The sequence below is a fragment of the Coloeus monedula genome (assembly GCF_965178545.1).
Source record: "Coloeus monedula genome assembly, chromosome: 1".
NCBI classification, from domain to species: Eukaryota; Metazoa; Chordata; class Aves; order Passeriformes; family Corvidae; genus Coloeus; species Coloeus monedula.
Window position 1 is genome coordinate 15,710,063 of NC_138781.1, and position 121,896 is coordinate 15,831,958.

General features: G+C 41.9%; 3 protein-coding genes across 6 annotated transcripts; 1 reads left to right on the forward strand and 2 right to left on the reverse strand.

Moving 5' to 3' along the window:
* Nucleotides 1-19,642: 19,642 nt before the first annotated feature.
* On the reverse strand, nucleotides 19,643-23,725 carry BAMBI (BMP and activin membrane bound inhibitor; the record flags this gene model as incomplete). The annotated part of the gene is made up of 3 exons (XM_082288439.1): nucleotides 19,643-20,061; nucleotides 20,508-20,798; nucleotides 23,650-23,725. The coding sequence occupies 3 exons, from the start codon at nucleotides 23,723-23,725 to the stop codon at nucleotides 19,643-19,645; spliced, it is 786 nt and encodes a 261-aa protein (XP_082144565.1).
* A 29,039-nt stretch (nucleotides 23,726-52,764) lies between these two features.
* Nucleotides 52,765-111,279, reverse strand: WAC (WW domain containing adaptor with coiled-coil). 2 transcript variants are annotated; one of them, XM_082294832.1, is made up of 14 exons: nucleotides 111,144-111,279; nucleotides 110,940-110,976; nucleotides 109,363-109,558; nucleotides 90,621-90,727; nucleotides 89,757-89,872; nucleotides 89,140-89,252; nucleotides 87,403-87,711; nucleotides 71,440-71,685; nucleotides 69,329-69,451; nucleotides 68,202-68,350; nucleotides 64,656-64,774; nucleotides 59,812-59,998; nucleotides 56,591-56,718; nucleotides 52,765-54,259 (listed from the first exon to the last, which is right to left on the reverse strand). In XM_082294832.1, the coding sequence occupies exons 3-14, from the start codon at nucleotides 109,499-109,501 to the stop codon at nucleotides 54,190-54,192; spliced, it is 1,806 nt and encodes a 601-aa protein (XP_082150958.1). In that variant the 5' UTR covers nucleotides 109,502-109,558; nucleotides 110,940-110,976; nucleotides 111,144-111,279; the 3' UTR covers nucleotides 52,765-54,189. The 2 variants fall into 2 exon arrangements, with proteins under 2 accessions (XP_082150958.1, XP_082150957.1); XM_082294831.1 differs by having other exon boundaries at nucleotides 111,106-111,241.
* Nucleotides 110,850-119,944, forward strand: LOC309580685 (microtubule nucleation factor SSNA1-like). Of its 3 annotated transcripts, none has more exons than XM_082294855.1 (2): nucleotides 110,850-110,942; nucleotides 112,927-119,944. In XM_082294855.1, exon 2 carries the CDS (start codon nucleotides 112,968-112,970, stop codon nucleotides 113,310-113,312), a length of 345 nt encoding a protein of 114 aa, XP_082150981.1. In that variant the 5' UTR covers nucleotides 110,850-110,942; nucleotides 112,927-112,967; the 3' UTR covers nucleotides 113,313-119,944. The 3 variants fall into 3 exon arrangements, with proteins under 3 accessions (XP_082150981.1, XP_082150979.1, XP_082150980.1); XM_082294853.1 differs by lacking the exon at nucleotides 110,850-110,942 and adding an exon at nucleotides 111,790-111,926; XM_082294854.1 differs by lacking the exon at nucleotides 110,850-110,942 and adding an exon at nucleotides 111,822-111,922.
* The last annotated feature ends 1,952 nt before the right edge of the window (nucleotides 119,945-121,896 follow it).

Genomic DNA, 121,896 nt, shown 5'->3' on the forward strand with positions numbered 1-121,896 from the left:
CTTGGTCCTGAATTCCTTACCTCAGGCTTTCACTTGAAGTGGCTTTTTCAGGCACCCTCCCAGAAAAAGGAAAGCTCAGATAAAATGCATGACACAATCACACCAGCCTATACCATTTCATACCATAACCCCCTTAGTGTGAGACATTAAGGCAGGGACAGGCAATCCAGTCCAAGATTTATTCCACTCTAATCAGCTCAGGCTTTGAGAATCTCCTTGTGGATTTGAGCCTGTGTTCAGTAGCTCTTGACTGCTGTTTTAATACTGAAGCCTTTCCAACCCAGCTGCAGTAATTACCCCCACGGAGAATGAGGAATCTCAGTTATAAACTAGCTGGCAATCTTGCAAGAATATGTCTCCTAGAGGACTTCAGGATATTTCTCTCTGAAGTTAACCCTGTTAAATCATTCCTAAGCTGTCTCCAAATAAAGAATGAACCTTCAGAATAACCCTTGCTTTGATTTTAAATACTCTCTTTTCCCTTTGTAAGTCTTCGGAGCCTTCAAATCTATCAAAGCTATTTCAGTTAAATAATCCCCATTTCTCCTGAAATGGTGCAAACATTCAACAGGAAAGCTTAGGAGAGACATTAAGAGCTGTTAGACTCCAAGTCAAAGCTTAACACAGCTTGTCCACAGAATATGTCCAGTTATACTCAGCAAGACAGGATACTTTCACTCAGTTTATATCAGAGGAGCTTTTTTGCAGAGCAAACATTACATCAAAGCTTTGGCCAGCAGATCCAAATTCAGGTCTTGGCAATCATGTTCAGCTAAGCTTGGTGCAGGTCTGACCAGAAATGACACTGAGCTGTGGAGTTTCTCTGCTTCACCTGCATAAGTCCAGTCTGGCTCAGAAGTGACTGTGACCCGTTTGGTGACAGCCTCAAAGTTGCTACGGAAAAGTGTGATGCCTAAAGAGCAAGCAGCCAAGTGACTAAAGCCATGATAATGCTGAAGCTAATACCCTTCTTGTCCCTCAGAGGGGAAGAGAGATGGATAAGGAACACAAGCCTGTGATAATCCAAGTCCTGCAGTCCTAGAGGCAACTCTGTTCAGGTAAGCACTGAAACCTTCCTGGCTAGCAGGAGGTGATGCCACCCGAGCCCGTGTTGTGCTTTCTCTGCAGAAGCAGAGCTCTTGGAGGCAAACACTACCCAGAAATGTTCACCTGGCCAACTTGCTGAGGAGATGCAGGTTGTAAAAGGCAGCTAGTGCAGGACTTCCTTCTGCTGTGATATGTAGTAATGACTTTTTAAAGCCCTTTTTGCTTTGAACAAGTAACTGAAAGTTAGTGTGTCACATAATCCCATTGCTGGGTCCTTTAGTGTATGAACTTGACTAGGTTGGGAAAGACCCCTAAGCACTCTGGCCAGCCTTCACCTGGAGACAGTGGGGGCTTCAGAGATACCTAAGGAGAGGGAGGCTGCACAGCAGAGGGTTTCACTTCCACAGACCCCCACTAAGAAAGAGCAGGAGATAAAATGTCTTCTTACTACTCAGGCTGCTTTTAAATCCAGTCATGGTGAGTTTGGTCATTGATGTTTTCAGATTGCCACACGAAGAAATAGAAGCAATTTAAAATTGGTCTTTTCATATTTCTCCAAGTGAAAAAAAAATCTGTATATTTCTAAACATACCATTTAGTACTACTAGGGCATATTCACTTTATTAAGGCCAGGTAATTTTACTGTGTAATGAGGAGGTAATGTTACTGTCTTTCCCAATACACTTTCCCAAGCTCAGTCCCACAGCATCCTCCACAGCTGCCCTCTCTGCATTCAGGATGACTCTTGTATAAAGCTGTTTGTTTTTCCCACTTGTGGACTCCACAGGGAGCCAAGGATGGGATGAGCAAGCAACTGGGGCATTAGCAACATTTGTGGGGCAGCTGAGGAGTGAGGGGCCTCAGGGCCACCCATGCTTCTTATAGACCTGTCAGGAAGTCTGAAGACTTTTCCAAAGCAACAGAACTTATCAAACTGCAGAGAAGTGGTTGATAGAAAAACTTCCTGAAAGACAATTGAACTCTAGCCTTGTGGGGTGTCCAGCAGCAGGTTATCAAAGCTCTGTAGCAGGCAGCGCTGCTGAGACTGAACTAGGGAGATAAGTCACCAAATCAGCCCCTGTTAATTATCTTGGCCCTGCAGTCACTCCTTGCCAAAGTCAGGAAGATTTAATTCAACATGCCAAAAAAACATTTTGATGTCAAACAACATCTATCCTGACCCGAAGGGATGGTGGGAAGGGAAAGATATTTTTCAATTAAAAAATAATAATAATAAAGATTCATATACACAAAGCAAAATACTTTCTGTATTAATTGAGCAGTTCCTAAGAGACATCTTGGAGCAGCAAAGGAGCTGGGCAAACTTTAATAAGGGAATTCTTCAGAGACTAGAGCTTTGCTTTGGTTGCTGCCTGCCTCCTGGGGAGAGAAAACACTACGGAAATGAAATATGACCTTGCACTGTTGTGGCAGAGCATTTCCAGTTCTTTCCCTTGCCCATGTGAGTAACCCTTCCCTGTGTAAGGAGTTCAATTTAATGGTTACCTGCATTGCTTCACCACAGGTGACATTGCTGCACTCCTTTACCTGGCACACACCACCTGGAAGCTCTAACCAAGCTACTTATTTTTCCCTACAATTTGAAGGATGTAACTAACTTTCAGCATTTGCTCATAGCATTAGAAATTTCATGTAAGTCTGAGTTTTGAGACAAGGCTCTGCACCCTCTCCCTGCTCACACGTGTACTTTGCAGCCTCTCCTGCATGGCATGTCCTCCCAGAGCCAGCATGCACCAGAAGGGTGTCATCCCAGCCAGCCCACGCCCATGCAGAGTTCACCCCATCACTGCAGCCTGTTCCTGCCCATCCCTTGCCAGGGCAGCACTGGGACCAAAGTACGTGGCCCCAAGGAACAGCTTGGTGTGGATAGAAAACCCCACCAACCCACCTTCCTTCCTCCTGGTACAGCAATTTGGGTTTCCTATTCTCCAGCAATTTGCTTTTCTTTTTTAATCATCTTGTCTAAAATAATTAAAGCGGAAAAGCATTCCCCAAATAAAAATATAAACATCCAAGTTTCCCTGCTTTAATCTGTACCCCTCCGACAGCTCAGACCCTCCTATTAGCACAGTGCCGGTGTGTGATTTCATTACATGAGTAGCTGATTATAGAGTAATTACAACCTTCCCTGGGCTGATAATTTTTTCTGTTTGTTTCTATTTCAACTTCCACAAATAGTGGGAAGTCCCTTCTTTGTTCCTGCCTTACTCTACTGCGATCTGTATGTTCCCAGTCCCGGATTTTTCCCCCCCAGTGAAGGGAGGGCTGGATAACACTTAGGTGTAATTCCTGCCTCCATCACGTGTAATTCCATACTGAATGAGTAAATGTTCCTGTAATTTCACTGAGCAGCTGCCTCCCGTCTGGATGGCGGCACTGTGATACCGTTACCTGTTTATCTCCTGGAGGTAGAAGCACTGCTGGCAAGCCCCTGCCCATCGCTGTTTATGTGCAAGGAGTTAATACCCCAGCATTACAGTGCCCCTTGGTGAAACTAAAATTAGGCAACGGTTTTATTTTACTGCCTGTGAACACTCCCTGACAGTACAGCCACTGGGTGCTTTCCAAACTGCTACAGTTTCAGGTCCCAACCTGAAATTCTCATTTAGAGGAGGACTTTTACCGCTGCTAATCCCTCAAGTACCTCTCAGAGGCCCTAAATTGCATGAGGGTGCTGGGGCATGAGGCTGGACAGGGCAGGGTTGGCAAACAGCACAGTGAGCCTCTCTGCTCTGCCCTGTGTGATGGCAGGACAAAGCACTGGAGGGACATGGTGATGCTGGTGGGTTGAACAGGCAGGGCAGGTGCTGCAGTGCCCCAGCAGCAGAGGGCTGAGCAGGCTGCTGGTCCTGGGAGCCAGGCTGCTCAGGAGTGTTGGTATGGGCACAGCAGCTGGCGTCCAGCAGCACCAGTGCCCACAGCAGGAAAGGAGGAGTGGCTGAACAGCAGTGCTCTTTTTGTCAGGGGAGCTATTTTAAACCATCTGCTTTGTGGGTAGCCCTTTTGGCTCCCAAGTCTGTCTGAGGCAGAGGTGTAGAACATGTTGGAGGGCAGAACATCAGAGCAGCACTACAGGAGGACAAAGACAGTCTGTCTGTTGAAGCACAGGCTCGCACAGGACCGAGAGGCACACACACACTTGCTCATCTGGGACTAAGGGAACAAACATACCCAAGGCTTCCACAGTTACCTAAGAGCTACTGTTATTAAGGCATTTTATTTGGGGTTTTTCTTCTCTTTCCAACACCAAACACCCCTCTTCTTGTACAATCTCCATGCAAACCATGGAAACATGCATTCCCCAGGAGGACACCAGCTCACAAAGACCTAATAAAACAACAACTTCTTCAAACCACTGCTTTTAGGACTACTCAGACAATAGGCAAAGGACCAGAGTATAAGCAACTAGGGAGAAGATTTATTGGCAAGAGGAGTCACAAAATCTTTTGTCTACAGTGATAGAGAAGAGGAAAGGCAAGAACAAGGCAGGGACAGACCCTGGAACTGCAGGCAGCCCAGTAGTCGCAAGGGTTGCCTAGCATTGTTGAAGCACCTCTGCCTCCTTAGTGGGACACATGTCACCAGCTGGGCACCTACCAGCCCCTGGCCAGGGGAGTCTCTTGTGGCAGGGAACAAGGGCTGGGAAGCTTGAGGCAAAGGACAGAACTGAGCCCTTGAGTGCTGGATGGCTGCCATGCCACTGCACTGCCTGAGAAGCCCAGTACCCCTCTCCCAGGGGATGCCCACGCTGTGGGACATCTCTGCTTTCTCATGGCACACTGGGCACCGTAAGCCCTGGCACATATGGCAGGGGGTTTGGAACCAGATGATCCTTAAAGTCCCTTCCCAAACCATTGCACAAATCTGTGTTACAGTCCAGCTTCAGAAACATTAAGGAATTCGAGAGTGTCCAAAGGAGGGTGACAAGGACGGTGCAGGGCCTTGAGAGGAAGCCGTGTGAGGAGTGCCTGAGGTCACTTGGTTTGTTCAGTCTGGAGGAGACTGAGGGGAGATGTCACTGCAGTTACAACTTCCTTGTAAGGGGAAGTGGAGGGGCAGGCACTGATATCTGCTCTGTGGTGACCAGAGACAGGACCCAAGGGAATGGCCTGAAGTTTTGTCCAGGGAGGTTTAGGTTGGATATTAGAAAAAGGTCCTTTACTAATTAGAGGATGATCGGGCACTGGAACAGGATCTCCAGGGAAATGGTCACAGCACCAAGCCTGACAGAGTTCAAGAAGATTTTGGACAATGCTTTCAGGCACAGGTTGTGACTCGTGGGCCTGTCCTGTGCAGGGCCAGGAGTTGGGCTCGATGATCATTGTGAGTCCCTTCCAACTCAGTTTATTCTGTGACTCTGTGATTCTGTGACCTCACAGCAAGCCAATTCCCAGCTTTCAAAAGCCTGTCAGATTGGATTTCCTTCACACATTCACTCATAGCAGTGACTTACATTTCTGACATATGGGCAACATGCTTGGCTGTCCCAATAAAATATGTCTATGCCTTCCCATCTTCAGCAGGGACTGCAGGCATTTCCAGTGCAAGGCAGAGCTGCAGCAACTTCTGCCTAAACTAACATTTCATTTCCTTGCTACAGCTCACTTCTATTGTCATCACTTTCATGCCTCTAATTAACTTGCATCTGTTTCGTGTTTGAAGTTTGTAACACTTGCCCACTTTGGCTACAGTAGTTTCTAACCCAACACTAAACATATGTTTATGTTTATGGCACACTAACTCTGAATCCTTTGACTTAGCATTGTATCAGTTCGTTATACCACTAATGGAGAACCTCTGAGACAGGGCTGAAGCTTAAGTGGCAATAAATTGGGGAATCATTTGGAGATGGTTGAAGAGAGGTGGCTAGTGAGGACATGCCTGGCCTGACATCCAGAAATGTTGAGCACTTGCCACCCACCCTGTAACCACTGGGATTTTTAGCACCTCCGAACACGAAACCACAACAGCTTTCAGCAAAACTGTCATCTGGATCTTAAAGAAAAGACTAAAATCCTTTGTCATCTTTGCTCCAGAGGCCTTCAGCACATCCCACCTATCTACAAACTAAGTACCCACTGACTTTGCAATAGGGCTAATGAGATCTTCAAAAAGATTTTAGAAGGCCAGGAGGGAGAGGGGGCTGCATAATGTACCATATTACACATATAATATATAGCATATTGTTAGGTGATACTTAACACCTGCCCTAGCTGTCAGGTGACAGGCTGGTGTTCTGGCACCAGCTGAGGTGAATATTAAGGTCCAGTTGGCCATTCAGACCAGTTTTACATCCATTAGCATCAGGGAAGCTTCTTCTGTTTTCCACCAGACATGGTAATGATGCCAGCATCTGGGTGAAGTAAGCACACCACCTCTTCCTAGCCAGAGCCATTAAGGTGATGCCTAGATAAATGTGTTTATTTTTCATTCAGATAACAGGATGCTCCTTAGAGCTAATAAGTATTTACTTTCCCTTGCATTGCTATTATCTCTCTCACTGAGAACTGTAATTAACATCATTGATCATTTGTGTAGTTTGCCTTCTAATCTTTCTTTTGTGCTATGGTGGATTGAAACTGCAATGTGCATTATGTCAGTACAGGAAAAGTTACATTTGATCTCTGCCTTTTCACTGGTCTGATCTACATGGGAGCTGTGCATAAGCCATTCCTGTTACACTCCACAATATTTTACACCGTCCCTTCAATTTAAAAGGGACAACCATATATTTTCCATGCAGCAAAAGTGCCCTTGCTCATAACACTATCACCAAACACTTGAATTAGCTGCTTCCACTTCGCTCATTGTTTCTTGACAGGGATAGAGAGCCAAACCCTGAGGTTCTTGTTGGAGCAAGTTTCTATCACCAAACCATAGGGCAAGTGGCATGCAAATATTGCTGGGGACCCAGAGGTGAAAGGACCTTCCCCTCGCTCTCTCTCTCTGCACAGGCACCGCTCTCAAGAGATCTTTCAGTCAGGACATTTTCTGCAAGAATGTGATCCCCATCTGACAACTGAAAATGTCAAGAGTCTTCCTGTTATTGACTGCATACAGTGGGGATTAAATAAAGCCACAGCTATGACATATAAGGACATGCTCTCTCATGGAGCCTGAGATGCAGAAATCAGTGCTGTCTTGCTGGTCAATGCCACAAAGCTGGTTTGCAGCAACAGACATCTGACCAAGCATCTCCAGGGCTGGTGTTCTTCCTGTTCAGGAGAAAGCATCAGTTTACAGCCATCTACAGTCATTTGGTTTTTTCAGACAGCAAGAGCTACACAAATAATAGATTTACAATGATAAAATTTGTCCAGTAAATTGGCCTGGAAAGTAAAAATAAAACCCTCTGCACAGCTTTTATTTTTTTCCATCTTCCATATACCCACATAAGTGTGAGCACACACTGAGAGGCACCCTGTAATGAGCCTCTGCTTTCCAAAGAGTCTCTGAGGAGAAAAGTCATCCCTGGCACGAGAGCCCTTGCAGGACCTCAGCACCCTGGAAGTGAGGCTGGAAGGGCCATCAGCTCCTTCAACACACCCCTGCAGAAAGGGCCTTCATTAGAGTTCAGCCAAGCCTGTCAGAGCATCACCTTGTCAAGGACAATCCATCCCAAAGCAACCAAGATTTGCTTCCCCTCTGTACCTGGCTGTATGTGCCTTACACCTGGGCTGCTTTCCAGTAAGAAGCAAGCTGGGAGAGAGTCACCCCAGTTTCTGTTACATCCACCTGCATTGCTTCCTAGCCTATTAGAAATCTGGAATGGGAACAACTTCTTACTGCTTTTGTTTTGATTTTCTCTCATCTTGTTGGATAGGAAATGCCCAGACTCCTCCCTAATTTGGCATAAATTCAATGAACCAATACTCAAACCTTCAGAGCAGAGAAGAATCCATTAAGCTCATTTCCATTTGTTCTAGCAACAAATCAGTATATGGAGACATGAAGAAAATAATTTTGAATTACTTTTTCCATTATCTGGTTCTCACTTCCTTCCATTTCCCGTTTGCCTAGCCTGGCTTCTTTATTCTCCTCACATCTAGCCCGTAGCAATTATCTCAATATCTAGGAAAAAGCATTAGGTTTTAAGATCTCAAGCTCCCTTTTGACAAAGGCTTTGCAATCCAGAGACACTAAGTGGAGAGGATTAAACTTCCATCTGTTTGCCTTGAGGGGGTAAAGCAGAGAAATCAGAGAGAGGTTTCACGAGATGCTTGTGTGATAACACTGCACACTCACTAGACAGGAAAGTCTCAGATAAGATGCATTTGCTTGGGAGTCATCCCAGTTGCCAACTGGAACAGGTTCTTAAAAACTTGCTTTATGCACAGCAGACTGGAAAGATTTGTTCAGGTCTCTTTCTCCAGAGTGTCTGCCTCTACACCTGTGCCATCTGCAGCTGCAATTTTTCGGACAGCAATGAGGAAGTGGCTCGATCCTGCACTCTGCTGAAGCTGGAACAGAAACACCAGTGTGGCTACAACCAGAGGGAGCAGAGAGATCCCACAGAGCACCAATCCTGTCCCTTTGTAGGGATGATCATCCCATGGCACAGACAGGCAGTAGGTGGTAGGAACAACAGCTGGCGCCTGCAGCACCCCAATCCTGGCATCACTGTCCCTAAGTAGAGGGGGTGAAGGAGCTGTTGCAGCCTGGCTCCTGCACCCTAAGCTGGCACTGACCTTTCTGGGGACAGAGCTGAATGTGGCTGTGACTCAGCAGCCTCCTCTCCCTCACCAGTGGCTGGTGACTAATTGTATTTAGTCCCATTCTTCATGTTTTGGGGAGAACAAACATAAACAGACTTAGCAGTAATTGTTGCTATGTCTCTACTGTTTCCTCCTCTGGTCAAGTAGGGGTTTTCCCACACACTCATAATTTTAGAGCAGCATTTTAAGTACTTTTTCTTATTTTTAAGAAACAGTGTGAACATTTCTTGACTGGTGAGAAAAGAAGGAAGGAAACTTCAAAGAATTTCTGATTTGGTGCAGACTCTGAGGAAAAAGTGATCCCATATTTGGGATCCCATTCTCACATCCCATATTTGGTGGGAATCTGTAGCTCATATCTGGAATGGACCTGAAAAGTTCTTGAGAGCTGAAGTCTTCCTCCTAGCTAGAGAACACATAGATTGGGCAGATGAAGCAAGGAGAAGAGCAAAGAATGAGTGTGTGGTCAGCTGGACAGGGCACTCAACTCAGGTTCTATTGGATATGTTGTTAATTATACAAAAACATTTAAAAATTACAAAATTATTTATTTACTACTGATATAAAAATCAGTTACATAATCCTCATCCTCATCCAGAAGACTAAGATGAATTTATCTATAAATTTTATAAACATGTATTTTAATGTATTTTAGAATATGTTTAACCCAAAGCTCACCAACTCAGATGCATATCTTGAGAGATAGGAGACCTTTGGTCTAGCTTTCACTTGTGCAATACCTAGAGGACTGTTTAGTGACAGCAATGGCAGTGACAGTGACAGTGCCCCTGCAAGGCAGCCTGACTCAGGCTGGCCCCAAGCAGTCTGCCAGCCTTTACAGCCTGCAGTTAGGTGTTAAATTCAAGGTATGAGCTTATCTCTGTGCTTTCTCTGCAAACTGGCCTGAAAGCCAGAAGCCAAAATCTTGCTGCTGGACACCTGTCTGTGCCGTGCACCCAGAGGCTCCCACTGCTGTGCAGCCAGCTCTGGTGAAAGATTTGCCCCTCTGTGGGAGTTGTGAGCTTCGGGGGTGATGCCTGGTGCAGTGCCCATGAAACACAGTGCCACAGGGCCCAAACTCACCTGATCCACATGCTGTGTAATACAGCATCAGCAAAGGGCTGTATGCAATTGAGTTCAACCCCATAAGCTTCTTCATGCTGGCTGCAGCCATCCCATCAGATCCCTACCCAGTGCAGTCATTCACAGGCTGCAACAGAAGTCTTCACATGCCATGGGAACACTGAAGGCAAAAAGCCAACTTGTCCATGTTGTATTACAGTGCTAGGATAAGTTCATCTGTTGCTACTTCTGTTAATTTTGTACAGCATACACGGATATTTTCAGGGAAGAAAATGTGGTTTTGCATGCTCTGATCTTCCCTTTGTGCCAAATTCTTCCACCTTGGTCTGGGCAAAAACTCCCAGTGACGTTCTTTGGCTGTACTCCACTGTCCTGTCCTGAAACCCCATGTTTCACTGCTGCCACTGCTGTTCAACTGTACCAGACTTTTAGAAAGCTGCTGGTGAAACAATAGTAAAAATCAAGGAAAAACAGATTTAGTATCTGTAAGTCCACGTGAGCAACTGAGGGAAATGTCTGGCTGTGGAAGAAACCAGTGAGATAAGATACTCAAGTGAAGACTGGAAACTCTCCCTGTACATTGTATTTCTGTTTCATTTTCACTCAATAATATACATAGCAGATCCCTGTAATCTTGCTGTTGGATGTTTCTATCCACTGCGACAAAAAACCACTGACAGCACCCCCAGCTGCGATTAAATAGACACCAGGCCATCTGTCCTGCAGCAGCACTTTCCTCAAGAGCAGACAGCTCAGGAACCCCAATACTGGCAACTACTTACTTACAAATTTGTCATACGTAATTAAATACTCTGGAAACTATTTGTGAGCAAAGAGTTCCCAGGATATATCATTACTCATTATAAAGTTGCAAATTGCTCATGAATGATCAAATATTAATATGTAGATAGGGTGCAGTCCCAGAAGGGTTCCATGGCTTTGATAAGAGATTAGCCGTGTTCAGCCGCTGGGCACTCCTGCAGGCTCATCGATTGCCATTGTAAAACAGGGCATGCCACTGAATGTTGGGCCATGTATTGAAGATCACTGGGGCACTATAACCTGCTTGCTCAGACACTCATAGGAGAAGTCGGGAGCTTCCCACGTGTGGAGACGCTCTGTACAAAGGGCTGCTGGAGCCCTCGGGGCGGCGGGTGCGCTGGCTGCAGCACGTGTGCAGCCCCGAGGTGGAGCAGACTGTTTTCCTGATACCATGTACATAACACTCCACCCAAGCCTCCCTGTGTAAATAAAAAATAAAGTCAAATTATGCCAGTAAAGAGTGGATTACACTGGTCACTGGGAGTGCTTGTGTATGTTCAGCCATAACCTATGATAAGGTGCTTGCCATAAAATTCCTCCTGGAGCCTGCAGCTCTCCTGAAAGCTGCAAGATGCCAGCAGAACCACCAGCGTTTTGCTTCACCCAGTGGGGGCAGCGAGGGGGGCACTGAGGAATGGGTCAGAGACCCAGAAGGCTGTACAAGTCCCTGGGGCCACGGGGATCCCTCTCCCTTTCAGGAGAAAGACAGGAGTGCAGATTGCCACCAGATATAAGGAGACAAAGTTCAGTTCAAAGAGGTAAAGGGTGACAACCTTTCTACAGACAAAATTATCCCGCAGTCAGTAAAGCACAGCAGCAATCAGGACAGATAACAGAGCGAGTAATGAAGGCAGAGATTACAAAACTCCACAACCAATCCATCCCATAGCAAAAAGCTGCTGTAAAGCAATTTTAACCCAGCCTATAAACACAATTAGAATTGTTATGCTTTGGTACAGGAAGTTTTTTAAAACAAAAACACATGGCAAGTTTCATTTGCATTATGATAAATAAATGTCTGAGCAGGTCCCACATTTGGTGCATTTTTTACAAACAACAACAAAAAAATTATTTCTGTCATCTGTTGATGCAGGAAAAAAAAGTGTTTCCAGCTTCCGATACTAAAGCTTCACAAAAAAATCACTTTCAAGAGAGTGTGTTTTATACTTTTCATTTATGAAGAGGAAGGCCCCCACATTTGGGCCTGTCCCATCCTGAGAGGAGACTGCTAGTCAGTGAAGGCTGGCAGAGGCTGGCTCTGCTCACCCACCTGCAAGTCCATCATGAGGGAACCACTATCCTATCTGTTCTGCCACTACCAAACAGTCAGGTGGAATTGGGTAGGAAGAAACATAATTGTGGCTCTCCTCTACAGTCTCATGGGGAGAAAAAAATCAAATAAGGGAAAGGTTATTGTGGATTGATAACAGCTGGGGAGGCTGGGAACAGTACCTGTTACCAGGGAGAGTTTGCTCCAGTGCAGGCAGGGCACCCTGCACGTCCGGCCCTGGGAGAAGAGGTTGAAGAAAGGCATCCAGGGGAGGGAGAGCCAGAGCAAGGACGTGAGATGAAGAGCTGCAGAGAGATTGCAGCCAGCCAGACTGGGACACAGATGGCTGGAGGGGAGATTCAGTAAGGAGGTGTTGTAAAAAAAGCTTTGCATGTGTTCACATAATTAAAACCCTGACCATCATGCACTGTGTGTGACAAAGGGGGATCATGGCTGAGAGCACAGCTTTGGGCACTGGGTAGACTTAGACAGCTGATCTTCTGCAGGCTTAGCAGTCATGTGATTTCTTGTGTGCAAAAGCATGAAAGGTTTTAGGTGATGGAAGTCTTTTGCAGAGAGATGTGGAAAAGAACAATCCTGTCAGCAGCCAAACTGCTGCACAAGCATTTTTGTTTCTGCACTTGCTGCTTTGTGCTGCCCTTGCATGCACCATGAAGACACTCCAGAGTGAGCCCAGGAGCAAGCCCAGGGTTTCCTGCATGGAGGGATGGGAGGATGGAAATGCACCATCTCTTGGCTCTGGAAAACAGTCACGTAAAGCTGTGGCTTTGCCTGGGGCTCATGTGCCAGTGAGGTGCCTGTAAGCACAGGGCTGGTGTGGATTTGCCTGGGGGCATTGCTTTGGAAAGTTAAACTAGGCATAACTTCAAAACCTATAAACCATGCCCCCTTGATGCCTTTTCCTGGTCTTAAAATCAAGAGTCAAACACGGTTAGAAGGGAAAAAGGGGTTTTACCTTTGCATTTATTTTAAGGATCCCTAGGTGCACCACGTCCAGGTCGAATGCACCTCAATGCACACTGCAAGGCACACCCCCAAAAGATCTGGTATTACACTATAGGTCTTACTAATTAGCATATCTATCAAGGATTCCCCAATGAGAGGCTCGAGTGAGCCCCCCTCCCCAAGGAACCTTCCCCTGGATGGTTCTATCTTAGTTTACAGAATGTGTTCTGGAGAGGACCTTGGGGTCTGGGGCACACTGATCCCTACCTATGAAGCTTCTAAAATGTTTAGTCTCCTAGCCTGACAAACAAGTCCAAGAATGTAGGGAAAAAGCACTAAGAATACAGAAATTGCAAAAAGGTATAAAAGGGGTATAAAAGAAAAGGCAAAAAATCACCATGGCATCACCCTCCTGAGCACAGTCTCACCATGCAGCAGAGCCAGCACCCTGTGCAGGTGGAGCAGTCCTTCCCTTTGCACTGTCAGGGTGCTCCTCCCTATGCCGCCTGAAGAAAGGGCCAGCTGCGGCCTAGGATAGGGCTCTTGAGCCAGGCGAGATGCTGCCGACAAACACATATCCACACTAATTTGGCCCCTGAGTTGTGTCCTGCATGGACTTTTGCTCCCCCATCACCAGCCACAGCCAGGGCAGCCGGGTCACTGCTCAAGGGAAAACACTGCCTCGGTGGCCACCAGTGCTGTGACTGTGACTGAAGGCTGGTGTTAACTCTCAGTTCCCCTCCACGATTTAGCAAAGCTCCCCCAGAGCCTGCTGCAGCTCCTCAACAATGGGCCCACTGCCGAGAGCAGGTATCCAGCACAGAGCTCAGCAAAGCCCTGCCAGCAGCAGGAACAAAACAGCCCCTGGGACCGGAATGAATTATGCACAACCTTAAGTATTTGCAGGATAGAGGCCTTAGTTCACTGGGTTAAAATACCAGAACAATATAAAACACCTCTACCTCTGGAACCCACTGCACTTCATAAAAATGCTTGGGACCCTGCTGGAGCTAAGCCATTGTCGATAGCCATAAAAAATTGGTTAATAAATCTTCTTCCACTGATGAAATAGCTACTTCACAGCCAGAACTCAACAAATTGAGCATTTCAAAGCAACCTGCTTGAGACAAGCCCTTATTTGCACAACAATACAAGCATCCCCAGCCTGGGCAGGGCCCTGAGCCTGCACTGTTCCTCCCTCCCCATTGTCACAGCCAAGTGCCAGGAGGAGATTTAGTGCACCGATATTTTCCTCCCAAGTGACAAGAAGGGGGTTTACATTTGCAGCCCGCAGGCCTTTGGAGTGAAATGATCCCAAAAGCAGAGATTAGCCTGGCACTCAGCCGCCACGCTGGCTAGACCACTGGCAATGCCAGGGTGACAGCCCCCTGCCCCCCAGAGCCTCTCCCAGCAGACGCTAGAAGTTCATTATAGTGCCACTTCTAACTTTTTTTTTATTGGAACACATGTAAAAATTAATGTTAAGAGAAAGGCAAGTGCTCATCGCCTTGCTGCTCCACAGACACTATCCTGAAAGTTTAATAGGTAAAAAAGCAATTACGGGAGAGACTCCATTCTTAACAAGCTGTCACTAGTCAGTCTTTTTTAAATGCAGCCGATAGCCAAGGGGAGTGAAACAATACATTTCACTCACTCTTCCCAACTGCACGGCCGTTGATATATTTAAGTAGTGTGATAACTAGAAAGAGAAAAATACTCTTACATTTCAGTTTTAATAAAAAACTTCTTAAAAAATTGAGTCACCCTATTTTCATACCAGTGTGGATTTTTATGAAGTCAGGGCTAACTTGTTCTCTTCCCTTCTGCCTACGGGGAAAAGAGCAGGGCTCAGCTGGGAGGCAGGACCTGCTTCCAGGCAGAAATATTTATTCAGTGAAAAGCTGCATTTAAATATTGATGTTTCAACAGAACTTACTATTTGCTTAACCAAATGTTATAGATTTGCCTAAAGAATCACAATGGGGAATAAAAAGGACATTTTTAGACCCTTTTAGCAACACTGAATGACTTAGAAACAGTGATGAGCAAATCCTGAATTTTTCAAATCCATGTGATTTGTGGCTCAGATTTCCTGATAAGTTGTTAGGATTTGGGTTTGGAAGACAGGTGTTTGGCACTTCTAACTCCCTGCTCCCTGTAGGAGACATCAAACCGAGCATTAAACTCCTGCGGTCTTGAAAGTTCAAGTCAAGGTGGTTTTTGTTTTGCTTTTCCCCCTGAAGGTCAATTCAGGATTGAATCCTTTTGTCAAGGTTGGCTGGAGAGCAGAAGGCTGTTAATCTGCAGGCGCTGCGGCTCCCTCCTGGCTTCCTTCCCTTGCAGTTTGTTTTACTTCAGGATTCACCCCCTGGGATTGTAAAGACTGCAGATGAGGGTTAGAGGTGAAACAAAGAAAATGAGGTTGGGTGTTTGTTCAGAGGGAGCCAGAATTCATAATGTTGGAGACACTGGGCCCCTCCCAAGAGATAACCATAATTTACCAGCACCTCTCCACCACTTGTTTTTCCCCAGAAATAAAACACAGTGACAGATCCAAAATACTACTTCCCCAAGTAACACCTAGAACCAAAACAAGGAGAGTTTCTTTCTGCAAAGTGACCAGACACTGGAACAATACAAATATGCTTCCAGTGATCTCCATGTGGGAAAGCATCTGAAAAAAGAAATAAAGCCAGCTTTGCCTTCTTCAGAGACTTTCTTTTTTTATTCACTCAACCTGTGCCTTATGGTGTGGGGTTTTTTGACCATAGATGTTTTTTCCTTGGTAGATAGTCTTCTTATCCCATCCCTTTTCAATGAGAAGGCCAAATTTTGCTTTCAGTTATTCACTGTGGAACACCACTGACTGGTAGCTAACAGGCACACCCATCTCACACAGGCACCCTGGTGATATATTTTCCCTTCTTCATACCTTGTTTTAATAATCGCAATAGCAGCAAGAGAAGGAGCAGATGCATCCATTACACCTAAGAAAAAACCTTGCTCTTTTCCCAGGCTTTTTTGGGTGTTTGGCCTCTAGGGCATCATCCATTTGCAATGAGATCCCTGGATTTACAACAGAGCAAGTGGTTATACTACAAAAACTGGATTCCGGGGTCCTGATAAGAGAAGACAAGCGTCCTGCGACCAGAGCCTGACCAGTTACCCCACGGCTAATCTGGTTGAATCAGCTGACGTCAGTGGTTTTATGTTAAACACACACCGGGGTGAAAAATGAGAGTCGCGCTCAGCTCCGGCAGCCCAGCTCCAGCGCTCTGCTACCAGAAGTGGCTGCTTACTTTCAAGCTCTCCGCACAGCCTGTAATCACTCAATATTGAAACCAGATTTACAAGCTCTTTAGAGGAGAAGTTTGTGATTTCCAAAGCAGACGCATTTGGTATTTCAGAAAAAGGTCAAGCCCCCTGTGGAGTAAGGGGTTTTTAATAGAATCAGTTCAGCAGGAGTTAAGAGGAGGCATACCAACCCAGCGGCTCGCAAAGCCAGGAGAGGCAGAGACATAAGAAAAGCCACAACCATTATTGTTTTGAGGCAAGAATCAGAGAAAGAGAGGAACGTGGGGTATGCTAAATTAAATCTTGGACATTTGATTTCATTTATTCCAATCCGAGAGACTTTCTCAGCTGGAAATAGAGAGGGCTGCCCTTCTTACGCTCCCAGGCTTGCAGGGGTTTCAAAGAAAGGAGTGTTTGTTATTGTCTGCAGGGGAAACCTGAGAGTGCTTAGCACAATGGCAAATTCAGGCTCTTAACTCAAATGCATTTAAAAGGATAGCCTTCGATTACTGTCTCACCTCTTCAGCCTCCAGCCAGGCTCTTCAGCTATTAATATTTGTTGCCTGCCTCACTCGGCTGGGTGAGGTGGTTGTCTAGGACTGCCTTATTTCATGGTAGTACAGCACCCAGCAGCCGGGAAGCCCAGGGAACATCATTAACGACTCTCCTTGTCACAGGAATACAAATTTTCTAAATAGTGCTGAGGCCTGCAGGCTATATAAGCAGCCACTACAGAAATACTAGCAATGAAGCTGGCTACTGCTTACTCCAACGCCCTTTGGACTCTGCAGCCAGTAATTTCCGTGAAAAGAATTGGAGCTCATTCCGTAACTCACATAGCTGCTGCCAGACAGACACCAGAGCTCGTAACACAATTTCCTGAATATAAAGGCTTTAAAATAATTGGAAATCCAGATTTCATACTGTCTCGGTTTTGGCTGGGATAGAGTTAATTTTCTTCTTAGAAGAAAGCTTAGAAGACTCATAGCCCAGAAACTCCTAGGCCGTATCAGCTACCACACCTAAACTCTAAGTACCACACCAGGTAACAGAACAACCCCAGGAGATGGCAGCTGCTAACCCAAGTCCCAGCAGGCTGTGGCCCTGCTGCCATGACTGCAGGGGATGGCAAACAAGCTCTTTTCTTCTTTAAAACATCTGCACAGCAAGGGGCTCATTAGAGCATCCTGGTCTTACTAGCCTTTTAATGGCAAGCGTAAATAGGCCCTTACGTATTCAAATCAGCGGCAAATGAGTGGTGAAGGTCACAGGATGCTTAAATGACTATACAACATGCTCCCTCTGACTGCTGGAGAATCAGATCTTTTAACTTGTCTAGTCATAGTAACTACTGGTGCAGCTACAGACGGTACTTCAGGTTTGTCTCTTCCAGCATCAAGTTCCCAGTCAGCCATTCCCAAAAATAATACGCTTGGCAGAGCAGACAACTGCCCTAGATTTTCAGATCAGTGCAAAGGAAGGGCAGAGCTCTTATAGAAAAGCAGCACTTTGAAAGGTCAGCCAGAAGACCACAGGCCAGATTCCAAGAGAAGTTGTGGCCACGTAATTTCTTAAACTTCAGCAGCAGAAAGAGGTAGAACTCAGAGGATATAATTTTCTGCATTAAAAGCAATTCTCCAGACACTTTGAAGAAGTAAGAAGGGCCAGCAGCTTGAGGTACACAGATGAAACTAATCCTTCTAAACTGCACTTTAATATTGCAAACGTGGGCACAGTGGGACCTTGGCATTCCCAAGGCTCTCACTGCACTTGGCCCATATGAGTATTTAACTGTAGGGGTAAGTTTCCAGTGTCAGTACCTCTGTTTGCACAGCCAAGTGACCAACTTATCTCCAACAACAACCCTACCACATCGTTTAAGTGCACTTTTAGGAACACAAGCCTGTGACTTAGAGGGGCAGGTTTTCCTCTACATTTCAGGCTTAACAACCCAAAGCAAACTACCACAGCAAACAGCACACAGGACCAGAGCATTGCTGCAAGGTTGTTGTAACCCTGTGTGTGCCATCCCCTTCTCACTGCTGGCACCAGTAGGACCTCAGCCTCACAGCCAGAACAGGAAGCAGACGCATTTGTAAAGCTTCTTAAAACATAGATGAATAGTAGACTCGTGCCAAGTTTTATCTTCTGAAGCAGCATTTTGGATGCTTCTTTCACCATGATGTGGCATCAGCCTTTTAAGCAAGTATACTTTAATTACTGCACAGTCTAATAAAGCCAGAAAAATAAATACTATAAATTCCTCGAATAACCTAGAGGCTGGTTGTTTTTAGCAACTAAGCATTGCATAAATGAAATGATCAAGTGAAGCCAACTAGCAGAAGGAGTAAGAAACAACAAAGTGCACAAATATTGGCCAGGAAGAAAAGCCACCTATGCAAGAGTAGTGTAAAGGAGGAGCCAGAGATTAAAGTATACTGCTGCTTCTTCAGTCCCACACAAAACTAGGAGCATATGATACTTAGTTACATGATAGAGCAAGGCAGATGCTTTCCACTGTGCCCAGAGGGGCTATAAACAGGAAAAAAAAAAAAAAAACCAACCAAACCACAGCTGAATAGGCAGTGTGGTTTTGGGGTTTCCCTCTCCTCCCCAAAAAAATTTTCGGTGTAAAAGGTACAAAAGGAAAACAGATCATAGAAACAAGAATTGTGAGACAAGGGAGGAAAACCAACTCTAAAGAATTAGGAGTCACTTTCTGACACATTTTGCACAGAGGAAGTCTTTCTTCATTAAGAGAGGAAGAAATAGTTATCTCAAAGAGCTTTGGAAGAATTCACTGAGGTTATGAACAAAATGCAACAGCCAAGAATTGAGGATGTGGGTTCACTGCTACTTGAAGTATAAAACAAAGCTGCCACCTTCATTCTCAAATAACCACCTGAATTCCTTTACAGAGTAGGAAAAGACTGCTTTCAGAATCTAATTGTTATGCATGGCATTACCATGCACACCTTGATTTGTTTTCCACTATCACCCACTAGAAAACACATTTTCCAAAACAAAAGTCACAAGCAAGTTTCAGACAAAATATATATATATTTTAAAAAATCTTTACAATAAGTCAGGAAACATAGGAGCTTGCATACAGTTTATTATAATAACTCAATTCTCAGCTCCCTACAGTTCAGATAACCCTGGTGACAGTGTTTACAACTTCTAATTTTTGCTTTCACAACTCTGAAGCAAACAATACATTTGAGTGTATTTTACTCTGTGCAAATAAGACAACTTTTGGAATCCTTCAGAAGAAATATCCAAGATTCTGTTTGCAGAGGTCCTTTGTTTCTCAAAGATGATTTATGAGAGTTTTTGTTTTAAGATAAAGTGCTCCTGTCCAGCAGAACCCAAAGGCCTTCTAGAGTTCAGAGAGTAAGTTTAGCTCAGATTAAAAAATAATTGGTCATACAAATTCCAGCTTCCCATGTCCGCTGTACATTCCCCAGTGGACTAGTGAAAGAATTTTATCATTGCTGAGGTCTGAATGTCTCATTTTATCACAGGTCATGCAGCAGTTCTCGTGACCAGTCACAGGCACCATGCATTCCAAGTCCAATTTTGCCACCTGCCCTTTTTTCGAATGATGTCCATGAAAACTATAGTGCAAACGAGAGAGCATTTGCTGTCGCTGATCTTGCAGTCTTTTGTTTTCACTCCTGAGCATCCTCAAGGCCAGCATGATAAGGAGCACCAAGATTAGCCCACCAGCTATAGGAACAGCAATTACAGCTGCCCTGAACCATAACTCTTTCGAAGAAGTCAATTCCTGCACCTTGGTGATGAGATTCCTGCTGCTGTCATGTTGATATCTGCTCCCTTGTCCTGCAAAGGGGAAAGATGTGGAGCTTATTTCAGGATTTACATATACACTGTTTCACATGTAAGCAACTCCCTTAAATCCCACACTGACAAGTTTATGGAGCAACTGCTACACTCTGCAGTATATATAGAAAATACCCCCGTAAAGAAAAAGCGTTTCAAGTCTGCTTGTAACACAGAATTTCTTACCCCAATAGCCAGTTTAACTAGGAACACCACTGCCACTGATTCTTAGAAGCCATGTCAAGATGGCAAGAGAGACTTCCAATACTAATGCACATAAAAAAGCTAATTGGCTGAGATGTTCCCCTGCCTCCAGCCACCCTCTTCCCCCTCTGGTGTCTCTACTTACATTAACAACTAAATCAGTAACAGCAGATGCACAAGGTTTTGACTGTTGCTGGCCTGATGGCCAGAAGAGGGGTTTCACTGAAGCTTTATTGCCCTACCTGAAGTATCACCTCTGGAAGGAGACAAAACATCATGTAGTCCTCTGTAATTGCACATATCTTCATGACAGCATTCCAGCGTGGACATGGTGGTGGTGCCAGAGTGGTTTTGTGCTTGTTTGGCTTGGCACATCTCAGCTGTGCTTGCAATAGAGTCCAAGCAGCCATGAGTAAGTGGGGAATGTGTATTCTGAGGATCAAGCAGTCTGGAGAAGCAGGCGCTAAGCTCAGATTTGCACATATAGCCGGTTGCAACACAGTGTGCAGCATCACAGTAGCATCTGATTTCACCTAAAAAACAAAAATTGCACAAGAAAGGTAAGAATTTGGTCTTCTAAGGACACATCATCATATATCCTTATTAGCCACAAGCATCACACAACCAAACTCGGTGCCAGTTTTGCGGTACTTCTCTAGACTGTAGACCCACAAGAGCTGGGGTTGTTTCCTCCCCATCACTGTACAGTGCCTACCTCACTGTAGCCTTAATCCCTGTAAATGCCTTGGGGCACTTGCTTTAATGACTAGTACTGTAGTCCTTTGAATTAAAGCAAGAACATTTCACTAAAACAGGGACTGAGGGAGGGAAGGTCACAGTGGCTTTTTTTTCCCCAAGATAAATAACTGGCTTTTTTTTCCCCCCCAAGGTAAATAACTAACAAGACCATTTTATAGCTACTTCCACTCGATGTCAGCAGTTGCATTTAGCCACATTTAAAGTGAAATACCAGTTCTAAAAGCAACACACACTTTCAGTCCTAGAAGAAAGTCACATCTATGTTTTAACCATTACTCCAGGAACAGCATTCTACTTTTATAAAAGTAACATTTCTTTTAACTGGGCATAAACACACAACAAAAATATGTTTAAGCATTTATGTGACAAATGAAAAAAAAAATTGGAACTGCTGAATTGTTTATTACCTCTCAATACTGCACCAAAATTTAAAAGGTTTAACTAACACCTTATAAAGCTATTAGCTAGAACCATTACCATCTAAGTCTCTCAGTCAAGAAAAGTTTTACTGTGTGAAACTGAGCAACTATTTGTAATTTCTCCAGAAAATCTTTAACTAGTTATTCGTGAAAAAAGGCTTTCAAATCAGAATTATAAAACAAAAAAAGTTCCAGTTTATAATTTTTCTGTTCACCAGAGACAATGAGTCTCAAATATAAAGTTTTTTAATGGAGTGAAACTGCAAGGCTAAAGGCTCCCCCTTGCCTTTCCCCAGTTTCACATGCAATCCAACATGCAGCAGAAAAGAGGAAACACTTAGATTGAAAATCCTCTACCAGCTCTATGAAAAATCTCAGGAAACCTCAAAAATTTCTGAAGGAAGCGATAAAATAAGTTCCCTTCATAAAATTCCTCATTTTGCGCTCTCCAAACTGCCCTGGTATGAATTAAACATGTCCTGTGCTGTAGCGAAAACTTACTCTTTCTAGGCAAGTTGCAACTCAAACATAACTCAATGTGCCATGGAGCCAAGGTTTAAAAGGAAGCCAGATTTTGGAGAAAACCTCGGAAGAATGGACTTAAAACTACTTCTGGTGTGCCTACCATACTTGCCACCATGGTAGCACCAATTCGACCGAATCATCAGATGTCTTTTTTCTACAGTCTGCACTTCAAAAAAAAAAAAAAAGAAAATCAATCTACAGGCTTCCCTGCTGCCACCCCTTCTTATGATGTTAGCTACTACCTATACCTAAAAAAACCTGTTCTGTAAGATGTTAAAAATAATCCCAACCAAGTCAGCTTCCCCTTGTCGGGCTACCTTAATACTTTCCCCAAAATGCTACTGCAGGCTCCAGGCCTTGAAGTTCCCGCTGCTCTTTAATAACTCTGCTTAATAGAAGCCAAATGATGGAGTGTCTCACTGTCTCCAGTCCAATTCCCTTGGGCTTTCAAACCAAGTAACCTAATTTTTCATGAATCCACACTCACTATCATCCAGCACGTTACAGAAAAAAAGCCTCAATCGTTTTCTAAGCATTCTATATAAGGTCTCCCCCCACCCCCCTGAAAAAAATAGTTTTCATAATTATTGCACTGTATGAGGGTTAAAAGTAAGATGCAAACATGGCACAGTACCAGAACTGACAGTTTCAGCACAGTGCAGGAATAAAGTGAAACAACACACATACTTTCATTTTAACTGCTTATATAATCACGTTCAAAAATCTACATTTTATTGCCCTAAGACAATCTTATAAACAAAATCTGACAGGCTCGTCATCAGGTTAATTCAACTGCTTTTTAATTAAAGCCACGTTTCCAGTGAAACAGAATGGACTTTGTATTACTGTATTAAAACTGTATTTCTGTCAATTCATAGTTTCTTCCTGTGCTATGCAAAAGGCCAGAGAGGGTATTTAGTATTTTGAAACATTGAACAATGCCCTTCTGTTCCGTCCTCTTTCTTGTTACTGTATGTAGCTATTAAAGAAAAATGTCTGCTTTTAGTCAAGATGGCTACAGGAGAGACTGCAGGCTTCTCTTAAAGCTTTTGAAGTCAACAGCAGCCAGAAGTCTGTGATCCCCTAATTATATCATTATCAGGCACATAGTTTCAGTATCTGCGACTTCACATCACTCAGTCACTCCCTGTTCTGCCCGCTTTGATGGGGCCAGCAGGCTCTCCCTTGCACGCTGTAAGGCTGTTATTTAGGGTTAATTACAGCCTTCCTTCCAAAATAAATAAATACCGTCGCACATCACCACCACGCTAACTTATCCTTTACCCTCCTCCACGGAGCACGACGATTACCGGCAGCCAGCGGGCCGCCTCTGCCCCGGGAGGGCGCTCCCCGGGCGGCCAGACCACAGACCACAGCCCCCAGAGCCCCCAGCCCACTGCCCCCCGCGGGCGGGACAGGGCCGGGCGCGGCCGCCCCGCTGGGACACCCGCGGGGCCGTGACTGCCCGGCACCGGCGGCCAGGTGGGAGGGGAGGGACGGGGGGGCGGGAGGCGCAGACCCGGCGGCACCGCCGCCAACACCGCTCGGCGCGGGGTCCCGAGACAGCGCCGGGCCCGGCTGCCCTCGGGCGGCAGCCCCCGGGCACCCCGCTCCCTCCGGCGCGGCCCCCGCAGAACACGAGCCCCGCAGGCGCCGCCGGTGTCCCGCCGCGGCCCCTCACCTCTGGTGAGCAGGACGGCCATGGCGCACAGCTCCAGTTGCAGCCAGATGAAGATGTAGCTGGAATGGCGATCCATTTACCCGGCGCCGCTCGCCACAGCCCGCAGCGCAGGCACGGCCGAACCGCCGTCGCCCGCCCGCTCCTGCCCCTCCGGAGCGCCGATGAGCCGCTCGCCTGCGGGCAGAGCCGTGGTGCGGCCACCGCTGCGGCGGCGGGCCGGAAAGACGGCCGCGGTTCTCCGCCTTTCCCTCGCTGCTCCGCCGCAGCCGCAGGAGCAGGAGCAGGAGCAGCACCAGGAGCGGCGACACGGTCACGGTGCCCAGCGGACGCTGCCTCACTGACACGGCGGCGGCGCCGCCCGCCCCGTAAATACGGCCGGCGCCGGGCGCGGGCTGAGCCGCACCAGCCCGCCCCTGCCCCGCCCCCGCCTCCCCATTGGCTGCGCCTGCGGCGGTGGGCGGAGGCTCGGCCCCCGGCCCGGCAGCGCGGCGCGGCCTCAGCTCCACCCGCGGCGCCCCCGGGCGGCGGCGGCGGCGGCGGGCGGGCCGGGAACGCGCTGGGTGCAGCGGTGCGCTCCGAGCGCCGGGCCCCGGCCCAGGGAGCCCCGGAGTGCTGCTGGGAGAGAGGCCGGCATCGAGCGCCCTCGCTCGCCTCCTCAGGCCCGGGGCTCTGTGGAGGCGGGGGAACGGGCTCTGCCGGGTCCCCGAGATAATTCCCTGCGGAGGCAGCAGCGCAGGGTACCACTAAAAAACATCGTGCTCTGACTGCGAGTTCGGCGGAGCGGGGATGGATGGACGGATGGATGGATGGATGGATGGATGGATGGATGGATGGGCAGCCCTCAGCCCCGGGTCGCGGTGACGGGCAGCGCCGGAGCGGAACGAGGCGGCGGCCGAGCCCTCCCGCCCGCGCCCGCTGTCCCGGCGCTGCCGCCAGCGCGGCCCCCGCCTGTACGCTCCCGACCCGCAGGGCTGCACGAGGCTGCATAAATGTTGCCCGAGTGAGAACAGCGGCGGTTTCAGTGCAGCCGGGGCTTTTTTTCCCCAAGGTTTTAGAAATTCTGCGTTTGGGCTTGGCGCAGCGAAGAGCCGACAGCCATCGGCTGGAACCGTGGTGCAGCTGGCGTGTCCATCCCCGGCCCCACGCCACTGTCCCGGCCTAGGGTCCACCCTGCGGCTCGGGGGCTCCTGCACCTCGCACTCAGCCCCTCAGGGTCTCATCCACTGCTGTCACATCCACACAGCAAGGGCAGGCCCGTGGAATAGAGCTATTCGCGAATATACCCTGCAGTAGTTATCCTCCTTCCAGTATTTCCTTTCTAAGAACAGCTGTTGGGGATGGAAGCACGAGGTGGTGTTCTACCACTGAGCTCCGACACAGCTCCTGTGGGTCGTGTTTAGCTTGGACAGTTTTCCTTCACATGTTGGTCCTGAAAAAAATGTGCCCCTTATTTAAAATTTCTTTGCTAACTTAGTTTTCTTCTTTCTTTGCTCATAACATTTTGTAAGACTTGATTTCTACAGCACAGACTGCTTCCCATTTATGGGCAAAATGCTTTACATATTTGGGTCCACTACTACTATTAAAGCTGTTGGATGATGTGTAGATAATAATAAAAAAATTACTTGAGAATTTTAATTAGAATTTTTTTGGTGAGTCTTTAAAGATATTTTCAATAGGGGACATAATACCTCGTGTCGGAGACATTCCTCCCTGAAAGAGAAAAGAGGAAATATGAAATCTGAGATTGAGATAACTCCAGTTTACTTTGGCAGAGAGGAACAGACTGGATCTCCGGCTAATTAGTGCTGATGCCATCACATGTTATAATGGTTTTACTGTGAGTCTTGCGATTTGCATATGTATAAGATAGATACACACGTGCTGCGTCACAGTCTTTACACTTATGTTAGACATATTTGCACTCCACCACAAAGTAATTTTCTAATTCTTGTTTCTGTTTAGAAATTACAGAAACAGCAAGAACAGCCAAGCCATATGTCCCAGTCTGGCACCGGCTATCAGACACTCATTTGCAAACATACGAAAATATCTTTCATTATAACTTAGAATCATTACAGCAACATGTGCAATTCTGCTTCTCCTGTTCCTATCACCAGTGACAAGCGCATTTAACAGATCTCATTTGTTACATGCAGTACCAACAGACTGGAAATGGCTTTTATTCATGGAGCCACATTACTGCACTAAGTAACATGAGAGACTCCCTGAGTATTATAAACATCCTGACCAAGGGAGCACAGACAGACTAACCAGAGGGCAATATGCTTGAGATCAGTTTTGAGCAGCAAATTTCAATGACAGCTGTCAAGTTTGAATTGTGAGGTACAATTTACTGTAAAAAAGGTGCTAATTCTGTATGCTACAAGTGTGCATGAAGTACCAAAAGTGAGGGAGGAACAGCAGGGATCACTGCCCAGCCTTAGTGCCCCCCAAAGCAACTAAACACCCTTTAGGAAACCTGTGGATCGAGTCAGAGTGTCAGGAGGGTTTGACCGACTTACTGTGTCTCTTCACTCTGGTACACTGCTCAGAGAGACATGCAAGGATTGTGTGGGGTCCTCTGACAGACTATAACATAAACAAGATAATTCAGCTTCTGCAGTGCTAATTTGCTTTTGTTTTAGAGACAAGAGCTAACAGGGCCAGATTGGCCTGTAAAAAGGGACAGGAGACAGACCCAGCACAAAGCAATAATAACAACATGTTCTGCAACCAGAAGGAATGTGGGATAATGACTACGAGGAGCCATCAAGGAAAGCGTCAGGAGCCTGAGGCCGCATTACATGTCTCCAGCAGCCATGGGAGAGCAGCCTAAAGCCTCCATTTGAACGGACTGCACAGCCTGTAGTCAGAGCCTGCAGAGCACAGGGCTGCTCCCTCCCACCAGATACGGTGAAGGCCCTTGAAGCAAACATGAACAGAAGGACCTGGTTGCAAAATCAGCCTCTGGACAACTCACAGAAAGGGACTGCTTTGGGCAGCATCTCACAGGAGCACATTCCCCTCTGCATCAGCTCAAAGCTCTGTCACAGATGCAAAATTTTGTCTTTAAGAAGAAGAAATTGCCAACTAAAACAAGAGATCCGTCCAACAAGTCTTTGCAGGCCACACAAATGCTGGTTTGATTCTTTTACTTCGTTTCACAAGCCAATAGTTGCAGCACCAAGTTTCTGGCAGGAGGACTTTAGAACTGATGAGTCCTTCTAAAAGACCAATTCAGATGAGCACCCAGTGTCCTGAACTATTACAGAGCAGGATTTCTCCTATCAGTCAAGTAACTGCTCAGGACAGTAGCTGCTCTCCTCTACAATCACATTCCAGAAAGGGCTCACTATTTTCCACAAGGAGCATGTGAGCAGTGCAGCCATGCAAGAGTCTCCTTCCAAATGTCAGGGTGAAATCCCTCCAGTGAAGTGCCAAATCACATCCATCACATTCTCCAGAATCTCCATGTGCCTGAGAGTCCCAGCACAGGCATGAGAGGATGGCTGCCATGAGGGGTTTGGGCCTTCCATACGTCAAGGAGGAAAATAAAACAAGCCAAGACAGAGGTCAACCTGGCAGCATTTTCTGAGTACAGAACTTTGAACAAGAGAAAAGCTCTTCTCTGGCTCTGTGAACCCAGCTTTAGAAAATTCAACTTCCTCCCATTGTTCTGCTTCTTTCATATATTCCCTTTCTCTTTTTCACATGCATTGGCATTAATGCCTGTCCCAGCTGCTACTGCCTACTGTTTATGTGCCACCACAGCAGCCTGTGTGCAAAACTAAGCTACAACTTCAGCCTGCAGGTGCCCCTGATTTAGGTAACTCACCCCAGAAAAACAGTTTTGAATCACAAGTAATTCTTTCTTCTGGCAGCTTTGAACGCTACCATGAATTCCTCATCCCTCTATAGGCTTGCATGGCATGCTGGCAGCTCACCACCATTTCCCCCAAATGATTGGATGTAAGTCTTCTGTGGATCTCATGCAAACAAAACAGTGTTTTCACAGTATTATTCACTTGTTTGAACTTTCAACAATGACCCCCCCCCCCAAAAAAAAAAAAAATTTGCAAAAATAAAAATGGATTAGAGCTGCAATTTGGAAATCCTTTCTACAATCACCTCTGTAGTCAAGGCATCACTGCAGCCCTGTCCTGGGGAGACCCACATTCCTCAGGGAGATGAGGATTTGCATACTGCTGGATCTGCATGTCCACACTGGCATTTGTCAGGACTGCCGCTTCGGATGCTCATTTCACTAGCAAGGAAAGGTTAGTACTGCTGCATTGGAGTCATTTCAAATTGCTGTCAAAGGCAACATTCGCACACCATATCCATTCCTTTTTGCACCTTTCAATTATGATTCAGATAGGAATTTCTCATTTGGAAATGTTGTGAATTTAAAAGCATGGGGACTGTTTAAAGCATCTTTGGAGAAACATTAATCAGAGTAGTTTGAGGTTTTTTTGTTAACTGCTTAACACTAGCCAACAAACAACCAGCTTTTTTTGAGTTACTTTGCTAGCATTTGGGATATGATACACACAAGCTAACTCTATTGAATTGCTTTTATTTATGCTGATTACTGCCTTTAAGAAAAATTAAGGCTTAAGCTAGCATAGCTTGGCATAAAGCCCAGGGGGCAGGGAGCATAATGTGACTCTGCAATTCTTCTGGCTTCCCACTTCTGGGTCTGGCCATGGACTTACTGAAGCAAGTAGCCATCTCAGGATCTAAGCCTATGCAGAGCCCAAAGGCTGGCTTCTCCAGCCGCTCCCCTGTGACAGACAGGCTACTGAGCAGGTTCCCTCAAGGTTAATCACTCCCAAGGAGCTTTCCCCCTGTAACTGGGGCAGTTCAAGGAGGTGGATAGAGGCCAGCACATTATTCCCCGTTCATTTTCAGCAGCAATTAGCGTGTCTCCAGTGAAACTCGGTTACCTGCAAACTGGAGGAGGGGAGCTGCGTTCCAGAAATGATCGGTGATACATGTTCACCTAAAGTAAGTAGGAAACCAGACTAGTGTCTGTGTCGCAGGATCCACCTCTCCATGCACATGATATATTATCCAGATGGCACCAATCTGCATCCCCTTCAGACACAGGACATGATAAAGAGACAATACTTCAGAGGCCCTGAAAGTGAAGCATTTCCTGCCATGCTCATCACTTTACTTTTTTTTTTTTTTTTTTTTTTTTTTCATTTAAAACTAATCCTCCCTCCCTCAAACGAGCTACAGTCTTACTCCTCCCAATCAATAGGACGATTTGCATTTATCCTCCTGGAGGCATCGCTCCTAGAATCCGGGCCAGAGCGATCCAATCGATAGGAGAAAGCTGGAGCAAGGCTGGAAAAGAAGCAGCAGAGAGATTTCCCCCAGGGAGAAATGCAAAACACTGGAGAGAGGCAACAATTATTGTAATTGAAGGTAATGAGGCCGAGGCGCCAGCTCCAGCTCTGCTTAACATCATTCAATACAAAGTGAGACACACATGAAGGAGACGGCCCGAGCCCGGCCGGCCCCGCGGCGACCCAGCCCGGCTCCCGCAGCCCCGCGCCCAGCCCCGCAGCCGCCGCCCGGCCGGCAGCGCCGCGGATGCTCCCGGGACAGGCCTGTCTCCTGTGCTGCTGCATCTGCGAGTGTCACTCTGGATCTGACTGCTCCCAGGGTCTGAGTCCTCCTTTCCCTTTCCCTAGGAGACTCCCGTGTCTGTAAAATTCTCGGTGTGTTTATCGTCACTGTGCGCTGAAAGTCACGCGCTGAGCACCAAATCCCTCGGCCAGGGCCAAACGTCGTCCTGTCCCGTGGCAGGACAAGCTCAGCCCCAACCCCTTAACCTTCAGCCCTTCCCTGCAGACACCCTCTCTGCCACCGCAGCCTCTTCCTCGCAACTCCCCGGTGTCGGGGTGCGACTCCCCGGGAGGACAGAGCGGATGCTGGCGAGGAGCTCCACCTGCCCTGCGGCTCTGCCAGGGCACGGCTCAGGTAGTTCGGTATCTTTAACCCTGTGCCCGGCCGGCACGTTCCCCGGTCCCGCAGCAGAGCTTGCACGGGCTGGAGGCGAGGGATCTGCACTGGACACACTCAGCTGCGCCTTCGCCTTGGATTCCTTAGGCACAGAGCCCCCTCGCAGCCCCGGCCGCCGGGGGATCAGGGAGCCACCAACACCGGGGCGGAGTTACTGAACTCTCCTTGAGATTAAGGCAGCTGGGGCCGGCACGGGGCGAGAGCCGCAGGGCCGGCCGGAGCCCCGGCGGGGCGCGGCAGCGGGCGGGCGGCGCTCCCGGCCGCGCTCCCCGGGCCGGCGGCGGCTCAGCGCGGGCACCTCTTGCCCTCTGCCGGCAGAGCCGGCCCTAGCAGGGACAGCCGAGGCCCCTCCCGCAGCGAGGAACCTGTCCCCTGCTAGGTCAGGGCGAAAGAGCGCTGGGTGGAGGTAGAGGAGGACGCGTCTGCTGCAGGCGTAGCGATGAGTAATCCCATCGCCAGAAGAGTAAGAACAGTGTGCGTACACCGGGGCTCACATCAGCATCTACCCCCAGCCACATCCCGCGCACAGGAGTTAACATTCAGTATTCAGCCATCACCTTCTGAAACATCCATGTAAAGGTGTTACATGTCAGAATTTATAAACGGTACCTAAAAAGTCAAGCACCACCCATCAGATCTGAGTTATCAGGTGTCTAGAGATAAGGTATGGCAAATATTAGGAATTTGCTTTGGATCCCAAGCATGAGAAACCATTAGTTACGTCCTGTCAGAGCACAATGTGCACATGGGGGAGGAGAGCAGACACTGGACATGGCCAAAAACCCCTGAAAACTGAGCATCATTTTAGCAGGATGGAACATACAGTTCAAGTAAAATCTCTAAAGAAAGCTGTAGTTTGGATATAGGACATGTAGCAAAACAATCACGTTTGCTAGTGAAACAAGAGCCTCTTTTGAATGAGCCTATTGCCTAAGCAAGAATCTTGGGCTCATATGTGCACATGCAAGACAGAATGTCCACGAGTGTGAACACAAACACCAGTTCCTTGGAGGACTTATCCTAACCCTTGGAGGACTTACACCCAGCAGTCAAACCCTGGGTGCTCTGCAGGGCCTGAGTGCTATGTGGGGCTGTTCTCCACTCTTGCAAATCTATTGTCAGCAGCCCCTTCACAACAGCAGCTCTAAAAGCTTTTGATGCAGATAAAGAAACTCTCCAGAGATACATTACTTCGTATTAGTCAATATTTATTGCTCAAACTCTATTTTCTGAGTCGCATATTTCAGAGCCAAATGCCAGAGACAAGGCAGACAATGCAAGTCAGGAAAGCCCATACGCATTGTAACAGACTGGAGTCTCAGCTACTTAAATAGGCAGCACTCTGCCAGATTACACCAAGCTCCAGTTCTGACAGACATTTGCAAATACAGTAGAAAAAACTGAAGGCGGAGCTAGATCTCAGAGCAAGGACCAGCAGTTTCAAGAAGATGGATATGTATCTTAATAAGATTTTAATAGTTCAGCCCAGAAAGTTGCCATTTGAAATAGAATGCAGCAGGACACCTAAGCACAGATGCGCAATAAGAATAAAACCTTATTTCTCACTTTACCATGAAAAGGAGAAGGGACAAAAGTATTTGTGAGAGGGGACATGAAGAGCTAAGCCAGTAAAGGCTGTAGACTTGCTTAAATTCTAGCAGCATGGGATGGTGTGCTTCAAAGGGAGAGTGTGGGGACTTCCCTGCCCTGGCTTTAGGGCAGGATCAGTAAGTACGTCAGAGACAGCTTGTAACTGTGATAACTGTGAGTCAGAATAATTGTAAAAAGGACAAATAACAGGAGGCAAGGGGAGCTGCAGTGAGCTTTGGCAAATATGTAAGAAGCTGGAGGCATTCAATATGTGGGATGCCAGGGAGAGCAGCATCTGAAGACAAAAAGTCCACCACTGGTGGGTTTAACCCGGGAGGGTGAAGGTAGTGATACTCTCAGCTTTCTACCAGCCCTCCTTGAGGGACTCCCACCCTTGTGACAGGGACTGCAGATGGGATCACACATCCGTATCGTCTTCAGCCTGGCACTGAAGCACCAAAGGAACAGGTTTGAGCACCCTCTGACTGAGGGGATAATCTCAGGCAGAGGAGGAGGATACACAGCTTGTTGCCAGTAACACCTCAAGAAGCCACAAGGGTTCATCTGTAGGAGCACTGTGAGATCAAAGGTAGATCAGGCAGAGGAAGGATGGGTGGAGAGAACAGTGTTGGCAGAAAGTGAGAGCGAGTGCAACATAAATTCAGATTCCTCCCTGTCTAGCCCTCAGAGGCAGCAAGGGGGTGGGGGGGCTGAGTTCAGAGAGCTGGGAGTCCTGGAACAGGGAAGAAGTGCAGCCCCTATGTTTTCATAACCACGAGTGCAAGACATTAGAGTTACACAGGACTAAATCAAAATTGGGAAGCCTCAGAGTGAGAAAGCAGTCCTGATTATTCCCAAAGCACCTTTTGTAACAAAGAGTATTATATAGCAGAGTGTGATATTAAACCGAGGTCCTCTCCACAGGTTGCAAGGCAGTAGTGAAACATGAGAGGAAAACACGCTGGAGGTGGGGAGCAGGAGGGTGCTGCCCAGAGCCCCAGAGCCAGAGTGGCTGGGCAGCCACCCCCAAGCCTTGCCCCCAGCCCCCAGATTCACATCTCTGCACTGCAGAACAAAACTGGTGCTGCCTCTGCCAGGCTGCCATCCTCTTCTTCTGCCATACCTCCAACATGCTACTCTTCTACATTTTTGTGTTCAATGCTGTTACATGTTTAGGGAGGAATATTTTTGGCAGAAAGAAGTTAAAAAAGGAGGTAGTGAGTGTTGCCATCTGAGACCCAAAGGGAGCTTCAGAGATGAAGTTCCAATGTACCAACAGCAATGAAGAGACTAAATCATGGCGTTCAGCAAATATATCAGTCTGCCATAGACTGTGAACAGTCTGGCCAACTGCTTTGTCTTATCTTTGTTGCCTTTGATGCTCATGGCAGTGCAGTGCTGCCTGTGGCTGCTGCAGCCCTGTCTGGCACACGCCCCTCTCCCTGCAGCACATCTATGACCACCTCCTTTTTTAATCAATTTAATCATAACCTAGTTTTCACTTTTATCTTCACTATCAAGTCCTAATGAAGCAAAACTCTATCAATCTCTCTAAAGACACTTTCAGACTGATATTAAGTGTGTCTCTTTAGGTCTGCATGGAGAGCCTCGCAGGAAGATTGATAAAGTATAGAATGTCCCTTTCCCTCCTAAGGGCAGATTTTAAACACATCTCGTTCTAACCATGGGGGTAAACACAAGGGCTGATATTAGGAGCCCAGTAAAGGGAAACTGCTGCTGAACACTTATCAACTGAATGACTATTAGCATGATAGAAATCAGACACAACAATCCACATTAATTAGTATCCCTGTTGTTAACCCTAGATACATGCATTTCTAAATAAATACAGGTAATATTCGTCTGAATTGCACTCCCATGAATAAAACTGGACTCGAGCTCTGTGCCAAAGGTAGGTACCTGCCCTTCGAGATGCTGTTTTCAGAGCAGGGCTGGCAGAGGGGGACATTGGCAGCACCTCTGCCCCTGTGCTACGTCCAGCCAGGACCATTTCATTTAACCCAATCTCTTTGCCTTTCCCAAAACCCTCAAGTTAAAACAACATTGGCTAATTCATGACACAAATGCCAACTGAAACACTTTCATTTCCAGTAGCAGGAGGTAACACTTAATTCAGGTCTGAGGAGCCTGGTGCAGGATTTCTCTGCCTGTCCACTGGCAGCTCTGCCTGTCCAAATGTCTAGGAGCTGAGAGTAACTACCCACCAGTTTCATTGAGCTGCTGGGCACCTGTGTACATCTCTGCTCTTCATATATGGTCAGAACCAAAGCTGGTCAAGATCATCCCTATTAACATGCTCTTTAAGCCTCTCCCCAGAAGCTGAACTTCCCTTTACCCCTGTCACTCACACGTTTTTTTGCTGTATTTATGCATGAAGCTAGAAATCAGCAACAGCAAGAAGAACTGAGCTGTTGAACAAAGTGAAGTGGAGTGAAAGCTGGCCAAAATGGAGAGGAGTCCAAAAGGCTAGCAGGGAAGAAGGATGAGAAATGAGCCACCTGAGTGAAGAGCAGTGAACGGATCTGAGCACAAACCCCACAGTGAGAAAAGCTGGTCCTGGCACTCTGCTGAGTGAACAAGGGGTAATGTGCCAGGAAAAAGAGACGTGGTAATGGAGGCCAAGAACATGCTGACTGACAGGCACTGGCACTGCCAAACACCCACGTGTGAAAAACTGTCCTCACTGTCCCCTCTACTGGTTTGCAACTTGACAAACCTAGAAGCCCAGCTGGCATTGAGAAGGTGCTTGGAAAAACTGGGGACAAGGAGTAGGTACAGGGAGAGCACAAAGATGAGGGGCACCTGAAATTTGAAGAGCAGATATTTGGCAGGAGGACAGAAGCCTTCAGGGACACTGTGTAGGCCAGTACTGTCAGGATCCCTCTCTCAGCTGAGAGGGCCCCTCTACATCCATCTTGGCAAATCCACAACAGCACTCATACTTTCATTCCTAAAATCTAGTACCTTGCTCCAGAAACAGATCATTATTTCCAGCATGCCAAGCTCAGATTTTTTCACTGTGCCCAGAAAACAGTTCTCCCCATGGCCTACTCCATCCCTGACTGTCCTTCAGGAACACTTGGGCGAGGAATATTTCACCGTGGCTGACTCAGTTTTTCCTTTCTGATTTCAATGGCGTAATTAGGAAAGCACAAATGACGTGGTTTTTTGAGAAGGCATGCTCCTTCCCTCTTTGCTGGCACATCTGGAGCAGTCTTTCTCACTACATTTGTGTCAGAGATTTACTTCATTTGTGTTGAAAGAAGGGGTTGTCAGAAATCTGAAAATGGAAACTGATCCAGAGTCCTACCTTAATCCTTAAAACTACACAGCTGCCTCAGACTCCCTCACACAGATTGCTTAAAAATGTGGTGGTATGCAATGACTTATCACCATCAACCAGCAGGGACTGGCAGATAGTGTGTCAGGAGATACCTTCAGCTAATAAAACATGTTTCTTCCAGAAGATCCCTAAAGCCCAGTATTAAAAACACTCAGCAAAAATGATTAATTCTCATGATGTTTGATTAAAAGACCTGCATTTTCTCAGTTGTGGTACAGGTGACCATCCTGAATAGAAATGCACATGCCAGTTCTGAAGCAAGAGAAATAAATGTTAATTGATTCTCTATAAACTGGGAAACACATAATTCTGTCATCAGCCCCCATGGCTCTTATCACAACATTAAACTTCACTGGACCATTACCAAAAACAATCCTACAGCTGATTCAGAAAGCAGAATAACTCATTCATGGGCTTCTTATTTCCCCCAAACTCAATAATTAAGACTGGGATCCTTTAGGGGAATTTAATGGTACTAAGGTCCCATTTGCCAGAGAAACACTCATATATTACCATAGAGTCATGGTTACAAACCAGGACTGAAAGTGGTGGACACCGGAAGCAGAGCAAGTTTTCAGTAAAAGCTGTGCAGCATCTACAGCCAGAATGAGTCGGTGAATTTGCACACCCAGCAGTCAACACTCATTCAAGCATCCCCACTGGAAAAAATCACACTTACTTCGACACATGGCTTTCCCTCAGCAGAAGGCAGTGTCCTGTGGACAGTGCTCCACTGCAGGGGTCCAGTTGACCTCCACACAAAAGACCTTCTCTTCTCCTGGCTTTCCCTTGAACAGTGCCCTACAGAAAAGTCTTTAGGAAATACTAGGCCTATCCCTGTAGAAATAATCAGAGACCATTCTGTTTGACCCTTTAAGAATAGATGAAAGGAATAGAACTTAACCGTATTTCTCAGTCAATCTTCAGAAGTATTCAATTATGCAAAGTGCTGCCCTACCCCATGGTAGACTCTTGCTCCAGTACATAAAATAACGTGTGAGGCTTGTTCAGCATCCAAAATTGAAGTCATCAACTTCTACAGATGTTGAAAGTTCATGTATAATCATCCAGAAATGACAAGGAAAGAGCTGCAGGCAACTATAAATTATCATGGCATACATACTCACTTCAGAACCAAAGAAAAATAAAAGTAACAGTTGACTAAAAAAACCCAACATCGTGCAGTCAGAGTTGCTTGTTCCTTGTTCTACCTGCCAAGGACACAGAAAAACTTATGCTTCTAGCAACAGCCCTCTATGTATTTGAAGATATTGCATATCCCCTCTTTCACCCTTAGGCTGCCCCAGGCTAAGCCACCCCTGTTTTTTTAGCCCTTTCTGTCACATCATGTTTTGGAGATCATTGTCCTTGTTCTCCTCCAGATTCTTTCCAAAGTGCAGTCTACAAATACAGACTCCACACTACACCTCAGACCCTCCTTGCCTGATTTTGCAGACTGGAACATAGCATATACCTCTGAATTTGCTGCTTTTCTGCAACAGCAACACACTGAGACATATCCTGAACTGATCTCCAAAAGGAAGACATTAATCTCCCTGTTGCAAATTTTGAGGCTACTCCAGAGGACTAGCTAAGGCAGTCCAAATTTCAATGCAGGAGGTAACTGCTGGCTGGGAAGGAACTTTGGGAAGGCTGGAGCTGGACAAGGTGTGTCTGACAGATAGACTGCCAGTACCACTTTCAGCTTGTGAGACCCAGATGGACTCTCAGACACCTTCCAAAGGGCTGCTCCCCAGCAGCTGCTCCCCAGCCGTGTTCCTGCAGTGGGCTCTCCTCTGTGCACAGTTGTTCTCTTCCCATGTTTTTTCAGAAAAAATGCTTTTCACTTTCTGTACACTCCTACCTTGTGAAAGAAGCTACCACATTGTAGCCAGTGTCACCTTTTACTGCCTTGTCTTTCTTGGTCCATGGCTGCTGGAACAACTTTTTTTTGCATTCTTGGGACTTGTATTTAAATTATTAAAGGATTTACCAGTTCTGCTTAACTCCCTTTTCCTTCAGGCTTCCTCCTTGAAATTACCTTCTAATTCTGATTTTACTCAAGACTTTTGTCTATAGTTTGCTCTTCTCTCACTTTGTATTCCTGAATAATAAATACATTACCTTTTATCTTCATAGTCAACCTGTTTCGTTTTACTGGTTAGACTCAAACCTAGAATTTACCTTTTTAAATTACTTTTTATATATATAAAGAAGGTGAAAAAAATAATTTTCCATCTTATTCATATAGGTAGGAATAGACACATACATTTAGGAAACTCATTATGGCAACAAGTGCTGGAATTTCTCGCCAGTCTGCATCCCACTCATCCTTTCCCAGCAGATGTGCAGATGATTATAGCCCTGACCGCCTGTCAAGCTCTGTGCTTTGGATGACATTGCTGGATGCTGAAAGGCTGCCTGGTCCACCTGATTTTCCTACAGAAGCCTGTAGGAACATGTGCATCCATAGTGCTCCTTCTTTCCCTGTCATCGTCACTGACAGAGCCAGTAACTCCTGGGAAAGCCTTCGCCTCTTCTTTAGTGCAATAGCCACAGATCATGCAGCAGTGGAGGCTTGTGGTGTTTCTGATGGTGTTCAGTCCCCACTTCGTGTTTGGGCAAGGATCTAGTCAATCTTTCCTACTAAGGAACAAGTGACCAACTTCCCTTTGCACAACAGCATTCCCTCTCTCATTAGCAATGTTCCTGCAAACCTTCAGCTTCCCAGCTTTTGCATTTTCAGGCCTCTGCATCCACTCTATTTGGGCCTGTGGAATGATGATCCTTTCTCCACCTGACTTTTCCTCACCCAGCTCTTGCAGTCTGCTTCCGCAGAAGTTTCCCCAGAACTATTCTCCCCACTGAAGGATGTTGTTCTCCTCACCCTCACCAGGAGAAAAATGTAGAGTTCAGTCCTTGGCAACCCAGCCCAGGATGCAGGCTGAAACATGGCATGTTTGTGGTGACCATGTGGTCCTGGCCCTCACAGGTCAAGGTATGTCTGGCTTCCATCAGCATTGTTCCATCATTCCTGCCTCTCAGGCTGTGTCCCAGCCCAGCTGTTAGCCATGTGAAGTTCTCCCTTGTTACCCTATATTCACTCACAGATGCTGGGGCTGGGGGTTCACAGGCTCTCTCCCAGCCCAGCTGCCTCCTGCTCTCTTATTAGGTTGCAAAAGGAGGGCAGAGATGCTGCTTCTCATTAAACAGATGTAGCTGGGGAAGCAGCAGCAGATGGCTCTGGCTGGAGGGATTATGTGGCTGTGATGGGATTCCCTATAAATTCATCTCAGTCAGACCAGTTGTCTCATCATCTGGAAAGGCTAAATGAGAAAGACTCCTAAAGCAGGTGAGGAGGAGGGGCGGCGTTAAGAGTCATAACAAATCCCCTTCATTACCTTCTGAGCAAGGACATTGCTTCTGGCTGCCACTGCAGCTTGTCCCACTACAGAAATGGGGCTGGCTGCACCAATTCTAGACTCCAGCTCTTTTCACTACAAGACTGCCTTGTCAGAAGGAGAGCCAAGATCCACCTAGGTGAGCTGGTGTCTCCTCTAAGTAGGCACCTGCGTTATGTAAGAGAAGCCCAACATCTGAGAGACCTATTTTTTCCTCAGTGTGCATAGATACCGTTGGCTTTGGTAGCTGTTAGTATGTGTGTTAGGCATCAAAAACCCTAATATTCAAAAGAAGTCAGGTAAAAGTTTTCAGCTGTGTTATTTAAGCTATTTTTCTTACCATTTATCTTCAATATCTCTGAAAACATAGAGGTTGGTTCTCACTGTGTTGAATGCTATGAAAGAGATGGTAACAATGTCCCCCTATTTTTTACAATCTATTCTCCAGACAGCTTATGTTTTAACATACTACAGGCCACCAAGTTTCTCCAGTCTCAGAAGGGCTGGGTTAAGATCAAGGTTATGCTTCCCTAGCCCAAATGTGGACAGGTGGCTACCAAAACTGGGCCATTTCCAAAGTTTGCCAGTTGATGTCTTAAATTCTTTTCCAAAGAATCAGGAATAAATAACTCAAGTTTGTGTCTCTTCTCAACATTGGAAGAAGTGTTCCTATGTATATAAGTCAAGAGATTTCTTCAAGCCTACATATTTTTTGACATCTCCGGAAACACTTTGGTGTTTGCTTTTTTTTTTTTTTTTTAACTTCTAGCATTTTGCAGTGGGCATCTGCACCATGGTACCTCAACAGCAGGACCTGGGAAAGGCTGAGCCCTCAGAGGCAGGGATTGCTGAGAGTGGGGGTGTGATAGGAAAGGGAAGCAGGGAAGCAAGTTTGTAGAGTTGTCACTGATGGGTGACTTAGATAAAGCAGTGTAGGCATGGGGGGATCAGCATGCCTAGGTCAGAAAATCTATCCCAAAATTCATGACTTAGATGCATGCAAATGACAGAGGGAATTTTAGACAAGCTAATTCACCTAATATATTGTTGCAGATAGAGATTCAAACTGATTAATAATCAAGCTAAGATACCTAGTTTCCTCTTTCTTTTCTCAGCACTTCTAGTGGCTGTCAGTGCATCTTGTTTTATAACATACTGGCTGTGAAGTGTGAGGGTTATTTCCTAGTTTCTGAAATGCTTCAAATACTTTTTAGAACTCAGAAACAATTGTTTCCTATTCTCAACTAAGATTATGAGGCCCATTCCCATAATTTCTCCCAAATCTAGGCAAGTTTTCCCTCAGCCTGAGCACTGATCAACTGTTGGCACAACCTAAGCCCACAGAAGACATTGTGACCCTTTCAGCTGCAGGGCTACATTTGACCCATGAGTGAGTAAGTAAGGAACAGGATCTCCACCCAGGTCACACCCAGGGAAATGTATTCTTAATGTGAGATATGGGTTTGTGGTACAGAGGAGGTATTTTGGCAGAGAAACCAGCCTGTGTCCAAGCATATTTGGGAAGTCAAATATACAGGAGCCAAGTCTCATTTCTGACATTAAAATCAATCAATTAGGTTCTTAATCATCTCATTGCAATGTTCTGTTTATGCTGCCAAGCTGGACTGGTCAAGAGAATTTGTTTCCCCTCCAGTATACCCCAGGACTAGCATAACAGGCTAGAAAATCCCACATCTTGTGGGAGCTGCCAGGTCCTCTTCCTTTGTGAAGACAGAAAGATGACAAATCAGGGCAGAGAGCAGAGCAAAGAGAACGGGCAGTCACAGCATTCCCATTCTCTTGTCCAAATTGTCTGCCTCCCAAATTGCAAAGGCCAGAAATAAAATGAATTTACGCAACCCTATAAGAAGCAAGGGACACTTAGGAGAAATGCAGAGGAGAGCTGGTGTCATGGAGCAACAAGCTGTGCTAAATGAGAAGATGCATCCAGGAAAACAAAGCTGACTGGCAAGGTCCAAGGGGACTATCTTGCATTATACCCAGTATGGATATTTACCAAAAACACTTTCAAAAGCACATATTAACCTTCCTTCAAGAAACAAGGAATCCCCACATAACTGCTCTCCCCTATGAATAGAAGCACCTTGTGAAAATGTCTCTGGGATTCACAGCCTGCAGTCCCCCTCTCTCACCAGCTTTGCACTGGGAATGCACCTCCAGCAAGTGCCAGCAGGAGCCAAGGCCTCCCCAGCAGAGGCTGAGCACTGCCACACTCTGCTTCCAAGTTCTAGGTTCTAAGCACCCAAGAATTCAAGTTCTCAATGCACAGAATGTTTTTGGCACAGGCCTTTTGCCACTGTAAAACGCAGTATTGTGTGAATCATCACTGTAAGCATCAATTAAAAAAAAATTAAATTACCCTGATTGCAAAATTATGCCAAAGGAGAGATTTTCTTTCTTAGGTGGTGTTGCTACGAGTAGAGCTCTTATTGAAAAAAAAAACACTTGGAAGAAAGAAGCTTTGGAGCCTGACCCTGGAAGGTCCAAACTAGCATCACCTCTCCTCAAAGCTGAACAATAACCCATAGCCTTAGTAAATGGCACTTTGATCAAAAGCTATTCCTGTGTCTCTAGATACCCTCAACCCCCTGTACATTCTCTCATGGTCAGAAACTATTAGCTTCATATCACTCTTTTTTGGCATGGCACCTCTAAAGAAACAGGTTGCAGCTGTACCCAAGCATTTGGCTTAGCTCAGCACAGCAGGAGATGCTGGAAGCAGGGGGTTAACATGTCGGAGTAACCACAGCCCTTCGGTTTCCCCTTGCAGCCAAACTCAGAACCTGCCAAGTGCCGCGTTCCAATAAAACGCAACTCACACAATCTGTAAGTGCAATAAAATAGCTGTTAACAATTCTGTAACTCTCTCTCTTTTAGCTTGTAAAAGCCTGAAGGTCAGCTGGAAGTCAAGCTGCATTTCTTTGGAAAGAGGGCAGACCAATCCCCGGTGACCGGTTGCTGTCCTTTTGCCTCCTCCTCTGGGGTTTCTGAAGGGCAAGCACTGTGCCCGGAGGGGGTCTTCTGCCTTATTCCCTCTACAGGGGAGAAAGCAGAGCAGAAGGGTGTGGCCAAAGGGGAGCAGGTACCCAAGGACCTTGCCATTCCAGGGCAGCTCAGCTCTGCCTTTCATCAGCAGTGATGCTGAGTGAACATCTCCGTTTGGTCACTTGGGGGAAACAAGCTGATGTTTCCCCTTCTCTGGACTTAACACTACAGACTCTCAGGGCCATGGAGTAAAAAGAGAAGCAATTTCAAATCCTGTCCCTCTAGGAAGGAGCAAGTCTTAAAATCACCTGGTGACCTCCAGACTGCTGAGGTTTGGGGCTAGGTATGCAAACCCAAACACAGTGCTCCTGCACTCATGTATGTTGAAATTTAGGGTCACCAATCAAGGGACTGAAGCGGCTCTGCCACCTATGAGAGTGGGGAAGTGGGATGGGTGCAGAGGAAGAACAATGGTAAGGGAGGCAGAAAAAATCATCATCACTCCCTCATCACAAGACACTTCATTTCTAGTTTGGCAAATCAAGTGAATTCACTTGTCATCTCCAGGGTCAAAAGCCTCCTCATTTAATCATTGAGATTTGGAGGGACAGAATGTGCCAACACTTAGAGTAAAAACAACCAATATGAAAACAATGTTTTCCCCAGTAATTTTCCAGTTGTGTCCCCAAGTCTATAAAACTCTTGGAAGAAAGAACATCAGAGGGGCCGGGCAGAGGGCTGAGCCACACCGCCAGAGCAGCACTGGTGAAAGCTGCAGTCATTGCAAAATGGCATAATCCACTTCATTTAATTACCAGTTTTGAGAGCAAAGCCTTCATGGCTGGATCCTTCTGTTGTTTTAGCAAATGCTATGTTATTATATTTATATAATATTTTACGTTAAAACTCTGATTATTTCAGCTAAGAAAGGAGAGACTCAAAGGGGAAAAACAAAGAAGTGCACTAACCTGCGAAACCAGTTCAAACACAGGCTTTAAGATCAAGCATTTTTTCCAGGATGACATAGGAATACTCAAATCCCTGCTCTTCCTAACAGGCTTTTGCTTGCCATTAGTTTGTAGTGGCTGAGGCCAGGGTCTTCAGGGGCAGATTTGGATGAGCACTGTGAGGGAGGAGGAAAGGTGAGGCTGAACACCATCAGCAGGCTGAGTATTGTCCTCCCCTCCAAGTGCTGCGAGCCCGTGTGCACAGAGGAGATCCTGAGGTACAGACATATCTGCAACACTCACACAGACCAAGTGCTGACCTTTTAATTTTTTTTAAAATTCCTTTAGAAATTCTATTTGCCAAAGTACCTTTGGCAACAGGATACAACAGCAGCTTAGGTAACAGTAAGATGCACCAAAATAATGATGAAACACTTTCAGTTTTTCACACAGCCTGGTGTCTTGTGTCCAGATTTAATCGGGGAAAAATCTGGGTCCCTTGGGGATTTGATTACAGGAAACCAGCTGTAGCGCTGGAAGAAGACAGAGCTTTTCCAGAGGGAGCTGGTGGGGTTTGTGCCTGGTGAGGAACTACAAAAGTTCAAACTGGCCTCGAAACGATCTCTGTTCTGCACTCTCGTCTGGGAGACAGCATGGAGATACGGTTAAGGTGTGGGTGGCCAAGAGCTGGGGAAACAGCACATAAATCCAGAAAACAGCCCCCGGGATGTGCCACGCAAGGCTGGCATCCCATCACCTTCACCCGCCAGTGTGTGCCTCCCCCCGCGCTGCTGCTGCCTCCTCTGTGGGGAAAACCGCCGGATGAGGTGAATTTTGTCCCGAGCCCGGCGGGATCCCCGCAGCCCGGTCTCGCCGTGCTGGGGCAGTGGCGGGCGGAGGGAGGCGGGGGCGGCGGGGGCGAGGAGGCGGAGGGAAGCAATGGGAACGATGGAGGCGGCGGAGACGGCGGAGGCGATGGAGGCGGTGGCGATGGAGGCGATGGGGGCCATGGGGGCGGTGGCGATGGGGGCCATGGGGGCCATGGGGGCCATGGGGGCCATGGGGGCGGTGGCCATGGGGGCCATGGGGGCCATGGGGGCCATGGGGGCGGTGGCGATGGGGGCCATGGGGGCCATGGGGGCCATGGGGGCCATCATGGGGGCGGTGGCGATGGGGGCCATGGGGGCCGTGGGGGCCGTGGGGGCCATGGGGGCCATGGGGGCCATGGGGGCCGTGGAGCCGCCGCTGTCCCGGGCGGGCAGAGCCCGTGCGCGCAGCGCCGCCAAGCGGCGCCCGGCGGCTCCCGCCGAACGAGGCGGTCCCAGCGGGAGCGCAGCCGCTAAGGTGGAAGATAAAGGTGGAGAGCAGAATGAAGCTCTCATAATCCAAGAGGAAATGGCCAGCGACCTGTTACACTATTTGGCCATGAAGGCCAGTGGCAGTCTGGCTTGTATCAGCACCACTGTGGCCAGCAGGACCAGGGCAGTGATTGTCCCCCTGCACTCGGCACTGCCGAGGCTGCACCTCAAGTACTGGGCTCAGCTTTGGGCTCATCAGCAAAAAAAGGGCGTTGCTGGAGCATGTCCAGAGAAGGGCAATGAAGCTGGGAAAGGGTCCAGAGCGTAAGTCTGATGAGAAATGGCTGAAGGAGCTGGGGGTGTTTAGCCTGGAGAAACAGAGGCTCAGGGGAGACCTTACCACTCTCAACAACTGCCCGACAGGAGGCTGTAGCAAGGTGGGGGTCGGTCTCTTCTCACACATAGTAAGTGGCCGGATGAGAGGAAATCATCTCAGGTTGCACCAGGAGAGGTTTAGATTGGATATTTCTTCATGAAAAGGGTGGTCAAGCACTGGAACAGGCTGCCCAGTGAAATCACCATTCTGGAAGTGTTCAAAAGATGTGTAGATGGGGCACTTGGGGACATGGTTTAACGGTGAACATGGCAGTGCTGAGTTAACAGTTGGATGCAGTGATCTTGGAGGTCTTTTCCCTTATGATTCTGTGTTTCTACGTGTGCTGTCCACTGATAATTCCGTGGGAGTGATAAGGGAATTGCCCTTTAACAGCAGCAGGAGACTGACAAAAGGAGGCGAAGAGCAGCAGGAAAACAAAAGTAGGCAGAGGAAGATGAGGCCATGATAGTCAAAACTTCAGCATCAAGACCATAAAAATGCAATGGAGGATAAAATCCTACCTGGAAATTACATGGCTGAAATATCCCAGCAAGACACTTTGGTGCAGGCATGAAGAGGGGACACAATCCCTGACCAAAGATTAAGATCACTATGACAGGATCTAGCAAGGAATTCAGGAGACATAAAAGTGTGCTGAGAAGGGAAAAAAGCCTCAAATAATTAAAAGAAAGAGTAACATTTCAAATAAAATGGCTCCAATGGCTCAAAATAGAAAAAATAATCAGGATGATTTCTCAGTTCAGGGAAGTCTCTAGTCACTATAGCCTCCTTCTGCATTGATTAAAATGCATTAGTAGTCTCTGAGTTTTAGATTAATACTGAAAAGTAGATTCAGTTAAAAGTATTTTCTATAGTTCACTAGTGCCCTGTCACTTGTCCCAGGAAATTCCACAAAATGTAAAAGCACATAGAAAAGACTGCATTTATTGATATTGAATACAACTTCACTGAAAATTTCAAATCTGTACCGACTCAAGTGTATAACAAAATGAACAAGCAAATCTTATTTTTTAACTTTCTCCTCCCCTCAGCAAACTATTAGATTCTCACAGCTTTTTTTGAATTCAGGGGTTTTAAGGTACCCTGTTTATGACAATACTTCTCATTTATGTACACTTTGCTTGAAAAAATAAAAGATTAAAGCATTAAAAAAGCACATCAAAAGCATCACAACTATGCTAGATTCCCAGGTAGAAATTCTGTCTCTTGAATAACTCTGTATAAGTGAATTAATCACTCCAGCTCTAAAGAGAAAATCCTATAAACTCTACTATTAAGAGGTACAATTATGAGGTTATTTCAATAATTGTACTTGTCAGTCTGGGATGACACTGCTGAAAAAATATGATTAACAAAATTTCCCTTGTGAAAACCCTCGTAATAATCCAAATGCCACAGGAGTTGAACAAGGCAGTAAAAAGAATAGAACACCATTAGAAATGAGATTTTTTTTCTAAACAACTACGTAAGAAGTTAATGGCAGGTTTCTTTTAGGTGGTCCCCATCTAAAACTCTATATCACCATAAAAGCCTGAGGCATCTCAATGTTTTCAGACTAGATCTTCCAAAATCTAGTGCCCATGGGTAGGCACACTGGATGTGAGCAGAAGTTAATGTTGTGATATGAGTAGCTTACCTAAAAATAGTAGCAGCTATTTGGGTCAATGTATGATAATGAAAACTTGTTTTCAAACTACTAAATGATGAATAATCAATCTATAACATGCCTGAAGTGTCTTACTAAGTACTCTCCAGGGATGATGTGTATCATTCCCACTCCTGACTGGAAAAGGAAGATTCTTGTGAAACTCAGACCACCATTACGCTTTACCAAAGCCATGAAGAGCAGTCATGTGAAACTGCAAAAGCATGGAACAAACTCCCATGAACCACCTACCAAAATGTTGCCTTCTGATCAATAAACTTCTAAATTGAACCTCTAATCTTGAGTAGCTTGAAACAATTGCTGACATTTCAGATTAAAATACGTCTGTCACAAAACTACACGTAACGTATGAACTCCACTTAATCTTCCATTGATCAAGGACAGTCAGTACTAATTCTGGGTACTAGAGAATTAAACAAGGTCAAATACACTAACAATTAAGAGAGAAAGCCCCAAATGATAGATAGGAGAAAAATACAGAGATTTAGGGGCTTATACCAATGATTATTCTAGGGGGGTATCAGAGCCATAAACGTGGTGGCATTGATTTTTAAGCAAAAGGAAGCCAGTTTCCAGAGGAACAGGGGTCTGGCCTAGCATGACCAAAATTAGTTCTGAGTTGGCCATAATAGCAGTGCTCGATGCAGTTCAGGTGAGCACTGACACCCTGATGTGGTTTTCTGAACCCTCATTTTGGTCGTTCTCTTCCTCTGACCCTCCAGAGCTGAATGCTTTGCGTGTGCCAGAGAGATTCCCACACTTTGGAGTTTCCTCAGCTACTACTGCACTAAAAACTCCAATTAGGTAAAGAAGTGCCAGTTGAAGCAGATGTTTTTATCAGGCCGTGCACTAGTTTGTCTCTGCTGAGCCACGGGCAGCACTGGACCACCTCAGATACATATTCTGCACACCCCCTCACACACCAACCAGGCACCAAACAGTTTCAGCTGCCACAGAAGTGAGGCAGATTGTCTGGAGAGTGAGAGAACACGCATGCAGAGACAGAACCTGTGTCTCTCCATGTACCAGCTCAAGGGCAGAGGTGTGCCAAGCACCCGAGCCAGCCCAGGAACCGTGGCAGATCGCCAGCCTGGCTGGCTGCTCAGCACCCGCAGTCAGGGCACGTGCTTGCTCACAAGGCTCCCGCAGGGGGAGTCTGCAAGATCCTCACACAACAACTAAGGAGTTCAGGAAATGCTCCAAACTCATCAGATGGCAGATGAGGACAGCCAAGCAGATCTCTCTCTTGAGAGGGGTTTGGTATCTGATGAGACAATCCAGGGCAAGAATAGCAGTTCAGTGTTAGTTTAACAGGGAGTAGTAGTTGAAGAGGAATAGCATTTCCTTGGAGATACTGCTTCCTTTATATACCAAACCTATTAAAGATGCACTGTTTACTTTGGGATGGGTGCTTTGTTTAAAATATATTAAGAACATGCTTGGTAGTTAGACCTTGATTTATGCTTACCTGAAAGCTCGTGTTGCAGTTGATAGGGCAGTTTGATTTCTAGACTTGTGTTCAGACACCCAGCAGGTACAAATTCACAGAGTGGAAATTTTGAAATGAAAGCATACATGCATCTAAACCCCAGAAAAACATGCCTGACTTGGCGTAGTCTCCATATTACAAGTCCCTGTTCTCTGCACATGTAGCTCAGAGTTTTAAGAGCATTTGCCATTTGAGCTTACAGCTGACCCAAGAGTTACTCTGACCTGCCCTTCAATGCCAGGAGGTGCCAGCCCTGCCCTTGAGCAGCTCCTTGGTGTGAGCCCTGTCAGCCTCTGAGGTCAGTGACACATTTACCAGGCAGGTTTCTGCTGAGGCTTTACTCCCTAGACCACTTCAGGGCTGGCAAAAAGGACTCAGCAGGAGGTGAGGGAAGCAGTAAGCAAGGGTCGGTTCTTTCTGCGGGGAGCTGGGTGTCAGATAAGCTGTGTGAAGCCTCACCCTCACTGAGCAATTCTTCCAGTGAAATGACCTGTGAGGCAAACAAGAGTCCTGAAATATCTTGTCCTATCAAGACGACACATATATTCCACTTTACACACACCCACGCCCCTGTCTCTAATTGTTCAGGTGAAGAGGTGCCAGGGGACATAAGAATACACAACAAATTAATTCTCTTTTTTTAATTACATGAAATTCAGACACCACCCTAGGTCAAAGGGAACTCTGGGAATTTTTACCCTAAAACCAGGGCAGTACTGAGAGGTTCAGTTATCCACGTTTCCACTGGCAATGTTACTGCAAGCAGAAAGGGGGTTTTATTTAGCAAATGAAGACAGGGACATGCTGTCAGTGGTTTAATAGCTTTTCCATTTAAAAAAATATAGAAGACTTACTGTGAAATTGAATCTCCAACATGAAGAAGAAGTTTAATAAACCTTTCAAAATGCGGAAGAAAGGAAAAGCCTTTACTCCAAGGATGCAGAGCAGCAGCTCGAGAAACCTGGGTGGAACTGATGAACATCAGAGCCCCTTGGCACCATCACGTAGTCCAGACTTGCTGATAACACATTTACCTTCTGTAGCACCATCTGCCATTGGCTTTGGTCATTTTACCAAATAACTCTTCCCAGGACAAGTTTTTTGCTGCTAACAAGGATGCATCCAGCAGAACAGGAACCCCCAACACATTCTGATAGCATCCCAATTACACTGAAAAAAGATCCAATCACAGATTTTTGCCCAGAGAGGTATGCAAGACATTGTCAGCAAATCTGCCTGGCCAGGCAGGAGAAGAAAGCTGTCCAGGCTGTTCAGAACTCTGAGGCAGCACACTAAGTGACGTCCATGTGCCAACTTTAGAAATATGGGAGAATGATAAGGATTTATTTTAGTGACACAATTCTACAATAACACAATTCTAGCTGCTGATACAGATGACTATGATGGTATTTCCCATGAATAATTTTCTTGTAATATAGAGTGAAAGGGAGATGAGCCTAATTACACATTTTGAGCATCACTATATTAACACACTTTTACACAGCCCAGATTGATTTCAAACTGGAGCACAGGGATTAGTCTTTGAGCATGGCACTGCATGCAGGAGTAGATGGCATCCCTTTGCAAATGCTCTCTGGCATGTGTGACTAACAGAAGGTGACAAAATACTGTCACACATACTGAGTAACTGCTGGAAAGATCAGGTTGTTCAAGCCATGTTTGCAAACCTGCTGTGCTAAGTCTGGTATGTGGAGCTGTGTAGTACAGCTGCATATGGCCATCAGATCCAGGTAGGGCCCATCCAGGATGCAACAAGATTTCCCAGGATTTTCCTAGTTCCCATGGGAGCCAAACTTGACAGTTCATTCTATAGAAAGTCCTAGATCAGGTGTCTTTATTAGGGAGGAGAAAGTGCTTTTTGACTTCCGGATTCTCAGCTAGCTGGAGTCCTGAGTGGTAGAGAGTCTGCATCAGTCCTTTCCCTCAGACAGGCTTCCCAAACAAAGAGCCATAGTTAGAAAATACAGAAATTTGTATTAAGGAGCATCTAGGAAACAATTCCAGATGGGGTAGTACAGCAGCAGCAACACAGGCATCCATGAAGAAGGATAAAGCTGATGCCTACAGCTACGAAAGACTGAATCTTTTCGAGCATCTGTTGTAGACCAGAGATAGAAGATAGAGAAACTTAACAGACACCTAAAATGACTGATGTGTAACTGGAATCCAAAATTTTAATATTACTGAAAAATTATTTTGCAGAATTCAACATCTACATGGATCTCAGTTGCAAATAAAAGCTTTTGCTCGATTGACTACAGAAAAACAACAAATAAAGTAAAAATGGGAATTCCTCGGATCAGTCATGTCATTTTATAATCATATTAAGCTGCTTCTGCTGTAGTCCTTGAGCATGCCATGACATCTGATAAAATACTAGCCCAATGGCACTGCTTGCAATATGACTGTACTAGCTCAGACAATCTCCTCAGGAGTTCTGAAGGCTGTTTCTCTATTATACTGAATAGTTGCTTAGCAAATGCATAACAAGGACATCAAGAGCAACATACGCAACAACAGTTCTTTCCCCAGTTTCTCATCACTTTTCCTTGAACACCTCTATTAAGTAATTAATATAGAAAACACCTCCCACAGCTCCAATCAACACCTTCTGAACACTTTCCTAGGAAGAATACAAGGTTTGATCCAGGGGAATTTCACTTGCTTTGACTTACAGGTGCAGAGCAATTCAATAAAGCCCCTTTAATTATGCAGTGTGAAAGATAGCATTAATTTCAGGATGGGTAATTAATGAAAAGCTGGTAATCTTGTAACAGGACTCAGTGCCCCTGGCTCAGTTCTTTATTGCCCTGCTTCAGATAAAAATATTTGATAGGGAGGATAAAAATTGGTGTTTTATCCCCCTGCTCAAGGAATCTAGAGAATGACAGCTTCTGTACACCACTACAGAAAGCAAAGAGGGTCTCCAGAACACAGAGTAAGCCCAGGATTGCATTTGCATGTTAGTGAAGCCATTTTCAAGGACCTTAACCCAGACCCTTCTCCTTCGTTAGTGCCGACTTTAAAGCAGTACCTGCAATCCTCTTCTCCAACTTGTCTAATACTAGTCAAAGTTTGGCAGACTGTCCCTCCTCAGCTAACAACAGCTCCAGGGCTTCGAAGGGTGTGGAGGATGGGGAGGAAAGCTATTGCATGGTGAGCAAATACAGAACCCAATAAGGTGTGGACATGTCATCAGATGCTGACAAAGCAGCCGCCTTTACTGCATGAGTTAGGGAGGGCAGCACCTGAAGAGAGTCCATGTCTCTGTGTGATGGGCATTTATGCAGGTGGTTTTAGGGGGTTAAAGTGGCACATTAATCCTTGTGACTCCCAAATTATCTGTGACCATTCCTACTTTATGGAAGTTTTCAAGTGATAAATACACTAGCACTTTTTAAGCTGGAAAGGATACTCTTCTGTAAAACTGCAAGATCAACAGGCAGCAGTTAAACTTAAGAAAATTAATTCAAAACAGAGATTTAAAAAAACCAATCCAAAGTAATTTTCTACAAATAAAACTAACTTGTGAAGCTCATTGATACAGGATGTTATAGAGGGCAATGTAACAATCAAAAGGAGACCAAGTAAGCTTGTAGAAAAAAGACCCAGCATATCTATTAAGATAGAAGCCACCTTTGTCTCAGCAAATAACTAAACAGCAAAATGTCTGAACTGCTGAGAGATCCTGATGCAGGCACATACTGGTATTGGTTGACATCTTCAGTGGACGGCCTCAAGCTTACCCCTGTCGCACTAACACAGCCAAAGAGGTGGTGAAAGTTTTGCTTAATCCTGTAACACCAAGGTTTGGGGTTCCTTTGCGTATGTCCTCAGACAGGACATGTTGTTGCAAATGTGATTCAGAAGTCAGCCAGATTTTGGGAATTGCTTGGGATCTGCACACACCTTGCAGACCCCAAGCGAGCGGTAAAGTGGAATGCATGAATGGGACCCTTAAGGCACGAATTAGCAAAATTTGTCAAGAGACATCCCATGACCTGGGTCCAGGCCTTGCCTAGAGCTTTACTGAGGATCTGCATACAAGCAAGGCAGAGGGATAACAACAGTCCCTACGAAATATTGTATGGCAGGCCACATCAAATTCCACACGTTCCAGGTGGAATTCACATGAGGGGAAAACTTGATTTACAGAGATACCTAATGGCTTTAGGTTCTACTTTGCAGAAGCTCTAGAATTACATCATGTTATCCAGACCCATAGGACTGGACACTCATGCACATCCCTTCCAGCCTGGAGATTGGGTCTATGTCAAGTGGTGGGACAGTGATCCCCTACAGGTCAAGTGGAGAGGACCATTCCAGATTTTGCTGACCACCCTCACCGCAGTCAAAGTCGCTGGCAAAAGACCCTGGATTCACTACTCCAGAGCTGAGAAGGCTTCTGCTCCTGAAACAACTGAGAAAACAGAGACGGATACAAAGAAAGATTATGTAGTTAAAATGATGTTTTCCTGTGCTTATCTACACAGTTGGTAACCCTGACTCAGGTTTGGAACCACATTTTGCACATGATTCTAGTCCAAAGTGTATCCAAAGACATTCATCTGGATACAAAACTAATAATTAACATGTAAACTGAAGTGAAAAGATCTACACAATTTGTTTACAATTTGAGAACTTAGATCTTACACTGGGTAACATTCAAAGTTGATTGTATCTTCCACACCCTGGTTACCAAACTGACCCTGGATTACAGACTGTTTATAATGATTGTAATTGTAATTCTTGTTTATAGATATACACTGCTGTTAGACACATTATTAGTAGATATTTAGAATATTTAGAGTAGTCTCAACAAGGTAGAGGCCTTGTCAAGCCTCTAAAGGGGGGAAATGATGCCTTAGGTTTTAACTTTTGTATTTTTAAATACAAAAAAGGCCTGTTAACTTCTGCTTTCCCATGCTAGGTAGACATAACAAAGCCTCTCCAGGCTCTTCACAGACACCTAGACTAGCCTAGGCCCAAAAAGTATAAACCAAAGAGCCTCTAAGGGGAGGTAAGCTGAGGGGAATTACATCATTAAACTGAAGCTTTAATTGGAGAATTAATCCTGATATGCAAATGAGCCAAACCTATAAAAGTGCGAAAAACTCGTGACCTGTTGTCCATCTTGGCAAGAGCCTCTGGCTCCCCAGGGGGTACCTTTGAAGGCCTTTCAAATAAATACCTACTTTTATTGCCTTACTCCTGTCTAGTCTCTTGTTTCTAGGAGGCCTCTTAAGGCATCAAGCCCTTGTACACCCATGCATTTCACATGCTATTTTTCCCCTACACTTGGCAACTTCCAAACACAGGATGCAAGACAAATATTAAAAGTCTCAGGAAGAATTTTGTCACTCAGCCTTGGGTCTCTCTAAAAATGCAGAAACAATGTGTATTCCAATTAATTCATTCAAGATTACTCCCATTTTCTGAGAAAAATCAAATATTTGCATGATATGAAACACAACAGAACACACTGGGTTAAAAAGTGAGGAAAACTACAAGTTCATCCATCCAAATTTCCCATTGTTGTTGTTTGTTAGGTATTTCAACTTGCTCCATTTGCAATGGTTTGTTAGGTCAGAGCATTCAGCTTCCACCGATGAAAACTTGCTTTTAAAAATCAGTCCAAGCTCACGCAACACAAAAACCAAGTAATGTTTCTGGTGCTGAAAGTATTTTTTAGGAACAAAACACAAAGCATCACATGTTCACATGTCAACACCTTTATCATTCTTTTTTCTCACTCCATCCCCTACAATCTTCCCTATTTAAAAGACTGCTGTAACATATACACCTCTACAAATATTAAACTAGTACTGCCATCACGATTTCTGTCATTTTTAAGCAAAGAAGAAGTCACGTTTATTTTGTAGTAGCAATAGTTTCTTTTTTATTTTTAATATACTTTAGGAAACAATATACAAAGCTGAGCTTTTCCACCATTTTCAAACGGTGAGTTGCTCCAATTACACAAATTCAGCGTTTTGTGATGGTTAAGAACAGCAGTCAGCACCAGACTTAAACAGTTAGCTACAACACAAACATCCTTCGAAATGAAATGTCATAATATCAAGACAGGTAAACCAGGAGTTAACATATGACAACTGTTGGGGAAAGTGTCTTAAATCATTCTTGTTGAATTTTATATTTCCTTAAATATTTTATACATATTTTCCTGTTTACAAGTTTTAAACAAAACCTCCCTTGAGGAATTATTTAAGTACAAAAATGTTCAACAAGAACAGTTCTAATAAAGAATCCCCAAAAAGACCAAATTTTAATGTGTTGACCAAAGGAAATGAAAACCAGTGTTTCTTTGCTTTAACATGTTTATTACAACAGATACAATTCACATCTGACTAGCTTTTTTTTCCTCTTTCCCCTCCCACAACCATGTTAACATGTTCATTGGGCTATTTCCTTATATTTGAGCAAGTAATGTACTTTCAGCACACATGCCCAGCAGTACTATAAGTCCATTCTTACAGGGTGCAAATGGAAATACGTTTCAATAATTTATACAAACAAGTGGGTTATGCTCAATCACTGCAATTTTAAGCTACTGTACACAGGAATGAAAAGATTATAGAAAAAGTGCCATAGCAACAGTGCCTTAAGAAAAGAGAAAATTAGAAGCATTAAAAAGCTGATAAAATCAGATTTAGGATTTCATGGGGAAATGGAACACAGAAGATGAAAAACATTTCTCTGTAAAACAGAAATGGAGAAGCACTGCTCTCGACTCGGTGCAAGTGTGGAAACAGTTGTTTCGTGGTATTTTGTACATTGCCCAAACTGTTGCAGCCTTAGACACAGATCGCCTGGCGCTTGCATTGAATTTTAGGAAATGAAAAATTTCTGACTGATAAATTAACTAAAAAAAAAAAACAACCAAAAAAAAAAAACAAAAAACCAACCAAAAACAAAAAAGAAAAGAAAGAAAAAAAAAAAAAAAGAAAGCTAATTTTGCAGACAGGTTTACATGTAAGAGGCTAGGTATTTAGCCACCTCAGCATTGATTAGTTTTGGATGTCTAAGCTCTGATACACATGGCTTCCCATGGCTTCACTCTACAAAATATATTTACAACGTGAAGAATACATCTACAAGAAATCTACATTTCAAGGGTTTTACAAATCATTCTTGTATCTTTCCCCTGAATTTGACTCCCTCCTGTCCCCTTCCCCATGTCAACTTTTTTTTTCTGCCCAGCTCAACGGTCCAAAGTCTACTCAAATGCAGCTCAAAAGTGTTAAGACTGGGCATCAGTTTAATAGTTCCTGTACTCAAAACCATGTGCAATTGTTTACAACTTTTCACACCATGAAGGAATTCTGATTCTTTAGCTTTTCAAGTTCTTTAATTTGTTGCCTCAAAAATAGTATCCTGCAAGAGAAAATAAATAAATTAGTATAATCATTTCCATTATACAGATGTACTAAATAAGCATCTACACAAGTACTTCTACAATTTCAGTGAAAGATACCAAGTTCCTTAGCTCCATTAAAAAATTCAGATATTAAGTTAATTCCCAATCTGTTCAACAACCTACAACCATATGCAGATACACAAAGGCTAGGTGTGTTTGACACTTTAGTTCAAAAAACTAAGTTGCTCTATTTCTATTATGACTATTATGCAGTTATATTTAGGTCTGCTCTTCACTTGAATGTAGCTCCCAGAAAAAGCAGGACACTGGCAAGTAAGCCAAGTAACTGAATAATCTGGAGAACAGCATTATGTCTGTGTCATGCAGTTTTACAGACTGTAAAACAACCTGAAGTGCTCAATTGTTTTTAAATGAGTGAGTTTCCTTCTAGGCAACACTGGTTTTAGTACCTGGTTCTATTTAGTATTTAGTCTCTAGTTATGGAAAGCTCCAATCTCAAAAATATTTGAGGCACCATTAAAGGGCATCTAAGAAAAAAAAGTTGTAACTACACCTTGCTTAGAAATAAATGATATTGCTTACAACTTTTTATACATTTTTTCTTCTTCTACTGAACTGACATAAGCAATTACTGCAAGTAACAAACATTTGGTTTACAGGACCGTTTCCCAGAATTTTTAATGAACATTTCTCAACGACTTTTCATGATGCTGAACGTAATGCAAATATGTCAGTGAAGTAAGAAAATACTCAGGGAGAGTTTAGGTTTTATATAAATATTCTGTGAAATCTGAAGCAACTTTAATCAACGCAGAGAAAGCATCAATTCAGCAGACTTCTGTGAAACACTTAAAAAATATGTGCCCAGTTCATTAAAAATGAATTTTTTTACTGAAAAGCAGGTGAAAAATTATTAAGATACACTGAAAAGATAACATTTAACTTCAAGGCATGGGCATATAAAAGGTACCAGTCAGTGAAAAGTGCCATTTCACATGCTGTCAGTTATGATTCAAACAATGTATGTGCTTTGTCTAGAGATGAAGTTCCTTCTTAGAAGAAATTTAAGTAGTACTCTGCTGTGCAAAAGTACAGAAATAGTATAATCATTTAAATGTATTGATTTTGATAATCCCATCCTTTGCGAAAGCCTCCCCCATCAACTTGGTTACTTATGCCTTGTATTCCACATCTTTGGGATTGCAGCAAAAATAAAAGATACATGTTACTATAGGCTCAAAATCATAATAATAATTATCCATTGACAGTTTAAGGATACAAAGTGTACAAGAAACAAGGTGCTATTTAATGAGCTGAACAATGATATTTCACATTTTATTTCAGATCAAATGTGAAGTCAGACACAAAAGACACCTTAAGAAATAAAAACTGTATGAAACCAAGTAGTTCATTAAATATACTACAGAAATCATTCATGTAGTGAAGTTACAAAATAAAGCTTCAGAAAAAATGGGTATTTTCAATTCTTGATCAGGAAAGGTTTACGAATATATTATAGCCTGCTTCTAAAGGATTGTTTCACTAACTGCCAAAATGCAAGAGCTTCTAGAATAAATGCAGCTATTTTAACAGCATGCAACGCCATTAAGGTGGCTTCAAATAGTAAATCAGAAGCACTGTACTCAAACTGTAGTGTGACTTAATAGTTGGGGTAACATCATGGAAAATGGAAACTGAGTATGAAAGTAGATTCAGGACCATGACTACTGGTGAAAATTTTGAGCATGTATTTTAAGATTACAGTTTCCAATCTTGCACAAAAGTATTCAGAAGTATGGCTGTGTATTGCTTCAGGGATACACAAGACATCGGCTATCACTGACTTAAGAAGCGAAGTCTACTTTGCTATTAGCAAACATTAATTTTTCCTTAGCTTGTGATGTAAATTACACCTGTTCATACTTGCTCTGGCTTTAGACCTATTAAATCTCTCATACAAACTGTAGTGTTTCAGATCAGGAAAAACTCTGTAGATGTGTACCTAACGTGATCCATGCACTATGTATGCACAGATTCTCTAGAAGCATGCTGAAATCCTGTGAGTTTATCAGTTTCTTGTAATGCACTAATGTATTTGCAAGGGTATTTCTTTTCTATCCAATTAAAAATACAGAAATTGCTATCTGGTTCTATTTAGTGGAGGGAAACAGGTAGAATGTACGCAGGGAAGAAAGGCAGCTTGCAAACATGGCAAGTATTGGTGTACTTACAAAGTCATCACTGAACAGAACTCATGCAAAATAATGCCAGAATGAAGTTCTAGTAACACCTTGAAAACTCAAGATATGCACAGAGCACACACTTACCTTTGCTCACGCAAAGTTGCTTGAATTTCACATACTCGAACTAAAGACCTTAAATTCTTTAATTCAGTACAAATTTCTGACATATGCACACTTCCCATGTTATGCGCTTCTTCACGTAATCTTGATGCCTGCAGTGGTTACACATAAAGGTTAGGTTTTTGAATCTTGCATTGGAAACAACTGGCAGTAGCCAAAGAATTGCTGGATGTGTCTTGAAATAGCAAAGCACTCTAATTTCAAAAGGGAGTATTAAATCAGGAACACATTAAGTTCTCTACAAAAGCCCATTTCACATCAGAAATAAGCAACACTGCTGCCCAGAAGCTGCCTAACAGAGGTCTAAGCTAAGGCAGGGATAGCTTAGACTTTCTTGATCTTAACAAATGTTTACCCGACCATCTTGAAAGACAGTAGATGACAGGGCTCCGAGTTTCCAAAGTAATTTGTTCAAGTAGTTCAAAGTCTCCATCATATTTCAATGGCAGACTTAAATTTCCCAACTAATCAGGCCTTAGTGACAAAAATTACTGAATGCCATCTTCTTTCCAGCTACCTTGTACATGACAAAAAAAACCTTTGCAACCCTCTTCAGGTGTTCTCTTCCAGACAAACTCCATTACTTTAATGCCCCCACTTAGTCAGCCAGAGACAAGCAGAAGTGTAAATTTAAGGGGCATGACCTATCCAATTCCCAATCTGTGCATTTCTCAAAGTCTCATCACTGAACTGGATATGACTCCAGAGAACTCCTCAACAGCACCAAGGAGAACAGTATAATTACTCTGAGGCCCTGTGCATTACGCTGCAATAAGGAAGAGGACTTCTTGCAAATGGCACATGAAAAAATTGTTTCAAATACAGCCTTCCCTGCAGCATTACTGTTTAGCAATGTTATCCTCTGCTACATTGGGTCTGGCTGGGGTGGAATAAATTCTCTTCATAGCAGTCCACGTGGTGCCATGCTTTGAATCTATGACCAAGCCAGTGCTTGACAACACAATAATGTTTTAGCTATTCCTAAGCAGAGCCTACACAGCATCAAGGGTTTCTCCCTTTCTCTCTCTGACCCCCTCTCCACCGCGCAAACACGCTGTGGGTGGACAACAGGTGGGGAGGGAACAAAAATGGGACAGCTGACCCAAACTGACCTCGGGGATATTCCAGTCCACACAATGTGTCATGCTCAGCAGTAAACCTGGGGGGCACTTTTCCAGTGGTTGCCATGGCTTGGCTTGGCATTGGCTGGCTGGTAGTGACTGGTTTTGCATCACTTTCCCCCACCCTCTTTTACTCTTTAACCTGCCTACACCTCAACTCATGAGTTTTCTCACTTTTTCCTAATTGCTTCCCCTATCCTGCTGGGGCAGAGCAAGCAAGTGGCTGTGTGGTGCTTAGCTGCCTACTGGGATTCATCCACACCTGCTTAGGTACTCGTATGCTTAATTTTTCATTCCCAAAAATAATGTTATTTTGCACAAATCTTCATCAACCTCTGGCATTTCTCCAGTTCAAAGCAGCATTTTGTGTTCTAATTTCCTACATTAAAAGAGTTTCTTTCTGGAGTTTGTGAACATCCAGGAGTACCCTGGTCTCCAGTAGGATATAATTTCCCATGTCTTCCCTGCACAACTCCAGTTACTAAATTGTTTTTCAGTTTCCCATGTTAAGAGCTTTTTATGAGTTCTGTGACATAACTGCTGTAGTTCAAGAACGTTTTAGCTATTACTACTGCACAGAATATTTCTTCAAGTCTGACTGCTTTAGCACATACCTGTCCTGGCTCTTCTAATTTATTTACTTATTTATTTTTCAGTTTACTCTGGCATGTGCTCTTCTGCCCTAATTTCAAGTTACACTATGCATCTGACAGCTATCTGAAGAAACCAAGACACTGCATTTTTAGTCTCTCCACTTTGATCTATCTTATCTTCTTCACTATGTACTGCATCTATACTTTCATTCACTTTTTCTTTCATATCAAATATCTCACTTAAGTGCCTCAAGTGCTACTATTCAAAACTGGTCTATAAACAACAGTATCACGTGAAATCATCTGAAATAGCAGACAAGACGACACAGCATGTAGCACAAAGTATCCAACTGAGTAAATGACTGCCTAGCATTAGCTGAGTTTTTTGATCTCTTTATTATCAACAAAGGAAAAAAACCCCAAAACCTATGCACTGCATAAATCTGTTTTCTATATTAAGATGACTTGTGATCACTTGTCAATTCAGTACACAGTGAAAATAATACTTTCAAAACTATGGGCCAGTGCCATAGATAAGTGCCTGTACTGCATCATTTCCTTAAAGACACTCCACAACAACGGCTCAGTGTTTGGCTCAGTACAGGTTGGTAATGCCTTAAACCTGATTTTAAAAATTTAATGAAAAGAAGCAAGAATCCTAACAGAGTCTCAGTCTTGCAAGTTACTACCCAGAAGTCTCCAGTGTAGGTTTGTGCCAGCATGCAACCACTCTTCAAAAGACCAAAGCAAACTAGGCTAGGTAAGATTACTATCCCAGACTGCAACAGATAGGGCTGCCTGTGAAAAGAACTGAACTAGATTCAATAACCAATACGGTTCCTTTGAGTAATACATTCCAAGCAGCTGACATGCATCCAGTTTCCTTGTATTACTACAACACAACAGGTTTCATGCAACTAGCTATAATATATGGATGGCAGTTCTACTGGATTTCCCATTATGTAAAAATAGCCCAAATTCAGTCCAAGTACTCTACATCAATTTACAAACAAGGTAGAGTTTCTTTTTCACTTTTTTAGAACTAACAAGGCAGTAACTAGAACTGCGGAGTAGTCTCAGTTTAACTCTGTACCTAATTTATAACATTTTACACATTAACAAAAATATCATGATTTAAAAATATGTTGAAATCTATGTTCTTTGCAAATTTCAACAGAACTTCAGCAGTAAGAAAATAGTTATGAGGATAGCCACTCATCTGAGGGAATTTCAGAAACACTGAGACTTCCGAATGAGACTGAAAATCCCCAACTGCTGAAAGGCAAACACACGTAAAACCTGCAAGTCTGGCCTAATCTCTCTTTCCTCTCTTCTGGCTAAGGACAAGCATCAGAGTTTGGGGCTTTTTAAAATACTTTTGATTCCTAGAAAAAGCAACCTGAGTAAGAAACCCAAATTTTAAGCTACACGTTATGCATTCTCACAGGGAACAGAGCAAAGGAGTACTCACCTGCTTTTCTGCGTGATCCGCAGGCCAGCCTTGAACATGCTTTATAAGGTTTTCATTGAAGTGTGCTGCTAGCGTAGGTGTTAATGAACATGTGGGTCGTACAGATGTATTTTGTGGTGCAGGTGTTGAGTTTGATGCACTGCTGCTAGAGGTATGATTTGGACCTGGTGATGGACTTCTTTGACTACTAGAAGAAAGAATTAAAAAAAGCAAGTCAGCATTTAAAAACATATCTGAACCTATAGAAAAATGAACACTAAAAATCCATTGCTTCCAGGCACAAAAATAATATAAAAGTGTTCAAACCACAAGTAAATACTTCTGGTAGACCAAACCTGTACCACTTTTCTACAAGCTTCTAACTTTTATTGCAATGTTTGTGTGCTACAATGTAACAGGGTTTTTTTTGTTGTTTAGTTGGCTTTTGTGTTTGTCTGGTTTTTAATTCTGAGAGCTGTTCAAGAGATGTAAGCAGTGCCTAGATGGTGTTGGATAGAGAACGTATACATATATGTTCTTCCTTCAAACAGCTGCAAACCTAAGATTTTCAGTAATGAGGTATCAGATGGGAGTCAAACAGCTTTATTTAACAGAGGTTCGCCACAATAATCATTAAGAACAATGCCTGATGTTCTGATCTGAAACTACAGCCATATGGGATTTGAGGAGCTTAGTACTCATGTCAAAACACAACCTAGGAGGTTCTGTCATATTGTATGTCTTCACTTAATGCACTCAGAAGAACAATCACAGGAGTAGTGTGTTTCTAGCCACCAAACTTGACTGCTTTACTGGGACACACTCAGTGTAACAGTGATGGTACGTCACATTTATGATTTTCTTTGGCACTACACGTACTAAGAAATAGTAGCACTAATTGTTTAAGTACCTAACAACTCTCCCACTGGCAGAAGCTTTTCAACATAGGCCATAATTTCAGTCTATTTCTTAAAACTTTGTATCACTTGCAGGCAAGAAGAAAGTATTAGGAAGGAGAATCAAATTTTAAAGGACTCTTGATTCATCACCTAACCTAATCTGTTGGTCCCCTTGAAGACTGAAAACATCCTTACAAAATGCAACTATCTTTCTGGTCCAATGCCCAAACATTTATCCTAATCAACTCACACTTGCAAAGAACTACAGCATTAAGAATCACAGCCAACAAACTGGATGTCTGACATGGACCTGCTGGAATGAAGGCAGAGGAGAGCCACCAAGTTGAGGAGAGGGCTGGAGCACTTCCCCTATAAAAAAAGCAATTCCTGCCCTCTCTTCAGAGCTTATGAGAGTGACAGTGTCTGGAGCACTGTGTAGTGGGAAGCCTAAAACTGGACAAGAATTAAACTGCTATAGCAAAGGAATGTGGCAGAGGACTACGAAGATGACTAAGAGGCTGAAGCACATACTGTACCAGGAGAAGCTAAAAGTTTATTCAGTCTGGAAAAGAGAAGGCTGAGGGGAAGGGGATTGAGGGATTTTTTCACAGATTTTTACTACTTTTGGGGAGAACAGACAGACTTTTCAGGGATGCACAGCAATTGCACAAGGTGCAGAGACCAGCTGCAACAAGGAAAATTCTAATTAGACATGGAAAAAAGCCAATCACCATAAGGGTAGTCAAACATTAGAAGAAGATTTTCTGAGATATTAAAAAAACCACCTAGATAATGCCCTTAGCAATTCAAACTTGCCAGTCCTACTCTAAATTGGGACCTAAGTAGATCGTAACTACAATTCCCTTCCAAACTACATTATTCTAAGTTTCAATGTATTCATTTAGCATCAGCATAGTGATAGTGTAGAGAAAGCTACTTTTATTAACTAAGCAGAATTCAGGCATAACCTTATTTACTTGTTAGTTCTACTAGAATTAAGGTTCCCCCTATGACTTGCTTCCTCTTCATTTATCAGCCTGTCTTCTACTCCTACTTCATCAGTAAAAATCACTCTAACACATCAGAAATGTTTCAAGAAAATAAATAAATAAAATCTGTGGGCTTCTCAAAAATAAAGTTGTATCTTAATTATGACTAGAACATACTGTCACAAAATATCTTAGGCACTGCTGTGTTAGCAGCAGGGGGAGCTACGAATGCAGCAATGACGGTTCCAAACTACCATAGTATTTTTAAATGCTTCACTAAAGGCAAATACCTGCCTCAGCTGAGTTAAAGACTGACTGCCACAAATAACAGAATGCCCCCAGAGAGGCAAAAGTATCTGTAACAAGGGTATGAGAACAGGATGGTTCTGAAATACACTACTACAAACAACAAAATCTTACAACCTATAAAAAAATTGAATGAAATACCTCTCTTCCCAGCTCTTTTCCAAGGTAAAGGAAAAATGTTCCTAGTCCTTTCTGAAAACAAAAAGAAACTACCAACCCGATGAAACTATTAACTATGGAAGCACTCATTAAGTTTCATTTTTAAAGCAGCCATAATTCACGGTGTGTCTTTGGAATAATCTCTAACAGACAGACTCACTGTATGTCCACGTTGTGTTAATTTCCCAAATTAAATGGCTGAAATGTTCACTTCTTTAAAGCCAGCAATAGCTACTCAGGTTTTCGTACAGAGTGTTTCCACCCCAACAAGTCAAAAATAATTTTACCTCCATTCACTTAAAACTTTTAATGAGCCAAGGAAATGTAGATGTGATTAACTTCTGCTCAATTAATCTGTATTTAAGCTGGAGAAAAATGCAACCTTAATTCACAGAGCCAAAAAGATTTTGGACCATCTGTCCACAGTCCAGGTTGCTAAGTTGTTTTTCACTCCTATAAAAGTAAAGGACATTAGCTCCCAAGAGCAATTCCCAATCCAACCAACTGCTTTCACCTACAAAGGAATAATCTGTTCCACATCAATTCAGACATACTGCCTGGACACAGCAAATCTTTTGCAGGTAAGTAAATCAATATCTGAGCTGGCCCACTTTCATTCAACCCCACTGCACTCAGAAGAGAATACCAGTCACACAGGTTTTACGAGTCACCTATTCCTTAATCTTCCACTTTTTGCGAGTAAGACACTTTCAAAGCAAACTGAATCACATGAATGCATGATGCACAATACACCAGAGCTGCAAACGTGTATTATTTTGAGAGATACAGGATACTGAACAATACTAACATTGTCTCAGTATCTTTCATCCTGGCCTGCACACTGCCTCCTGCACTGCCTCCCCCTCAGCCACGGGACTGTGCTGACTGCACAACACACCTGCTTCAGCAGTGCTCGGGCAAACTCAGCTTCCTCCACCAAAACACTGATGCCAAATGGAGCAAGAGTTTGCAGAGGGACAGCAGATCCCAGTCATGTAACCCAAGGGAGGGTGAGGTATGAATTAGTAGGCCAAATGCCCACCAGTATCAACTCACGCAGACTCCAAGCCATGGTAAATGTTTCCAAGAATGACTATCTTTCTCAGAAAGATTTCCTGTGGGGAAAGGGTGATGAGCAAAGATCAAAAGGGCCTGTGACTGAGAGTGGTCCCCCAAAACCTCACCACTCCTCATAAAAAAGCTTGGCTTGGTGCAAAGTGTAATTTTATCTCTGGTACAGTAATTCAGAAAGATTTAAATAGCACCATCCATAATTACTAGGGAGGAGAGCTGGACACTTTGCCTTTATTCTCCTCAGAGATAAATGAGTTATAGGTTTGTAATCTGACAAAGATAACAAATCTTTGTAAAAATCAAGTGTCTGTAAAATAGCCTACATTAAAACCTCAAAACTCCTGACTTGCTTCTCTTTGTACCCTCAAACTGGTCAATACTGCAGGGTCTCCAGTAAAGCCAGCTTCTCAGACAGGACTAACAAGCACACAACAGATAACCCAGTCCCCCCAAACAACTCAGAACACAAAGTATCTCCTTTCTCCCCACAAAAACAGCCAAAACCAACACAGAAAACAAAGGTCCCCTTTGTTATTAGTCCCAGAAGGACAGATAAAAGGACCTCACTATTTTATGATCTGGAAGGCACTACCAGGTATGCTGACAATGAAAGAGTACTGGGGTTTGGTTTTTTTGTTGCTTTTTTAATACCATACCACACACCTTATTCAACCACTCTAAAAATCCAGCTATTAAGAATTGTAGATTTACAGAACTTCTAAAAAAGTCAACCTGCAACCTCTTCCTGCCACAGGTCTACACCATGACTCCATCACAAAAGGATCTCATGACACATACTTGGTTACAGCCCCTGGAACCAGTATGACAAAATGCAGAGCATCCGACACTATGAAGAGTCCACCTTCCTGAAAGAAAAATTTCAAACAAGATACAGATTCTAAACGCACCTTGTAAATCAATGGTTAAATGTTCGCATCATGCAACATCTGAATAAGTTGCAATGTTGACAAAAAAGTCTGGCCAAGGAAAGGTATTTGTGAAACTTACTTAATTTTTAATGTTTTTCATTAGAGCAGCAAAATCACCTGACAGACCAAAAAAATCATACTAATTTAGAAATCAAATTACACAACAGCAAGACACTACAGATATCTAACACTTAGCAAATCACAGATTCCATAACTGCACAGAGACAGCAACTCCAAACTCTGAAATCAGAATACAAGGAATCACTTGTAAAATTGTCACCAGGGTGACAGAGCACAACTATGAGTTCCATTTTGCTTCTGTGAGAATGAAGTCTAATGGTTATCCAAAAATGGGGAATCTACCACATTACCTGCATCATCTCAGTAGCAGCAGTTAAATCATATGTTCAAAAACAGGCCGAAGAAGAGTCCACTAACTGCAGCATATACAACACACACTGAATCCAGATAAAAAGCTAAGGACAGAACAGAGAAGCATTTCAATATACCTTGAACGCTGAAGACTTCGTGGAGAGGCAGGTTCATGACCCGCCTGCTTGTCAGCTATTACTGGCTGCTGAGGTGCTGCCTGGGAAGCTGGTCCTTGTTTAACACCTGGAGTAGCAACCTGGAAAGTTCAAAATTTCATTAGATTTCCTCCACAGTAAAGAGTAAGTGTAAGAATCAGTGAAAACCAAGGAAATTACAATTTCAACACCTGTGGGGTTTTTTTGATACAAGGTATTTTGTTGACACAAGTTTTATTCTCTTCACAAGGTGTTTAAAAAAAACCCCAAAAACTCTAGTTCCACAGCTGTGACAGAAAGGTTTTTTTTACTAAAATGGAGTACTTAATAGACATAACAGAAGCAAATTTAGATCCATGTGACTTGTCAAAATATTGCAAGCTTATTAGGCAAAATAGTTCAACTCAATATTATTTTTGACTGTATCTTCCATCTGAGCACTGAGCTCATTTTCAACCTCAGAAGAGTTGTTCACTACCCAAACAAAATCTTCATGTACAAATTTAAGAGTTCCCTACTTGAAAATACATTACACAGTGTTAAGAACATAATTCTATCACAAGCATATTAAAACATCTCTATCAGAAATGGAAAATAAAATCTAAAGCATATTTATCAGTTTGCTGCTCCCTTTTCTCTAAGTTCTAAACTCACAAGTGACTAAAAAAATAGTCACCAGTAACTTCTTGCTTTTCCTTTGTAGTATACATTCAACACAAGGTATTAAGACACCAGCAGTAAGATACAGTCTTTTCTGTGAATTTCTGAGCTATGACAGGATGAGAAGTTTGGGAACATAGTAATGTCTAAGTTACAGAAAATACTGTATATACTTCGTCTTGACCAATACGTTGCGTACCTCAGTTAATTTAAAGTACGTACAAGAGAGGTTCAGCTTCAAAATTTATCCCCCACTCTGCAAAATCAAATGAATACTTTTAAGAGAAAAGGGAGGGAGCAAAGAAAAAATGGCTTCTAGGGATCCATAAAGACAAAAAACCCAAATCATCCAGCCTGCCTGCATTTTCTGACTTCAAATTAGTGTAGATTACTAACTAACAGTCACCTGAACATCCAGAAATTCTCTATTTCAGAAACAGACTTCTGTGAGACAAGACACAAATGGCAAGTCAGACACTATCTGCTAACGTAAACTCAATATATAACTTGACTCATTTAAATACACAGGGAATCTTAATGCAAATTCAAACTCTCATATGTCTAAGAGCAAAACTCACCTTTTAAAATTATCATCAAAATGAAAATGTGTCCTGGTTTTTAGATTAAGAGACATATATTAAAAAAGTCTGAGTAGCACATGAAAAGCCCATGGTACAAAAAGGATAAAGCAAGATCACTGTAAGATCACTCTGCTGTTGAAATAAACAGAACTATATAGTTGAGGGGGGTGAAACAGTAGCAGTTCATAAAACTGATTTATGAGAAGAGACTACACAAGTACCTTTACGATATGTATGACATGAAGAACTTTGCTATTAATGCCTGCATTTTGCTCAGCCTGTGAGCAGACATTAACCATCAAGGCTGTTCAAACAGAAGGAACAATTTCAAAAGGAAAGTCCATCAGCAATAATGGAATCACGCTGCAGAGTCAAACTGGAAAAGTAACCAGCTCCTTGGCTGGTAAAAATAAAAAAGGACCATGAAGAAAAAGTGGGATTTGTGAGATAAATGAACCACAAAGCCTCTCAACTACTCCATGTTTTCCAAGTGTTTCAAAGACTGTAAATACATATATCAGAAACAGAAAAATAATAAGGGCTAAATAAATTAAAAGAACAAACAAACCAACCAACCAACAGCAACATTCTCACTGCGCTTGACAGGTCTGTGTGAAGTGCTTTACACAGCAATTTTGCAGAAATTCAGAAGAGTTTCTGATCACACAATACAGGCACAGCTAAAAGGCAAAAAGTGACACCCAGGCTCCTGGAGTCTGTGACCCCCAAGCTGCCACATGCACACAGCACACCTGCAGGCAGACACATCAGTTTAAGTCTGAAAGCAGTACTGACATATTCAAGTGGTCCTAACCAACAGCACTGTGCCAATGGCACTACACTAGTCCCACAGCCAGCCCAAATACCTGTGCATCCGGCACTGAGCTCTGCTTGCACAGGGCCAGTTCAGCTTTGTCTGCCCTAAGCCCATGGGCCTGTGCTCTAAAACCAAGTGTGTCCTGGCACAGCACCACATCTTCATTAGGCATCATTTACCTCAAACTCTACAACTGGACAAGCTTGCCTGAGTGACATATCTGATGGGCTACTAAACAGACATGCTCACACTGGAGCTACTACCACCTACGTTCCCATCTCGCAGAATTGCGTTACACAAATGTGAGAACTATCAAGACAGTTCTTTCCCTACTGAACTGGCAAAGTATCTGCTGCAGGACCAAAATTTGTTACTCTGGGACTAACTAACAATCTCTGGGTTGTAGAGACCAGAACAGATCTACTTCCAGTTATTGACAGTAAACAACTTAAGAAGATTCTTTTTCATATCTCAGGATTTGGAAGTGCCAAATATCTGAACACTGCTGTTTGATAATTTCATTACTTATCACCTAGCTATGGGATGAGAACACACAGATTCAGGATGTAATCCAGGGGCAGAAACCAAGGTACCAACCAGTACTGGTACACACATGAAGCTTTTGCAATTCATTGTATCATTGTCCATCACAAGTAACTGGGAAAATCACTTGGTTTTCTTTGTACCCATGAAAACAGATGAAAGAAAATGAGGCATTTTGACTATGATGACAAATGCAATATGTTCTCCTGAAGATAAAAGTATTCCTCAAAGGCCTTCAAGGCATAAGAGGTTCACTTGTGAGCAGAAAATTGAAAAAAAGACATCTTAGCTAAGCAGGGGTAGTGATAGAGAACACAGATTTTAGAAAGGTGGGGGTGTCTCACCCCAAAGTCTAGAGTCATGCTTCTTAGGAAGAACCTTAGGAGCTTATAGGTTAGCTTCAATTTACATTTCCTAGTCACTGATCCACTGAAGGAATTCGGAATCAATAGAGGTCGGGGGGCAGGAAGGGAAAGGGACATTATGGTATTGATCTGTAAACACCTAGCACACTTCCAAACCAAATCTGAGACTACATCCAGTTAATTGCCCCAAGAAGCTCTCTCCTATTCTAAACATTTTTTATTGGGTAGGTCTAGAGAATTGTATCAGCTGTTGCCTTTGAAGTATGATTTTGTTTCTATTTAAATACGCTAAAATACTGATGCCTTGGTAATATCTCCAGACAGCATCAGAAGCCAGCATAAGAATTTCTTCAAGAAAAGTAAACTAGATTTCATGCTGGAGCTGCACTGCCAAAATACAGTCAAGTAGCTGTTTCCAGTTGTTTGTTTCTACTGGGAAAGATAACATATATATTTTATCATCCTATATACAACTGCTAGCACATGGATATATAGGAGCAATACTTAATATTATGTATAATGGTTTCTTACTACAATATGGCATAAATCAAAAGGAGCTTACCTTCTGCTGGGATGATACTGGTGGTGTAGTCATCAAAGGTTTAAGTGGAACAGTGTTAGTCTGCGGCGTGCTTATCCTTGGAGACACATATGATCTTGGCGATGAGGCATCAGATGTTAAAGACATTGGAGACTGATTAGATGGCTGAGCTGTAAAGGAAAAAAAATTGCTTTTAATAAAACTATGTCCTATCTTAAATGTGAATTAGGCTTTCTTTTGGTACTTTGGAGTACGCTATGTTAGATGATATACAAACACGTTCACTGTGAACAACTAGAACAATCAAACGTTCAACAACAATGCTAGTTAAGGAATTGTATCTTCCCCAAACTCCCCAGTTCTAAAACTTCAGGGGAGGGAGAAAGAGAAGAAGCTATTAGGAAATGCTTTTAATACACAAAGAGACTGAATCATTTCCGACTCCTATTTTAGAGCACTCAACTTGATTTAACCAGAAGAATGTCTGAATAGTTTATTTAGAAAGCTATTCACCTATTCTAGGTGTATACCAACAGTTCCCCACCCATGGTTAAAAATTAGAATTAGTACTGCTTACCTACTCAGTAAGATGACTGCATTTATTGTTTTGGTTTAAGTTTCTGAACTTTGAAACTTAAGTTTTTTTATTAAGTTATAACCCAGAACATACTGAAAATACCTGAAAGAATATCTTGCCTGGAAGATGAAAAAAAAAAAAAATCCCCCACCAGACAGAGCAAACTTAAGAATTTAAAGCCTCCCCCAAGAGTCACCGTAACACAGTACTACAAGATGGGTGTTAAAGCAAGGAAGAGTTGTGTTTTATACTGAACATTAAATAACACCTATTCAGGTCCAGAATAAATTGAGAGGGTCTCACAGAGGTTTCACATTACTCACAGAGAATTAGCTAACATACAAAGAAAATCCCAAAAGGTGAGACAGAGAAGCATATTTACTTAGTTGTGTGTCAGGTGCCTGCTCCTCAGTAACAATTTTTTATCCTATCTTCAGAAAAAAGTCATTCAACATTCTCCACACTGCGTGGCCAAAGACGCAACAACAGAGATTCTACAACTTTCAACTGTATCAGCCTTTTTAAAACACTGCTAACAAATTGATGTAAGTGAAAAAAAGACTCTGAATACCTTGCGTAGACAGTTGTGCAGCTTGAGAAATTAGGGAGGTGATATTGAAAGCAGATGGTCCAGCAGTAAGAATTTTATGGAGTATAGACTGCAGAGAGGCTTGTGTCACAGCTGCTGTTAGAACTGAAAACAAACATTCAGTTTTACTGACAATTCTAGAACACCACTTTAAACTGTTCCAACTGGCTAATTACACATTTAAGCTACATTTTCTTTCAGATTTATTTCCCGTATCTACCGTGACCGATGATTCACCTGAACTGTTTTTCAGTTACTTGATTTCAAGTTGACTTGGAATGTCTAGCAAGTCCTTTATTTAGTAGTTTTAACTTTGCAACATACACTTAGAAAAAATTATTTTAAAAAATAACTTTAACTCTTCAGCTTGACCTTACGAATCAGGAATAATTCTTCTAAACATCAACAGAAAACTTGTTCAATTTGCTACTGTAGTAAGTAGAATGCGTGTGAAGTTTTTTTACACTACAATATTTTTTAAAAAAAGCAAAAAGCAGAATCACTTTAACTCACTAAAAGAGATGGGGAGCAGACTTCCTGTTCAAGACAAAAAAAAAAAAATCTTTCAAGTTAAAAATCTGCATTTCTTCTTACTAATAAAAAAACCCCGTTTTTTATTTATTTATTATTTATCTGTTCTGGGTTTAACTGTCCCATGTCATCCCCCCAGTAAAAAAAAAAAAAAAAAAATCAATCACTTTTAACCATTTTAAAACTGCACAATACAGGAACAGTATCTTTCAGTATGAGATTATGAGACTCTGAACTATGAGCTTCTGAACCAACCTTTCCAAAAATGTCTGCAGGCTCTGTGGGATACTTCCTGAACATACATGCCACCCATGCACACTCCCGAAAAAACTGACTCACCAGCACAAGCACAGAGTAACTCTGAATCACATGCACAGTAAGGGCAGCCCTGCTGTGCAAGGTGAAGTCACTCTGCCCATGGGGACACAGCCAGGCAGGCCCTCATGCCATCAGACAATTCTGAACACTCTTGTTTCAAGATATACACAGCTGCTGCTCAGATATGGCAACAGAAAACTACTAGAAATTTCACCAGGCAGCTTTTTAATAAAATACAATTGGAGTTGACTGGACCTTTCATATTTCAACACAAACAACCATAACACTCCTTTCTTCAGCCCAACCTAGCACACTACAGTTTTAAAGGCTTCTCCCTGCACAGGAAAAAGAAACCAGTGACCTACTCACCTATTAGTACTGAACGAAGATAGAATATTTGCTGATTAAAAGGAAGCAACTGACAGCTTTTTCTGATAAATAATTGCAAGGTACAGAATATTTTGTACATATTTTCACTTACTTGATTAGCACTTTCAAAAAGTTAAAGATAATTAAGTCTCAGCACTACATGTAAATGTTTTACTTCCTATTGAAATCAGTGATCTGTACACAAGAAGCAAACAAAAACTCCTACACCACTTTATCAATAACTTGCCACGTGCAGACACATTAGATAAAACTGCATTCAAAATGCATCAGCTCTACCCATTCTTGCAGCAAAAGGCACTATAGGTAGGTGATAACTCACTTCTAACAAACTAAGCCTATGTGACAAAAATGGAAGGGACACACTGATTACATGTACAAAATTTAACTGGCTAGCAAACTTACTGACATGCCACCTTTATTCAGAGAGGCTAACTTGTTACGCTAAAGAAAAAAGTTGTGAGGCAACAAGATTTAAGAATCCCTAGAAGTTTCAGTATTTGCAAACACACGTCAATAGAACAGCAGCACAAACTACAGAAAACAAAGAACAGTGCACGAAACAAAAGAACAAAGAGCTCTAACGAAATTTTGTGCAACAGACAAATGCTGATACAGCGATTAAGTCACCAGTCTCAAACAGATTGCTCATGTACATCAACATTTATTAATTTGAAAACTTTAAATGTTGAGAAGGTTTAACAGAAAAGAAAAACCCACAAAAATCCCCACATTACCTAGGGATTCATTTATTCACTTCTCATTTAAAATAAGGCTTTCATTTAGTACAGCCTGGTATCCAATAATATACTAACGTATGTAAATGCCAGACTACATGAACTTCAAAGAATCCTTACCTTCATTGATTTTGGATATATCTACGCTAGAATTATTAAGCTGCAAGGTGGCTTGCAGAGCAGGCAGCAGCTGTCGAAGGAGATTTGGGTCCTGAAGTAATGGAGGAATTGGTGATTGTGGGACAGGTGAAACAGGAACTGTAGGAGCAGATGAAGCAGGCGCAGAAGTTGGATTCAGTCCAGAAGCAGAAGATGTAGAAGGAGTTGTGCAAGAATGGGATACAGACTTGTCCACAGATGCAGACTCTGAACAGAAGACAGAAAGTGTTTTTCATTTCCCCCAATATAACCTGACAACTCACTAGTACAATACTCATATTAAATTCAGAAGATCAAATGCCTAACTATCATTTTTAAGAAAAAACCACACAACATTAATAGAACAAAAATTGAAGATAGCTGATTTCTAATGCAATTTACGCTATTGAACCTAATATTTATGAGGACCACACACACGCAACTATTCCACTTCAAGATACTGGATTAAAAGCAGCCAGTATTAAAAATGGGACATTTTTTTCCTTAGCTTTTACAACAAATGTGGGCCAAAAATTCCTTACTGATCTTTTCTTTTACTGTGCCTGTACTCATATTCTGTATTTTTACTCATGATTCCAATCTTTCTTTGGAAAATATACGAGGAACAAAGACCTTATAGCCCATGGATTTCATGTATAGGCTACTGTAAAAGCCATGCTTCATTTATGGAGAAACCAATACAAGAAGCCACAAAATTTAAGTCTATCGTACAAAATCCAGCTACATTGCTGAGAATTTAGAAAGGATAATGAGCTGTACTAGAAATGTAAAAACAGTCCTACTAACATCCCCACAGCAGAGTGGAAAAACATCTAAAAATTTACCTGCCCATAATTGATTTTTAACTTGTCAACTTCTCCTGAAGCATTAAGACCCATATCCTTTATTTTATTAATACCATTTTAGGAAATATTACCATTTGTTATCCACAGAAATACATAGTACTTAAATTCAGTTACACTGTATGGGAATTTGTTCTGATTAATATGAGTTATTTAATTAATTTTAAATGTGACTTTCACTTAACAGAAAGTTGCTCCTCCATTCCAATACTGTGAGAAATCTCTGAAATGAAAGTATTCCAACTTACTACACGTGTACCATCAGTCACTTCAAATATCCTTCCTTTAAGAAACCTGGACCGTTATATTTCAATCGTAGCTCCCCCTTCTCTCATCCTCATTAAACCCTCAAGAGACCCCTGCCCCCAAATTCCGTCAAGATTAACACCTCTATAGCACCAAAGAAGTTGGATGCAGAGCATAAAGCTATGGATCCAAGATCTCATGCAGGATGTTTGCCCATAGTAATGAAGACCTGAATTTTAAACCCACCTCAAACCAGGCAGAGGTCAACCTCGGTATTCTACATGTCAGGCAAAAATCTAAATGAATTGGGAAAACAGGATGGGAAGTTCTTTTACTTTAAGGGCGTGCTTTGTTTTTTTCTTTGGAGAGATGGTCAAAGTAAGATGATGCTGACTTTATTAGTAAAGAAGTGGAAAGGTCTTATTTTGTTTTACTACGTAAGAATAAAATGTTACAGAATTTCTAACAGCTTTTGTATTCCAATAACCTTAATTGCAACTTCCAAGACTAATTTGGAGAAGAACCCTAAAAAATAAAAATAAAAAATTATGGAAGTGAGTAACGATGTGCAAATCTTTTCACTGAGGTTTCTAATCTTACTGGGAAAAGGATTTCTGCTTCCCTGCTGCTACAGTATAAATAGCTTATAAAGGTCACAAGCACTCCAGAAAACTTATTCCCAACAAGTAGCAGAGAAATCTGAACCAGAAAAAAAGTGCTGAAGAATCCAAATTTGAAAGCTTGCCAGAATGCAAAGACATATTTCGGAGTTTCAGGTGAACTTCTGAAAAAGATGTGGCCTTATCTAGTTACAGTCTCCTCAGGGTTGGTTGCAATATATCTGTGAAGGGACATGGTCATTTGGCTAGGAGTTTTCGTAAGAACAATTTAAAAAGGGACAAAAAGGGTTACAAAGATTGAAGATAGAGAAAAAAAGAAAAACCAGTTACAAAATTTCTGCATGGTTTTCAGTAACATGTGAACTAGGACAGCTGATTAGGTATTAGCTCCTATTAAAACAGTAAGTCATTAGTAAAAGTTTTTATTATAAAATACTGCATAAAAAATCGTATGTTATTGTGTTCAAAGTAAACATTAAGGCAACTGCAGGTCAAGACACATCTAACAAACAAGAATCTTACCATACTAAACAAAAAACATGTGAAGTTTAAATTGAATTTGGATCTGTCATAGTCCAAATAAGATCAAGATACACTGGCAGACAAAAGCAAGAGAAATAAGCACAATGGGACACGTTAGTGCTCATGTGTACAAGCCTGCTACCCCCTACAGTTTTGAGAACCTGACCAGAAAAACAACCATTAAAAAACCCCCAAACAACAAAACACCCTTCTTTAAAAAAAAAAAAAAAAAAAAAGAGTGACTGCCAGCACTAATTTCAAAACATATTTAATGTATCCAGACTTGGATACAGTTAAATATGAAGTTATTTTAAGTAAAGAAGCAACTCACTACTGTATTATTTATTCATGTAAGCAAATACCTGACCCTCAAACCACACCACTGTACCAAACAGCTGGAAGTGCTTTTCACCCATGCTGCAGCTCTGAACAGAAAACACACTGAATCAAAGGCAAACTCAAGCTAACAATGCAGTTAAAATAAACCTTATACCCACCCAGTCCTGGGTATTCACTTATTTCTTTTATAACAGAACTCAAAACATGGCACTCAAAACCACTGAATTCCATGAGGTCTGTAAAACCACTTTAGTTTGAGTTTTTATGCTACAAAAATGCACACTGAATTACATTGACACAATACAGCTGAGTTACTTCTTTCAGACAGTATGGAGACACTATTTCATAGCTGTATTATTGCAGGTATTTTAAGTGTGTGTTAAAATCTATCTGTGAAAGGTATGTTTGTACAATCACCCAATTAAACCTAGAGAAAGGATACAAAGCAAGGATAGTGCCTAATGCTAACACTCCAATCTTCTGAGATGCGGAACAACTCAAAAACAAAACACTAAATGTTATAAAAGAATACATCTCTATGACCATGACTACCTACACGTACCTCACATTAGAACTCTTGTTTAACATCATAGAGGACGCAGAGTAAAATGACTGTTCAGAGCATCACTGCATTACACGAATTATCTAATTTATTATTACTGAAATACAAACCATAAACCTGCTTCTGCCCCAAAAACCGCCTGTAAAAATATTGGTAGAAATTCCAGTATTTCTTGTTTATATTAAATAGCTGCGCTGATTCTGACCAGGATAAGGTTGATTTTTGGAGTAGCCAGAAGGGCTGGTTATTCTATACCACTGCACTTCACTGCCAGGGGCACAGGGAAGGAAGCTGTCTTTCAGTCAGAGTAGCATGGTACTGGTTCACATACTGCAGGTTCCCACATGGTGAGCTTTTTCTGTGTGTATGTATTGTCTGTCTAGTACACCCTTTTATTAATATTGTTGCTGCTACTGTTGATTTCTCATTTCATTGCTGTTTCCAGTAAATTTTTCGTATCTCTACCTATAATCTTTTCCTTTTGTGCCTCCAATTCTCCTCTCCAGCCTGTCACAGGGGAAAGGGAGGGAGCAGTGAATGAACAGTGCGTGGTTTGGAGTGTTTCAGCAGGAACACTAAATTGGGGAACACCGATCATAAACCTCAAAAGCCTTATATGGCACCCAATGAGGTACAAAGGGTTGAGATAATCAGATCTGACCAGAGCGGTGTGAAACCAATTTAAGCATTTGCTGTATGAGGCAGGGAGTCAATGGTCACAAAGTTGCTTGGTCTGTTCACAGGGTTGTGGCACCTAACCCTGTATACATATTCCTGTGTATGCCCTGTGTGCCCACCATGGTGTTCTTTTTCAGAGCAGGGAAAGAGAGGGATCATGACTGCTGCGTTGTTGTACTGTGGGAGACCAGTTTATGACATAACATCATGAAGGGCAATGAGGGTAATTTGGGATGTGTGTTCAGTAATGCTCTTTTACCCTTCCCTTGGGGTCTACCTTTGGGAGCCCATTAAATTGTACCTAGTCTGTGGGGCAACAGGGACAGATGATTTTCCCCAGTTTTTTATGCCCTTTGCCTCTTTCAGGCCTGTTAAAATAGCTTTTGAGAATTTCAGATTTCCTCTGGTTGTTAAGAAAAGCATGGTCTTGTTGCTAGGTCTCCTCAGTACAGTCTATACCATGTTTACAGTCAGCATGGCCCACACCACATTTAGTAGTCAGGAGAGAGATTTCTAGGAAGGTCTGTCCTGTGGGTCGATTGTCATGAATTGCATGAAATGTGGGAGAAAATGGGCAAGTTTGGGAGGAAATTCTCTGCTTCAATGGTTTGGAAGTTCATCCCTGAACAACTACAGGATCTTGATAAAGAACAGAGTATTTTCCAAGGAGAATGCTGTGGCAACTCCAGAGAGGAGCAAATTATTGCAGTGTTGGGCTCTGGCTACTCTTTACCAGGCATAGTTCAATAGCAGACAGTCCCTCAGGGAGAAGAGGAAGAATACAGACCAACAGGCACTGAGACCACACAAACAGCAGCTGAACCAGTGGAAGAACCCAAGCCAGTAGCAGTCACCCCTATACAGAGGAAGAAATCCATGATCAAATCAGTTCACTTAGTGAGGGGTGAAGAGGAAGTAGAACCCTCACAACAGCAGGGAGAGGAAGGGCCAAAGATAATCACCCAATCCCTATCCCCGAGTGAGCTGTGAGATACGCAGAAAGATTTCAGCTGCCAGTGGAATGAGACTCTGGTGACCTGGCTGCTCCAGTGCTGGGGTATCATGGCCCATGATATGAAACCAGATGGTAGTGAAGCCAAGCAACTGGGATCCCTGTCCTGGAACATGGGCATTGACAAGGGGTTTGGGAAGAAGACAAACTGTCAGCCTCTGGAGATGACTCCTGTCATGCAGGAGGGAAGATAACTCTCTCAAGGACAATCTAGTAGTGCACCCCAGTAAGTAGAATGCCATGGAAAAAAGGTATCCAGTACCTGAATCAGATGTGCTGGAAGCAATCTACAGAGATTCAAATAACAAGCAGTCTCCTGTAGATTCAGATCAGGTCCAGTGTACACAATCCGTGTGGCAGAAATTTGTACAGAGCGTGCCACTGTCATATGCCAACTCACTGGCACTAATGTTAATGAAAGGAAGAGAACAAACACTGCTTCGTGTGACTACCCAGCTCCAGCACTATGAAGACCATCTTGACCCAAACCTCAGCTGTAGAGGTTGTCCAAGACTGTGGACAGACTTGAAAAAGTCAGTGAGGAAATGTCCCATGCCCTGCCAGTACGGACCAGAGTCTCTGCTACTGGGTGCAAGCAACCCCCTGCTCAAGAGAGAAGATACACACGACAAAGTAACCTGTGTTTTTCCTCTGAGCTAAAGAGAGAACATGAGGAAGTGGGGTGAAAACTCCACCTCTGCCCTAGCAGTACAGGTATGTGAGCTGAACAGAATAACAACCGCCACAGGAACTTCTTCAAGGACAAATGCCACTCCAGTTTTCAGTGGGCAAGTCCTCAGATAGAAGAGCTGATGTTACTTCTAATCCTCTAGAAGGGACCTCCAGTTCATATTTACAAGGAGTGAGCAATGAGAACTATGACCAGCACTAAAAGGGCCCTGCCCCCAACCAGATGTGGGAAAGGGACAATCAGATCTATTGGACTCTGTGGATCCAATGGCCTGGCACATCAGACCCACAAGAGTATAAGGCTTTAGCTGACACCAGCACACAATGTACCCTGATGCCATCAAGATATGTAGGGGCAGAATCCATCTGTATTTCTGGGGTGACAGGAGGATCCCAAAAGCTGACTGTACTGGAAGCTGAAGTGAATCACCTGGAATCCAGAATAAATGGCAAAACTACCCCACTGCGACTGACCCAGAAGCACCATGCATCCTTGGCACAGATTACTTCTGCAGAGGGTATTTCAAGGACCCAAAAGGGCATTGTGGGCGTTTGGGATAGGTGCTCTAGAGACAGAGGAAATTAGACAGCTGAATACCTTGCCTGGTCTGTCAGAGGACCGTTCTGTTCTGGGATTGCTGAGAGCTGAAGAACAACAGGTACCAATTGCTACCACAACAGTCACTGTTGACAATACCACACCAACTGGGACTCTGTGACCCCCATCCATGAGATGATCTGTGGAGAGCCAGGGAATGTCAGCAAGACAACACTTTAATAGCCCACACAGCCAGTGTTTAAATCCAATGGAGAGTGGAGATTGACAGGGGACTGTTGTGGCCTGAATGAAGTCACGCCATCACTGAGTGCTGCTGTGCCAGACATGCTTGAACTTCAGTGTGAACTGGAGTCCAAGGCAGGGAAGTGGTGCCACCATTGACACTGCCAATACATTTTCTTGCATTCCTTTGGCAGGAGAATGCAGGCCACAGTTTGCTGCTACCTGAGGAGTGTGAAGTATACTTGGAACCGACTGTCCCAAGGGAGCAAACACAGCTCCACTGTTTGCCATGGACTGATCCAGAATGCACTGGAAAAGGGTGAGGCTCCAGAACTCCTGCAGTGTATTGATGACATCATTATGTGGGGGAACACAGCAGAGGAAGTTTTTGAGAAAAGGGAGAAGATAATCCAAATCCTCCAGAAGGCCAATTCTGCCATAAAACAAAGTAAGGTCAAGGGACCTGTCCAGGAAATTCAGTTTTTAGGAGTAAAATGGAAAGACGGACATGATCAAAGTCCAATGGCTGTGGTCAACAAAATAGCAGCTATGTCCCCACCAGTGAGCAAAGAGGAAGCACAAGCTTTTCCAGGTGCTGTGGGTTTTTGGAGAATGCATATTCCAGATTACAGTCAGATTGTCAGGCCACTCTATCATGTAACATGGAAGAACAATTTGAAGCAGAATTCCGAACAACAAGCTTTTGAACAAAATAAAACAGGATCATGCAGTAGCACTTGGGACAGTCAACACAGAACAAGATGTGAAAAATGTGCTCCACACTGCAGTCAGGGAGAATGGTCCTTCCTGAAGTCTCTGGTAAGAAGTACCTGGGGAGACTCAAGGACAACCCCTGGAGTTCTGGAGTAGGGATACAAAAGATCCAAGGCCTGCTACATCCCAACCGAAAAAAAGATACTGGGAACTTATGAAGGGCTTCAAGCTGCTTCAGAAGTGACTGGCACCAAAGTACAGCTACTCCTGGCATCCTGACCGCTACTGCTGGGCTGGATGTGCAAGGGGGAAGCCCCTTCCACACATGATGCCAGTGATGCTATGTGGAGCAAGTGGGTCATGTTGGTAACACAGCAAATTAAAACAGGAAACCCCAATCGCCCTTGGATCTTGGAATTCATCACAAACTGGCCCAAAGGTGAAAATTTTGAACTATCATCATCAGAAGGGCAAGAAATGGTGACATGTACTGAGGAGACCACACCATATAATCAGCTACAAGAAAATGAAAAGTGATAGTCTCTTCACTGATGGTTCCTGCTGTATTGAAGGGACACATCAAATATGGAAAGCTGTTGTATTGAGTCCTGTGAGGCAAGCCACAAAAGCTATTGAGGGATAAGGTGGATCAAGTCAGGTTGTACAGATGAAAGCCATCCAGCTGGCTTTAGATATCACTGAATGAGACAAAATGGCCAACACTTTACTTCTACAATGAGTCAGGGATGGTAGCAAATGCTCTGTGGCGGTGGCTGGACTGATGGAAAAAGACCAATTGGCAGCACAGAGGGAGAACCATCTGGGCTGTTGTATTATGGCAAGATATCACTACCGGGGTAGAGAAGTTGACTGCTAAAGTCTGTCATGCAGATGCTCTCTGTACCCAAGAGTTGGGCTACTGAAGCATGAATTATTTCTGGCTCAGTGGGCTCATGATGCCTCACATCATCAGGAAAGAGATGCAACATACTGATGGGCTCACGACTGAGGGGTGGATTTAACCCCAGACAGTATCTTACAGGTTACTCGCAACTGTGAAACATGCACTGCAACCAAACAGACCAAGCAGGTAAAGCCCCTGTTGTACAGTGGATGATGGTCAAAAGTAAGTACGGGAAAGCCTGGCTGATTGTTGATTATACCACACTTCCACAAACCTGCCATGGGCAAGCTCTACATGCTTACAATGACGGGAACAACCACTGGATGCCTGGAGACACACCCTGTGCCTCATGCCACTGCCCAGAACACCACCTTGGGACATGGCACTCTGAAAGAATTGAATCAGACAATAGGACTTATTTCAAAAACAGCCTCATAGACACCTGGGCCACAGTACTGAGTGGATGTATCATACTCCCTGTCATGCACCAGCCGCTGGGAAAATTGAACTGTACAACAGACTGCTAAAAACCACATTGAAAGCAATGAGTGGTAGGACCATCACACATTGGGAGATGCATTTAGCAAAGGCCACCTAGTTAGCTAACACCAGAGGCTCTACCAAGTGAGCTGGTCCTGTCCAAACAGAACCTCCATATACCACAGAAGGGGATTAAGTCCCCGTGGTGCATATGAAGAATGTGTTAGGGAAGACAGTTTGGATTAGTCCTTCCTCAAGCAAAGGCAAAAGCCATCCATAGGGTAGGCAAACCCATCCATGTTTTTGCTCAAGGACCTGACGCACTTGGTTGGTAATGCAGAGGGATGGGGAAACACTATGTGTACCTCAATGGGATTTGATTTTTACGTGAGAGCAGTCTGTAATACCAAATTTTTAAACACTGGCTGTTGAATGACACTGTCACTGTATGCTGTAACTACCATGGACAATGAGTATGGACTGCTTCAGACACACCAATCATGAGCTCCCGATACAGCTTGCAACTAGGCGGGAGCACACCAGTTGGAAGGTGTAGGATCTGTGCATGATGTAAGATGGTACAGAATAAAGGGTGGGTAACATCCTGGTTCTGCTCAGACAGGGTTAATTTCTGCAGCAGCCAGGAGAAGCAGTTATTTTGTACCACCTCACTTCACTGCCAGGGTTGGGGAAGGGAGTCTTTCTTCAGTGGGGGAAGATGGCAGTAGTTCCCATAATGTGGTCCCCCCACGTCGTGAGCTTTTGTTTGCATGTGAGTTGTTCCTCTCTCTTTCACACCCTTCTAATAATATTGTTGCTTTTACTGTTCCATTTCTTATTTCACTGCTGTTTCCAATAAATTGTTCTTATCTCAGCCCATAATCTTTACCTCTTCTCCACAGAGGGAAACTCCTTTGTGATGGAAACACACATGCTAAAAATACAGACTACAAATTAGTTGTATATAATCACAACCTTCTTTACCTTAATTTAAACCCATCTATCTTACTTCATGGCTCACAGACAGGATATTAAATCCTAGAAATACTGCCAATAAAACAAAGCCTCCAAACATCTCTTTTTGTATAATGTAATTACAAAGGTTAAAACCTGGTTTAATTTATGATGCTATACAGAGCCTGCAAGTTTTTCCTTTTGAAGTTAATATAACTAGTCAGAACGCCTCATGATGAAATATTTGTCTGACAAAAACCCTCAGATATCCCTCACTGGGATGTGTGCATTTCCCCTGCTTTTTCCACAAATAGAAGCAGAAACTCCTCACTCCCTTCTTTTCCACCCTAATTCCCTTTCTCTGATCTGCTTTGAGAGACTGTTACACTGTTTATGTTGCCACAGAATTAAGTTTACTTTCCAACATCTAAACACGATTTTCTAGTTTATTAGAGTTTTTTAAAATGCTTATTAATAATACAATCCTGTAGTTCTTAAGTGCACTTGAAGCCCTCAAACATCATGAAACACAGTCAAGATGAACACAGCATGCTGAGAAAAGTTAAATATCTCAACAAATTTAAATTCTGTAGTTTTGCAGCTCTGATCCACTGGTCCCTACATCTGTGTCAACATCAATTCATGTTCCTTAACAAGCAACCTACACTATTATTGCAAAATAAGGATTTGGATTACATGGCAGTCATTCATAAACTTAATCTGAATCATTAAGCATCAGACTAATTTTGAAATGACAACTGGAAGTTTACCAACAGAAAATAAAATTAGTCCATGTCTTATAAAAAAATTTTCGTAACAGCTTAAGACTTTTCCAGGCCTTGCAGCACAGACGGTGGCTGAAGAAGTGCAACATGACAAGTCTGCAGCCTCTTCACTGTCAACATCAATGTCTAAACAAATACTATGCAAATGACTCTTTAACCTCACCTAAAACTTCAGCTTTTATCATGAAAGTCCCAAGGAAAGCTTTTTAAATAAAAAAAATTAAATAAAAAACAAAGCTAGAACTTAGCGTGCTGCAATCTCTCCAAGCTTTAAGAACTTCATTAAATAAAATTTGTTTTATCTCTTCCTCCGAATAACTAAAAAAAGAAGAAAATAATACTTAAAATTACTTGTTGTGATTTTAAAAATATGACCTTGCACCAATTTTTCCATTATAAGCTATGCACAATAAAGTCTCAATATATGGAGCTTTTAAAATGCTTCTAAAAAGATCCATTCACTTTGTTGCAATAACGTGAAAATACAGTATGCTTTCTAATAATTATGCAAACTAGTTTATTAGATGCAACCTACATACAAAACCATATTATAGAACAACTACAAAACAACTTTCTGGACCATCAACTTTAATCACATGGAAAAAAAAAAGACCAAGAAACAAAGCCATCCAAAACAAAAAAAAAAAGGAGGAAAACAAAGTAATCTCATGGCAAAAAGAAACACCATTAGATGTGGAGATTAACTTAATGGGAAGAACTATTAATTGGTTTAACATTAAAATGGAGCAGGAAAAAACCTTTTTATAATGAAAATAATTTTTGAAGGCCATAATGATTAGGGAAGAGCTTTCTATTCATAACCTTCTCTGCTGGAGTGTGACCCACAAGCACATTTTTTGGACAAAAAGGAAAGAAATCCAAGTTATCAGTCAGGATTTCACATTACAAGGTGCACATTTGTTCTAAGTTTTGCTAAGAGGTTTGTTAAGTTTTTGCAGAAGCAGAAATGCCAGGTCAAGTCAAAATGGAAACCTTCTGGTGTGATGCCTCCAAGCAGTGGGAATTTTTTAATAACATGGCCAAACAATCCTTTCAGAAAAAAAATAACAGATCATTTTCAGCAGTCATGCCACCATGTTCTTCAGTTTTTTCTAAGCACCCTTAGCTTCTCAGTTTGAGTCAGTACATAAACATGGTACTGAACCTTGCCATCACCAATCTGTGCCCCTTATGACAAGAACCCTTGCTCCTAAGCAAACAGCTGATCCACCAGGATGGACATTCTAAAAGGCAACCCTGAGCCTACAAGCTTGAAGGCAAGGGGGTGGAAATCAAAGCCTTCTGACTGTTCATCTCTTCTGACTGTTCTGACTCTGCTTCAATGAAGAGGTTCGATCCTGACAGTCCCACACCTCTGCTGTGCCTCTGCCACCCCACTCTGCCTGCTGGAATCCTGCAAGCACCTGTAACTTGCTTACTCTCCTCCTAACCAGGGTGAGCTGAGCTCATCAGGCATACTAGTGTGACAGAGAACTGGGTGGGAAAAAAGAACTCGGAAATGCTTTCTTTGCGAAGGAAGGTCTTTCCTTCACAGTCCTCTTTTTGACAGCTAACATACAAGTACTCCCTGCATGACTAGCTTTAAATTAATGCTACATATAAGCTTGCTCTTATTCTGATTTAACAAAGATTTTTTTTTAATGACATGCAAATTATCCACTACTGCTGACTTGATGATTCCTAAATTATTAAAATGACCCTTTGAGTGTTCCAATAGCTTTTACTACTGATGTAATTTTTATCCCATTTAAAACAAAACAAATGCATTCAAAGTCCTTTGGATCCAAAACTACAATATTACCCTACCACTCTATTGTGAGCTTGAGCTGTTATCTTTGCACTGGTAGCAACTATTAGGCATGTGTGCTCTCACAGTGTGCTCTCTGTGGAAGGAAAACTGCATTACAAAATTTTCAGACATTCGTATCCTACTGCCCTATAAACCTCATCTCTGCTTCACTGATTAAAAAACTACTATCCAGAACAGCTAAGAGAATTGCTTTATTTTCTGCTGATGATTAAAATCATAACACATTTTCTGTGCTGAAGCACCTGGAGTGTACAGTTCACCAACTAAGTTCTCTGAGCACTGGTAGTCACATTTATCTGTTTTACATAGTTCAATTCTGATCTACTAAGGACCTTAAGCCACAACAAAAATACATAAATATTTAAAAGCAATGCATTCTGTAAACACATTTGACCAAATCAAACTATAGTAACAATAGCAACTAGGTTCTCAAAAATACTCAAATTATCTAAAATACAAAAAATTCCGTATTTCTCACATTTGGATTATTCCAGTCTTACAACTGAATTTTTTGGTTTTTACCTCTGCTGTCAAAATAAATGTAACAGCAACATTCACCAAACAAGTACAAAGTATTGGAAGAAATTTCTAACATTCTCACATTGTAACTTTTTCTAACCAACATATGAATTGCATAATATACTTGAAACTGCAAAACTCAGCCAAAGAAGATGCAACAACACCAGAAGCAATGTTAATAACTGACCACTAAAGACTAGTGAGTGTTACAAGAAAACCACAGGGGTGAGAAAAGGAAAAGAAGCACCAGAGTCACAACCCACCCAGCATTGCACTGGCCAGCTTGCTGTGTTCTCATAAAAATTTTAGAGTACTGCTGCACTAGAAACAGAAGTGCTGCCTGATGGGACTTGGAGGAAAGGTGTGAGAAGCAGTATCCTACAGACAGACACACTGTTAAGATATGGACAATACAACATTTCATTCTGAATTAGAAATAGGAAAATGTGATGTGCCCTACAGATAAAGCAGCCAGAAAGTAGGAAAAGCAACCCCACACTTTACCTGCATAAAGCACTCACAGTGAGCACAAACAGAAGCAGCAGATTCTGACTGGAACATTCAAACCAAAGGGTAGAGGTCAAATAGTTCCCCAGGAACTCTCCACTACTGCCAGCCATTGAGGGCAGAGGACTACTGCTAACAGCTGAGCTATAGTTCAGCCAGGGATTTTATTCAATCTCCTTGTGGGACTACAACATACCCCTGCAGCAAAAGAGATTGAGCTGAAAAAAGCATTTTTGTTGGGTTTTGTGGTTTTTTTTTGTTGTTCTGCTGTTCAAAACTATTACTGCATTAAAAATACACACTGAAATCAGAACTATTAAAACAGTGGTACATATATGCCGGCATAAGGCAACCAGCAACACATTCACGAGAAGCAAGAATTCATTTAAGGAAGGACTACTGCACATAATATTCAGTCATTTGGACCAACCTATTTTTATAAGCAAAAAAATACAGCTTTACCTCTTTTTAGAAAGAGAGAGGGATGGCATAGTCACTGAACAGAAAAAAAAAAGATCAAAGGCTATTTGCTTTACTAGTGTAAACATAAACCTCTCAAACTATTTTTCAGTTTTGCAAAGACACTTTTCAAAGATTGTCTGAGCCAAGTGTCTCAGGACAATTATTGTATTTTCAATTCATAGAACAGCTACAAAAAATACTTTATGACTTTATAAACAGCATACCTCTAGTACTGCAGGTTCACAGTCACCTCTGAGAGAATGAGTAACAGTAAATCATCCAAAACACTGCTTCTTCCCTTCTTTTAAATTTAAATATGCAAAATGCTACAGAAAATGTACTGGTTCAATTTCCTTAAAAAGACAGTCTGACATTCCCCAAAAAAAGAAAAAGGAAAGTCAACTGAATGTACTCTTTGATGATCTTTTATCATGACAGAACCTGCACTGAATTCTTCTGTTTCTGTACAAGAGGTAAAGCAACACCTAAGTCATCACATTTTCTAGAGTAAGAATTCCAAGCCTAACATTCACCTATTCTAATTCTTCAATTATTTACTAACTTTCTGTAATCCACCCTTTTCTGAAGCTCAGTAAGTACAATATCTGCTCAGAATCAAGCACCATGAAACAGACCAGTGAGGCATGATTATTACAGAGATTCTATCCATTTAACCCGTATAAAATTAAAAAAATACCTAAGAATACAGAAATTCAGTGAATTAATTAATATGAAACCATCCATGGTAATATGGATTCTGAAGTAAGATTTACAGTGTCAAGACTGCCCTGTGTGATTGTTTTCATCATTATACCCAGCTGTATGTTCTCAAATTAATGTTGTATGTAAGAAATATTAGAACTCTGCCAGCATTTGTAGCAGTTGTCAGAATGGGAAGTTCCTTCAATTGCTGTTAAGAGTCAGTTGCTCAATTGAAAAAGATGTGCAATAAAGCAGTGAAAGAATATCCAGTATGAAATCTGATCACACACCAAACAGGAATCAAGAACATGCCAGAATTGAATAATACTAAGAGGGTTTTCAAGTGTATTTTAAATATAGAAATGGAAATAGAGTAGATACTCTAAAGGAAAGAACACTTGACATGGATGTTTTCCACTGTAATGGGTACAAGTGGATCAAACTGCAATCAGAAAATAGAGGCTTAACTGAAGCAGGTAACTACTGCACTCAGTACAAGAACCATGCATGAACTAGTACACCTTACTTCATGTTGTACTGTGTTGAACAGGAAGAGGCTTGCTGAAAGTAACCTGTTCCTCTGTAGTTTACAGTCAGTATTCATGACCCGGGTTATGTAAAAATTACACAAAGTGTCAAGAAAAAACATAAAATTTCTTTACATGCCCAATTATCTTGCACTGCAGTATTTGTCAACGTATGACATTGTTTGAATATTTTGGGTGGCCAGGTGTCTTAAATCTGTGTAAAAGCTGGACCTCTTTTAATAAACGAAAGTGGAAGACTTGAAAACAAACACAGAGTACAAGACCAGTGTCAAACCAGAGTCTGTTTTGGTCTTCTTTTTAAAACAACACTATTTAATTAGACCAACTTGCATGTATGAACAGGGCAGCAAGCCATCTTCCAAAAAAAAATTCAATTACATACTAATTATGCAATATTTTAAATTAGACCCAACATGATTATCAAAAATTACTTTTCCCCCTCCCAAAGCCCCCAAAATAGTATTTTCTTACACAATACCATACCACTCTAAAACTTGACTATACCAAAGTAACATACTATCACTAATGACACACATCTCATTCTCTCAGTCTTCTTGAACTCTTCTTCCCTAAAACAATGAAGTAAAGCTAACTATAAGACTTTTGAAAGGTCACAAACAATGCACAGTGAAGTCCTGATCTTCACTTGACTCAAACTGTATCTAACAGGTATTATCAGATAACAGAAACACAAACTATCAGCAGATTTAGAACTGAAGATCCAGTATTTCTCAAGAACAAAACAGATTAGCTCTCACAAACATGTAGAAAACTCTCACTTTCTGTAAGAATTGTGCTTGTGTTGACTGAAAGGTTTGACACTGACACTCCAAACAGTAACAGCAGTTCATAAACATAATGGTCCAAAATGACTTTCAAACTGTGTAACTGCATAACAACTCAAATAAATGGCAAAGATCCAGAACAACAAGAGAGAAAAAATTAAAATATGTTCTACTAAAATACAGCTTTCAAATTATCATTTGAAATGTTAATTTGCAGAATAAGCCAGTAAATAGCAAGTATCACAGTGTCAATTTGAAGTTGTATAAGATATAGCAAATGTGGTTTAGGGGAAAATAAACACATCGAAACAGTAATCAGGTTCTAAGCACATACAACCAAACAGGAAAAATATCCTTGAACTTTAGTACTAATGCACTTTGAACAAGCAATGTAATGCAATGCATAATCTTGAATACTAGAGGGAATTTCAGTAGACATACCTTTTCTCTCTGTTTTCTGTGCAGGGATGGAAGATGTGGATGTAGACAGTTTTGATAAAGTAGATGCTCCATTAGCATCAAAGGATTTCTTTGGCTGGTGATCAGATTGTAGAGAAAATGGACTAGGAGGAACAGTGCTTGGGGCAGCAGTTGGATGAACCACTGGTTTGATGGGATGCTGTACTGGAGTAGAACTACTGTGAGTCTCTGCTCTTGGCAGTCTGTAGTCTCTGTCATTGTGCCTGCTTGTTTGAGATAAAATATTCTGTGGGAGCATACTGCTGGTGTCACTGGAATGCTTGTCTTCCACTTTTTTTCAGGATTCCCCAAGGAACGTTGCAATAAGAAAAAAAAGATTAAATTAGAAACAAGTCTGAGATTGCAGTCACTGATTAATACAGCTGCACACCAACAACTAGAGCTGATTGAACTTCTTATGATTAAAAAAAGCCTCAAGCAGATCAGCATCAAAAAAGGCAAAATTTAATTCTACTCACTGACAAAATGCATTTTCTCTGACCTTTGCTTGATTTAGAGCTCCGGTTAAGTACTGTGTTTTGATGAAAGGCTGCTTTATAACGAGTGTTACAGTCAAGTTAACTTTTGAAGTCTCCTAAAAAAATCTAAATCAAGATCTATTATTTCCATCTTGTATTTAGTGTGAAGAGATAATTTGTGCCATTTTTCTTTTGTTCATCAAAAACCCTGAACATCAAGTATAATTTAATAGTTTCACATTCTAGCCTTCAAAGAATTCCTTTTCATGTCACTTGAGTACTACTACAACAAATTTACTTACTGTTAATTCAAGACATTTATATGTATTAAATGAGCGACTAATCTGCATTGGTCACACGATCATAGACTTTAAAATATGCTAAGTGAACATACCAAGCAAATACAGAGTAGTTCTTTTCACAGATTCTTACATTTTTCACCTGTCATAAACCAAATACTCACTGCATTATGCATGTCTGCTATCTTTTTGTAGCATCCAGTATATTTTAGCATACGCAGTTAGTTTCAGTGTACACAGAAAAACAGCCCTTTATACATCTTTACCTTGCCAAATCCCAAGAGCGTGGGTGAAGAATAATACTTTGGCTTCTACTTTTAAACTACTATGAGAACTATGCTACAAATTTACCCAAACTACATCAGCATACAGACAGAATCTTACAGTACAACTATTTTCCATAAAAAAAATTGAAAAGATTAAAGCTAGGTATCAAGACAAAAATCTCCAAGTTACAGAAATTTCTAGTCCAGGGAATATTTCACTAAGAGTAATGATGAGGTAAAAATATGCTCTCAGTAACACATCCAAGCCTCTGAAAACCCTGATATCAAAATCCATTAAATGAGGTTATTATTTATAGATGTGAAATCTTTACTTTTAAGCTCAGAATATGACATTAGCAGTGATCATGACAGTCCAACTAAACTACAGATTATGCAAGTTGTTTAAGTAACTACCCATGAAGAAAATTAAATTCGGCAGTAAAAGCCACAAAAAGGAGAAGCACCATGAAAAGCATTAAGCAAGTATTGCACTAGTAAAGTTATTGAAAGAAACAACATTTGGGAGACTTAACTGTGCTTTCCACTTTGGCTTTTATATATAAAAAGGTGAGGAAAAACAGCTAGGAAAGGGATTTTTAACTTTTTTCAAGTTTGGAAAAGAAAACAGTAATGCAAACAAGGCAAGAATATATTGCTGTAAAAAAAACCACATACTTCCACTGGCAAACCCACTGGCAGCTGTCGCCTGCATCACCTCTCTTCTGTAATCCCTATCTTTTGGAAAACTGTTAACTGACATTTTGCTTGCTTCTTTTTGCCTCTGCTCTCTGAAGAAAAGAAAACAAAAGTTAGCTAAGAACTTACATTATCTAATAATATAAGAGTTTCTGTAAGTTACATGAGATGAATTAAACTGTTAAGAGCTTGCTGCTACAGGTGGGGTTAGCAAACTCTAGCCACTGCTTCCTTACATCTGTGCTGGTTGAAGCCCACAATTATACCAGTTTAGCTCACCAATCTTGTCAAAAAAAGAAAACAAAACAAAAAAAACCTCACCCCAAAACAAAACAAGAAACAAAAAAACCCCCAACAACAAAAACCCCCAATCAAACAAAAAGCCATCCCCACACAAACCAACCATACTTCCCTCTCGAGGCTCTGGACTGTCGAGGGATAAAAAAGGTGCCAGAGGTCATGGTAAGGGTAGGAAAACAGCAGACTTAGACCACTTAGTCTTTTATAGCGGTAATCTATTAGATAAGCTCAACTGCTCTGAAATGTGCTTAAGAATATTTGTTCTTTATACAATTAAAATAAACACAAACATATACCTTTCCAGCCACTCTTTTGGTTTTTCCCATTGTGAAACTTCTGTTCGGCAGTTGTAGTAGTACTTTTTGCCTGAAGAGCTGATGTGTTCAGACCAATCATCCGCAGAATCATAAGCCTTTAAAATACAAACAGCGTTGGATGAAAGACAATTTTTTCTAATATACAAATTTAATAGCTTTCACTGTTTTTAAAACTACATTACATCCTTATATGTACCCATATCACTGCCTTCCACCATTTCTAAATACCCGTTTCACTAATAGCTTGAAGACATGACCGCTACGCTCCTGTTGCATTCTGCAGTAGCTTCCCATCAGTCCCCTTAACAAAATTTAATAGTATGTTTAGTGGGATACAGTAATGTCAATACTGATAATATTAGTCTCCTTCACCTTACAACATCCTCAAAATTATTATCTTTCCAAAATTTTTCTACAGATCACAAATTGACCAATTTTGTTTTATGGCAATTTTAAACAAATACCATTCTAACTACTAAGACTTTGGTACTGAGGTGACTAAAATTCACAATATGTAATGTACTGCAAATAAGTAAAATCATACTGTCTGCTCTAGATTTACTACAAAGTTAATGAAAAATATTACTGTATCTATATCATTTAAATAATCTAGTATTTTAAAATTAATGACAGGCAACTCAAAGCTCTAATGATTACCAGTTAGAATAGTTTTAAAACATACTACAACTGCAGGTTGGGTTTACAGAGTGGTTATAAAACAAATACTGATGTTGGAAAACTCAAGCACATAATGTACATGCTGCCTGTCATAGACAAAATTATGAAAACATGGTGTATATAAACAGGACAACACATGGATGAAAATCAATCACGAATACTCACTGCATCAGAAGTTTTGCTTGGATTATTGCTGGGATTAGAAGAATGTGAATTTGAACTATGAAGAGCACTGTGGTTGTGTGAATTTTCTTGTGGAGAGTAACTGGTCCCTGAAAGAAAAGAGAAAGACTTCACCATGTATGCTTTCAGAGAAATCAACCACCTGCATTCTAAAGAGGAGGAAGGGGAAAGAAGAGGCAAGGAGAGAAGGCAAGTTGTCCATACCCTGGACCACAGCATAGTTCAGATGCAGTAGTACTTCAAGAGACCACATGCACATTTCTTTTTCACATAGCATAAAACACACTTTGATTTTCTAACTACAGTAACACAGTATGCCCCTTCACTGGTCTAACTCTCAAACTTTATTCCATTACTAGCAAACAAATAGCCTGTATCATTTTGATGCTTTGAAGAGTCCTAACATGCCACTTCAGAAATTAAAAGGCATTTTCTCCTCAACATTAGATCAGAAAATTAAAATAGGCTTATCAATAGCCTGCATGGTTAGATGCATAAAATCAGGTTTTAAGTTTACTGAAGCAATGCTGTTTCCTTAAAACTGCTGTTTTCTTTTGAGACTACTTGTAATTGGCTCTAGGTAACTACTTCTGTTTATGCATACAGACCAGACTAAATTTTCCGGCACCTCAGTCTCTGCAATAAAGGTACTGACATCTAGAATACCAAAAGCAACATTTCCCAAACTGCCACCTGCTTCTGACCTCCCTACCAACTACTTTTCAAGGCAACCTGGTTTTCTTCAATGTGAAAACACCTGAACAGCTGAAATGAGAAAGGAGATAATTCTCAACACCTTTTAGATCTGTTTGGCTAAGCTCAAGCCACCTGAACAGTTCCATTTACAGTTAAACAAGGACATCCATTCAACTCTGCAAACTTCTTTTAAATTTCCTGATCTCTAAAATTTCTAAGCAAGTAAAAACTCATTCATTGTTCTTTATGCAATTTTTTTCCTAAGTTTTAAATGTTCATATAAATCACACCAAACTAAGAAACATCATTTCTTACACATTTCAGGGAAACCCTAGATATTCTAAATATAACACTCTCCCAGCCTTTGTTTTCCCTTTCCCTACTGAGAAATTTCTAAATACCCAGGGGTACTACATCAAGTACCATTTGCTTCACAAGTTGTATGCCAATCTAAATATGAAGCCAAAGTGATTTGAAAATGGCAAAGACTTTGTCTTATGGGAAATTACAGAAAAGAACAGTAAAGGACTGATAGGTAGGAGTGAATGGAGTAATTAAAAAAAAAAAAATTGTTCTAAAGTCTTCTGAGAGCTACACACACAGAACATTACTAAATGACACAGTATGGCGCAGAATGAGAGTCATTCTAACGCAAATTCTGTCTTCTGAGCCTTCTAACTATACATGACAAAATTACTATTTCAAACTTCTTCCTCCCCACTTTTAACCATGCAGGTGAGAAAAACAGTCCATCACAAAAGCAAAGAGGTATACCATCACCAAACTGTTTAGTGCCCTACAAAGGTTTAAGATCAATTTGCACACACACAAGTTACTGCAACCTGAACCAGCACTATCTCAAAATTTTTCACTACACTATTTTGGCTAAATTGTATGTTATTCTCATAATATTCTCATAAAGATATGAGGGGAAAAACAAAAAGAAAAAAAGGAAAACAGAGGAGTAAGTCTCATACTCAAACACAGTCTTTCAAAAGCTAGACCATAGTCCTACATCAAAAGTATCTTGCATGCTCAGAGCCAGGCAGAATGACAGCACAGGGCAAGTTAGGCTTGTCAAAGCAGTATTTACAGCCATCACACACTTGTGACGCACATGCCTAACAACAACAACAAAAATACATTTACAGAAGCATTTGATTTCCTAGATATAAGTAGTATATCATAATTACAAGTACAAATGTACTCCTCAGTTACACCAACAGTCTCAATTTTTTTTTAGACACTGACCAGAGTGAAATAGCTGTTTAGTATTTTTGTATTAGCCATTCTTTTAGTCTTTTATTTACTATAGCCTTCTACTGAGATTAAAATTTCTTAATGTATTTTTATAGGTTGTTCAATACAGACGTATTTTAATTAATTTCTGCTATGAGGTAAAATCATCTCCCTTTTTCAAGGAAAAAATGAGATGAAAATTTATCAGACGGCTTTGTTTGAACAGTCCCTTCAAAACATCAGAAAGGACCAATGCATTTAATTTACTGTAATCCCGTACTATGGATGCAGTAACACTGTATTTTGTTCAGCATGCTCAACATGTACACCGTGATTTTTAAATACTGTAGTGGCCTAAATACACCGCCACAGTGAATGGAATCTAACAGGCACTTTCCAAACACGAGAAAGAGCCAACAACATACCTATTACATCAATAAAATACTGTAAAGCCAATTCTACCCAACCCATAAACAAACCCCTCAAATTCACTGTGCAGACTTTCAAATCCCACACGGTCTATCAGCTCAGCAGCATGCCCCTAATTTCACACTGTGCCCAGCCCTAGTAATGAATCACCAGGCACTCTGCAGGAGTATCTGAGCAGCTGCAGCAAGTCACACCCACCTCCAGCTGGTCCTGATAGAGAAACACCTACTATGCAGCAGTTTCTTCAGAAGGGGCCCCAGGGGCCTCCCAGACTGCCCACCCACAGGCTCCATCCCTCTGGAATCCTGTCCTAACTGAGCTAGCCTCAGCTGCATAAAAACTGATCATGGCTGCTCCAGCAATGCCAAGTGCCTCGGGCCACCAGGACAAGCATTTACAGGGCCAGCCATAAACATGTTCCAATGGTGCCTGGGACAGTTACACGGGGTAATCACAGGTGCGGGTTCACCACCCATACCTCAATTCTATTTTACACATAATACCACTTTATGTTTGGATCTCTACCCAAACTTCAGGAATGAGCATACAACAGGACTGCTAAACTGCTATTTGCTGTTGGAAAGCTTCCAAGACCAAAGCAGATTATACTCTGGAGAACGAGAATTTTAGGCACTTCATCCAAGTTAAGGGCTTAAAGACTGTATGTAAACATGACAACCATATTACCAAATTACCTTTTCACACTGAGGCAGCAAGGTTTTAGTATGTGGTTAAATCCATTCACAGCCATCATCCAGGAATCTCACAACCCAGCCAAGCAAGCAGTGCCAGCTCAGGCTGTCTGAGAAAGTTGCTGAAGATGTTTAACAGGCCAGAAAGCAACCCACAAGCAGAAGTCTACCTCTAAAAACAAGGGGGGTTCCCCTCACTTGAATGCTAGGCTTCACCATTAGCAAAGCCTAACTCCAAGCCATTTTAAGGTGGCTGTGACTTGCAAACAGCTCTGCATCTCCCAGCTGCACGTCTGGCAAAGCAGATCATGAGAACAGGATCACTAAGACTAGTCCATACCCCAGAAACAGGCCTGGTAAGGTAGATAGCATACAACTGTCCCTTGAGACAGCTCCCCATGGCACTTCTTACGTTTTCCTTTTACAGTTAGACCTTCCTTACTAGTTCCACTTTCTTCAGTAAAGAGGAACAAAGATGTGTTTTTAAACTCCTTAATTAGCGTATTTTCAGATTTAGCAATTGCTAATATATCTTTGACATGCCATAGGGAAATTCATACTGTGTTATAAATACTCCAGTTTCAGAACTCCCCATGGAAATGTTTAGTGCACAATCACAGTGAGTTTCCTCAGTTTAATCATTATTTTGAAAGCAGTTAAAGCTGGAAAGAGCTACTCCTAACTGGAAGATGGCCAACAAGGGCATCAGCACTACTACTTACTGTAGTAGTGCAACCATGTGAGCAAGTCTTCCCTAGTGATGAACAAGTCATAGGGCAGGTCAGAGTCAAGGTTAAAATATCACAGCTATCTCTGAGTCTTTCCAACAAAAATCACATCCTCCTTACTAATGCAGGAAGATCACCAGAAAGCACAAAGAGCAAAGGTCTGGGAACCAATGCAAAACTGACTTAATGCCTACTACAGATCTGAGATTCTGTCACACTAAGACTCATTTTAATGTTTTTGTAAGTTGTTTCCATATCCCAGCTGCTGAATCCAAGACACTTTGAACTGCAACAAGGGTTCAAAACTGTGCCAGACTTGAAAAACAGATTTAACATAGGATGAAATAAGAATACTCCATTTGCAATACAGTCAACTTTCTCTAGCAATTATCACATTTAATTAACATTTCCATTAACCACACTTAATTAGCATCTCCATTAACACCACTTCACTTCTGAAATTATAAAAAGTTCAAATTCTGAGTTAACTAAGATCAGACTGCTCTAATGAATCACCTGGTTTCCCTTCTCCCCTGCCATTTTTCAAGACCAAGCCGAAACTCTTTCCTTTCCAAAACCTATACACCTATACTGGCAATTACAACATCTACCTGCAACCACCTAAAATAAATTCTTGCCACTTGATTAGAATAATCAAATACATAACTGTGCATTCCCCGCCATCCTCTGGCATCCAAGTATCTTAGCCTAATTTACTCTTTTTGGTTCATGACATTGTACAGTATCATAATCATAAGATCTCCAACTGAAATGCACAACTTGGAACAGAGAGACATTCGAGTTGCAGTATATATACTGTTGTACCACATGACAGTTAACTTGATACAGTTCACCACTGATAGAGCATTTATGTTTTCTTTTCAGCCAGAAAAATACCTTGCTAATATCCTCTCATTTTGTCTATAATAAAAAATGTCAGTGTAGATATAAAATAAAGGAAGTTCCCAAGTGCTCACCAGCTGGAACTCAAAGACAGTCTGCTCCTTCAGCTCCTCCAGAGGGAACTGGGATTCAGGAAGGGTTCTATGAGAGTCACTGTTTCTGTGCCCACCTATTAGGCATGTGGAAAGAAACACTTGGCAGCAGAAAAGCAAGGAAGGTCATTACATTTGTGACAACTCCATACATACTGTTCCATGACTCCATGTTCCACCTCTCAGCTAACATGCAATCAAATTCATTAAACTAGAGACAATATCAGAACCTCAACTTTCTCAAAAGAACAAATACTACCCAAATGACAGATACTAATTGGTTGTTAACAGAGAAAACAGGAAGATAGTTTATGGTGGTGATATTTTATGGGGATAACTAATTGAGAAGACTTCTTCAAACAGTGAAAATGATAGAAATTTATCTAGGATAAGCCTAAATTAAAACGTCTAAAGTGTATTTCAACTGGCTTTGTTACTTCAGTGCAAATCTTTGTGCAGAACACTTTCTAAAGTACTGCATATGGGAGGAAATAAAGCAACACAATAGGAACACAATACCCAACATGCCAGCAGTAACAGAACAGGCTAGCATGGCCATTTTTGATTTGCCAAATGTAAAAGTAATAAGACAGAACAATTTTTCTTCACTGCTTTTTTATGTGACCTGCTGTATTGAAATAAACATGGCTGCCTTCCATATGCAACCAAAAGCATAAAAACTTGCAATTTTCCTAGCAGAGCAGCAGCCTCAGAGAACACACCAACTGTGAAGTAACATTTTCCAGAAATCCATAACCTACAAAGTTGAATGCACAATGCTCTGCCAAAAGAAAGGAAATCTAGCCTGATCACTGTACTGCCCAACTACATACTCATTATGCCCCCCCAAATAAATGTTTTATAGCAGTCAACAAGTAGCTCTATTGAGCAAAAAAACTTACAAAGTCTTATTTCATTCCCTATCCTTCTGTCCTGCCACACTGCCAATCCAGGACAGCAAAGTCTGTATTGTTTTGCACTATCCAAGTCACAGGGTAATCATTCCAATGTAAAGAAGTTCTCTTTTCCTGAAAGTTACCATTCACATAGAATTTGATGGACATCAGCCATAAACATTACTATAAACAAACCAGGAGTCATACATACATGGAGTGGCACAAACAACCAATAACAGATGAAAATTATACTGTAAACATGTAGTTTCATTCATAATAGAATTTTTCTTCTAAAATGGTAGTAAGACAACGACACCCTGAGAAGGAAAAGTCAGGGGCAGTAAACTAATGAAAGTCAAGGACTCATACTGTTTTACTAATGCAATACTGAGCAAAATCCAAGGCAATACTGATTATTAAAATGAAAAAGATAAAAGTTAAATCTTACACATTGCATAATGTACAGTACATTTAATTTGCTCTTTTCTGCCTACATTTTTTTTTTAATTAGTTCTTTGAAAACTATCAGGTTCACTAGCAAGGTACACTGAATGCAGTGAGCTACTGTATGATCCAGTACTCAAATGTCACAAATCATACAGCTGAAAAAAGCCTAAGGGATGAAAACTGGATTTTTAGCACACTCTAGACAGAATTTCCACCAACTTTCTTCATCAAAAAGAAAACAGTATATTGTCATTTTCCTTGATACCTCAACCATTGAAATAATAATAAACAAAGACTAGACAAATAATTTTACCATCACCCATAAAGATGTTTATTCTTTACTTTGAAGTGGGGTAAACAGTATCATTTGAAAGAATTGGCCTGTTTCTCGATAATTAAGGCAAATTCCAACCACCTTCTAAACATTTCTATTAAGACTCAGAGGTTACTAAAGTAGATTGAACAAATTATAATCTACAAAATGGATTTATGTGAAATTAAAAACTATGGGTAGCCAAATTCTTCAGATTGACACCAGTGATTTCCTCCCTTTAGGAAACCTTAGGTTCAGGTCACCTAATAAAAGAAAAAAATCCTCAACACTGCTGAACATTTACTAAGACACCCACTTCACTTGAGATCAATTGACTTGAAAAAAGCAGCTTAAGCAGTTTTACCCATGGAAAATGTGAGAATTTCAGCAACACAGAGTCATATTCCTAACTCTCTGGCTCACGATACCAAAAGATTTCAGTGTGTTTAATAAAAAAACAAACTCCTTGTTAAACATCACTAATGACAGTTTAAAGTATTTTTAAGCTTGCAACACTAATTAACATTACCATATATGTACTAAGGAGCAGGACATTGCTCTAAAAAGAAAGGAGGTAGATGGAGAATAAAGCCGAACTCTGCCTTCGTTCTGGACTGTAGCTCATAAAACATTTACATCTCTAATACAGTGTCAGAGACTGCTCAAGAGAGGTTCTTCTCACCTCAAGTAGCAGCTTCATATGGAGACTTTTTAATTATTATGACCTGCAAAAACAGATGTGTTAAACTGACAGCTAGAATCCTTACCACAAACTAAAACCACGTTATCTGAACTCCACATGGATCAGCACAGCAAATGGGCAATAGACTGAATTTCCCCCTTCTCAGCCCCCCTCAGCAACACACCACGAAATCCAAATGACCCTCCCATGAACATACTGTAATACAGCACTAAGAGAGGGGAGCTCAGTGACGGCCGCCTAACAGCACCACAACACACTCTCCTACCTCCAGCAACAACACTTCCACAAAACTCATCAACTAGCAGTAAGCAGAAGACTGAATCTCTATTTCTGTAATTACTGATTCACATTAATTGACAGCAGATAATTCCAAATTTATAAGTTTTTTTTCCCTCTCGAAAGCCAATAAATCTAGAGAACTCAAGACATTTCTAAAAATATACTAGTCATCTGGGGCAACAGGCACATACTCATATGCTTCACAAAAATTAGGCTCAAGGGATATTAAAATGATAAACAATTCCTTTAACATTGCAGGAGGGGGAGGGGGCAAACATCATAAATTTTACTTCTCATTCAGGGAGCTTCTCAAAGAACATAAAACATTGGAAGAACCACTGATGTTTATCAACGCACACCTCAGATGGGAGTTACTCGAATGCAGACACTTCATGAAAACTGTGTATTTCAGTATTTTAAGATTACAAACAGCAGAGTAATACTGTGAAAGACTGACACACCATAACCAGTCATCACAAACTGCAGTTTGATTAAAATCAGGGGTCACGCAAAACAATTTCTGCTTACAAAGGAAAAAAAAAGCAGTTGCCCAAACACAGCTCTGAGACTATTTTCCCTTTTTCTATGTATCCACAGAACCAAATTAGTACTCCCACTCAGAAGCTCCAAACAAGTAAGTAAGATATGACAACTTAATCTCCCTAACAGAATCCACTGTGTAAAAATAAGGCTAATTAAGAACAAGGCCAGGTTGTTTAGCAACTCTCAAATTTCTTTTGATGTTTTGAGGATAGCTTCTTGAGGACAGAGAAATTTAAACAGAAGACCCTGTGAATGTAATATTACTTACAGAGGAACTTGCATTGAATGTTTCCATTACTAGGCTTAGAATAAGGAAGGTGAAGCTACAGGCTTTTATGAACATAGGTAGTGCCATACAGTGTGATAAATGCTGGAGACCTTCATCCCATCTCAAGTTTCCCTCATCTCAACTGAGCGTGCACCATTCAGAATCAGCAATTCAACAAGTAAACGGCGTTGTAGAAGTACTAAAAAAAGGGAGTCTCTGTTATAAAACATTACTGCAATCCTGCAACATGGTTAGTCACACACGTAAGTAACGCACTTATATCCTTAATAAGAAGGCTGTGGCAGAATCAATGTCTAGCCACATTAAAATAAGGCAAGAAAAAAGGCACCATGTATCTCCCTTCTTAAATGTGCCTTAAAAATAGTAAGTCAGATTATCTCAAATTCGTATCTCAAGATACATCAAACACAACAGAAGAACCAATCTCCACTTCAATACCAGATCATTCCTTGAGTGCTAATATTTGTTATTTGAAGAGAACTTTCTTTTCTTCTAAGACTACAGCAATGTCCATGTCTCAATAAAACAGAGAAAGCATTATTTCACCTAAAATTTACATACTGAGTGATCTGCCTATACAGAATTCTGGAATACTTCTCTTTTCAGAAAGATTACTCCTTTTTTCTTGGACATGTTATTTTTTTCACCACAAATGAGCAAGCTAGCTTGAAAATACTTAGTATTAAAAGCAGCAATTGGTCATTAAACTTTTACATAACTTGAGAAATCATTAGGTTTAGACAAAATACATCTTCAGTTCTGGACACACTATGCCATGTGTACTTATTACCGTGCAACAAGTATAATTTTAATTTCATGCTTATTTAATTTCTATCTGGGAATTGTTTCTGAAAAGAAGTGATACTACTAACACTCCAAAAAAAAAAAAAAAAAAAAAAGGCAAGTCAAATTAATTTCTGTCACATAGAAATTCTTCATTAATAAAGGAATGCTGGCCCACAGCTCAGGGTGGAAGCAAATATGGCAAGCAAGGACTGACCTAAGAATTAATATATATAGTGTTGTGGTTTTAAAAAAAACAGATTCACAGCTTTATTTCAGGCTGGCCCAGCTCAGCTTAACAAAGCTTAGTTCATCTTAACAAAGGTATTGAGCAACAGGGCTTTCAAGCATCTAAGTACAATAGGTGACAAGACAATTCATCCCTCTTCCCATTAAGTAATTCTTAAATATATACATAAAATTCAACTGGTCTTTCCTGGAACTACCTTACTATAGGAAAATAAGCCTCTTAACAAAAGCTGCTTATTACGTTTACAAATTCAAAATCTATTTTACAATTGTTTGATTGGCTAAGTGTCTCATTTTATTTCCCTAGTTAAGTAAACACTCTCAAAAGGATTATACAAAAACTGCAACCATTACTATAGACAGCGTTTAGCCAGTAAGAGGTGAACTTTACACTACTTGAGGAGGATCATATTATTTCTTGTATTAAAACAAGCATAAATAGCATTCTTTCAAATGAACAGTTTTTAAAATTAAGTCTTTGTTAATCTGTCAGCAGCAGGTGTCTGAATGAGGAATCTACTTGAATGACTTAACTAGATGAGATCTGAACTCCCCCCTATGTTATTCAAGGGGCACAGCTGGTATGAAGACACCAGCATCCAGAAGATCATAATTATGTGAAATAAAGACAGCAGAAAAAAAGAAATAGGTAGAGCACATTACCTAACTTGTATTGCAGAGTTTATGAACCAATGTGCATTACTTATTGTATACCTTAATAAAAAAAATTCTTTGTGGTTTTTCCACATTTGCGAGTGAATAGGTATGTTTGAAACATACAAATGAGATGAACAGGACAGACCATAATTTCCTTTCCCTGTTTTCGCCCCTGATAGACATGGATAATTGATAACTCTGCTGCTTGAACAAACTCAGCAACAAACCTAGAAAAACACTGAGGAAGACTGTTGCTTTGGAAGGACATAAAAAAGTGCAATATTTAAGAAATGTGGGAAACCAACGCAGAGGAACTAATCTGTGTAACTGGGATGGAACTGTAAATCTTCTTCATGGAAGTATTTTCAGAAAGACTGACATGCCTAAATACATACAGCAGGTCAGAGAAATTAGTTGACAGGTATCAGAAAAGTAATGATAAATGTTTAGACCAAAAAAAAAAATCCTTCTGAAGATTTCTGCTACCCCTCAGACACAGGGAATTTAGCTCATTTAGCTCTGGACACTAATTGTTCATATTTCCGGCTGCCTTTTCCTTGTCCTGAAGCACTTGAATACTGTTTTACATCTCTTTTTTTTGACTGATGACAAAAGAAGGGTATTAGCATTTTTTATCATACCGCTGTTGTAGAAACAAAAAAAGTAATGTTTTAACATTGCGACAGAAAAAATTACATTTAATGTTGACAGACCATTCCTTTGCAACTCTCCTCTGTAACAACAGTCGCAGTAAGGCACAGATGATTATTCCAAAGTCCCACAGGGCCTAATCACGCATCTCTAGGCCTAGGTTTCCAATTTCCAACACAATGTAACATTGCTGCATGCATGGAAATGTAAGTCAAAGCCACAAAAGCTTAACAGACATCTCTTAATCCATCTGGTAAAAAGAGCGAAGTCTATTATCAGTCTTCTGCTCAGAAATGTATCTCCCTTTCCAGTCACCTGGAGGACCAACTTTCTAACTGGACATACCAAAGGGGGACCCTTATCACCATCTGTAAGTATCTGAATGGAGGGTGTCAGAGGATGGATCCAGGTTCCTCTTAGTGCCAAACAGGTCAAGAAGCAATGAGCAGGAACTGAGGCACAGAAGTTCCACCTGATTATGAGGAAGAATTTCTTTACTGCGCGGGTAACAGAGCACTGGAACAGGTTGCTCAGGGAGGTTACAGCATCTCTGTCACTGGAGAGATTGAAGAACCATCTGGACACAATCCTTTGTCATGTGCTCTGGGATGACCCTGCTTGAGCAGAGAGTTTGAACCAGACCCACTGTGGCCCCTTCCAACCTGACCCATTCTGTGATTATTCTTGAATAGTATTCCCTGAGTCTACTTCCAGTCAACAGGCAAGTACAATTTGTGCCTTAGAACATGCATCTCACTTCACAAGCATGAAAGCAGTAAGAAAAAGGGAAACACTGCCCAAGAGGAAAAGAAGGGGTGCAAAAGTTTACGTAACAGAATTCCAGGCTATTTCAGTATCTGTTTAAAATTACCACAGCAGGAAGATAGGTGAATATCACGTTCAAGAGATGTCTTTGAATAATTTAGAGAGTGTTGAAGTTTACAGGATGAGCAATTTGTTTTAGAAGCTTACACTTCAGATATTGACCCAATTTTGTTCCCTAAATATTCATCGCCATAGACCTTCCACTTACTACAGATTAATGAATTTCAAAATACTCTTTCACAAAACAACACTTCTGACAAAAATGTCAATAAATACAAATTTTAACCTACGGTATAATTCTGAGATTACTCCCTGTACATACAGATGCAGGCAGAAAGCTCTGATTTCAGAAAAGCAGTAAAATGTTCAGGAAAAGTTTGGTAACCCTCAAGTGCCATGGTAGTATTTCTCTAACAGACTGAAGTACTGAAGGGATACAGGTTCATGACAAAATCCAGACATGAATTCCCTGTATGATAAGGCTAATGCTAAGGCTAATGCTATCAAATGGAAACCCACACTAGTTTAGTAGGAAAGCAAACCTGCAGAACAGAGTAGAACAGTAAAAACACAGATATTAAAAGCATTCTTATACTACTAGCAAATATCACTGGGATAAAGGAACAGGTAATGGACTTAGATACTTTTTAGGGTAGCTTTATTTTTGTAAGTTAGGAAGTCTGTTAAAGGTCTTCAAGGAAACAGAATCTTCTAATACTGAAGTTATAGCAGGGAACACCTGCAGTGAAGTACAATAAAGTCTGGTGACCCTTTTGTAATACAAGGGAAAACAGAAACACTGTTGTTATCTTACGATGAATATAAAGAAACGCTTCTTCTTCTTAAGTGCTACATTTACTTCCAGAAAGGATTCATTTTTACACTACAACAAACTACTGACAAAATGTAAGCCTTAGTGTTAAGAACTGCCTTTTGTTGCCAGTACCATTTTTTTTCTTACTGAAGAGTAACATAGGGAATGATCTCTGTATAGCAAGAGGTTTTTCCCTGAAAATGCCTATGAAATTGCATAAAAGCCTGACTTTGTAAACAAATGCAGTTACCACTGCAAGTTGGGTGCCATTAAATTACTATTATTCACAGTAACGTTATTACAGCATCACCTCCCCTCTCAGCCAAAACAGAGGCAGAGCATTCTCTTCCAAGTTCTGCACAGTTTCAGTGATACTTGGCTTACTGGATACTTTACAATGAATAGGTAGAAATGGTCAGGAAAACAAATGTAAACTGTCAATAAACAGTTTTTTTCTTAGAAAGCAGCCATGTCCCAAAACACGGTTAAGGAATAATTCTAATCAGGGGCCATTTGGGAATGCAGAGCAATCCCAGTAAAAAACTACTACATAATTTACAAATTGCTATCTTGACTACAGCCTAGTAGCAGGCAGCTCATCAGAAACTAATAGTTTTCATTACTTCATCTTCAGAAAAGCAACCCAAAAGTACAAGTTTAGTAAACTGTATATTCATTTTCTGTAAAGTCAGAGGCAAATAGCATACATTAAAGCATGATGCTAAGTAAAAATCATTCCCTTATGATTAGCCTACGTACCAAAGACAAGCAAATTCACCAAATCTTGTATACAGTTAGTTATTTTCTCTTTCCCAAAACATAAAATATGCTTACGTACAAAACCTTACCAGGTCTAGCAGGCAGACTGACTTGAACATATTACATTTACAATCCAGTGAATTCTTAAAACTAAGATACATATTTGCTTAAACACAACAACTATAAATGGAAACCTTCAGAGGACCTATTTACAGAACAGAATTCTACACTCTCACAAATAAAAGAACGTAAAAACAGTAAGAAAAAATTCCCAATGTCAAAGTCCTAATAGCAATAGAGTTTGGAAAGCAGCTGCATCAACAGGTTACAAACAAACAGCAATGCTTATTAACATTTGATGCAGCCTCCATTTCAGATCAAGTCTCCCACTAATACATCTTTACCCTAGCAACCTACACCAGATACTTGAACTTCATTAAGAGAAACAGAGGACTCCATCCACCTACATGAATAAAGACTTAGCATTTAATACCATCATATTAATATCACAATTCTTACCTAACATCAATAATATAAAAGTAGGGGTTTGTATCATCCATTCTGTGCTACTTAAAAGCAAGCTTTGCAGGTACTTTTCAAAAACAATTTTCGGTGTTAATATTCTAAACCTCTAAATTTAAAGAGTACAAACACAAGTCGTATCTGTTACTGTGATTCTTTGAGCACATACTTTTCAATTTCTTTTCTACTAGAGATCCTCACAACAGAGCATGGAGGGAGAATCACAACCCCAAAAGATGTTTGATAGACAGAGTAACACAAAAAAATGGTTATACAACTGATCCAGCAAAAACTCACCTCAAAAATATTTCCAAATCCACTGAGTAAATGGAAAGCTACTATCTTTCTATCTAGAAGTTCTAAACTTGAAAGCAAACTTAAAATTAAAACCCTGTCCAAAGGCAGTAGAACTAGTAACACTTTAAAAAAAAAGCTTATATAAATACCAGAAAACAGAAACTTTTCCTGATTTTTTGTTTTAAATCCAGAGAAAAGCTTCTAAAAGGTGAATAATCCTGGAAGCAATTCTATTTTTCTTAAAACACAAACCAGCCACCAACCCCTACCTCCTTTAAAGCCACCCAAAAAGCAAACATTCAAGGAATAGTGAAGTAAATCACTAAATCTACACTTGGCTGTTGGGGGGTATTCAAAGCATGTTTCATGGAGAGCTCACTCTCCTTTGTGATCAGACTTCTCTCATCCCAGCTTTGACTGTACAGTTACAGTGAGGAAATGGTTTTCATAGTAATGAATAATTGCTTTAACATTAACAGCAGTCAATACTACCTGCATAGATAGAATCTACTCCAGCTTCTTCCTGAACCCTTCGCTATGTCCATTACTCTCAGACATGCCTCCTTCCACCTATCCTGCAATTCCCTCTTTGCAAGGCCCATTGCCGAGCATCTCCAATTCTCTTGCAGCTGCCCCAACACCCCCCACTCACTGTTTATTTCACTGGTCAATGATTCACACTAATTTAATCAGCAGTTCCCCTCCACTGCCAGGGCTGCTAGAACAGGAACCTAACACAGTTCTCTGTTTAGGAGTTTGCTGTCCCTTTGCTATGAGGACTCTGAACTCCTTCAGGAACCAGTGGAAATAAAGAAAGCCAACACAGAATCACAGAAGCTCCCACCACCACTTTGGTAAAAATAGGAACTCATTATTTAAATTATTTCGTTCAGCCTCTAATAGCAGTAGGATTTTTAATTCCAGAACTGTATTAGTCAGTAACAGCGGTCACTGACAAGTGTTCTTAATTGCCAATTAAAAAAAAAACCAAAAACACGTGCAAAAGAAACAGTCACAAAGCTTCAGTTATACTTTGGAATTTAAATATCACAAGTTATAATCAAATTTCATTAAAACAGCCTACATTGCACAATAGCACACAATTCAGCAAAAGATTTCATGCTATGTACATTTACACTCTCCAGTTATTTTAAGCAATTCAGTAAGATCATGGCATGAAGCACACAAAGTCTCAAAGTCTCTTAAATGTAAATGTAGTGAAACATGCAGTATTTTCTTCAGAGCAAGAAACAACTGAGTACAGGTGCCTTAACTGAACTAACCTTTTCTGTATAAAGTTCTACTGTGTATCTCAGTGGGCCATTCTGCTCCATACAGTTAAGTAAGTATCCCTTTACCCTTTTTTTACCAAGGGTTGAATCTCGCATTTTTGCTCTTAAATTATATATATCTATATATCTCCCTTTCATTATTCCCAAAGCTACCCTACTTATCTGCCCTCTTTCTTTTCTTTCCTGTACACCAGTATCATGTCATTCATGCATTTAAAAAGACCTACAACAGCCTTCCATCCTCAAGCATGAGAGCCCTCAAATCTTTGTATTTCCCTTTTTCTTTAATGGAAAGATTTTTCCAAATCTACAAGGCCCTTCATAGTTCTATTCCCCATAAACAATGCTGGCTTTAAGTCCCTATTTGTTACTGTTAAGAAACTTCACACTCGAGTTGGTCTCATAAGACCCCCTAATCTCTTCAAACCCCACATTTGCCCATAGCAGCTGAGCTAAAAACAAGAGATGCACTGAGGGGGGGGAAGCTGTTCATTATGTTTTAAACACTTGCACACAGAGAATGCCCCCATGCACAGGGACCTGAAAGCAAGAACAAAGTTAAGGCAGTTTTTTTATATGCTGAATGTCCAAGTACTCTTAGGAAACCAGGGATGTGACAAAAACTTGCAATTACTCCATCATGTTTAGTCCAAGGTAAACTTGGAAGTCTCTCTCCAGAGAACGACTGTCTCTGTACACAGTCTCTTTCCACAGAAACCATGCAGTAAGCAACTTTGAAAAATGCTTTGTTTGCACTGTATCAGTATGGAGGGCTTACCCGTAACACATTTTAAAACCTTAATTGAATTTCTTACCATGGATTACAATTCTACAAAGATTCTGCCATGAATATTACAAAAATAAGCTGTTACAAAAAATACCTTTATACACACACTAAAGATATTAATAGGAGGTGGTTCTACCATTTTTGAGTAATTAATTTTCAGTCAATTCCTGCCCTTGTATTTTAAATGTGTACACTTACATCTTGAAATGACATTTAAATGACATTCTGCATTTACCACAACGACATAAACCAGTCATGACTAAATCAGCGTGCTACACCACTGAAACTTCCTGTTTCACTTCAGAGCTAAAATTACTGAGATGCATAGGAGTTCTTTCTATACACTGAGAGTGAGAGATCAGGTTAAATTGGCTTTATGTTCAGCAGTAATACTCCAGATTTATGTCCTATTTTGTTTTCTGAGGTATGAGAGAAGAGATTGCTTGTTTGGGACTTTAATTCAGTTTTGGAAAATAAATACTAGAGATGTTTTAATGAGATTGGCTTTGTTAAGTTCAGGTAGATCACAGGAAGGCTGTAACACCTGTAGCAGTTTCAAATCAAGCAACACCAATTTTAAAATAGTGGACAGCAATTAAAAAAATAAAAACCATCCAACTTTTTTCCTCCTCTCTGAAGAATGTAAAAAGAAAACAAGACAGACAATTACAGGAGCATCAAAGCCAATTAATACTCTTCAGTCATATTAAGGCTTAGATGAAAAATGTAAGCACTTTAGCAATTTCTTTTTTCCCCTGTATGTCTCTAATTGCAAAACTAAGGGAATACTTTGGCAATAGCAGCCCTCCAGTGTAATTCAATAGACAGAGAACATGGTAAATTATTTTATTATGTCTTTTCCATATTAGCAATATGCAAATGTCCATTATACTATAGCATTTCACCCATATTCTAACACCTACCTTCAATTCATACTGACAGAAATATTCAGTACATCAAAAACAAATTGATATCCTTCTGCCCACATCTGCTTAGCTTTGGTTTACTATGTACAGTACACAGGATCCAACATAACTTTGGTTGTTCTGAATGTATTTAACTAAGGTGAAACTGTGGCCAAACTAACCTTACTTAGGACACACACACAGAAAAAAAAATCACTTATTTACATTAAACAATACAAATGTTCTACTTTTAAAATTAGTAATTTCCCTCAGACTGTTGAAGACTACTTCCTTCTTCCAGTCTGTTAACACATGATGTGCAAATGCCTGCTTTCAGATCAAAATAAATGAAACTTTCCACTGTCTTAACCAGGAGAAGGTACAGTGGGATGGTGTTCCTTCCATTTACAAAACTACAAATAATTCATTTTCCTTCATCCTTACTGTATGCATACATACTTCAGACCATTCCCCAACTATTAAATCCAGCTGGATTCCTGAAGAACTTTAGAATGTCTTTCCTATAGTACAACGCTTCCAACACACAAATAAGTAAATGTATTCCCCACATAAAGCCTCATTCTCCAGATGTTTTCATATACGCATAATTCCACTAAATGCAGCTCAGTTGAAGCAGAAAAAATCACCGACTGCAGCAAAAGCAAGTGGAATTGCAAGAGTATGTAGGACTAGTATCTTTGGACAGGTGAACAGGAAATAAAAGAGGACGCCTCTGTATCCTGAGAAGTAGCACAGAATAGCAGCATATGGGCATAGCACATGCATTTAATTCTGAGATTACTACACTTTCAGTTGTGATCAGATACAATCAAAATCAGTGTACTAACAAAGAGGCATGTTTTTTAATCCATCTACACACTTCTATGACATTACCAGTGGTCTACAGAGCCTTTGCATTAAGTCAAAGAAGGAAAAACAAATAGGATTTATAAGAACAACTGGGTACCATGAACATATTTGTGGTGTGGAACTAGTATTTCCTAAAAACGCACTTGAAAGATACTTCCTTTATTTTACTATAACTATTATATCTAGTAAAACTAGTGCAGCAATAAATGTATATGTACATCAGAATTTGTTAGCTTTATACAGAACAAAGAAGCACTGAGTTAAAGCTCCAAATTCTCTACTTGAATACTTCACTTTGTCACTTGACACAAAGACCAATTAAGAAAACAAAAAAACACCTTTCCAAATTCAGACAGTAACTGCTATTTTCTAAACTCTGGCTGTTTGTTATCTTAACACTGTTTATTACCTGGAAAATCCTATTCTTTTTCTAGGAAGCAGGGATACAAAGATCAGTTAAAAAATACTGGAGATATTACTACTGTCTATAAACAGGTAAAAACACAGTAGGCAGACTTGACTGTGAACACACTTCTTAAAGCTCCTGTCAAGAAAGGCTCTAGTATGTGCTACCTTTCATTATCATTTTCTAATTATTAAGAGTTCTACATAGCAGCTAAATACAAAGAAGCTTTTTTCATTTCTGATGGGGTTTAGTCAACGGAGAATGTACCTACACAGTACAGCACCACAATACACAAAGTTATTAAAAAGGATCCAAACCAGCCAATATTTATTGATAATGAAAAATCCAGAAAACTATTTCATGTTATCAAATGTTGCAGTATGTCTAAAATAAATGAGACATACTACTTAAAAAGAAGAACGTTTATTTAATCTTTGGGACTACAAGGAAAACTAGCATACCTGTAAAAATCAGAAAATTAATAGGTTTTACAGTGCCTAAATGATTGCTTCCAATTAAATTCTCATTTTGGGTTCACTGCAGTCTCCCTAGCAGAGTACGAGGCACATTTAGTGCAAGACATCACCTGAGTGATAATGCCTAATTTTAATGAGAAATTAGTGATTGCTTAAGTAAAAGTTTGTTAAAGATAACTCACCACCATCCCTCTCTCTAACTCTGTGAGTATGCACACTTTTTGCTTTACTGTGCCCTGTGTTGTCACCGTATTTGTTTTCAGGGCTGTCAGAGCGCCGCAGCATTTTATTTGGTGGTGAAGGATCTGTGGTGTCTCGCATCTTGTCATGACGGTGATCACCACCACTGGGGTGACTCTTGGATGAGTACTTAAGAGCCTGTAAAAGATCACAAGGAAACAGGCATTCACATTAGAAATAAAATTTTGGGATTTTTTTGTTTTTTCAAAAGTACTTTAAAAAGTTAATTAATTTGAATTCCCTATTAAAAAAAAAATCAGCATTAATTTTTCCAGTTTTAATTAACTACATTAAAGCAACAAGTTCTGTAATTAGAACTCAAACCACTTTCTCCTACTATTATATCCAATGTAACGCTTGCTGTTAAGAAGAACCTAATTTCTCCATCTTTTCACTGATGGACTACACACTTTCTGCAGTAAATGGGCCACAGTTCTTCTACACCTCTGGGAGAAGAGTAAGTCTCCATTTGTTATTAGGAATACAAACTTGAAGTTACACTGAATCAGTGTAAACCCTGAATATGTCCTCCATACTCTAATAAAGACCATTCCATTTCACCATTACCTTGCACCTCGGTGATGTTTTTTTCAGTACTAACATCCTTGTCACAGATGTAATTAAAAAAAAAGAATTCTAGGGGGCCAAAACATGTAATGTGACAATTAATTTTGAAGTCTTTACCAGAAATTACATGTTCTGCCTCACTCTGACCTGCTTGGTTTTGCAGTGTGAACTCCTGAAGGCAAGTGTTTACATTTACGTGAACTGTCACTGACAGGTGCCTTGGACTGCTGTACTGCACTTCAGTGATTCAAATACACAGAAATGCAGTAGAACAGTTCAATTCAGGGCCTATGGAGAGCAGTATCACAACATACAGCTTTCCACAGACTCAAACCTCGACAATGGGGTTTTTTCAGTAGACACAGCAAAGAAGCACACTATCCACCTTACAGAAACTGAGGCTGTTGTCAGTAGCTCAAGGATTTGATTGTTTCTGAACATGCCTAGCAGCTGGCAACTGCAGAAATTAAGCTTCAATCACAACTCCAAGTTGGTCAGGTCTAAACCCGTGCCCCGCTCAGGTTACAGCCCAAAGCAGCAGTTTTGGGGAGAATAAAGGACTTTGGGGAGGGGGTGGGGGCGTGGAAGAACAAGACTCCTTTCGTTTTTAGAAAAAAAACATTCACCGCCCCTGGGTCTCCACTCCACCGTGGCTGACCCCGGTTCCCTCTCCCGCCCCTCGCACCCTCCCCGACTCCCAGGCCTGAGCCCCGCACGGGTCGCACTAGGCCGCTCCTGCTCGCCCCGGCTCCGTAGGCCTCGGCCGAGCATCGGGGCCCCGTTCCCTGCGCCAGCGCCGCCGCCGCCTCCCCGCCCCGCGGCCCCGGGTCCAGAGCGACGCCAGGGGCCGGACCGGGGCGGCCGCGGCACCGCGGCCTGCGGCGGCCGCCGGAGCCTCCGCTGGAGTAGCTCCCCCCCGCCTCCCCTGCTCCTCCTCCCGGCCCGGCGGTACCTGGTAGGGCTGCGAGTCCCCCCTGCGGTCGTGACAGCTGAGGAGAGAGCGAAAGAAAGAGAGAGAGAGGCGTTAGCGAGCGCCCGTTACCGGCCCCGCGGCCGGGCCGAACATGGCGGAGGGGGGGGGGGGGGGCGGCCCCTCGGGGCCAGGGGGGTGAATTTACCCATCACTGAGTCTCTGCTGTTTCCTCGCATACATTACCATCAATGCCCGGCCTGTGTGTGTGAGGGTGAGGGGACCAGGAGGGCACGGCCGCGGCCGGGCCACAGGCGCCGAGGGGGGAGGCGGGGGCGGCAGCGCTCCGGGGGCAGGGGCGGGGGAAGGGGGCGGCTCGGGCAGCTCGGCTGGAGCGGCGCTCACGGGCCCATCGCCTCGAGAGGGGAGACGCCGGCAGCTCGGCCCCGCGCGCGCTGAGACACACCGGGAGCACCGACTCGGCCACCGCCTCCCCCCGCCGCGCCCGCCGCCGCCGCTCCAACTACATCCGGGGAACTCAGGCGACGCCGCGCTCGGTCAACGTCGGCTCTTTCCGGCTCTTTCCGACGCGCTCCGTCCCCTCTGTCCCCTTTGCTCTCGGGCGACTCTGCCTTCGGTAAACATCGGCTGCCTCCGCCGAGCACGACGCCCCTCAGTCCCTCCCTTCGGCAAACATCGGCTACCTCCGCCGAGCACGACGCCCTTCAGTCCCTCCCTTCGGCAAACATCGGCTCCTTCCGTAACGCTCAGCCCTCCCTGCCCCTCCCTCCTCGGCCCACTCTCCCGACCGCTACCTGTCTTCGGAAAACATCGCGGTTTTCCGGAGAGACGTTTCCGCACGGCCGTCAGGGCGGCGCCGCGTTCGGAAGATCTCGGGTGTTTCCGTGACCCTTCACGGGCCGGCGCGGCCGTTGGCGGGCGCACGGGGCCGGTTGGCCGAGGGCAGCGCGGCCTCGGTGGCAGAGCTGCTCCCTCGGTGCGATCCCGAACGGCGATCCTGCCAGGCAGGTGGGGGCAACAGAGGGAATTGCGGGGGGGGGTGGGAGATACGAATGGGAAGGTCTCCTCTTACCTACCCCCTCCTCCCCTTCCGCCCGGGCACTCGATGTACAGGCAGGAGCCATTTTGTGCGCCGCGCGTGTTCCGCAGGGCCGCGCTCGGCGGCGAGGAGGGTGTTAAAATGTCCCTGGGGCGGCGGCCGCGCGGGTCAGGCCTTGGCCCCGGTGTGTCCCCGGGGGGGGGTGTGAGCGGCGGGCGAGGGGCTCGTCGTGGCTCCGGCACAGGCGTTCCAGGTCACCCCAGTATTTGGGGAGCTCCGGGTGCTCGGTATGTCGGGAAGGTTCTCCGCTGTTGTCAGTGCCTGCTGAGCCCCTCAGGGTGGTGCCCGGTGACAGGACGAGGAGCGATGGCTATAAACTAAAACACAAGAAGTTTCACCTCAGCACGAGGAAGAACTTCCTCGTGTTGAGGGTGGAAAAGCACTGGAATAGGCTGCCCGGGAAGGGCGTGAAGTGTGCTTCTGTGGAGACATTCAGAACCCACTTAGATGCGTTCCTGTATCACCTGCTCTAGGTGACCCTGCTTTGCCAGGGGGTTGGACTGGGTGATCTCTAGAAGTCCCTTCCAACCCGAAGAATTCTGTGATTCTGTAATTCTTGCTCTTTTCTGAGCAGGCCCTTGAAGTTTGACGTACAAACATCCTATATTCAGGATTGTATAAAAGTATTGTAAAACATATCATGAATACTTTGATACCATTGCCATGACCGTGTCATAGGAGCCAGCAGTTTTCAGTAAAGGTTTAAGAGCAGATGCCAAATTTTGCCTTGTCCCCCTCCTGAAAAGGGAAGAGATGTGGCACATCTCAGAGTGGGCGTGTTAACCTTAAATAGAGAACCTTGCCCCGTGGCTCCATCTGTGCTAGTGAAGCATTATTCATGTTAACACTCTTACAATTTTTTTTCTGTTTCTTTGTTTGTTTGTTTGTTTTCCTTTAATTGGAGTGCAGAAGGCCGTTGCTGAAAGGGGACTTAAGGGACTGAGTGCAGGATGACTCAGCAGGGAGCTGTTCTTCAGGGTTACAATAATGAACTAGTGAAATGCATTGAAGATTTATGTATGCAAAAAGAAGAACTGAACAAACAAATCCGGCAAGCAGAAGAGGAAAAGAATAAACTCCAGCATGAAATTCAAGTTCTCAGTGAACAGTTGGAATGTGTATGTGAAAACCTGGCCCAAAAGGTGGCTTCACGGAATGAGCTTGATAAAATACTCGCTGAAACTGAAGCTGCTTACATGAAGATTTTGGATAGCTCTAGAACTTTACTTAATGTCCTGAAGAAGGAAGTGGGAAGCTTAAAGCATTCACCAGATCTGAAAACCAATGTAACGTGAAACAGTCAAATGTTTGGACTCTCCAGTGCTAAAATTCCACTAGGTGAGAAACGTGGGCAGCCACGGAACCTTACAGCCACAGTATAAACAGACAGGGATTTTCTTCCAGTCTTTCTGTATGTTACATTATTTTCAAATGCACTAGAAAATAGATTAAATAAAGTTGCTGTTTTGCTTAAAAAATGTACTTAATTGAACACTATAAAACTTAGCAAAATAGGTAGTTGAGTCAAATGTGACACTGTCAGTTTTGACATGATATTTCAAGACTTAAAAAAAAGACATGTTTTATTGGTTGACTTCAGATGTCTACTGGTAAATTATTCTTTGAAAACGAGTGGATACAAGTCAATCAGATGCTACTTCTTTTCACTTTCTGAATGCTTAGGCTTTACTGTTGGGACCAAGTAGAAATGAGCTATTTAGCTTCCTGTAGGAGCTTGGAGTTCTCTGTCTGATGCATGCACAAAGACAACCCCTGTTTACATTAATTGTCTATTTGAATAATAGAGGGATAAGGTGAGAAATCAGGACTAATGCAGGGCATGGAGGCTTAAAATTTAACACTGTATGTGGTTTCTGCATCTTTTGAAGCTATTCTCCAAAGCCTTGTTCAGAAAGATGTGCTGCAGTGAAAGGTTTGGTGCAAGTGCACAGCTACACCATGAATGCTTGGACCAGTAATTCATTTGGGGCTATGAAAAATGTGTCAGTAGTGACTAGAAGTCCTGAAAAAAGCTCTGGGATCCTGTTAAAAATACTGAGGTAAATACAAGACCAAAGAAGATAGTCCTGACTAAAAGCCAGTAATACAATTTTTGGAAGCCTTTTTAGTGCCTTTTAGCTCAATACTGATCTTTTAAATAATTGTAATAAGATTGTAGAGAATAGTGAACATCCTGGAATGATGTGAAATAAATACAAATGAAAGGTGAAAGAAGAAAATGAGAAGTGGTTTGCAGCTATCAGACATTCTTACAGAGGACATTAAAATGGAACTTAGAGATCAGGGATGACATAACAGCATGGCATAAATTTCAATTTAATGCTGTTTTTTATTTTTACTGAACCTCTCTGTTTGTGCGTGTGTACATACACATGCATTTTGTCACGCTCTTTCACGTGTTACAGCAGTAACTTTTTGAGCTGTGTCTTGTTGTCAAGTCTTCATTCAATACCAATTAATTAAATCAAAAGAAGTCTAGTTGTAATCTCCTTACTTGATAATGGTGTGTCTCTCAGGTGCATGCATAGAGGGTATGGAGATGTGAATAGTTTTGGTAATAGCTCTTCATCAGTAATAGGAAGCAAATTTTATGTTCTTCTGGTTGCCGTGCTACATCAGGGATGAGTGTGACTGAGGTAATCACAGTTTACTTGTATGGCACTTGCAGGGGCTTCCCTCTGGGGAATTTCTAGTGGGTAATGCTGAGGTGATAAAATTACATCATCTCAGGGGTGCTGCTGTAGTAGTACTGCAGCACTCAGGACCACCTTGTTTATGTTAAACACAAAAATTTTGCTGTTTTTAGTAGCAAAAGAGTGGTTTATTTGACTGGACATTTTATGACATTCTGTCTTCCCTTAGACTGGTAGTAGTAACTGATATACAGCAAAATAGGAAGACTCAGGAAAACTGTTAACTAAAGAGCAAGAACTTGGAGTTGCAAATGTAAACTGCTTCTTATTAGCTGCAATGGAACTCGAAACGGTCTGAAAAAAAATTTGTATCACAGAAAGCTCATTTATAGAGAACAGTACAGTTAATTTCTAGTATTGGTCTCACACAATAATTACAGGTTTGTTTGCCTTAGAATAATCATAAATAATGCCTCTTGTTCTACTGAAGCTGATAAAACTAAGGAAGTTTTAAGAGAAGCCTTATGAGACTTTGAAGAAATCTACTTCCAGACGTTATTATGTAGCTATTACAGTGTCAAAACTAAATAACTGGAGATGCTTTAATTTCTGTTTTTACAAAACTAAGAGAAAAATGTAACTTTTGACTAGTATTTACACACACACTGGAGCCTCCCAGTTTTCCAAAAAAAGTTGAAATGTTGCTAGAATTCCACTCAGTGATCCCAGTCTAAAATTTCCATTTAAAGTCACACTTAAAGGTGGAGAGAAATAATGTATCTCTAGGGCTTGCCTATTTTTAGAATAACTCTGAAGTGTGGCAGTCATTGTGCACCCGTAGAGTTGCTACTCAGTAATGCTTACCATTATATTCTACATTGACCCAAATGAACCCTTTTATTGAAGTGATAAACCTTTTTCACTGCTTTTTCAGACACTATAAATCTTGACATAAATAGCTTTTGTTAAACAACTTCACTTTGTTCAGAAGATAGGCAAACTGAGTTGGTCCACAGTGTTGCTGGAAGAGAAATGATAATTTGCAGATAGCAGTAGCTCTGCAGGGATGGCCTGAAACAGGAAGTTTACCTTAAATAAGGCAAGTCATACTTACTCCTAACTTAATTTTTATATTAAATTCGCATGACTCTCTGAGTTCTACCTGATGCTTTACTGCAGTGCTTACAGTCTAGGAGCCTTAATGACAAAAGTTGGGTTCCTAATCTAAACTGCTGTGTTCGGTGTTTTGTATCTTATTTCGTATGTGGGGAGACAACAGTTTTTGAACCTTCCACCTGTGCCTGATTCAAAGATTTAGTGAAATGCATCTAGAGCATTGGTCTAAAGTCCTGAATTTATGTAAAGGCACCTCTACCTGGTTTCCAAGTAACAGAATGTAACTGCAAGGTATCTGGTGATTCTCTGGTTTTATAGCAACGCTTCTTGGATATGTACCCAGCACTTAAAACACTAGTGAACAACAGTTTTTTCAAAACATTTGACTGTTGACTCCTTGCAAGTAAACTGTAGAGAGTTTGGCAGTTACTAAAGAAACTGCTTGTGGGTGGTATGTTGAAGTAATTTTCTGTGTGGAAGTGATTATAGGAACCACTGAGTGAAGTCACTTATGCCAGCAGCCATTCACATCCCATTACTGTCTCTTTTCTGTGGTGCTTACCCTGCAGCTTAGGTACCTCGTCCCCACATGCAGTTTCTGTTAATCACCTTACAGAAATGGAGGTGAGTGGATTGGGGGTTGGCTTTAATTTCAAGGGTATGGAATAAAGAGAAGGTATGGATGTGAAGTCCTGGTTTGGGAAGACTGGAGCATGAGGGGGTATGATAGAGAGGTGGAGTTTCTCCTAATTTCTGTCTGCTTTAAGTATACTTGTACTGAGCTACTGAGTTCTTGCTACCCAATAAATCAAATTTTAGAAATCATCTGAACTTCATCTGAAGCCAGGACTTTCTCCTCCTTCCTTTAAGTCTACTGACAGTCAGCAAATGAGGCAACCTATGTTTTGTTTTCTCTTTGTGTCTTTTATTTCTGTTCCACCAGGAGGCTGTGGATCCTAAGCCTCCTGTTTGCTGGGTAAGTGTGCTGCCAGGCTCACACAGGATGCAGTGGTGTTGTTTCCTGTCCTGGATGCTCTCCTATGAACAGTCCTCAGTGAACTGCTTGGGTTTTATAAAGAACCCCAAGTTCTGTGTGTACTTGATGTACTCTGTATGTCAGATTGACCTTGGACAGTTTAGGCAGAAGGTTAGCAGGTTTTTGGCTCTTGGTGAATGCAAGAGATTGGTTTCCTTGGACTAGGAATTCTTCAGACCAGGAAGACTAGGCATCTTCAAATACCTAAAGAATTGTCCAGTCAAACAATGAAGCAAGCTGTAGTCTGAACCCAGATGACTGGATCTTGGATTCCTGTTTAAGAATTGAGTACAACTCCATCTAGCTCTTGGGGTACAAGTGTGTCCCACTCCAAATGGATAAAGTGGATTAAGCTAAACTGGAACAAGGTACTGGTAATTCTGCACCAAGAACATTCAGAAGATTGTTAGCCAGAGGATCAGATGTCTACAGTTAATTCATCATACAGATGAGTCTTGTGCAGAATATCTATTACTCAGATGATTTTGCTTGTTAGAAGAGATTTGAGTGATAAGGTGTAGCTTGTGGCAGTTGCCTTGAGTAGATCCTAGATTCTTGGAGTTTTATGCAAGAAGTAGACAAAACAGTTATTTTTTTAATTTATTTTTTTAATTTCCTCCTTTTCAGGAATGAGCAAAGAAGTACTAATAAATGCTTTAATGTTGATTTGTTTGTGTGTGTGTGTTGGTGGTTTTCTTAACAGATGAATAGGCAAGTTTTCCTAAAATCACAGTGTGCTTTTACACAATGTATGTGTGTGTTTTTAAATATAGATGTATCTATTTTCTTTTTTCTCCTTTGGGTGAAGGATGGACTAGTGTTTGGTTTAATTTGTGCGCCAATTGCTCTGTCAGTGTCTGTTGTTTTACTGGGGAGGAGTCAGGCACCATGGCCACTTCTTGGGTGTCTGTTCTATGCCTTTTTTAAACTTGGGATGGGTTTTTTGTTCTTTGCCCCTTAACTACTTATAAATCTGTCAGGGATTTTATTAAATGCCCCAGAGTAATCCTTGATGGTTGTCTATCTTAGTTGGTTGCAGATGAAGTTTGGTTCACATCTAGCTGTAAAACCCAGCTAATTGCATGTTAGGTGTTCATAAAACATGGAGAGGTTCAAGCTTGCACAACAGGGAGCTATGTGGTCATTCATAGCTCTAGCTTGTGGGATTTGTGTGAAATGCAGTTCAGTGTTGTAGTCTGTATTTACAAAAATAAGATTTTAGTAGAATTTGGGCTAGTAGAACACTTTGATTTTATAGTCATTTCAAAAGTAGCTTCAGAAGATCTTGTGGGGTGGAACAATTTGCAGGGTTTTTTGTCTGTGCAAGACTATGAATATGCTTCAGTAACTACTACAGAAAATTTGTAAATTTTAATACAAACTTGGGTGTCTTACTTAGCAGCGGGATGGAAAATAACAGTGTAAAATCTTTGCATTTTGATTATAGCACACCCATTGTTTGTGACACGATGCAAAGCTGATAATATTTGTAAGTATGCTTAATTTGAATGTCACAAATGGCAAAATGTTACTTTTAGAACAGGATTCATGCATATTAGAAGAAAACAAGCACCTGTAGACAGAGATCACATTCAAGAAGAGGCATTTGAAAAAAGTCCTGTCAGTCTTGCTCTGGAGGTGGGATTGACTGTGATTCTACTGACTGTGGTGGGAGCTTGTTTCTCTCACATCTCACTTAAGGCCTTTGAAGTTTCATGGGGTGGCTTCTCTCAGCCTTACCAGCACTCCTGTATAGAGAGCGTGTACTTAGTCCTGAAGGATTTAGAACAGTGTTGAGTGTTCTTGTTTACCATCTTGTGTGAAGTAGACACACAGCTTCCTGGCCAGCCTAAATCAAGACGACAGGAGTGTTAGAGACTATAAAACAAAGTAAGAGGTTGAACAATTTTAACACTTACTTTGAAAAATGTTTGAAATTACGATACCTAACAGACTGATCGCAGAGCATTTTAAAGTTAAATCTTCATAGGTGTTATTTTTTGAGCTTCATATGCGTAGGTTCTCTTGCTTCAGTCAGAGCTCCCATAATTGGCTTGAGGTTTTCCATTAATACGGGATATATGGGAACACTTACAGAAAATTATTTATGTCATAGTCTGTGACAAATTGTAATTTACATTTTTTGAAAAACCATATCGTTTATTTAGTTGAACATAGTAAAAAGTATATTCTTTCATATTTCTTTCCTAAAGGCTGTCAAATCTCCCTGTCTGTATTCGGAAATAGATCAAAGTAGTATTTGTAGTATTTTCTTTTTGTTGTTACATGATTATTAACAAGTTCATACAACTTGGATACTCATTCTGATTGGGAATGTCTGTCAATTCCTGTCACAAAATCCTCTTCATATTCTGCAAGCTTACACTTTCTTAAAGCCTCTTTTTCCTTATACAGTAAGAGCACTTTAAGTTGAATATCAGCATGAGAGAATTTTGTTTTTTGAATGTTTTTATAATATAGTTAGTATTCAGGGCTGAATCATACACTGTCAAGTGTTTAAAACAAAAAACTGGCAGTAATTCTTATATGGTTATGCAGCTGTTCAATAACAGAAATCCTACTATACATTTGTGCTGCTCACTGCCTCATAGTAAGTGAGATTAGTTGCTGTAACTCATGCGCCCAAGGTACTTTTTGTTAAATACTGGTTCTTCCTCAAGTATTGTTGCTAGCATGGGTGGAATGGATACTCCTTCCAGGGGAACATGGGGCAAAAGAGGAGCTGCCTTTTTAGTAGAGATCACCATGTGTGGAAAGAGAGGGGCATCCTTGTTAGCCTTGTCCATGGTAAAGTGATGTGAGACAATTAGAACAAAGTGGTTAGAATGGTCATAATTCTCTGTTATAAGGTTCACTGAAGCAAGCTGATAAAAAGAAAACCAGTCCATGCTGTCAGTCACAAGGAATGTAATACCCAATTGCAGCCAGGTTATCTTTAAATGCAGGAGCTCAGGTGCAGCTGGGGGCAGTGTAACTGCCGCAGTACTGGGCTCAGTGAGGGTTGCTTTGCCCTGCCAAGAAGCAGTTGACCCTGTGGATACCCTTATGAAATCTGATACGCTCTGGAGTCACTGGACTTGTTAGAAAAGTGTGACCTCTTCCTGTTCTTGAAACTCGGAATTCTGTGTCTTAGTGACATGTGACTTAGTGACTTGACTCTATGAGAAGGATATTTATTTAAAATCCTGTTCTGTTTAGTGGTTTTCCTCTGAAGCCTAAGGTGTTCTTGCTTTAGATTCAGGTTGTTCAAGTTCAAATACATGTGACCTAAAATACAGATGCCCAAGTTCCACTGAAGCCCACAAGCCTGTAAGTTGTTGTTATTCAATGTGTAGTACTCCAAGTTCCTGGTCAAATGCAGACTTAATCCTACAGTTAAGTTGTGAACCTTGTGGCTCCTCTTAGTTTAAATGATTTGTGTGAAGCGTTGTTTGCTCAGTTTGGAATGTACTTTCGGTTTTTTGTTTGTTTTTTAATGAAGTATTCCATTGAGGCCTTCCGTGGCACTCTGCCATACACATTCATGGTGTGCATGTGAGAATGTTTTCTTTGGGAATGTCAGAAGAAAACTACCTGTACAGCAGCAATTTAACTGAAACAAGATTTAAACATGGTTAAAAAACATGTTTTTAACTGAAACATGGTTTTATGCCATGCTTGTTTTTAAAAGTGTTTAAAAATGACACATATATAAATATGTGTATTTATATAGGATATATAAACAAGTACTTCCAATGAACCAATCACATAGTACCTTACAGAGAATGTTAATACCTTTATCCCCCTTGATTGACAGTGACACTCAGTAGTAATCTGCCCCAAATCAGGGACAGATCTGGGAATGGAGGCTTTGCTTTTTCAGCCTCACTTGAATGCTCTGACTTGGACTGGTTCCCAAGGATTCATGTCCCGTTTGATGTTTTGACATAAACAGACAGGATTATGCATTCTCAACCTGTGTGTTGGGGGAAGGGATAGATATAACTGATTAGAGGCATACCTTTTTGCTGTTACTTACTCCACATTGCACAAAGCATGATGATGATGTTTAAATGTGTTCATCCTTTCTCCATGAATAGAGCCAGCATGACAAAGTATCCCAACTCCTGAGCAGCCACTCTAACTTTCCAGACCTGCTCTCTCCAAGCCCCTGCTTTGGGACCTGACGGTAAGAAGTGGGGCAGAGGTACAGAAAGAACTTTTAATGATAGTTGCTAATTAATTACCTTTCAAAGCCTAGCCTTTTTCAGATAACTTGCCTTTATAGGCCCTATTGTTTTATCAGGCTGCTTATTACCTTGTACTAGTCCATGTAAGACCACCAGATTTTTTAGACATGGAGGCTTCTTGATGTTTAAAGGTAGTGGGAGGTCTGAATTTTAGTCCATCTATTATAGCATACAGAACACATATAATACCAGCAGGCTGTGAGGCAACCATATTCTACCACAGGTTGTTTTAGGTTAATGGATTGAAGTAGTATGGCAAGTGAGGAACTCTAGGTATCTGGATGGATGGGGCTCTTCTATAGTGAAAAGAAGCTGGCGCTATGAATTCAGAGTAAGAACTACTTTAACCTAACTTTAACAGGTGGCACCTGACAGCAATATTCATATATTCGTATATCATATATATATATATATACACATACTCACACATACGTTAAAATATATATATAAATATATATATATTAAAAAAATGTATATATATAAACATACTCAGCATTTTAATAAATACAGAGAGTTCTTGGTAGAAAGCTGTCTAATACTTCAGTATTATCTGCCATTAGAAAAGACAATTTAAACAGGTTGGACATTAACAACTCGCATGGGGTCGTGTATCCTGTTTTATCAGTAGCCCCCATAGTCTTGCTTCCACATAAGCCATCATTTGTAGCACCATCCTCATCTTCTGCAACAGCTTTTGTTGCCTCTATTTCCTAGCTCCTTGCTTACCATGTTTTTAGTTATCCCAAGCTGTTGACCAGAAACATGCTGCTCTTCTGATATGTGGTGTGTCAGAGATACTTTCAGTATCTTGATACCGTCCAGA

Coding starts and splice junctions, on each gene's coding strand:
- LOC309580685 (XM_082294855.1), top strand. CDS start 112,968: ATGACTCAGCAGGGAGCTGTTCTTCAGGGTTACAATAATGAACTAGTG.
- WAC (XM_082294831.1), bottom strand. CDS start 111,146: ATGGTAATGTATGCGAGGAAACAGCAGAGACTCAGTGATGG. Junction 110,977..111,105: donor CAGCAGAGACTCAGTGATGG/GTAAATTCACCC, acceptor CTCTCTCCTCAG/CTGTCACGACCGCAGGGGGG. Junction 89,873..90,620: donor CAAGCAAAACTTCTGATGCA/GTGAGTATTCGT, acceptor TGTATTTTAAAG/GCTTATGATTCTGCGGATGA.